This window comes from Marmota monax, unplaced genomic scaffold (assembly GCF_021218885.2).
Source record: "Marmota monax isolate L192 unplaced genomic scaffold, Marmota_monax_Labrador192_F-V1.1 WCK01_AAM20220418_F8-fsc00095, whole genome shotgun sequence".
Classification (NCBI taxonomy): Eukaryota; Metazoa; Chordata; class Mammalia; order Rodentia; family Sciuridae; genus Marmota; species Marmota monax.
The window spans coordinates 6267347-6411525 of NW_026695244.1; the positions used below are offsets into that span (position 1 = coordinate 6267347).

General features: G+C 37.5%; 2 protein-coding genes and 1 pseudogene across 11 annotated transcripts; 1 reads left to right on the forward strand and 2 right to left on the reverse strand.

The window, feature by feature from the left end:
• Positions 1–844: 844 nt before the first annotated feature.
• Creb1 (cAMP responsive element binding protein 1) lies at positions 845–65469 on the forward strand. Of its 7 annotated transcripts, none has more exons than XR_006855863.2 (10): positions 1607–1743; positions 19907–20028; positions 25242–25388; positions 26159–26200; positions 33586–33686; positions 35524–35666; positions 39588–39770; positions 41660–41810; positions 59320–59906; positions 61191–65469. XR_006855863.2 is itself a non-coding variant. In XM_046463114.2 (9 exons), the coding sequence occupies exons 2-9, from the start codon at positions 19915–19917 to the stop codon at positions 59462–59464; spliced, it is 1026 nt and encodes a 341-aa protein (XP_046319070.1). In that variant the 5' UTR covers positions 845–977; positions 19907–19914; the 3' UTR covers positions 59465–65469. The 7 variants fall into 7 exon arrangements, 5 of the variants coding, with proteins under 5 accessions (XP_046319070.1, XP_058434209.1, XP_046319071.1 ...); XR_006855865.2 differs by having other exon boundaries at positions 59320–59733; XM_046463114.2 differs by lacking the exon at positions 1607–1743 and adding an exon at positions 845–977 and having other exon boundaries at positions 59320–65469.
• On the reverse strand, positions 37131–83953 carry Mettl21a (methyltransferase 21A, HSPA lysine). 4 transcript variants are annotated; one of them, XM_046463119.2, is made up of 5 exons: positions 83798–83953; positions 82740–82913; positions 81221–81332; positions 63131–63200; positions 37131–37859 (listed from the first exon to the last, which is right to left on the reverse strand). In XM_046463119.2, exons 2-5 carry the CDS (start codon positions 82884–82886, stop codon positions 37763–37765), a joined length of 426 nt encoding a protein of 141 aa, XP_046319075.1. In that variant the 5' UTR covers positions 82887–82913; positions 83798–83953; the 3' UTR covers positions 37131–37762. The 4 variants fall into 4 exon arrangements, 3 of the variants coding, with proteins under 3 accessions (XP_046319075.1, XP_046319076.1, XP_046319073.1); XM_046463120.2 differs by lacking the exon at positions 37131–37859 and adding an exon at positions 51287–51727; XR_009226458.1 differs by lacking the exons at positions 37131–37859; positions 63131–63200 and adding exons at positions 72022–72159; positions 72281–72400.
• Positions 83954–106566: 22613 nt separating this feature from the next.
• On the reverse strand, positions 106567–107486 carry LOC124105774 (large ribosomal subunit protein uL18-like; annotated as a pseudogene).
• Positions 107487–144179: the final 36693 nt, after the last annotated feature.

A 144179-nucleotide genomic window follows, 5' to 3' on the forward strand; every position in this document is an offset into this window, starting at 1 on the left:
CCCTGGACACTGGGTTGTATTCCAAGTTAAAAAAAAAAAGTGGCTAAAAAGCAAACAGCAAATATATGTAAAACTGACTTAAGAGCAAAGGGAAGAGTATATTTGGAAGAGGGTGTGATGCAGTGTCAAATGCTGGGATGAAGTCTGGTTGAAAACCATCTGGTTTCACAGACATGAAGCTTGTCTGTTAACAATTCAGAGCCACTTCAGGTGAGTGGTAGGGACAGAATGTGGACCAGAAAGGATAAAGCAGTGGGATATGAGAGAAAATCTATGGGGTAAGAAACAGTTGGAGTTGTTAGTGATCTAGGGAGGTGAGAAATCTTTTTAAAGAAATGAGAGACATTAGCATGTTTAAAACACTGGTGGGGATAGAGCTTGTAAAGGAAAAGCCAAAAATAAAAGGATACTCTTCAGTGTAATGTTTCTGAGAAAGCAGGGATGGAACAGGAAGGGCAACTCTTTGGAACAGAAGTCGTTAAGGGGCGGAGTCCAGAATGAACAGAAATAATTTAAAAACCTGAAAGCCCAGGGAGAGGACTGCAGGGTTCAATAAATAAGAGAATGGAGAGTTATAAGAGAATGGTTGGCCTTGGGCGACCTCAGAGAGCAGTTTGCAGTAGCTTGGAAGCCACGGAAGTCACACTGTCAACTTAGGATGGGTGGGTGAAGTAAAGGGTGTATGGGGTGCAAACCACTGCTGTACGAAACGGCTGAGAAAAGAAAGCGACACAGGATGTTGTCTGAGGGAAGGCGGGCAGGTGGAGTGAGGACAGATTTCCAGTGTCGCAGAGCAGCTTCGGTCAGGACAGGTCACTGCTCTGAGAACTCCGGCTGCGGCTGAAATCACCCAGGGCCTTGCCTCACTGCTGAGCTGAACCCCGCGAGATGACACGACTTCCGCAACCTTCACCCTAGAAAACGAACAGCTCGGCCAGCGGCCACAGCGCTCTCCGAGGCGCTCGGAAAGACGGGAGGTCGGTAAAACTCTTCCCACAGAGGCCCACAACGCCCCGACCCCTCCCGACAGGCAGTCCAGCGCAGTCCCCAGACACCGGGGACGTTGGTCGAGGGGCAGCAGCAGGACTCCCGCATTTCAGCCATGTCGCAGCCCCGGAGGCGCGTCCCAACGTTTGAAAGTTCCCGGGCTCGCGGGGCCAGCGGCTCAGACCCGCCCCGCCGCAGCCGCCCTAGAGCCCGCCACTCACCGCCGCAGGGGCAGGCTAGCGCGGGGGTTTCAACACTACCCACACCCCGGGAATTCCCCACCTGGCCACACACAAACCCCGCTTCCTCCAAATTTCCGCCACCCGGTTTTATGCATTCGAACGCCGTGGAAGGGCTTGAACCGCTCCTCCCACAGAGGGTCTCGGCCCACCTTCTCCTTCCCTCTCCCCGCACAGGCCCTCCGCCTCGCCCGAAGGAGCCCGAAAGTCTTCGGCAATTTTCGCCCCCACCGCGGGGGCGGGGCCGCTCGAGCTGCTCCGGGCTGAGCTCGGCTGTTTCCGTGCGCGGCCGCTGCGCACTCGGCACTGGGCGGCGCTGGCTGGCTCCCTGGCTGCGGCTCCTCAGTCGGCGGCGGCTGCTGCTGCCTGTGGCCCGGGCGGCTGGGAGAAGCGGAGTGTTGGTGAGTGACGCGGCGGAGGTGTAGTTTGACGCGGTGTGTTACGTGGGGGAGAGAATAAAACTCCAGCGAGATCCGGGCCGCGAACGAAAGCAGTGACGGAGGAGCTTGTACCACCGGTAAGAGGAGCAGGAGGAGGAGGCAGGAGCCCGAGAGAGCCGGGGGGACGGAGGGGGGACGGGGAGGCGCCGGACACCCGCGCTCGGGGCCTTCCCCTCGCAGGAGGGGCCGCGGTAAAGATGGAGCCTCCGCCCGAGCCCCACAACATCGCCGCCGCTCGCAGCGAACAAAGAATAATGGCGGCGGACTGGAGCCAGCGGCGGCCGGGGCGGCAGCGACTCTGCCTGCAGCCAGCGGCGGCGCTCATGGCGGGGGGCGGCGGGCGGGGTGGGAGCCGGCGGCCGGGGGTGTGTGCGGGCGGCCGGCCGCGGCGAGCTGGCGCCCGCGTTCCCGCCGCCGGGCTGGGCCGGGCGCGGAGCTGGAGCCGGAGCCGGGAGCCGCCCCGGGGGAGGCTGCCCGCCCGGCCCGGCGCTGCCCCCCGCGCCGCCCGCCGGCCCCCGCCGCCCGACTCGGCCGGGCCGGGCTGTCCTGTCCGCCGGGGCGGCTGCCGCCTGGTGCCTGTGGGGGGTGGAGGAGGAAGAAGGCGACAGTTGAGGGCAGAGGAGGTGAAGGTGCCTGCCGCCTTCTCGGTCGCCTCCGTGTCCGCCGCGCCCGCTTCGCGAGGGGAAGAGCGGCAAAGTCCGACCTGCTGTCCTCTCGGTTCTTTGTGCAATAAAGTTCGAAACCCAAGGTTTTCTCTCGTGCTGTATTTTTTTCTTGCCCTTTCCCCCTGCTCCCAACACCGTTGGGGAAATGTTGTTTTCTGCCCTTCGCTGCTTACTTGAGATGAGAGCTCGTGCTTTTTAAGGGAATTTTTGACTCTTTCCCCCACGCCCCCCCACCCCGCTTAAAAAAAAAAGTAGTCATGGGAATGCATTCTTTTTGAGTGGAAGGGGGTGCTAAGAAAAACAAATTTATAACTTTTTTAAAGAAACTGTTGGGATCTTGTAAAAGGGAAGCTGGTGTTTGAAAACAGTTTCGGTTTTAACCCTTTTCACTAAGGTAATAATCTCTTGAAGTCTATCATTCTGAAACCCTTCTTAGAAACGAATATTAGCCAAAGTACTCTTGTTTTACATCAATTTTTTTGGTGGGGGCGATCTTGCCAAAGGTGTTTGAGTCATCTGGATCTCCCCTCACCCCGGGGTATACCACGTTTCTCCGGTATTTTGTCTAAACTTTAATGAGTAATTAATTTAATACTGTTTATTAAAATGGGCATTATAAAGATCCATTATTTTCTCTGATGCTGTAGATAACTCCACTGGAAGGCCGACAACAATTTAAGCTAAGAAACTTATTTTTTTCCTCTCATGTGGGGAAAGGGGGACCTCATAAGTCATTGATACATTAAAGATTAAAAGGCATTTTTAAAGGACTTGCAGTATGACCTATTTAAATTTGTCATACCTTCTCACGAAATTAAAATTTCTTTCTAGCCGCAGCTTGCATCAGGTCTGCCTTCTAAAGATTTAGTCTAAGATAGTTTTGATTGCTGTCTATTGAAATATTTTACGCTTATTGCTCATTTTCTAATTTAAAGTCCTCCTTACAGTTAGGTATGTGGTTTGAAAGATGAGGTTATTTTTAATATATACCTGTCGCTGTATGATTGAATTGGGAGTGATACATACAAAACTTCTGGTTAGGAATAAATTTATTGATTGGTAATAAGCACTGTCTTCTGATTTTTTTTTTTCCTATCCAAGTCCAAAACCAGCTTTGCATTGCTAATTATTGAATAAAGACAACATTAGCAAATTGTCATTGCCAAGGAAATGAAAAGATACAGTAAAGTGAGTTTTTTTCTGTTAGGATTGGGAAAATTATTTCCAAACACTGAGGAAGTTAAATATAGTATTGATGATAAGTGGTTATTATTTCTTTAAAGATTTTCTACCAACCAGCATCGGTTTAGTAGAATTTTTTTTTCCTTTGTAGACAACATACAACAATGATTATTAAGAGATTATAACAAAATTTTTTTTCTGATGTGCTCTTTCTTTAGTCTTATCCAAAAGATCTTTTAAAGTTTATTTATAGACTCATAATTTGTGATTCTTAGCAATTTCAGGTACTTTTCAAACTTTTATGTTCTTTAATATTTGAACACGCACCTGGAATCTGGTTCTAGAATGTACTTCTACTCTGGGGGGGGGGGGTCAGTAAAAATGCTTCTTTTTTACACCCCTCCTGATGGATACATGTATTTATAGAGCAAAGAGCAAATAAATTCTTAGAATTTGTCTAAAGAAGGATAAAAGAGGACTTCTTTTGGAATTTAAAACTCTTGTGTTACTTCTTTTGCACAAATTATTTTTCATATAAAAGCTTGAAGAAATGTAGAAAACCTGATCCATAAAATTCATTTTTCTGCTTTCCATAAACTCATATTCTTGATTACATCTGATTAGTAGAAACTTTGATTTCTTAGAGAAGTAGCTTATTTTGTTTTTCATTCTAAGATATTTGATTTTGTTTGGGTACAGTATAGTTACAGAGAATGATGTATGTTCCACTTCACCTTATTTCTCCTTTTTTTTCACAGTAGAAAGTATTATTGTAACTTAATGCTTATTAGGGTATCAGTGAAATTTATCATTTCATTTATTCCATAGATATTTTTGTAGCCATACCTACATAATTTTGCTTATAGCCAAGTCCATGAAATAGTCTTGCAAAAATCTTTATGTATGGTGTAACTTCCAATAATGGACTCTTTATTTTGAATAGAGCTCAAATATGAATTTAAGAATGTAACAGATGTCAGGGAGTAGAAAAATGCGGGATTTTTTTTTCTTGCCCATGTGTGAACTAATTTCTACTTCAGAATCACTTAAGACAACATTTTATGGGAATTCAAATATTTATTTAGCACTTACTGTGACAGAGAATGTAGTTGAAAGAACATCTGGTTTAGAATAATCCTAGGCCTGGGTTTGAATCCCATCCTTGCTACTACTGTCATGTACCTACCCTCAAAGAATTTTGTGACCTAGGGTAAATTTTTTTTAAATCTTTCTTAGCTTCAGTTTCTTTATCCATAAGATTAGAATAATAGTACCTGCTTTATAGGGATGTAACATTAAGTACCTGAGGGAAGAATCAACTAATTACAGCTTTTCATCTTGAGCTTTATTTTAACTTCCTCTTTGTGGGACCTTCGGCAAGTTTCTTAACTTATCCATACTTAATCATGTTTAATACATTGGACCAGAAGCTGCTGTAAATCCAAGGATGAATTACACTATATTTCCTCTACCCTCAAGGAACTGTTGTGAACACAATGACTAATAAGGCAGAATACTTTTTTGTTAGAAAGCAATCAGAGGAAAGAGAAATCACCCTTGGTGAAGTAAGGAGGAAGACTGTAATTTTTATATTTTCAGCTTTGTTTTTGGAACATGTAATGTATTCACATGGTTCATAATTCATTTGCATAAAATAAGCAAAATGTCCTGTTCTCTTTCCCCATCACTGAAATGTTGCCTAATTTTTGTCTTTTCAGAGATATTCTATACGTATACAAGCAAATATGTATGTACTGTATCTGCCTTTAAATAAATGATAGCATATTGTACACTCATAATACTCAGTTCCTTTCTCATCCCCAACATGGCTTAACAATTGGTTTGTATCAACATAAAAGACCCTTTTATTTATATAGATATATAAATTATGAAGCATTTCTTTAGGTGGATATGCTTATAACTATTAACCAGTTAGTGAGCTGATTTTATTTTTAGATCTTTTGGACTTTTTAAACAATGAGAATTTGCCATTATGCCATGAAAAACATTTCATTTGAATGAAAAATACAAAATAATTTGTGACCAGAAGTTGATATTTCAACTGCTTTATTTTATTTTTTGCTCCATTTTAAAAAATTTATTTTCACATATACATGACAGTAGAGTATATTTTGACACATTATACATATATGGAATATAACATTCTAATTATGATCCCATTCTTGTGTCTGTACATGATGGAGAGTTACATTGGTTGTGTATATATGAGCTTAAGAAAGTTCCATATGATTCATTCTACTGTCTTTCCTATTCCTATCCCCCTTCCTTCCCTTCATTTTGTCTAATCCAGTGAACTCCTATTCTTCCCCTTCCCACCCTCTCTTTTTGTGACTTAGCATCCACATAGGAACACTCAGCCTTTTTTGGGGGGGGGGGGCAGGCTGGTTTATTCCACTTAGCATGTTAGTCTCCAGTTCCATCCATTTACCATCAAATGCCGTAATTTCATTCTTTGTGGCTGAGTAATATTCCATTGTGTGTGTGTGTGTGTGTGTGTGTGTGTGTATATATATCACATTTTCTTCATCTGTTGAAGGGCACCTAGGTTGGTTTCATAGCTTAGTATTGTGAATTGAGCTGCTATAAACAATGATGTGTTTTTCTCCAGTTTTTAAAAGTTTTATTAAAATCATCAGTATACACAAAGGAGGCAAGCAAGCTGGGTGTAAGAGCTAACTCACAAAGTGAAATTCATCTGAGTTTAACTTTAATTGAGATTCTTACAGTCCTCAAGAGACTGCTTCCTTCAGGTATTCTGGCCAAAAGAGTTTCTAAAGGTCTCTGAAAAGAATGTTTCATATAGTCCAGATTTTTCCCCCTTTAAAAGAAGACAATTTATGGATATTATTACCCAGTAAGGTTGGTTAGTGTACTAGCTTTCTCCCTGCATTCATTGTTTTACATACTCATTAACTTAACTTGATAACCAGGTAATACACATTTCTTCTCATGCACAAAACAAGTTTCAGTGTCTCTCTGTTTTTCTTTCGTGGATCTTCAAAGCAGCATTAAGCTATGGTACATTTTAAATATACATGCTCTTAGGGTATTTATCTTTAAAATACACATGCTGTAAATTTTCTAAGTTGACTAAAACTCAAAAGTGATTACTGATCTAGAGACAAGGACACATACCACTTGTGTTCCAAAAAATTATTAAATAAAACAGTGATTGTGTAATTAATTTTCTGAAGTTGATAGTTAAACAGTTGTGACCATGATGCCAAAGTTTTAATATAAAATTACCTTTTTACTAATATATTTGGGTTTTCCTAGTATATGAAATAAAATGTTGATATGTGCTATTTTTTTTAACCTGGTATTTGATTAATGGCTTTACAAAGCCAGGTGTCTTTTTACAGATTTTGGGGTTGGAGTGGAATAGATGACTGAACTGTGTAAAAGCAGAAAATTTCCTTCTGGAACACATCTGCAGGCTACCAGAGAGTTAAATGATTTTGCAGCGTGTCAACAGAATCAGTGATTACCTCTTGGGGTAGAAGTAAAGGTCATTGAACTAAAGCAACTAACTGATGATGTGAAAATGGCTGTATGTTATTCTTCCAGCTAATTTTAACATATATGCTAGCTCCAGCATTTTATACAAGCCCACACCTAGTCAGCTTATTGAAGTTGTAGGAAGTAAATATGATTTTGAATTTCTTCCACATTATATCTATAAATTTTAGATTTTTGAGATGAAACTTAGGTAAGACAAATCATTTTTTTAAATTCACAATACATTTCTCATCACAACATATGCACACTCTCGAGTCCTAGTTTTTGTTTGTTTTGCATTCTTTCTTTAGATCTGCCAGACAAATTCTTATGAAGATATATTTTATTATATTTTGCCCAGATATTTGAATATTTGGTTATCTATCAACTAGGTTACCAAAATTTTAAAAAAGAGTTAAATGAGAAGATAAATCTAATCTTTCATATTCTGATGTTTATTCCAACAGATAAAAATTGCTAACCTAAAGAAGACAATATCTCCAGTGATGAATAATTATCTGTAATTTGATATAAACACTGTACATCCCCAGCAGTGAAAACTTATTTAAAACTGGCACTTAGTGATTTAGGGTAGTTAACATATCTCAACTTAAAAAAAAAAAAAAAGTTGGGCTGTGCGCAGTGGTGCATGTCTGTAATCCCGGCAGCTGAGGAGGCTGAAGCAGGAGGATCACAAGTTCAAAGCCAGCCTCAGCAAAAGTGAAGTGCTAAGCAACTCAGTAAGACCTGTCTCTAAATAAAATACAAAATAGGCTGGGTTGGCTCAGTGGTTGAGTGCTCCTGAGTTCAATCCCGGGTTACCCACCATCACCCCCCCCCCCCAAAAAAAATAGTTGGGGCTAAGGATGTGGTTTGGTGATAATTGTGCATGACTAGCATGTATGAAGCCCTAGAGTTCCATCCCTAGCACCACACAAAAAATAAATAAATAAACCAGTACTACTCTTTTATAAACTCTTAAATGTTTACGTTGTTTTTTTCTCACTAATGAAGTAAATTAATAAAGAAATTTACCATGCATGAGATTGGCTGTGTGAACAAAGATGAAAACATCTATCAGTTTTCTTTCTCCTGTCAGATTAATCTAGGATCACTAATCTAAATAGAAGCATGTTTGGAGAGGAAGAGGTCAGAGGGATTGATTGAAAGGAGAGAAGACTGACATTTGGCTGAAGAAGAGTTAAGTGAGAAGATAAAATAGCTAGCTAATGACCTTTCCTAGGAGTGCGAAGCAGGTCTAGAAGTTGACTTACAGTAATAAGTTTCTTTCCCAAAGATTAGTGAATTTTCCTTGAAACTTCTGATTTCTTTCATCAGTTTTAAGTGTATTCCTAATGAGCTGGTTATCTGCATGTGAGAGTGGGTTTTAATAGTATATATAATATCTGTATGATAGTATAGATGTTAACTAAAAATGTTTGTAATCCAGCCAAGGGTGAAGAAGCCCCCCCCCCCCTTTTCATTTTTAGTTGTTGACAGGCATTTGTTTATTTATTTGCAGTGCTGAGAATCAAACCCAGTGCCTCACACATGCTAGGCAAGTGCTCTACCTCTCAGCCATAACCCCAGCCCCAAATGAGTCATTTTGAGTGTTTTATCCTTGTTCATATAAATGGTAATAGGAGGCTCAGAAGTATCTTGTTTTAGAACACCATAGTGAAGAAATAATAGTAATACATGGACTTTGTGTACTGCCATTTGTCTAATTATTTATTCATTGAACCTTCATTGGCCATGAGCTTATTATAATTGGTAAAATGATCACAAGAAATTTTATTTGGTATTTATAGAAACAATACCTGGGTATTAAATGAAGATTGTGCTAGTTTTTATAAACAATAAAGCCTGAGGTACAGCTCCTACCCTTAAAGTATTTGATGCAACAGTGGGGATGATACTTAAGGAAGAATGTTTTTTATTTTAGTGGCAGAATATCAATTTTCACTGTTCCCTTGAAGAATTGTAAAGTTTAGAATAGAAGGGGCTTTGTGGGGAAAGTAGAATTTAAATAGAATTCAAAAGAACTTGAATAGGGAGGTAAAAGTGTATTTTAAAGCATTGAAAGAGACAAAAATGAAGGAACTGAAGTAGAATGAGCTTACTATGAATATGTACAGAATTGGTAAAGAAAGATTATGGATTCATATTAGGAATCCTGACTTTAAGGAAGGGAGCTTTAAATACATAAGAGGGAGGAAAGGTAAATACAGAGGAATTATGTGATCAATTAGCCTAAAATGTAGATTTCCTGACTTCCAGGTATTTTAGTTTAAAAATGGACCTTAGAGACTGTTTATCAGCTTCATTGAAATATAATTCACATGCCATACACTACATCCATTTGATGGTATAATTCATTGGTTTTAGTTTGCATACAAAGTGGTGCATCTATCACCATAGTCAACCTTAGGACATTTTCACTACCCCAGAAAGGAACACCACATCTCCTAGACATCCCTGATAATCTCCCTATATGCCAGTCCTAGGCAGCTGTTAATCTCCTTTCTATCTCCAGATTTGCACATTCTGGACATTGCATATGAATAGAATCATATTGTTCATTGTGATTTACTTAGCATAATGTTTTCAAGTTCATCCATATTGTAGTATCAGTTTCATTTTTATTACCAAATAATAGTCCATTTTCTGAATATTCAGCATTTTATTCACTCATTAGTCATATGCATTTGGATCTTTTGACTAAGAGACACTTATGTGGACATGTTTTCTTTTGGGTATATATATCTAGGAGTGGAACTGCTAGGTTATGTGATTACTACACTTAACTGTTTGAAGAAATAACAGACTGTTTTCCAAAGCATCATAAATTTTTATTTAACTGTTTCAGGTATTTTCTAAATATCTATAAAAGCCCAACAAACAGGATCCCATTATTTAGTGAAAAATAACTAAAGCCACTAATGTATATTTGGAGTTATACGCCACCTCCTAGTTTTCCCCCTATTCTGTGTTCATATTCCTTTTCGGGAGTGACTGATGAAAAGCAAAGTTGAAAATCAGGAAATGAAAACTTTGAATCAAACATTTTAATTGGATTTACCATTGAGGATTTATTTATTATTATAAGAGTATTCATGATTTCAGTGTGGGCATAATATATTACTCATAAACTATACTGTACTGGGGAGTTCATCTACAGACTTTTATGCATGAAGGGAGTAATGATTCTTCATTTTTAACGAATGACTAAACTGAGTTCTGGAGACCTTAACTAAGGTATTTGCTGTGTAAAAGCCTCATAGTAAATCAGAGTCGTCTTCATTCTTTTGTAGCATTCTTTCTAGTTTTCAAGGCTCTTGTCTTATTATGACTACTGAAATTTTTGTTCATAAGCAGTATTAGTTTGGGTTTATAAGTAGCTCACTTGAAATATTTTACCAAGTTATGGAAAAATGTATTTATTTCATTATGTTATTAATCAGATCTGTTGATCAGTATAAAGATTAAGTGGCCAGCTCATGTTTTCCTTTTTTCCATAATTCATTGTATTCTGTCATTTCCAATTAGAAGTTTATATTTTTAAATCACTTATTACATGTTTGAAGGGAATTTGTAGGTAAATTGGTCATAGGATTAGTTTGTACTTGTCAAGCTTTTTTCATATATTGTACATCTTTTGTCTCTTGTTAGATTGTAAGCCCTTTGAGGAAAAGACTCTTGTATGCTTTATGCTATTGCCCCATAGTTTTCAACAAAACACTTATGTAGGAGGTCCCGACATTTCTTTCATGAATGATTTCCTATTAGAGGGTCACCAATTTGAAAGGAAAGGTTAAAAGCAATCCTGGCGCAGATTAAAGGAAGCAGACATGCATGTTTTGGTCAGTTTAAACCTAATAAACTTAGATACTTTTTTAAAAAACATTTTTTAAATATTTATTTTTTAGTTGTAGTTGGACACAATACCTTCATCTTATTTATTTATTTTTATGTGGTGCTGAGGATCAAACCCGGGGCCTCACACGTGCTCTGCTGCTGAGCCACAACCTCAGCCCAGATACTTTTTTTTTTTTAACTGAGGAAATTAGATTTATTTTCCAGTACTACCCTCCTCTGAAACACAAGAATAGCATATTATGTTAATCAAAATGATCTTTCCAGAAGTCAGGCCCATGGTGGTAAAAAAATAGTTGCTGTACCTGCAAGGTTAAACTTGATGCTGATTGTTTCAAGATTAAAAATAGAATACTTGACCTTGAAGTGAGTTTTTTGTCTAAACTGTCCAAAGAGGAAAATATTTTGTATGGTACTATAATGATAGATGCATGCCATTATACATTTGTCCAAATCCGTAAAATGTACAAGCACAAGAGTGAACTCTAATGTAAAAGAAACAAAAACAAACTATACATAAAGTGCTGTTGACTGCATGTCATTTTTCGGCCTTATGGTTTAGCCATGGACAATTTTTAAATATAGTCCAATATATCTTTGTTATCTTGAGTTCTTGGGCTTTTTTCTTTGCTGCCTGACTAGTGAGCAGCATGTAATTGAAATAATTTGCATTATTGCTTCGTAGTCTATGCAGTTTCATTGCCAAATGCGTAGTTTTTATAATACTGAGAGCTATGTGGTGTAACATCTCCAGTTCTCTGTGAAGTCAGGTAAAACCAGAATTCCTGTCATTATGACTCCTAGCATAACATGTGCTGAATTTTTCACTCTTCCGTGTCTGATTTGTAAATAATTCACCATTTCAAATATTAGTTCAAAACAGAAACCAAAAACACTTGGCTATTTATTTCCCATTTGAATGTAGTGATTTCACATAGTCACTTAGGTTTGTTAAGTAAATGGAATAGTAGGCTATAAATATTTAAATTTAGGGTATAACTTTTTGAGTCCTTACAGTTTCATCATTGAGCTAGTTTATAAAGCAAAACTTAACATAATAATGAAGATAGCTTTACCTGTAATTCAACATAAATGTAGCCTATATAAAAGTAACTATATTGGAAGTGTATAATCTTTTAAAAAAAACTAGCTTCAAAAAGCCATGTAGTAGCACTTCATACCTCAACATTTCTTGAAAGCTACAAACATATTAGGTGGGTGTTTATAATAAAGGGGAATGGGAAGAGATGGGATAAAAATGTTACCATCTAAAATAATGCATAGTCATGGTTGCTGCTTTGCTAAGCAACACTGTCTCTTGGTGACCAGATACATGAAAGCTTGTTTCAGAGCTACCAGTAGTCTTACCTCAGGGAAAACAAGGCAAGTAAATTTTGCCAGTATTTTAAAAACAAGAATAAAAATTTTGATTTGAGAAAGTGCTAAAGTTTTCTTGTTGAAAGTTCTATAGACTTAGTCGTATATTCAGAGATGTCCATCATAAATCATGCAGTGTTTCCGTAAATCACATAACATTTTTCTGATTCACTTCTGTTAAATACTAACTTTGAGGAAAGTATCTTTTTCATAAGGTGTGCTACATGCTTTAAAAATAGACTTTATTAAAGTTGATAGTCAAATATCCTGGTAATCACAAAACTACAAAAATCATAAAATATGTTGAAACCAAACCATTCACTGAGTTAAATCAAATTAGTGAATAAATTGGGAAATTTGTTTATTAAATAACATTGCAAAGATTTCCTTTTGCTGTGTGCCCCTCTTTTTTTTTTGCTGGTGGTGGTATGGTGAGGTTTTACTAGTGTTTAATAACACAAAGAATTTATGAAAGTATGTAAGGAAATCTTTAAGCTTGTTCTTGTTTTTGTCTTATAAATAATTTAAATGTCATCAAGTCATGGAGTTAACTTCATATTACAACTTTTCTTGACTTCTAATATGAAGATAAGAGCCTGAAAGGAAGACTTGTTCCCATGAAAGACAGACAAACCTTGGTAGGAGCACAGAGAAAACTTTCTGAAAAATGTCAGAATTTTTTTATTCTGATAAACACACTGGTTTATTTTATTTAAACACATTCCTGTTTTTGACTTCTTCCTTTAAGATGTATATCACCTTATTTTGTTGTGTAATCAGTCTATACATTATACAGATGAGGCTGACATATGTTTTGTTGGGTGTGGATATGTGTTTGTACACATGTGCATACATACTCGTACAGTATTTGAAAATCCTTTGTTTCCTCTTTGGTTTCAATGAAGGTATGCCGTATTTAACACCAGTAAACTATTGTTAGCATCAGAAATGTGGAGCATTGCTAAATTTGCGGTATTGATTGACTACAGATTAGACATAAAGATAAATGACAAATATGTCTAGGTTAACATTGTTGTTGATTGTTTCTTGGAAAGTCTGTTGTTTAGTACCTGAACTTTCTTTAGTAAATTAGTCATAATACATAAAAAAATTAAGACATGTCAAAGGATGTGTTAACAAAGCTTTGAATCAGTTATCCTGAAAACTGAGTACAGAAACAAAATAACTATAAAAGATTATGTATCACATGTAGGTGTTTGAGGGCATACTTCTGCAGAATATTTTTAGTTAAGGTAGTTGACAGTGACAATAAAACAGTCATTTAGTTTTAAAATAATGTGCCCAAATATGCCTTTTGCTATGAATAAACCGGAGACTTTGGAGTTTTACTTATGTGATCATCTTAAATCCCTGAAATTGGTGAGAGTTCCAGAGTTCTCCACTTGCTAGTGTGCAGAGGAAGCTTTTCCCCTCATTTTTAATTGAAGTCGTTTCCATTAAAAACAACAACAACAATAAAAACAACCCAGAATGTGTTTCATTAATTACAAAGGCATTGTTTCTTCTTTAGCCAAAATTTACAGTTTATTTCTCTGAATACTTACCCCATCCAAAACAGGATTAAAGTTGTCATAAATTAAGGGGGATTAAAAAGTTGACTGTGGAGAAGGTAGGCTTATTTTTCGTAAATTACAATGTTAAGAATCTTAAGGACTGGAGCATTTCTTAAAGGTCAATACATTATAGGGAAAACAACAAATTGAAGATATACAGCATTCCTTTTATTAGTGATTTTTAGCAAAAAATGGTGATATGGGCTTTCTTTGGTAAGCTTTAATTTGCAGATTGGAGATTTGTGTTAACTTTCTATAGACAAATAGGGAATTAGTACTGTCAGAATTAGTCCCTTTTTCAGTATAGTCCTGTATAGATGAATTTAAATGCTACCTTGTCAGTAAAGGTCATTGATTAGCCTTTATAATATTGAAAATCAATTCAACATCTTTCCCAACTTTATTTTTCTACACAGTTCTCACCATCTGACTTGTACATTTTATGTTTGTTTCCTGCCCCCACCTGCTAGATATAGTCTCTAGAAAGTCAAACTTTTTCTAAAGATTCATTTTATTCATTGTTTTATCTCCAGAAGCTTGAACAATGCCTGATACATATTCAGATATGATACTTTAAAACAAGACATCTATAATGTAAATTGACAAAAATATTAGACTTTATTTTAGTTTTAGTAAAGTGTATTGTTCACTTATGGCAGATTCCCCCAGGTATTGCTATATAGACTAGAAGCAAAATCCATTGCATTTATAAAAGTTCTAAACCAAATGACTTTAAGAGACAATATTATTATTATTTTTTTTAGTTGTTGATGGACCTCTATTTTAATTATTTATTTGTGGTGCTGAGAATCAAACCCAGTGCTTTACATATGTTAAGTAGGTGTTCCACCACTAAGCTATGACCCCAGTCCTGAGACTCATTCTTATATTCTTATTTTACCTGTTGCTTTAGAGTGACCATTCTGTATTACTGTTGTTGTTTTTTTCTTGTTTTCTATGGAAAGTCTGATGCCAACCACTGACTTTCACCTTTTTCTTAAGTTCTATATATAGTTTCAGCCTTTGTTTATGTACCATTTTTTTATCAGAAAAGTCACTTTTCTGATAAGTTTATTAATTGTTTATTAATACTCCAGGTTTATTAATACTGTTTTCATTCTTAATGCCTCTTTGGAATTTCACTACTTTCATGACTACTATATATTCTCTTACTTCAAAGGTCATGGAAACATTCATTTGACACTTTACCTAAACTAAAACTTTTAAATACCTGTTATTATCTTCACTGTGGAAAGGTGCAAAAGTAATTTAGCCCTTTACTCTTAGTAAACCTCAACAGATTAATAATTTCTTAGCGCTTTCTTAGATGGAAAGGAATAATTGCTTGTTTCTTTTTTTTTCTAATTGAGAAAAGGGACTATTTAATTGTTTAATAACTGTAACAGTAGTTATGACCTGAGCAATGTAGTAAGACACTGTCTACCATGTGAAACAGAGGCTCTTTATTGGATGATGGTCTGGTCTTGTAGCACTTTTTAAAGTACTATCTCAAAATTCTATTACATTCTCATGATAATGCTTAAATGATGATACCACTGTCCCAAATCAGGAGACTAGGTGACCTATTTTTAACGAATCTATCTTCCTTTACAGTGTAAATTTGCATCCTTCATTACAAAGTACTTCCTTAGTAGTAAATATTATTTTCTTATATGGCCTGTGTAATTATGTGTATGTACCTACCTCTCATGTGGTCTTAGTTCCTAAGATTAGAAGATTTAAAATTGAAGCGAGGACTTTTAACCCATCCTTTTTGTTCTTACAGATGAGGAAACTGAAACAAAATTTAAAGTAATTTATCCAGCAGCCACTTGGTGACAGTGCCGCTTGGCAACAAATCCAGCTCCACCAAGGGTTAGGCTCCTTCCCCCAACTACCTACAGCAGTATTCTTTTTTCCTCAAGATAGGGGAGTAATACTACAGAATTGCTTCACTTTACTTTCCAAATTAAGAGGTAGAATTCTGAGGACCATGATAGCAAAATGGTATGTATGTATCTTTGTGAACTGATTTTTTTCAAAAGTTATTTTTAAAAAATAATTTTAAAAATTATTTCTTTGAGGCATGGCACTGTTATCAATTCACAGTTTCTTAAGGATTAATCTCTCTTTAATTTTTTAGGATAAATTGTGAACATCCCTAAATCTTAAACATCGATTCCAAATAAATTTTAAAATTCAGAATAATTGGAAGAACAAAAATCACAAAACTATCAGGCCTATGTTTTATTTTCAGATTCATTCTGTTTCTCATATTCCAGGCTCAGTATTCATACAGCATTCTGTGTTCATATGTACCTGGTATTTTTCTTATTTTAATGCATTTTTCAGTGTTGGTCCTCCGCACCCCCCAAGATTCCCCAAAAGCTTGCATTTGTTTAGTGAATTAGCAGTCTTCAAACAACCTTAGCAACCCATGTACTGGTTCTAATTAAGCTAATCCTATGTCTGGATATAGCACTGCTGTCTAGATTGATACTAGATTAATAGAAAAACTGAAAATTCTGTACCTGATACTTGCTGTACAGTCTCTTCTCCCCATACCTGAAGATGTAAACAAAAAGAGCAAAAGCTTTCAAAGACCTGAATTAATGTATTTACTTTAAATGTGAGTTTTTTCCAATTGGGAGACTGCTTTTTTATTACCTTCAAGTTGAAAAATATAAAAGTAGTATCTGTTTTAGTTGTGTCTTAAGAGTTTGTTATCTGAAACAGTCGTTTCTCCTGAAATAATTCTTACCAGCACTTTGAGAAAGGCCTAAATTTTCCAGCAAAAGACTGTATTTCTGCTATTGCCCAAGTGGGTGGTATTTACTGAAGCTAAAGGTTTTTAAAACTAAGGCTGTCTCCTACCCTGAAAATTTATAGGCCATCTGAACTAAAGGATAAAATATTAGAAGTTTAAATGATGACTTATATTCCTTGGAAATTTTGCACCTTAAAAAAGGGGGGGCGGATATAATCCAATTAAGGAGGGAAGTAAGATGAAAGCTTTCTGTTTTTAATGTGTCTTTGTACCTATTAATAATTAATGGCTTTGTTCCTTCATTAAAATATAGTGATAAATCCTTTTTTTTTTTTTTTTAAGAGAGAGAAATTTTTTAATTTTTTTTTTTTAGTTTTTTTCCGGCGGACACAACATCTTTTTTTTTTTTTTTTTTTTGGTATGTGGTGCTGGAGGATGGAACCCAGGCCGCACACATGCCAGGCAAGCGCGCTACCGCTTGAGCCTCATCCCCACATCCCCAGCCACCCCCCCCCCCTTTTTTGGAAACAAAAAGATGTAAAGATGCCCTATGCCTTAAATTAAAACAAAAACAAAGCTAAGTAGTCTCCATATATTAGATTTAAGAATATGATCTATCTATGCTTTAGACTGCTTTTAACCAAATGGTAGAGAGAAACTGCATGTGGATAACAGTATAACTAAAAAAAAACATGGCTTGGAGTGAAGTCTTTTAAAATTGTTATGTATGTTTTACCAACTGTGATAAATTTGTATTTGTTTTCATTCTTGTTTAAAGTGATGATTTAGTGGAGAACAACTTATGGAGTCTATTTACTTTGTCCCATACTGTTGAATGGATTCATTTATTTGTTTTATTGTTATTGAGATTAAGTATTTTGCTTTCATATGCCATCCCCCACTACCACCACCACCAAAAATGTAGATAACTTTTAGGAGAGATGAACTGTTGTTATTGTTGTTGTGTATTACATTTGACATTTTTTTAAAAGATTTTTGTATTTTAAAAGAGCACAGATTGTAAGTATACCTGGTATAACAGCTGAGAGAATTATGTCAAATGATGATAACCAAAGTTATTTGATAATTTTTAAAAAGTTTTCTGTACTATTTGGAAATGTAGGGTAAACAGTTTAGATTAAAAACTAGCTGGGATTTGGAAAAATTTTGTCAGCAAGTATCTTGAAATCATGACTGGAGTATAGATCTGATTCATAGTTTTAAAATGTTTTAACATTATATCTGATATGTTTCTTAAAATTAGCTGGGCATGGTAGTGCACACCTATGATCCTACCAACTTGGAAAACTGAGGCAGGAGGATTGAAACTTTTAGGCTACCCTCAGCAACTTTGCAAGACCCTGTCTCAAAATAAAAAGGGATAGGGCTATAGCTCATTGGTAAAGTGACTCTGTGTTCAATCTCCAATATAAAAAAAGGTTTCTTAAAATTGTACAAGTGTAATCCTGAATCTATGTTCACAGAAGGGAAATTCAGACAATATTGAATTCTAAAGTATATAAAGAATACAAATTAAAAGTCATTGTCCTATAAAATTCTATAAATCCTCTTCCTCTTCAGAGCTACCACTTTAGTGCTTAATTTCTCATACCTTTTTGAAACATGCATGCATCTTTATAACCACTTGCTTTACTTGTGTGTGTATGTATTTTACATAAATGGTTATCGTTAATAGTATGTCATTATATTGTATATAGATTTCATGCTTTTTTACTGCTGTAATGTTTTTAAAATGGTTCTTCTAATGATGGATGATTATTTTATTTTTTTGGTATTAAAAAAATCTTACAGTGAAAGCCCCTGAAATGTATCTTTGTGAACTAGTCAATAATGAGAGTTTCTCATTTACTCATAGTTGTTTTATAGTTTGGATGTTACTGTGTTGATTATTTGTGGAAGATATTTCTCTCAGAGCACTTTTCTTGGGGACTTCATGAATGTTTTAAATAATAATGTACTCAAGTCTGTTATGTTTGCCTTTGTCATCTGTGCTTTGTGGATTCTAATATTTCTAAACTATTTATATTCATTTCCATAGAAATATTTTCACTTCCATTTTTGTTACTTGTAAAACACTTTTGTAGAATTCTATGATGATACCAAGATGTATAAGCATGCAATATATTGTGATGATGTATAATAATAACATAAGGATCAGTAACAATTTTTAATATTAATTTCAGAGTAATAAAATAAATGCAATTTATTCTGGAAAAGCATTGGGGTTTTTTTGTGTTATTTGTGGAATAACTATAAGTATTCCCTCATAATAAATTCATTTTTGTTGGGTAATATGGTAGGCACTGAATGATAACAATTGTACACTAGAAACATCCCTTTTTTCCCCAAAGTTTTAGACAGGATTGCTTCCCCAGTTATCAGAAATTTCCATAACCTGACTATTTTTGCTACTAGTAATTGCTCTTCACTTAACTCTTGCTGCCATGCAATACCAGTTTACACAACATATATACCTTTAAGCTCTTAGCAAAACAAGGTAAATTAACAAATGTCAGTTCTGATTGACTTAGCCAGAACTTCATAATTAAACATTCAAAAAAGTAGTTTATTTCTCTGTGTGAGTATGTATGTTGATAGTGTAATGTTGCATACTATACATGAGTAAGGAATCAGAACACTAACTTTTTCAATATTTGGAGCCTCTACTTTGGCTTTGGTGGTCTTTTATTTCACTTTTCTGTATTGCTAAACACAACTTAGGCTCTTAAAATGTGGGCTGATTTTTGTTCTACCACCAATAATCTCCTATGAGAGTGCTTTATAATTTTTGTGCTGCTTCCTTTAGGAGAAAATACTTTTATAGGACGTACCATAAAGCCAGTGTCTCACAGACTGTCATTTTTAGCTTGCTTTTCTTCCCTATCCCCTCTCTACCTGATGGGTATTATTTGGGAAAATTACAATTGTTGGTGCCAAGAAGGGAAGATTCAAGGAATAAAGAAGTCCCTTATTTCGACATGAATTAATATCACATTCTGAAGAATAATCAAGGGAATAGGTTGTTGTTTTTTGATGTTGTTGGGTTGTTTTGTTTTATTAAAGGGACTAGAACTTTTATAGCTAAGCAAATTGGGACAAGTTGGCTAATAATTCAATTACATTATATCTTAACTAGTTTTCTAAATGCATTTGCTTTCCTAACAACCACATATACCTATTTATAACTTGAAATTTGCCTTTAAAGTCACAAAAGCACAAAGCACTGTAGTGCTTGTAACACTCTTCCATATTATTGTAGGTAACTAAATGACCATGGAATCTGGAGCAGAGAACCAGCAGAGTGGAGATGCAGCTGTAACAGAAGCTGAAAATCAACAAATGACAGTTCAAGCCCAGCCACAGATTGCCACATTAGCCCAGGTATAAAATATGGAGAGATTCCAACCTGTGTCTCTTTCAAGAGGAATATGTTTCCAAGAGAATTTCGGTTCTATTGCAGAGATGTTGTTTGAATATCCCATTTCCTGTTCACTTAATATTGGGCTATGTTTAGAAATAATAGTATTAATTCAGTAACATAACAGTAAAATGTATCATTAAACACTAATACAGTATTTGTAGTTACATGATCCAGAAATATTGACATTTTTAACTGATGTGTAAATTAATTGTCTCTTTCAAACAAGGGCGAGAACCTTGGTTATGACAGATTTTTTTTTTCCTATCATAGAACTTATCAACATGGAGGTAGAGATAGTATGAAAGCCACTGCTTATATATGCTTAAATTAGAAAATAGGATAAGGCAAATAAATTGATATTTTAAAGATAATACTGAGTTCTTTGATTTTTGTCTTTGTCTTAAACATCCTGTCTTTAAGGGTATATTCTCTTGTACTAGTTTTTTGTTCTCATTTTTTTCCCTAAAATATTTTGTTAACAACTTTGTACCTGGACACACGTGAGAAAGGTGGTTAATATAAAAAGCAAATAGGAAATGGAAATCTGCTAGGCAAGAAATTGGTATTGCCTATTTAAGATGAAAGCTCCTAGGAAAAATAACCCTGGTAGAAGCTCTGGTATATCTAGCTGTAGTTTCCCAAGAATTTAAAAGCTCTGAGGGAAGTTACTGAACAAGAATGAGTCTTAAAAAATTGAGGACTCATCACAATTGGGGTAGTGTGTCGTGGCTGGGGAAACTGGCTAAGCTAAAATGTGGGCCAGATCCTGGAGCTCCAGCAGGAATATAGTCAGGAGTTTTTCCTAAGATACCCAGGGCCCACTTCCAGCTCTCAAAATAAGATAAAGTGAATACACTTGGAGATGGTGAATTTACCCAGACAAGGCAGGGCATAAACATTATAGGGTCAAGTTAAACAAGCACAGATGAGAATCTGAGCTCATCCAAGCATTCTGCCCTGCAGGCATCTTAGTGATTCAATTCTCAATATATCTATTTCTGGTCACACTATTCTATCTGGTCTGGATGTCCTCTGAGTCCTTTATATAGTGTCATCATGGGAATTCTTTTCACTCTACTGATATTTTTTCTTGTAGGTTTTGTGTTCTTGATACAGAAAAGTGTGTATAGTGGTATCTTGAGAAAGGATTCTTGGTAAAGACGAAATTTTTTTTTTTTTTTTTTTTTTTAATTTTGAAAGCATTGATTCACAGTCAATTTATTTTAATGTTGTTCTTTAAAAAGACTAAACTTATCTTTCATCTCTGGTACCTTATAAAATCTCTTTGGTCATGGTACTTCAAAATTTCATTATCATGGGGATTGATAAGTTGGATCAGTTTTTATCCTGTATGTTCAATGAGACCTTTTGTAATGAAAACTCATGTCTTCTATTATGGGACATTTCTTTAAATTATTTGTTGATGATTTTCCCCCCTTCCTCTTCCTCAGTTCTTGCTAGGATTCTTATGATCCAAAGGTTATAGCTCTAGGAATGTTTTTCTCATTTTCTTTTATTTTCTCTCCTGTTTTTCCTCATTTTGTTCTGCTCTCTGGGATATTTCCTCAATATATTCCAACCCATCTGTTGAATTTGTATTTCTACTATCATGTTTGCAAGAGTTTTGTTGAATAGTCCTTTAATGTTTTAATAGCATCCTGTGTTTCACAAAGATAATATTTCTTCTTTATCTTGAGAATTACTTTTTGTTGTTGTTTCAAGTTTTTTTTCCTACATAGACTTTCCATTATACAGTTCACCTCCCATTGTTTTGGTCTCCATCTTTCATATTAGAGGCTTTCTCCAAATGTTTGATAACGTGGTTATCTGCTCAGGTTTAAAATTGTGGGTTAGGGATGTAGCTTAGAGACAGAGCACACACCTAGCATGTATAAGGCTCTGGATGCAGTCCCCAGCACCAAATAAGTAAATGAAAGTAGGGGACTAAGATGCTTTTTAGAAGCTTTGTAGATGTGTTAGGGTCCTAATAGCTATGAGCATTGAACTTTGCTGTAGGGTAATTGTGGTTGCCCTAATGTCAGTATCTTTAGATCTTCTTGGTATTAAGTTCCCCAGAGGATTCACTAGTCCTCTTACAGGGAAAAGGCCTGGAGCCAAGTGAGAAAAGAAGACTAAGGTTTAGTAGCCACCTACAGCAATGCTTGATGTTAAGCAATCAAACCCTTTGTCCAAAGAATAAATCTCCATTTTTCTTTTAGAATATGGTGGATTATTCTTCCATAGGGAGTTGGGATTGGTCCCCAGTTGCTTCTCAAAGAACCTTCAACCAGCATTTCTTGTTTTCAGCCTCTTTTCACTCTTATCTCCCAGGATGCTATATATCCTGAGATTTGTGATTTTGTGCTGCCAGTCAGGCTTGCCCCATATTAGCTCATGAGACAGTCTCAGATCCTAATTCATTACTGTTCTCTCCAGTCTCCAAAATAACAGGTTATTACTATTACTTATTTCCTTTCCTTTTGTCCTAAACTTTGTCTGTTTCTGCCTATAAAAATTAAGCCGTTGAAGCCATTAAAGAAGATTATTAATAGTATTTATTAATAATATTTAAAGATGGAATAGTTTCATAATAGTGTGTCATAATAATCAAATGTTCCTATATGCTTTAAAACACATCTAGAAAATTCACAGCAAAATACTAATAATGATTAGCTCTGTGTGATAGCATTATAAAGGCTTTCAATTGTAGACATGTATGTGTATTTTATAAACTTAAAATGAGAGGAGCTATTGTGAAGAGTGATCAGGGTAGGAAAGGGATTATCTATTAAAGTCAGATTGTTATTTACCCTAGAAAACTCAGTAAAGAGAATATAATTGCTTCAAATATTAGAAGAGCTTTTTATGAAATTAAGGTGAGCTACTCTGAATAATCTTAAGGTTGTGCCTCTCAGACTTTAGGGTTGAAGTATCTTTGAATCCCTTCAGATTCTGACTTTACAAATGACACCCTATATGATTAATGCAGGTAGTCCAGGGAACACATTTTGAGAACCAAATAAAACTAAGCCTTAAAGTGGCCAGAGAGAAAGTGATTAATATGGAAGGATTTCCTAATATTTTAAGATGGAACCTCCTGGTTTTAACCTGTATGCCAAAGACTTTTCTTTGGTAGGGATCTTTCCCCAAAACTTTGGAGTGAAATGTTTACCTGCATGCTAAACATCTTTGCATATTCAGATGTCAGTAATTCCATTATCTTCTACCATGACTTCTACTATCAGAAACCTTGTCCTTACTTCTTGCATTCTCTTTCTGTTTATCCATATTCTCATACATGAATCATGTGGGTCATCTTTGATTTTTCCCTCATCTATTCATAAAGTCTTTGTTTTTCCTCCAGATCTTCACGAAATCTCTTTTCTCACTCCCATCCTTACCACTACTACTGCACTGTGTTCTGCTCTCATCTCTCACCTTAACTACTGCACTGACTTTCTCATTTTGTCTCTACACCTCCACCATCCCCCATGTATAAATCAGTCATGCTGCCACTGAAAGTATCTAATACGAACTTCAAACCTCACCATCATACTAAAGAAGTTAAAAATCTTTTCATTGCCTTCCCCAATACTCAGGATAAAATACAGGGTTTTTTTGTGTTTTTTTTTTAACATTTATTTTTTAGTTGAAGGTGGGCACAATAGCTTTATTTTATTTTCATATGGTGCTGAGGATCGAACCCAGTGACTCAAGCATGCTAGGTGAGCGCTCTTCCTCTGAGCCACAACCCCAGCCCAAAATACAAGTTCTTTATGTGACATATACTAAGGCTTTTATGACTAGTTTATTTATTCCCTGCCTACCACTGTTCCTGGATGTCTCCTGATTTCGTACATGATACAGTAACACACTTATTTGCTGTAGTAGTACTGAATTGTTTATCCCTCTCTACCATGTATAAACTACATTGTTTCTCTTTGCTTTTGTCAGTACTATCCTCTCTGCTTGAAATTTTGTGCCTTCTCCCCTGTAAATCATCAAATACATGTTTAACTTGTATTCATTGTTTTAAATTCACATTCTTTGGTAGCCTCCCCTCTTAGGTTGGACTGAATAGCTCTCCTCAGTATGTTCATTTTTCTTTTAACAAGCCTCATTACTCCATTGAGTTGCATTTACTAGTGTGTCTTCTCTACCCCATTCCTTCATAAACACATGTCAATAATTTTTTTATTGTCAGGGACCCATATCTTTATTTCATTTTTGTAGTTTCAATTTATACATTATTCCTGACAGTAGGTCCCAGTAACTATTTACCAAATGAGCAAATAAAATTCCTACCCTGAATGTGTTAAGAGTATAAGAACAATAAGTACCATCTGATACACATGACTTACAGTCCCTTTTAACTTGACTATTGACTCATTAAAATTGCATACTTTTGCTATAAGGGAAATGTTTTTTTTTTTTCTATATTCTTTTAGCTCTATCCCTTTATTCATTCAAAATGAAAACAAACTTCTAAAACATCATATATTGTCACTTTATAATCATTTTTAAGAAGAGGATTAGAAATTTTCAGTTATAGTGTCTATTAATACTTTCTCATTAATGAAAAGGTATGCTCGGGAATAGTTAAAAAAGAAAACTGAATTGCATATTGTAAGGTGTATATTCTTAGGTCAGTTTTGTTGAAGTTGGAGAACAGTTAAGGTTTTAGAATGTGTCATATTTAACTTGATACTCTGAAGAATTTTATGTTCCTTCAAGGCCACTATATCTGTTGACCTTGGGGAAATCCATCTCTTTGAAGATTTGTTATTAAACAGCAGTAATGATCCCCAGTCTTCAGTTTCTTGGAAAAATGAAATGATAGTTGGATATGCAAGTAGGTGGGAAAATGTAACATAACATACAAATAAAGTGGTACTTAGTGTTTAGAAGAAATCTGTTAGAATTTTTATATTACATTAAAATAACTTGTGTTTTTTCGTCACTTAAGAGGAGTTGTAAGTGGAGGGGAGAGGGATATGTAGGGGTGTTGTGTTTTAAAAATATTAAATCTAATCACTGGTTTCTTTTACATCAATGAGTACTTGTGTTTCAAAAAGGTCATGTTTTTGGTTCTAAAAAGTTACTTCATATTGAACCTGAGTAATCCCAAGAAAGTATCTGTAATGGTAATTTTTTTCCATGTTCAACACTGTAGGTTTCTATGCCAGCAGCTCATGCAACATCATCTGCTCCCACCGTAACTTTAGTACAGCTGCCCAATGGGCAAACAGTTCAAGTACATGGAGTTATTCAGGCCGCCCAGCCATCAGTTATTCAGTCTCCACAAGTCCAGACAGTTCAGGTATGTGTATAAAAAGTTCTGCATATACTTTTATATATGTTGTTAATAGCCATTTCTGTCTCCTTTCATAAATTATGAAAATAAGGACACGTCTAGTTTAGAGTTTATTTTAGTTCACAGTAAAGGAATGTGCTGCATCTGAATAGTTACCTTATGTATAGGAACATATATACACAAGAAGAGACATTAAAAATGGCTCTTTCTTAAGCTTTAGAAAAAAAAAAAAAAGAATTGATTGGGAAATAGTTAAATACATGAGATAAAGTGGAAATGTTTGGGAGAGACTGACACATCTAAGTTAAGGAAAATTAAGATATAAAAATTGTAATTTTGTAATTATTTTATAAACCCTCATTTGGGTGAAAAAAGAATCTTGATAAAATATAAAATAATAATCTTACTTAATATTATTTGAACCAAGGGATCACATAAAACATTTTAATATTGGCTGTATATAGGACTTTCATTTATAGTATATAACTTTGAAATAATAATATATTTAGAAAGTACATTTTCAGGGCTGTTGATTATACTAGGTGTTATCTATCCTATTCTTTGGAGAGTTTGTTCCTTTGGTTTGATCTCCAAAGGGAATAAAGGCACTTTAGACCTCTGAAGTGACTACTCTGTTTTAACTGTAGGGAACCAAGAGCAGTATAGGATATTTGCAACTGAGCTTATTGAAATTAAAAAAAAAAAAAAAAAGACTTGAACATTCATTCAAGTAGGCCATAACCCCAGCCTCCCATTTCATATTTTTTGCTTCACAGTCTTCCTGTAAGGACTTAAAAAGACTTTTCTCCGGAACGCAGGTGAGTCCTAGGTCCTAGATTTGAAGAGAACTATTATTAGAAAGGAAGGTGAGAAATTACTGTTTATGTCTTTGTCCTTCTCTATAAACATGGAATTTCATAGTTTCAGTAATAGTCTTAGAGGTCTTCAGATCTTAGCCAAACTTGTTGACTACAGCTACCCCTTACTTTATTACTTGTATCCCCTATATAACATTTCCCTTCCAAATTGTAGTCCAGAATTACTTGAATACTTTCATAGAAAGGAAGCTGTATCTCTTGGCATAATCTATTTAGAATTAGGGGTGATTGCTAAAATGTTCTTTCCTGTGGTTAGCCAGAATATCTTTCTAAAATTTTCACCTGGTGGTCTCATTTCCATCCTCGGAAACTAGATTAACAAGTAATTCCTTTTCTGTTGATCTGCTTTCTCTTCCCCATTTCCCTCACCCTTCCTATTTATAAGAAAAAATTCAGACTGGACAAAGTTTTGTTTTTCTTCAGGCTTTTTATTATATGGTATACCTTTGGTATTCCTCTTTACCATCCTGGTTGTTTTCTACTGAGTGAGAATGTGGTTTCCTTGAGTATGATAGCCAGAACTGCTTAATATCTATAGAGTGGGGAGGTGCCCCCTCTCTCCTGGAAGCATTCTATTAATGTCATCAAAGGATTTTGTCAGCCATATTATACTGATCATTGAGCTACTATTAGTTCCTCTACTTCATTCTGTCCTTGTGCTTTCAGTTTCCTTCAACTCTTTACTTAAGCAGTGGGGATAATGTTTCCTTGTGAAATCAAGTTGGATGAATTTCCATAAGATACTGGGAATAGACTTTGTTAGTAAGTAGGAGATAGTATTTCCAAATAATTATAAAAGAATTTGATGTTTCTGTGGAATCACAATGACTGATTCCTTCGCCTTAGTTTTTAATTCATTGAATGCTACCTTACCATTCTCTATACTCTTCTGTTACTAATTCCCCACCCTGTCTTCTTCTTGATGACAATGAAAAGAACTTGGCCTGCTAATCAGTCAGAACACCTAAATTCTAGATCCAGTGTGCATATTTATAAGTCAAATGACTTTGTTCATGTTAGCTTTTACTTTTTACTTTTTCAATTAAAGAAGAAAGTCTTGCTGTGAAAAAGATTACAATTTTTGGTTATAATATATGATTTAATTGATTATATTCTTAATTCTAATGTTGGCAACATAATTCTGAGGATTATGTAAACATGAATAGAAATATGTATTCATATTTTCAAGAACATATTTTACATTAAGGTGAATTTACAAAAGAAATGTTGGACTTCTTGAAACCTAGATTCTATAAATAGAGATACAATTATACACTTTTTTTCTTTAAAGGGCCTCAATGGTCACTTCAGCTGGCTAACAGAAATAAATATTAATAAGTAGGCTCTAATGTCTGTCTTTCCTAGGTCATAATAAAGCTACATTTATTCTGCAAAAAAATTAAAATAACTAGGAAATAATTTACATCAGAAAAGTGATCAAACAAGAATAGAAATTGCCCCTCAAACTTCTATATGAGAGAATATTGGAACATAGCAAAGTTTCAATATTATGCATGATATATACTTCTTTTGATGGGAAGAATAAGATATTAAGACTTCTGTTTATATATTTTTGTTTAAAAATATTAGAAACTAAGCTATAATGATATTTCATGCACAGCTTGACTTTTGGTACTCTAACTTTATTCCTATGTATACGCATAAATTCCCTCACAGATTGTGTGAGAATGCTCACAGAAATACTGGGAGTTGCATTGTGTATGGGGGTTGACAGTTACATTCATTACTTTTGGCCACATTTTACTATAGTGCAGTTTAAATGTGACAGAGGATTCACAGATTATATTACTTACATCCATTTCGTCAACAAATGTTTATTGATCACATCCTGTGTGCCAGTCATTGTTCTAGGTGCTATCAGACAACAGTGAACAAACAGTACATCTCTATTCTCATGAAGATCACATTTGAGTGAAGAGAGACAGACTATGAAAAAATAAAATATGTCAGTTGAGGATAAGTGCTGGAAAGATTAATAAAATGATAAAGGAATAGAGAAAGACATAAAGGGGAAGGATGTTTAATTTTATGGAAGACGGCAGTAAAGGTGGCTAAGCCAAGAAGATAACCAAAGCATATCCAAAGATTTGGAAATAAGAGTATGATTAGGATATCAAGGAATAGCAAGGTGTTGCTGGAATAGAGTAAGCAAGGAAGAGAGTAGTGATGAGAATTTTGATAGTCTTTTTAATACTTTGTAATGTGGGGACAAAAGTAAAAGTTTGTGCAACATAGTCTGTTATTATATAGCAAAGTATTTAAGAGTTGTTTAACTTCAGAATGGATTGCTTTTGGGTTTTTTGTTGTTTTTGTTGTGTTCTTTTGTTTTTAACCTAAGATAATTTTTCCCAATTTTCTGATCTTTTCAATGTTGGCAGGCAAGAACTTACAAGGGATATCTTACCTAAGATGTTTTTGAAAAAAGAAATCCATTTTAATTACCTTTCATGGGGGAAGTGCTATTTTAATCATGAATGTGATAATTTTTGAAAGAAACTTTTGCTGTGGAGATAGCATTTTGAAAATAGAAATTTGAAAATTTTTTTTCTCTTGCAAACCATGAAAGTTTGCCTTAAGTCTATCTACTTTAAGACTTAAGTAGCTGGGCGCAGTGGTACATGCCTATAATCCCAGCAGCTGGGGGAAGAGGGCTGAGTCAGGAGGCTTAGAAGTTGAAAGTGCTAGTAATGCTGATTAGTGGTTAAGCGCTTCTGGGTTCAATCCCATTTTTTTTTTTTTTTAATATCCCCAAAGAATAGAAAAAGGAAAAAAATAGAATTTCCTCAACTGTTCAGAAGACTTCTAGTTTTAGCAGGTGTTGAACTTAATTTATTAAAAATATGAAATTATAACACCACCTTCCTGTTGACTTGAAGCATGCAATAATTGACTTAAAGCCAGGGAGTGAAAATACACTATATAGATTTCATTAATGACTAGCAAAATTTGTAGAGAAAAATGGAAAAGCATTGTTTTATTTTGTAAGTACAGTCTCAAAGTGTACTTTTGAGACTTAACTTTTGTTATCTACATATTCAGTTGAGTTCCCCTTTTCAAAGCTAGCAAACTTTAAATCAACATTTAAATAACCTAAGCCCAGAATCATATTCTGAATCACTTTTATAATCTTTTAAAAAGATTATATATTATAAATATATTTATATAAATACTTTTGTATGCTTATATAAATATGTAGATACTTTTAAAATTTATATATTTATATAAACATAAACAAATCAAAGTTGAGAAATATAGAGCTAAAGCTTTATATCTATAAGTAGTGACTTGGTGTTTTGAAAATTTCTTGACTTTCAAAAGTAGCCAAAATGAAAGACGTATCAAAGGAACTCAGGAAGAGATTAATAAGAGAGATGGCAAGAGGTGAGGGACAGAGGAAGTTATACTATCTTTAGAATGAGATTACCTGTGATACTTCTAGTTGGAATATATGGTTGTTTTAAATCTGTTAAGTTTATATTGAACTATAATTAATAACTATAAAATGGATTTTTAATATGATTTTTATTCTCAAGTATGGGTTCAATATAATTTTTGTTTCTAAGGATTTAATTTTTTTAGAGCAGTTTTAGGTTCACAGTAACATTATGGAAAATAGAATACCCTCCCCACTGTATAGCCTCCCTCATGTTAACTTTCCCCACCAGATTGGTACATTTGTTAAAACTGAACCTACATTTACAACATTGTCCAAAGCCCATAGTTGACATTAGGCTGCACTCTTAACATTGGTACATTACATGGTAGTTTGATTTCATTTAGGGTAGGAAATGTTACATTCATTATGTGATATTGAATAGTCACTATTCTGTTTATATTAAAGAGTTAGTCACTAAATAGTGGTAAGTTAATTCTGTCTATCTGAATTGACTTTTTTTTTTTTAATCTTTTATCTTTGCAGTTCAGTAATCTAAATACTCCCTATAAGGAAAGGAAAGCACCATTTTCATTTATTTGGGAATTTTGGTTTTTGCAGTATTGGATCTTGAACCCAATATCCAATACTGGGTTTATCACTGAGCTACATCCCCAGCCCTTTTTTGTTTTTTATTTTAAGACGTCTTGCAAAATTAATGAGGCTGGCCTGAAACATCTGATCCTACTGCCTTAGGTTCCTTAGTTGCTGGGATTCCAGGTGTCTGCCATTCAGTGCAACATCGTTTTTTAGTGACAGAAACAAATGAAACTGCAAAAACAGAAGTTAGAATATTGTTTCTATACATTGTTGGGGCATTAACTAAACTGTGAATGAAGTAGGGGATAAACAGATACTTCACAGCTTGAAGTTATCATGGAGAATTTGTGGCTATGAAAGAACATTTTGAATTCTGTTTCTATATATATTAAAATTCTTGGATCTAGAATCTGTTTGTCTAAAGATAACGTAAATTTAGCAAAGATTTACAAAATGAATTATTAAAACGGACTACTACTGAAGGACTAAAGATAAATTATTTTAGATAACAGTTAATAAATATCCTGAAAATTTTGCTAAAATTGCTTTAATATGTTTTTATTTCTGTCTTTACCACGTAATTTAGATCAGAGAAGAGCAAAATTTCTACTAAGGGCCACAAATTCACTTCGAGGGGGAGGGAATCAAAGGCCACATATAAAAAAGCAACATCATTTCAAAATTATTATGTGGGTGGTTTGTATAGCTTGCTTTAATAAGTTTCAGCTTGGAAGAAAGTCCTCCTATGTTACTGTATGTCCTTAAGAGATGGTTTTATCTCTAGCAGTTAGAAAAATGCAAATCAAAACTACACTGAGACTTTATCTCACTCTAGTCAAAATGGCAATTATCAAAAACACAAGTAACAATAAATTTTGGCAAGGATGTCGGGGGAAAAGGTACACTCATACATGCTGGTAGAACTGCAAATTGGTGTAGCCACTACAGAAAGCAGTATGGAGATTCCTCAGAAAACTTGGAATGGAACCACCATTTGACCCAATCATTCCACTCCTCAGTTTATACCCAAAGGACATAGCCACATCATAGCAGCTCATTTCACAATAGCCAAACTATGGAACCAACACAGTGTCTTTCAACAAATAAATGATAAAGAAAATGTGGTATATATATCCAATGGACTATTTCTCAGCCATAAAGAAGAATGAAATTATGACTTTTACTGGTACATGGATGAGCTGGAGACTTTCATTCTAAGCGAAATAAGTCAATCCCCCAAAAGGCTGAATGATTTCTCTGATATGCAGTTGGTAATTCATAATAAGGGATTGGGGTGGTGGTAGATTAGACAGAGGTGAATGAAGGGAGGGGAAAGGGATATTGGGGGTAGAAAGGATAGTAGAATGAATTGGATATTATTACCCTATGTGTATATATGATTACATGACCAGTGTAATTCTACATCATGTACAACAAGAAGAATGAGAAGTTATACTCCATTTATGTATGATGTGTCAAAATGCATTCTCCTGTCATGTGTAACTAATTTGAACACTAAAAATAATTTTTTAAAAAAGGTTATTATATAACAATGGGCATATGTAAGTGAAGCAGAGGGCAAAGAAAGAAAGCCACAGAGGAACTAAGTAGATTCTGAGTGCAGTATTAATAAAGGTAACAACTGTTTATCAGTACCGTCCACTTTGAGTTTAGTCTCGTTCCTTGAATTTCTGACGCTCTGCTAAGACCTGTTCACAGATCCGTTATCTATGAGAAAGTTTATGCAGATGCTGTGTTGAGTGGGCTAGTTACAGCAGCTACAACTAATAATTGGGAAATTTTCCTTCATGTTCCTTTGGCAGTACTTTGTAGCATTATTACTCTGTTGAGAATTATAGACTGAATTCAGCCTTGCCCATCATTTCTGGATCCATTAATTGTTGCCTACTGATTCTTAGGTCTTTCAAACTAGGCATCATATACTTTAAAGTTTGATGGACATAATACTTTACTATAGGTGTATTTTACAAAGCATTACTAGATTTAACTGATTTCTTTGTAAGGTGAATGTCTATTCTCTAGAACCCTTAGGCTCTGACTGCATACAGAATATCTTTGGAATTTGTCAAGTATCTTTGAAGTACTTACGATTTTTCATATTGCCATGGTCATATATTTTGATGTGGACCTAACCCACACAGATCCCTTTGTCTTGGCTAAATCTAATTCTAATTCTGATAGCATCATGTGCACCTCTTTCGGAAAAGAGTATGTGACCCCTACAGTTTAGACTATAGAAATCTGTAAATATGAATTTGACAGACAAGCACATTTAGGTGAGAGAACTTCTAGTTTAGAAACAGTCTAAAAATGCTACTGGGTTGTTGCTTCTGACAGTACTGGTTTCAGACTGAAATAGTCTGGAATGAGACTGGAAGGAACCAGCAAGATTTTGATGCTGGTAAGGATGTCTAAAACAGAGATGCTAAGTATTAACAGGAGTTTTACTTCTTCATAGCTTTGTTACTTGGGTGAGTTACCTAACCTCTTTGTGCTTTAGTTCTTTTATCTATAATATGGATATAGTACTAGTAACTATCTGGTGCCTGATGTTACTGTACTAAGTAATGTACTAGATATAAATATATGCCAGTGCTTTAGTATAGCACCTGACACATAGTAAATTTTCAGTAAATTATTTTTTCTATTATCCCATGTAAAATCTTTATTCACATATCTTCATTTATTTTCAGTCTAGGGATGCTTACCAGAAATGCATGATTCTTTACCTTGGATTTTAGCTTAAAAAATAATTGTAGAATGCCAACTTTTAAACTTGTCTATATGAAACAGGATTTTTCCCTTACTTGCTAGAAACAACTGGGGAATGTGGTGAGGGATCATTAATTTTATTTGTACAATTTTAAGTAGTGCATAAGTGTTTGCATCAGAATTAAAGGGGAAATATTTGTATAGTCTCTATATAGACTTCTGACCAAATATTTAGTCATTCCTTCCCTAATGTCAGAAACCTTGTTTAAGTTGGCAGTTGTGTCCTAACAGCTGACAAGAAAAACCTGACATAAATAATACTGATGAGTTCAGGATTGATTACATGGAGTCTTGAAAGAAATTAAGGACAGATGTTTTCAGGACAAATATTTTGGTTTCTCTAAATTCAATTTAAATATTCTATAAGTTAAGTAAAGGGGAAGGGAGGGGAGAGTGGTTGGTGCGGTTGTCTCCCATTAAAAACCTAACCATGTATAAGACTTAAATATATGTATTCTTTTGTATTCAACCATAAAGTTAATGAAATTTTTTGGAAACTAAATTTGATTATCAAGATCAAGTTCTTCTTTATTTTCAGATTTCAACTATTGCAGAAAGCGAAGATTCACAAGAGTCAGTGGATAGTGTAACTGATTCTCAAAAACGAAGGGAGATTCTTTCAAGGAGACCTTCCTACAGGTATGAAATTTAATAATTAGAACTTGGAATCAAAGATGTACAGGAAGCCTTAGATAGTTGCAGGTAAAGATATGTCAGAAGATTGGTTTACTGATCAAGCCAGTATTATAGGTGATTTATCTTTATCTCAAGTTACTTCCCAAATAAGTTTATCATATAGAATAAGCTTGTCTTATAAAATAAATTATTCTTAACTCTGAGCATTTCTGGATAAACACTACTTTTTTCTGGTTCTGATTTTGTAGACTGCTGGGTGCTGCTTTTTTATTTAAAAAAATACATTTGATAGTTATTGGATTTTCTAGTTATGTGTCAGTTCTGAGGCTGTTATTCATCTACGTGGCTACATGTTTACAAGCCATTTTTATGCCATGGTACTTAGCAGATAACTATTTATTAGTTGTTTTAGGGTGATGCTTTGCTGACATTCTCTAATTTTAGAGGCACCATACTATACTTTTTGTTTTCAGCTATAGATGTTGCTTAGTCCATGCTTTGTCTCCAAGGTAGACAAAAACCATTCGTCATATGTAGAAACATCTGCAGGAAGGACAATTCCAAAAATATTGATTAATTTACCTTAGAGTTTAATGAATTATAATTTAGAGTTTAATGACTTATAATTATCTTCCTTTTTATTAGTCTAACATTTCTATTTATGTATATGTCAATTTTTTTGATGAGGTGGTTGTCACTCCCTGCTCCCACTTGTTTAGCTACTAAGCCAACCCCTTTCTCTATCCCCACATTTAGATTAAGGATCCTAAGTAAATATAAATAAATTGTTTTGAGGGCTTAACTTTTATGATACTAGATATATGTTGTATGCTTTTATGCTAATAGTTTCTATTGTTTTAATATAACTAGTGTTAGATTTTAACTTCAAAGTATAACTCATGATAGTATATATAACACCTTCAATCCTGAAGCAGATCCAGCCAGGTATGCATAGAGCTTCTCTATAAATTTTAGGCAAATATTAGCTATAGGCCTTTTAACATGAGGTTTTTTATTGAAAAATATCATAATTTTTCTTAATTGGCTTGCAGCCTACATTGTAGTAAAGGTCATTTAAATAGTAACACCTTAATGATCAATCAAAAGATGCTTTTAATTGATTAAAATTACATGTTGTATGGAATCTCAACTAAGTTTATTTATTGTATTTCCTTAAGTCTAGATTTTTCTAGTAGATCATTATGTAAACCTAGAGACATAACAGTTATTTGACTTCTCTCTGGGAAATCTACTTGGGAAATCCAGAGAAAGAGTTATTAAAGATAATGACATCTTCACTTACAATCAAACTCCCCACTAGGGCACCTTTAGTTTAAGTTTATGAATTCCTGAAATCTAGCCTCTGTGTCTTGATTATAGTACGGTATCTACTCAAGTTCTTAATATATATGTGTAAGGCTGGAGAAATAGGAATTAATTGATAATAGAAGATGCATTTTTTATTGGAACAACTTTCTATCTTTATAGTGATAAATTTATATCCAGAGGAAGTACTTGAAAAGCACTCTTCTTGGTCTCATTTGGCTTGATATTTTTAGCAGCAATCTAGCAGAAAAACATAGAAGTTGTGCTTATCAAATTTTCAAGTGACAGAACCTTAACAGATAAGTACCCTCATGGATAGGAAAATAAATAAGCTGAAACAAACAGGATAAAATGGTAGTGATAACTGTAAAATGTCTGAAGTTGAGTATAAAATAAAAACAATTTTTAAATTTCTGTTTTAACCACCTTTCTGCCAATTTTCTAATCTTTAACTACTAGTTGTATTTAGACAGTAAATTTTACTTTTAATTAAGGTAGTTCTCTATTTTTCTAGGAAAATTCTGAATGATTTATCTTCTGATGCACCAGGAGTGCCAAGGATTGAAGAAGAGAAGTCTGAAGAGGAGACTTCAGCCCCTGCCATCACCACTGTAACAGTGCCAACTCCGATTTATCAAACTAGCAGTGGACAGTATAGTGAGTAATAGATATTTCTGTTTTGTAAAGAGAAAAGAAAAATTAACGTTTTATTCTCTTTAAGGGAATTATGTAATTTCCAATTTTTTTCTCATTCTTACTGCCACTTTATATTTCCTCTATTGCTTAATATGCAGAGGTCTATATGTAATAGTAGTATTTTCTTCAGAGTTCTATTTAGGATTACTCAATTATGTGAGGTGTTTACATGTTCCTTTGTTTTATGCAGATGCATAATCTAAAGTTTTTTGAAGAACTAAATGAACCTCTATAGATTTTAGTCCTCAGGCTAGGAATGTAGCTCAGTGATAAATGTGCTTACCTAGAATGTATGGTTCCTGGATTCAAGCCCAGTACCAGCAGCAAAAAAAGATTTTAGTTTTCACATAATATCAAGAATAGCATGAGTTTTTTCAGATAAAGGAAAAAAAATTATACCTTGACTATGTTTAAGGCCAAAGATGCTCTTACTATTAATCTATTTTAATACTTTATCTTACCTTCCAAAAGTTGCATTTAAAAATATTCATATTTAATAATGTTTCAAGGGGGGGTGGGGTTGACTTTGTTGTAGTCTGCTAGCACATTCAATTATTATTTCTTTTCATGTAAAAGGTAGTATAGCAAAGTAAGATTATGTAAACACAAGGAAAATTAACTGGATACTTGGTTTTTTGGCTCACAAAAAGCAAAGGTTTCTATTACAAAATTATTCAAATTTTCATTTCATGTTGTCTCTATCTGGCACTTAGAGGTCTCTTCTTACCTCTTACTTTTTCTTATCTTTCACCTCAATCTATTGTAAAGTACTTTCGAATTTTGCATTTTCAAATGAAAATGTATGAATGGTACTCTTTTATTTACTCAATACCTTTGCCTTTTAGTGTGCCTAATGCTTGACACCTAGGTTACTTTTTGTTTTTTAACCCAATGTCAGTTTGCCTAACAGTAATTTGCATTCTGTCTTAAAAACAGATTTCTCAAGTAGCAAACTTTTTAGCTCTCTCAGAGCTAAAATTTTTGATAGTCAGACAAAGCTACTGGTAAGCTTAAGTAAGCTTAAGTAAGCTTACTACAGTAAGCTTAGTTATTCTTTTTTTCCTTAAGTTTCTTGTTGACAGATGCAAAGAGGTACATATCTATACCTGTGTGTGTGTGTGTGTGTGTATTTTTTTTTTGCTTTGTGTCCAGGTAAACATCTTTATTCAAGATGTGATTTTACAGCACACATGACTTTTATTTTTGCCTACTTTAGCATCCTGGGGTATAACATTCCCTTTGGTAACAGATTCACTACTGGAGAACTTTCTAGTTCTCACTTGAACTAGAAAGTATGCTTTTTAGGAAACAGACATACCAGAAATCTGAAAGACGGAAGTGAAATTTAGAGAACTCCCATTATCCCCCTAAATGTCTAATTTTGCACACCCTTCTCCAGCTACCAAAAATAATTTCAAGAGATTAACATTTTGAGATTTTTAAAAGCTTTATTTTTATTTCTTCTCTGTATGTGCACACACAGTTTTTGATAGAACAAGTTGATTTTTCATTAAGGAACAATATAACTAATACATTTACAACAGCATTTATAATTCTTAGCTCAATAAATGAACATGTCACAATTCAAGTGGTAAAGTGTTAGAGTGTTAATAAAACTTAAAATGTTCCTCTTCAATAGTAAGGTGAAATATCCCTTAGTTCCTTCTGTTTACCATACACATGTTGTCTTATACATTTACATGTTGTATGGAATCTCAACTAAATTTATTATATTTCCTTAAGTCTAGATTTTTCTAGTAGATCATTATGTAAACCTAGAGACATAACAGTTTTTTGACTTCTATCTTTTTAGTTGTGTTTTATTGAAACTCTGAAATCCTTTTGGAATAATCAAATGTATAAATCAGTGTTATATAGGAAAATATGGTCAGTAGGACCAGACTTCAGTTTTGAAAGTACTTTGATATACATGACCTTATTTAATGCTTACAGCAATTATATTTTGTGGCTACAACTAGATGTGTTTATTTTACAGAAGAGATAAGAGAATCAAGTAATGATTTAGTAACAGAACTTGGACTATAGCCCAAATATTTTCAAGTGTAGTTTTGTTTTTTGTTTTTTGTTTTTTGTTTTTTTTTCCTTTTCCAAGTATAGTTTTTTTTCTTCCTTCCTCCCACATTGAATTCATGGCTGTAACCAAAAAGAAAGTAATATGTTAAACATAATAGAATTTGCATATTAACTCTATATGTGAAATTGTAGATTAATTTTGTTAACCTTCTGATTCTCTCAAGTAATCTTACAGAATTAGATTAATTCTTATATAATCCAATATTTCCCCTTGTCTGAGATTTACTAAAGTGGATGGATTATAAATGCCAATGTCTTAATGTCCACAAGTATTATTTTGCTAAACTAATCATTTGAGCAGTAAATAATCAACTTTACATGTACTTATTGATGACTTAGTAGTTTTCCAGAGCTTAGGCAGTTGATCCCAAACTAATTCCCTTCTAATGGACAGTACTGTATTTAAGTCGGATCTGTTGATCTCATATTTTTTACTTGTCTCTTAATTCAGTTAAAACCCTTATGTGATTTTATATGTAATACTGTGATTTTTTTTTTCCTCCTCCTCTTTCTGGAAAACCTGACCCTTAGCAGGGAGATTGTGAATGAACTAAATTTCTTTATGTTAGTATCTGTGTCTTCCAAGAAAAGATAGCTTCTCTTTCTATTAACTTTTTCCATGTACTGTAGCATACAGGTGATTTCAGTTTTTATCAGGGATTGAAGCCAGGGGTATTGAACCACTGAGCTACATCCCCAGCCCTTTTTATTTTTGATTTTGAGACAGGGTTTCAATAAGTTGCTTGGTGCCTTGCTAAGTTGATGAGGCTAGCCTTAAACTTGTGATCCTCCAGCCTCAGCCTCAGCCTCCTAAGTTGATGGGATTACAGGTGTGCACCATCATACTGGTTGTTTTTGTTTCTAAATAATGATCTTGAGTTCTAGCTTTAAGCTCCACAAGAGGTTTCTTGTGCTGAGTTCCATCTATTTTTCAGTTGTTTCATTGAGTGGGCTTTTGTTTGTTTGAGATGGTTCTGTGTTGCCAAAGATGATCTTGAACTCTTAAGCTCAAGTGATCCTTCTGCCTGAGTTTTCCAAGTAGCTGGAACTACAGATGTGTGCACCACACCTGGATAATTGAGTAGACTTTTGATGTATTTTATGAGTTGCTAGAAGAGATAAATGGAATGCACTGATGAGCTGCTTTATTGACTACTTTTTTTTTTTAAAGAGAGAGAGAGAGATTTTTTTTTTTTTTTTAATATTTATTTTTTAGTTTTCGGCAGACACAACATCTTTGTTTGTATGTGCCACTGAGGATCGAACCCTGGCCGCTCGCATGCCAGACAAGCGCACTACCGCTTGAGCCACATCCCCAGCCCTATTGATTACATTTTAAAATAACCATTTATTGGGTGACTATTACAGGCCCACCACTGTGCTGAGAGCATAAAGTCTAGATTTTTAAAGGTAGAGAAGAAAAATCACATTTCCTACCCTCAAGTAATTTATTTAGTTTTTGCCCAACAAATATTAAACAATATATTTTATGGTTAACACTAGAATAAAGTAAAGTGTGGATCATAGGCAGAATATCCTTGTAACCAAATAATTCCAAAAGGAATTTGATATTTTCTTACTGTTTCTAAAAAATCATTAACAGCATTATATTATAAATTGTAATGCAGTTCATAGAGTAGTAGAAAACTACTTGGGGATACCAAGATTCATTGTGATAATTTCTCCTAGATGATGCCTTACAAATTATTCTACATTGAATTTAGAGTGTCTTAAAGGTCTTACATGGTATTAATTAAACTTGTAACAATAAAATCCATTGGGTTTTAGTTGCCATTACCCAGGGAGGAGCAATACAGCTGGCTAACAATGGTACCGATGGGGTACAGGGTCTGCAAACATTAACCATGACCAATGCAGCTGCCACTCAGCCGGGTACTACCATTCTACAGTATGCACAGACCACTGATGGACAACAGATCTTAGTGCCCAGCAACCAAGTTGTTGTTCAAGGTAAGGGAATTCAGAATTCACAGGTGTGATAAATTCTTTAAAAGATTAAAATTTTATAAACTCAGAAAAAGTAAGTATCGTATTATAAAGCACAACTAAAATGTAGTCAATTTTTCTTTGATATAGATAATATTTTCCATGAACTCTTCCATTATCCCAAAATTGGACCAAAATGTCATGGCATAAAAACAACTATTTTTAGTATTTAAAAATATAGTGTCTATCTGTAACACCTTTACTGTTTGGGAACAGGAGAAACAGGGTAGGTTAGAACAAAAAAATGAAATCAGAAGTCAGGAAAGATGGATTTTTAGATGTAATTCTGAATGGATCTGCTTTGTGACTGAGCAGGATCCAATTATTCTGGGCCTTTTTGTTTGTTTTTCATTTATTAAATGAAATTGCGCTAAATCAAATAAGAATTTTGGAGGTCCACAATTCTGTTTCTCTTGTTTTTATTCAAAAGAAACTTAGGTCTTCTTTTCTGAAATTATTATATTTTGTATAGGAACATTATATTCCAAAAGACCACACACGAGTATGCAAGTCCACCGGTCTTGGAAGGAAAAGTAATAGTTAAACCCTTGAGGAATTATAAAGTAGATTTTTTTATTTTATTTTAATTTTTTTTGTTACATTTATTTCAGAAATATATGGATAGGAATTGACTATTTTTTGTTGAATCTGTTTGAATATTTCAACAATATAATTTATGCCAGATTGGAAATTTGTAGATTGAGGAAATAATAATTTGTTTCTAAAAATATTTTCATTAATAATAATGCATTTTGCCTATGTTAGGTAGTGGCAGTTGTATCCCTTTGCCATGGATAATTACCTTTGGATAATCCTAAAACACCAACTAGAGAATCATAATTTATTTAAAGGGCCCTAGTGTAATTACAGAATATATTCTGTTTTTAAACAAATAATATTTGAAAAAGATATTTTGCTTATTAATGGGAATAAAACACCTTTTCACTTTACATGCAGGTACTCAAAAAATGTAAAGCAGGATGTCAGTGAATTTGAATTCTGAACGTCAGTTTGAAGATGGTAACATGTTTAGTATATAAATCTTTTCCACTCAAACTACACATTTTAATTGATATTGATATCTAATATGAATAATTTTATATAAAGACCTTCAAATTCTCTCAAATGTTAGGTTCCTTATTCTTAGGAGAGCATATTAAGCTGATATTAGAAGAAATTTGACAAACAGTGATTGTTTCTTTTCACAAATGGTGGATTGTTTAGTTAGGAAATTAAAACTTAAGAGTTTATCTAGCCATTATCATTTATATTAAAACAATGTTTACAAATAAAATTGGCATCAATTAGTACACTTTTTCATACTTTCAGTTTTGTTTGAATTAGAAGTTTACAATAGTTGACCATAATGCTTTATTTTCTCTTCCATTTTGCTATTTTATGAAAAATCATGGTCGTTTTTATGTCGTGGCAAGAGTCTACTTGAAATTTTTTAATATGAATTTACCAATATCAAAGGAAGACATTGAGGACTATACTCTATCTAGGAAGATCATCCAAGCTGTGCCCTACTTCCCTTTTAGACTTAAGGTTGGTAAGCATGTTAACAGAATAGAACTACATTCCAATGAAAGATAAATATAAGACCCAGCAGACATAGGTTTAGATGTATTTCACCTGAGTGTCTATACTAATAAGTACATTAAACTGGGGTTTATTTCTCAGTAATGACCCAAAGAGTGCTGATTTTTTTTTCAACATTTTAGCCAGAATCATCTGTTCCTTATTGTTTCTTTTCTAATTCAAAAAGTATGTTTAGACTGATGATTAACACACACAGCTGAATCAAGTCACTTCATTTCTGTGCCTTACACCTTGCTCACCATTCTTTTCAGCTGCCTCAGGAGATGTACAAACATATCAGATTCGCACAGCACCTACTAGCACCATTGCCCCTGGAGTTGTTATGGCATCCTCCCCAGCACTTCCTACACAGCCTGCTGAAGAAGCAGCACGAAAGAGAGAGGTTCGTCTAATGAAGAACAGGTACATATAATCCATTTACTTAGATTGTTATGGGTTGAGTATGTCCACAAATTCTGCCAAATGTGTTTTACAACTGATAACAGGATCTTTGCCTTGAATTCCACCACCACCATCCCCCAGAATTGATGGATCTTACTAAAACTTCTTTATTTAATAAGTTGCATGTGAAATGACTAATGAGATTATGGGTCAGTCTTTAATAATAAAGTAGTTTTCTTTCATGCAGTTTCCTCACAGGAGATTTAATATGCAGCTTTGCTATGTTTGTATTTTGCTCCAACCAACTAGCTAGATTATTTACAAATTTTTTCATGAGTAGTATTGTTCATGTTCAAGAGCATCAGATATGTGTATTAACATTAAATGTTAAATTTTATTAAATTTATGTATAATAAAGTAAATGTATCAATGGCCAATATTTTCTTTACTCAAAATAGTAACTTAATACCATGTTACTGACAGAAACCTTGAAATAGTTATAATTCTTGAATGAGGAAAATTCTACTTATCAAAATCTGTGACATGTAGACAAAGCCATTTTTAAATGGTTTTGACATCAAAATAAAAGTACCCTATTTTTGTATTGGGGATTGAATGCAGGGGCCTTCTGCCTCTAAGCTACATCCCCAGTCTGATATTTATTTATTTGTTTGTTTGTTTATTTAGAAACAGGGTCTCCCTAAGGTGCCCAGGCTGGCTTATTTACTTACTTACTTACTTACTTATTTATTTAGAGGCAGGGTCTCCCTAAGGTGCCCACTCTGGGTGCTCACCCTTGCAATTCTGCCTTACCCTCCCTGTTTGTTGAGATTACAGGCTTGTTCCCACATGCCTCGTATAGTTTTAAGATTTTAATATGAAAATGACTAAGACAAACAGAAAAAAATGAAAATAAAGATGTATGAAGTTATAAAATGTTTTAAATTGGTGACAATATTCTACTTTTTACCCCAGGATTATTCAAATTCATGATAAAGTCAAAGAAACAGATTGAATTTGGAAGATAAAGCTTGGTGTCTTGCTCCACCCTTGCTATGACTTTCAGAGAACCTATTAATCTTCTGAACCTCAGTTTTCTCCTTTGTAAAATAGGATTCCAAAATCTACTTAAAGTGTTGTTCTAAGGGTCAAGTTAGATTATTTCTCTGAAAGTACTTTGTAACCACAGTGGTCTGAAACATAAATGTTTTTTTTTTCCTTGAGCAATTTAATATTTCAGCAGATCAGTCTCTTTGTTTCTAAAATATTTTTAGCTGTCACTGTATTAATAAATTATTATCTAAGCTATGAGCAATGGCAGAAGCATTCTGGGATTAGGGGAAAAGATGCAAAGGAGTGGAGTGACTTTATTTTATTTGTTCTCTATCAACCAGTGATTTTCTTTTTAAGTATTTAAATTATAATTTTAAACAAAAGTATAAAAGCTGCATTCTTATTTAAATGTATTTTAAAATATAAATTAAACTATGCATTATTTAAATATTCTCAAAGTACTCATAAGGGTGCTTAACCCTTTTTAAAATTAGAAACAATTCTCTTTTAAGAAGTCTCCAGCAAAAGCTTGGTAATAAAATTTAAAAAACAGCACTTACTAAAGAAAATAGTTTAAAGCACACATAGCAGAGCAATCAGAAAATAAGTCCTTTTGATTATTAAAAACAGCAGAAGAGGGGCCAGGATTGTGGCTCAGTGGGCAGAGCCCTTGCCTAGCATTCATGAGGCATTGAGTTCGATCCCCGGCACCACATGAAAATAAAGGTATTGTGTCCATCTACAACTAAAAAAAAAAAAAAAAGGCAGAAGAACTTTCAGATTATATCTATGTAGTTTGCCTCTGTGGGACAAAAAATGTTTCCCCCTAGTGGGTGTGGTGGCTTATGCCTGTAATCCCAGCAGCTCAGGAGACTGGAAAAGAAGGATCCTGAGTTCAAAGCCAGCCTCAGCAAAAGCGAGGCGCTAAGCAACTCAGTGAGACCCTATCTCTAAATAAAATAGAAAATAGGGTTGGGGATGTGACTCAGTGGTTGAGTGCCCCTGAGTTCAATCCCTGGTACCAAAATAATAATAATAATGATGATGATGATGATGATGATGATGATGATGTTTCCCTCTTATACAGAAAAGACTACAGAGGCAATATAATTGTAGTCATGATTTGGACTTACTTTTAATCCTTTCCAACAGTTGGATAAACTCTAGTGTCCTTTTGAAGGAACAAAATAGGAAAAATTTTTTCTATAGTATGTAAGAAGGCAGCAGTATTGGTTCTTATCTACTGTTATGTAGAGGCCAACCTAGAGCACCGCCCATTTGTGAAAACTTGTTCTTTTAGCAGACCAAATTTCTTTTTTTCCTTCAGATTTGTAGCCCTCTCTACGATCCCCATCCTACCTCTACAACACATTCCAAGTTATGGAGAGGGCTTCAGTTCTTTACAAGCTTTATTTAAATGAGATCTATAGGGAAACCACCTGATCATGTACTCTGGTAAAATACTTTTGTTTGAATTTAGATATAGTGCCATAGTTTCATTTTTCCTTCATTATCAGATGACTGCTTTTTGAGCTTTCAGTCAAATCTGGCTTCTGTGACCATCATACCATGCAAACTCACAAACCAGGTACATACCCACATTCCAAAACACACACTTGGCAGATCCAGTAGTCTCTTTTTTGTTTGATTTCACCTCTGTGAAGTATGTACCACTTTTGACTGCTCATTCACCCAAAATACTTCTTTGGTTTATTCACCACCTGGTTTTCTGACTACTTTTCAAATTTCCCCTTGGAACTTTCATCCATAGTCATGTATTTCAGGTACCAATATATGCAGGTATCAATAATTCTATATATTCTGATATTGACCTTTCCTCTGAGGTACTGTTTATTAAGTTCCATATTATGTATGGGCAGTTCTAGATTTTTTATATACATTATTAATTCTTCTACAGTGAGGTGGAATTTTATTCCCACAGATACCAGAGAGAAGTTAAATGTTGCCAAACATCACAGTTTTTAAGAAACTGGTAGAATTGAGATTTGATCATGTGTCTGCTGCCAAAGCCTGTTAACATGCTACTTCACTGCTATGATGCTCTTACTAGAGCACACGGCAGTGGGGTGGATATGTAACAAGGAAGTGAAACATGGAATGCTTTTCTTGGGTGTTCATTTTGCTCAAAGATTAGAGACAAATAAAAATTATTTTTAAGGTAATAATAAAAGATTCACACTACAGTAGTTGCTTTGGGTTGTGACCCCAGAATCCCCATAAATTTCCTTGCTTATAGTGAGTACTCTTGACATATTCACCAGAAATAATGTCTCCTATATACATCAAACATAACCTGTATTAAACTAAACTTGGACAGAAAAAGTTTGGACTCAGAAATTCTACAGTCTCCAAATAGCCATTTATTCCAAAATGAAAATAAGTGGTAAGCATTGTGAAAGAGGAAATATAAATGGTTGTTGTATTTATTTGTGTTGCTACAGTAACAATCACAAAATCTCAGTGTTTTAGAACACATATTTCTTCCTCATTTATAAGTTACATTTTGACAGCTGCAAGTCACTTGCCCATGGCTCTTCTTCACATGCTGTCTATTTCGTGAATCCCAGCCCCCAAGGAGCAGCAGCACCTCTGAGAGGAGCCTTTGACAACAGGAAAAGGGCAGTGCTTTTTAAAGCGTCTGCTTGACTATGGTGAACAACATGTCTACTTGTGTTCCATTGGACAGAGCACAGACAAGGACAAGCCCAAAGTCAGCAGACTGGATGCTAGCTCTTTCCATAGGAAGCAAGGAGGGGCAAATTACAAAAGTAATATAATTTACCACCTTTGCTTTTATATAACATTAGCATGCACAGGGGGTTTTAATAGCAGACTTTTAAGGACAAAAATAATAAAGAAAAGGTTAAATAGATTTATATAAAATAGCAAAGCAAACAAACTGAAAATATTTTAACAGTGTCAGAAGACTAATGAAGATATGAAGGCATATTCACAAATGATAGGATAAACAACGTATATTTGATATGAATTAAGGTACTTTCATTCAACTACGTATAGCTGTTCATTAAGAAAGAAAATAGATGTATTTTTTTGCTGAGATAGGAAGATATTCTTCATGGACAGAAGCAGATTACTAAAGAGTATATATGTTCTCATTTTTTAAAATGTATTACACAGGTAAAACATGCTCATTATAAGTAAGAAAAGTATAAACTAAAAATATCAACTCTAATTGAACCATCCAAATTATTATATAGAGTATATTTTTCCTCAATACAAATAAAAACATATATTCATTTTTAAAATATTATTTTTTAGTTGTAATTGGACACAGTTCCTTTATTTTTACTTATTTTCATATAGTGCTGAGGATTGAACCCAGTGCCACTCAATGTGCTAGGCAAGCACTCTACCACTGAGCTACCACCCCAGCACTATATGTACATTTTTAATAGATCAGTTTTAACCTTTTATTTTCAAATAACTTTAGACTTAGACGTGGTAAAGATGTTTCCAATACCTTTTATTCAGCTTCCTGTATTCCTAGTATATTATATAAGCAGAATAACAGTTATCAAAACTAAGAAATACATTGGTATAAAACTATTAAGTGAATTATACATTTTATTCAGACTTATGCATTTTTTAATACCTATATTCCTTTTCTTTTGTAGAATCCAATCCAGATACCACATTGCACTTAATTGTCACATCTCTTAGTTTCTGTTTCCTTGTGTTTCATAGCCTTTTGTATCTGACACTTTTGAAGGGTAGGGATCTGACTTCTTATAGAATATCCCTCATTTGGGGTTTATCTGATGTTTTCTTATGGTTAGATAGAGGTCATCAATTTTGGGGAAAAAATCCTGCAGTGATTTATTGTGCCCCTCTTGCTACATCATATCAGGAAACATATACCAGTAGACTTATTACTGGTAATATTAACTTTGATCAGTTGGTTGAAGTACTAATTTGTCTCCACTGTAGAATTTTTCTCTTTGTATACTGCATTCCTTAGAAATGATTTCACTAAGTGCAGCCTACATTTAAGGGGAAGAGTATCAAAGAATTTGTGGTCACATGTTATAACCAACAAAGTAGTTGGTTTTTTAAAGAAGATGCTCGGAAGCTATGTTAAGTATCTCCCTGTAAGTTTTGCCCACTGATTTTAGTACAAGTCAAGTGTTATATCTTTATCCAAAATGCATAGAACTAGAAATGTGAGATTTCAGAGTTCTTCTGGTTTTGGAATATTTATATAGACTTAGGCAATTGAGCATCTTTAATTGGAAAATCCAAAATCCAGAACTTCTAAGTAATGTGTCTGTTCCCAAGTTTCAGATTTTTAAAATTTGGGATATTCAACCTATATTCACCAGTGAATTATACCACAGTAATTATTACTATGGTATTCTCATGGGAATTTTCTATTTCTCTCATCCCTTCTACTTTTATTAACTTTTTTTTTTCTATAAGAATATTTTGTGCCTTCCCCATTATTTACATCAATATAGACTCATGGTAACTGGGGGAGGTTATAATTCATTACTATCATTATTATATTATTCAGATTGTCCCAACTTTAGCCATTGGGAGCTCTTCCAGTTTGTTTTCTGTGTCCTTTGAACGTGCCCTCTACCCCCGCTTTTGCACCTTCCTCTCTTGCACTACTGGATTATCTATACTCAATTTTTCATCTTGTTTTCAGAATCAGCCATTTTTCCAATGAGCCCTGTTCCTTTTTATTGGAAAATACTATTTAGAAACCAAGAACTGGGCACTAGATTATGCTGTTTGCTACCAGGGTCACACTTGTATGGCCTCAACATAGAACTAGGAAATATGTGTAGGTAGACGTCCTTATTTCTATATCTATACATGTACACTAAAATGAATGGATTCATAGTAACATCACAGGCTAATCTATAACCACAGGGTTTATTTTAGCCTCCCCCTCTTTGCTTATTTGTATTCTTTCTATGACAGAAACTAGGCTTACATGTTTGTTTAGCTCTAATGTACATGTGAAGCAGGTTCAGAGTTGATAATGAGTATCCCTGTGAGAAATAAATTTACCTAATTATAGTGCAATGTTTTATTTTCTTTTTGTTTTCAGCATTGTAGTATTGCATGAAATTGCTGTTTTCCAAAGGTACTTAGGATTCCTTTTCTCCACCCTGCTTAGTGAAGTTACATCAACATTAGATTTCTCATCATCTTCACTCAGTCTAGGATTCCCCAACATTCTGTTTTTTTCTTCTTAAATTCACATACAGCTAAGTTCACTTTTTTTATATAGTTTTATGGATTTTGACAGATGTATGGTATCATATATCTATCCCCATAATGCCATGCAGAACAGTAATACTGTCCTAAAAAATACTCCCTTGTGATACTAATCAGCTTCTACGCCTTCCCTGAATCCCTGGAAACCACTAAACAGTTATAGTTTTGCCTTTCCCAGAATTTCATATGAACAGAATCATATAGTCTTTTAGATCCACTTATTTCACCTAGAAAAATGTGTCTAAGATTCATTAATATTGTTGCAGGAATCAATGGTTGGTGTTATCACTAACATTTCATTATATAGATGCACTATGGTTTTTTGTTTATTTTATCCTTTTTCACTTTGAAGTTTATTTTGGTTGTTTCCAGTTTGGGAGGAATAACATAAATATTTAGACAAAGGTTTTTTATATGAATTTTTAGTTTACTTGGGTAAATATTTAGAAGGAGGTTGGCAGGTAGAATGTAAATATATATTTAACTTTTATTATAAATGCCCAGTTGTTTTCCAAAATGACTGTACCATTTTGTATTCCCACCAGCAGTGTATGAGAGTTCCAGGTTTTTTATATTGTTGCCAGAACTTGATATAATTAGTTCTTTTTTTTTTTTAATCCTTGTCCTATAAGGTATATAAATGGTATCTCATTGTGGTTGTAATTTGCATTTCCCTTGTAACTACTAATGTTAAGCTTATTTGCCATCTGAATATTTTCTCTGTTAAAGTATCTATTTAGATCATTTGCCTACTTTTTATTGTGTTGGTATTTTTTCTTTTGAGATCTTTATTCTGGATACAAGTCTTTTGTTGGATATGTGATTAGCAAGTATTTTCAGTTTGTAGATTATTTTTCATTTTCTTAATACTGTCTTTTGTAGAAGAAAAGGTTTTCATTTTTATGAGATCCAGTTCATCAATTTTTTTTTTCTTTTATAAATCATGCTGTGGTATTGTATGTAAGAATTATTTGCCTAATCCACAATCACACAGATTTTTCTCCTGTTCTCCTCTAAAAACATTATAGTTTTACATTTACTTTTGAGTTGAGTTTTATATGATATGCAAGGGATGTATTAAGATTCATTATTTATATATAGGTATCCATTTGTTCTGACACCATTTATTTAAAAGATTATTGAATTCCCTTTGCTCTTTTGTCAAAAATTAATGGACTGTTGATTGGGTCTCTTTCTGGGCTAACATCCTCACTGATCTGTGTGTCTATCCTTTCACCAGTTCCATATTCTCATGTTTATTACCACAGCATCATAGCAAGTCTCAAATTTGACTGTGGAGTCCTCCAACCCTGTTACTCTAGGATAGAATTGTTTGGATTTTCATATAAATTTAAAATCAGCTTTTAGTGTCTACAGAAAGCTTGCTTATATTTTGATTAGGATTGCCTTGAGTCTGTACATCAAATGGAGGAGAAATGATTCTTAACAATACTAAGTCTTAAGTAGTTCTGAGGTTTTTGCTTTTGTTTGGGGGCAGGTACTACTTGAAATGATGCTCAACAGTTCATTGCTAGTATATAATAGAAATAAAATTGACTTTGAGAATATGGAAAAAACGAAACCCAGTTTCTTTTCCTTTTTTTTTTTTTTTTTTGTACTGGGAAATGAACCCAGAGGCATTTAACCACTGAGCCACACTCCCAGCCCTTTTTTGTATTTTATTTAGAGACAGGTCCTCGCTTTTGCTGAGGCTGGCTTTGGCTTTAAACTCTGATCCTCCTACCTCAGCCTTCCCAGCTGCTGGGCTTATATGCATGTGCCACTGCACCTGGCCAAACCTAGTTTCTGTATTCTCACTCAATATGTAAACATAGAAGACTGTTGTAGGGCTGGGACTGTAGCTCAGTGGTAGAGCGCTTATCTAGTACATGCGAGGTACTTAGCACCACATAAAGATTAAAAAAAAAAAAATGACTATTGTGACCAAAGTGTGGAGATTGTTTTCCCATAACACCAAGCAATCAACCTGTTCTACAGGGGACACAAGCTGGGTATCCTCTAATTCAGAAACAATTCTAAGGGAATTGCATCTGATCCTGCAGATTGAGGGCTCAGTCCCACTAGACCTCTGCTTTACTTCACATTCTGATTGCAAGCTCTAGGTTATTTTTTTCTGTGATCTTAACCAACCTGCTATTAATCGGAGTTCCCATGACTCTTCTTGGTTTGAATTAATTTGCTAGAACAAAGGGAAACACATTTACTATGTGTCACAAAGGATATTTTACAGGATACAAGTAAACAGCCAGATGAAGAGATATGTAAGGCAAGATCTAGAAAGGTCCCAGGTTCTTGTGGAGTGGGGGCATAATACCCTACAGGCAGCTTCCCTGTGTTAAGCTGTCCAGAAATTTCTCAACCAGTTTTTTTGTGTTTTTATGGAAGGTTCATTACTTAGACGTGATTGATTAAATCACTGGCCCTTGGTGATCTACTCAACCTTTACCCCTTTTTCCTCCTCTTGTCATGGGAGATGAGGTACCAGGAGTTTCCAGATCAGAGCAGGGGATTTAACTCATGACCAACAAGATTCTTGGCATACATGATGAAAAAGAATTTCAGCTTGAGCTAGATAAAGGCATACACAAAGGTTTATTTAGAAAACAAATACACATTCAAGGGAGAATTCGGGCTGTCTCAAATGAGAAGCTTTGCCTTTGTGTGGGGATTCAATATTTATAGGGGACTAGAGGTGAGTGGAGTGGGTCTACGTAATTTCCTACCAGTTTCCCCTGCATGTGTATATTCTCCTCTTTTTTACAAGGGAATGAACCAAGGGTCTGTTGCTCAAGATTTACAACCATGCTTTCTGCATCTCAGTGGTTCATGGATATTTCCTTTAAGTCTCAATGTATTATTCTTTATCCTAAATCCCTGTCTCACCCTGAGGTTCAGGAATAGGGCTGAAAGTCCCAACCTTCTAATCCTACCCGGGTCTTTCTGGTCTTCATTCTGAAACTACATAGGGATTAACAAGCCATCTGTCAACTTATTAGCATACAAAACCTTATTCCATGGAGAATCCAAGGATTTTAGGAATTTTGCCAAAAGGAGGACCAAATAATCATATTGACCTTTTTTTTACCCTATGACCTTTCTAAATTTAATTAGTTCTAGGAGATTTTTTTGGGGGTGGGTGTCGCAATGGGCAAAGGTGTGACTTATGCAGTTGAGGGGAGTCGAAATAAAGAGTGTCCACACACTTCTGCCCTTTTTAATGTTTTATACACTCAAATCACTTAATACAATTTCACTCTGTACGTTTTTAATCAAGAAAATGACAATCCTTAATGCTGGACAGTGCAATAGACATAATCAATTCAAGTCAAATAACTCTAAGTGAACTCTAAGTAATGCAAACATACTTAATCATGACAGACTTATACAGATACTCCCTCTGCATGCTAAGCTCAAGTGCCAGATCTAGAGTCTCAGGTCTTAGGCCTTAAGTCCAGCAGATGCACACTCACTCAGACCACAGTGATCAGGTCAGGAACCGATGGAGGCTTCTCCTGGTGTGGAGTTGACAGCCAGTTGAGGAAACCATCATAAGGAGAAGTCGCCTTTCTCACCAGGGTCAGGAGGCTGCTGTAGAGCTTCAGAGCAGTGAGCACAATGAGAGAGGATCAGGCAGATGATGACAAGAGTTGGAATGTCAGTCCATGTCCTTCATCAGGCTCACCAGCCAGTGATACGCTTTACGTGGATCTATCTGTAAGCTCCTATTTCTTTCCTTTACCTCTCTCATTAGCATTCTGATGCTATTTGAAGTTGTTCTGATTAAGACTAGATTTTAGGCATACTTTGCGTTTCTGTTGGTCTCATAGGTATGTTCTTCTCTTGCACCTCCTTAAAGAAATAGGGCCTCACACATTCCCCAAACTGTATTCAGTACTCACCAATGCCCTAAGGCCAGTGGTGTTGCCCTACCTGAGTGGATTAATTTTTTGTTCCAAAATGAAGATAAACTCCCCATAGAATTTCTTGTCCCTCCCACTCAAATGTTGTTCCACGGTGTGTGGACTCTTTGAGGTCTTTTCTATGAGTGACGACTGATAGTGTGTTCATGGAGAAAAGACTTCAAGAGCACTCAGACTTCCCTAATTACTGGAATTTTTAAAGGTTAAATACTGTCCCACCAGCTTACGCTCACTCTGGCCTTTATCAGATTTTCATCTTTTTTATGAGAAATGGTAAAAAAATTCTTTTATCATTGTCCAGTTGCCTCTATCCAAGATAAGTATGTTTTTGTCTCCTCCCTTCTTGAGGCATTGCCTCCTTAAATTTTGGATCAATTTGCTGTGTAGCCTTTGGTCTCTGATAGATTTGAAAACACTCATGAATTTGGTTAGTCCTTTTTCCCATGGTAAGAGTAGCATATCTTTCTTTTTGCTTCTCTACATCTTAGGGTAGAAGCCAGAACCAATATACCCATTTTTAAATTAATATAATAATTCATGTGGATGAAGACTGTAAAAACCCATAAATATTTAAAGGCAAACAAGTAAAAGCACATAGTAAGGAAGGATTGAAGATGCTGAAAGAGGAGTAAATAAAATATCAGAAGCAAAGAACTTTTTTCTAAAAGTATGTCTAAATCAGTTTCAGAATTTACAGGCCATCTGTTTGCATAAATTCTTATAATCACAAAATCCTATTTTTGTACTAGAAGAGACATCAGAGGTCACTTTGATCTGCACACTGAGTCCCTAGACCAGTTCCTTGGGTAGATTCTTTCGTTCCCTTGCTCTTAAAATATCTTGATAAAAAGTTTCAAGAAGCTTTAATTTAAGTGGCTGTCTTCAATTTTAAAATTTTCATTTTCATTTGAATGTTGTAGTCTCCTTTGAGATATAGTATTTAATATTAAAATGCCTTCCACCTCATCAATTAAAATTAATGCTTTAGAATGATTTACCATATTAATTCTTTGCATGTACCTAACAAAGCTAACCTATACCTTAGTTTGGGATGTGTTGATGAGTTTGTTTTATTTTTTCTTTATTTTTAAACAGATGGGAAAGCAGTTCTTGAATGGGGAAGGACCCACTAGAAACTACTCAACTAGTTAGTGTCAAAGCCAGGATCTGAATCCAGAATTTCTGATCCTCAGTTCAGAACTCTTGCTAGTATACTATATTGTATTTAATGTGTATCCAAGTTTGTTTATTTTAAACTATGATTAACTTGAGCATCATTCTATACATTGGTGTTATTAGAAATACATTTAGTATTTCTCCCAGCCCAAAAGAGAGTCAAGTTTAGGACTGCTATGTGGAATTTCTCTTTGGAGGAGGACCTCAGTTCACATTAGTATATGGAAAGGATCCAAGAGGTCTTGAAAAAAGAAGTAAGTTAATTTTCTTTGCCCAATGTTTCATGTTTCTTTTGAGGAATATATACTTGAATCTTTCACAATACTGCAGTATATGATTATAGTAGAAAAAGGTTGGAGGTACTTATCTATAGGATCATATTAATTTAGCTTTGGAAACTAACAGGTAGATATAGCATTCATATGGGTAATTCAACTTGTAGACTGTACATTGTCAGGTAATGGAGGAGAGAAAGCAAGAGAAAAAAGACTAGTCAACCGTGATTGAAATTAAACTTGTGAATACGCATACAGCCTACAGGTTCTCTGAGTGTTAGAATTCACCGAATAGAAAGCATCCAAATTGACCTCTGAATCATTCCCACTGTCATCCTTTTTAGATCCCAGCTTTCCTCTAGCCCCAAGGCACCTCTTGACTTGTTTTTTTCAGTATTTATAGGAATGTTGGACCATTTTTAATTCATTTCCAAACAACTTTTCTCAAATAGCCAAGTGATACGGTAGATTATGTGCATGCCTCTCATGAAAAAAAGAAACATTATATGCAGCATTCCCCATTAACATTGATGTAATTATCCTACCATTTGAGTTATCTAGAAATAGTAGGTAACATTTTAACAATACAATAATATTTCATGTACTTTATATATGTTAACATTTATTTCTCATAAACCTTTTATTTGGGGGGCGGGGGGTTGCTGGGGATTGAACCCATGGCCTTGTGCAAGGCAAGCACTCTACCAACTGAGCTATAGCCCCAACCACCTCATGAACCTTTTGAGTTTTCATCTGGTTAAATAATTTACATCTGCCTTATATAACTGGTAAGGGATAGAAACCTCTTATACCCAGGAGTCTGCCACTGAAGATATTATTAACTACTACACTTATCTTGCCCCTGTTGTAAATGATTGATTATAAATTGTTGGTTTTCATATTTTAAAGAGTTAAAATCTTTTTGCTTTTAACTAATATTCATTAAAAAATAAGTACCTACCTTTTATTCATCCTACTAGACTGAGGATATAAAAAAATAAAGAGGGCCTTTGACCACATAGAGCTAAAAAAGAGTTTACTAGTTTATGGTTATCAGTTTATTACATAATAGTTTTCTTGTCAATCTAATAGATTTTTAAATAATTTTTAATTGTGGTTAAAAATATATAACATGATAAATAATTTAACATCCTATTTTTAAGTGTATAATTAAGTAGGGTTAGGTATATTCTCATATATGCAACAGATAGTCAGAAGTGGAATTGCTGAATCACATGACACATTCTTTTTGTAATTTTTCAAGAAACCCTCTTCATAGCAGCTGTCCTGTTTTACATTCCCAACAAAAGTCCAAAAGTATTCCAGTTTTTTCATGTCCACAATAGGTGTTTTCAGATGGTAGAAAGAAGTGGTAGTTGTCTTTGATGATAGCCATCCTAATGTCTGTGAGATAATTGTGGTTTTGATTTGCATATCCCTATAGATTAGTTGATGTTGAACATCTTTTCATGTTTATTGGCCATTTGTTTACCTGCATTGGAGAAATATCTATTCAAGTCCTAAGCCCATTTTTTATTTTATTTTTTTATTTGGTCTAATTAATAACACATGACAATAGAGTGCATTTTGACACATCTTATATAAATGGAGTATAACTTCTCATTCTAATGTTATACATGATGTGGAGGAGTTACACCAGTTCTGTGTAATCCATATATGCACATAGGGTAAAAATGTCCAATTGATTCTACTATCCTTCCTATCCACATATACCCTCTCCTCCTTTCACTCCCCTCTGTCTAATCCAAAGTACCTTTATTCTTCTCCACTACCATCCCACCCCGCCTTATTGTGAATTAGCATCTGCATATCAGAGAAAACATTCAGCCTTTGATTTTGGGGGATTGGCTAATTTTGCTTAGCATTATGTTCTCCAGTTCCATCCATTTACTGGTAAATGTCATAATTTCATTCTCCTTTATGGCTAATATTCCACTGTGTATATATACCACATTTTCTTTATCCATTCATCTGTTGAAGAACACTGTGTTGGTTCCATAGTTTGGCTATTGTGAATTGAGCTGCTATAAACATTGATGTGGCTGTGTCATTATATGCTGATTTTAAGTCCTTTGGGTATAAACTGAGGAGTGGAATGACTGGGTTGAATGGTGGTTCCATTCCAAGTTTTCTGAGGAACCTCCATACTGCTTTCTGTAGTGGTTGCACCAGTTTGCAGCCCCACCAGCATGTGTGAGTGTACCTTTTTCCCCCACGTCCTCGCCAACTTTTATTGTTGCTTCTATTATTGATAATTGCCATTACTAAAGATGTTGAACATTTTTTAATATATTTGTTGATTGATTATATTTCTTCTGATACATCTTAGAGATTAATGCTCTATTAGAGGTACATGTGTAAAGGTTTTCTCTCATTCTGTAGGCTCTCTCTTCATTGTTTCCTTTGCTGTGAAGATGATTTTTAGTTTGATTTCATCCCATTATTGATTTTTGATTTTACTTCTTGTGCTTTAGGGGTCTTGTTAAGGAAGTCAGTTCCTAAGCTGATAAGATTTGGGCCTACTTTTTCTTCTGTTAGGCGCAGGGTCTCTGTTCTAGAGTCTTAAGTCTTTGTGCAGGGTGAGAGATGATTTCATTTTGCTACATTTGGATTTTCAGTTTTCCCAACACCATTTGTTTTGTTGATGAGGCTATCTTTTCTCCAGTGTATGTTTTTGGTGCCTTTGTCTAGTATGAGATAACTGTATTTGTGTGGGTTTGTCTCTGCTTCCTGCCTGTTATGGCCTGAACAGTTTTCCTCTTCCATGCCCTATTCTATTCTGTACCATTGGTCTACCTGCCTGTTTTGGTGCCCACATGCCTTTTTTGTTACTATGGCCTAAGCCCATTTTTTAATCTAGTTATTTTGTTGTTGAGTTGTGGGAGTTTTTTATATATTATGGGTATTATTCCCGCATCACATACATGATTTGTAAATATTTTATTTCAGTTCATAGGTTGCCTTTTCATTGTTTTGTGTGCTTATAGGTACAGAATTTTTTAAGTTTCATGTAGTCCTATTTTTCTATTTTGATTGCTTATGCTTTCAGTGTCATATCTAAGAAATCACAGACAAGTCCAATTTCAGAAAGGTTTTCCCCTAGAAGTCTTACAGTTTTAGGTGTTAAGTTTAAGTCTTTGTTACATTTTGTTTTATTTTTGTGTAAGGTAGGGGAAGAATCTCATTCTTTTTACATGTTGATAACCAGTTTTCCCAACATCACTTATGGAAGAGATGTTATTTTTTTAAACATTTTTATTAGTGCATTATAGTTTTTATAGCTGTAACCAATATATCCAACAAGAACCTAAAAGAGGACATGTTTATTTTGGCACATGATTCACAGGTTCAGTCCATGGTCAGCTGACTCCATAACCGTGGGCTCAAGGTGAGACCGCTCCCCATAGCAGAAGGGCATGGCAGAGGAAAACTGTTCAGGCCATAACAGGCAGGAAGCAGAGAGAGAACTTGCTTACCCGGGACAAAATATAAATCCCAAAGGCATATCTCCAGTGACCCATTTCCTCCAGTTACACCCTACTTGCCTACGTTACCGATTAGGCTACAGCTCTCATAATCTAATTGCTTTGCCTCTGAACATTCTTGCATTGTCTTACCCATGAGTTTTTGGGGGACACCTCATATCTAAACCATAACACAGTTATATATAATAGCAGAGTTCATTTTGACATATTCATAAATGCTTTAACATGTTTTACTGCATTTCAGTCACCAGTACTTCCCTTTTCCCTCCTCTCCTTCCTCCCCTAATCCCCTTCCTCTACTTCATTGGTCTTCCTTCTGTTTTATTTTTAATTGGTGCATTATAGTTATATAAAAGTGGAAGGAATTATGATATATTCCTACATGCACATAGCATAATTTAGTCCACCTCTCCAGTTCCCCTCTTCCCTCTACCTTTGTCCCCCACCCCTGCTTTTACTGATCTCCCTTATATTTTCAAGAGATCCTTTCTTTTATTACTTTTTTCTTTCTAGCTTTCCCATATGAGAGAAAACATTGGACCCTTGACTGGGTCTGGCTTACTTCACACAGCATGATGTTCTCCAGCTCCATACATTTTCCTGTAAATGACATCGTTTATTCTTTTTATGGCTGAGTAAAACTCCATTGTATGTATGTACCGCATTTTCTGTATCCATTCATCTGCTAGGCTTGTTCCATGGCTATTTTGAATTGTGCTTCTATAAGCATTGGTGTGCATGTATCACTGTAATATGTTGATTTTAGGTTTTTTGGATAGATAACCAAGGAGTAGGATACCTGCCTGATATGGTGATTTCATTTCTAGTCTTTTGAGGAATCTCCAAAGTGCTTTCAATAATTTTTTGCAGTCCCACCAACAATGTATAAGTGTACCTTCCCTCTGCATCCTCACCAGCAGTTGTTATTTGTATTCTTAATGGTTACAATTCTAACTGGAGAGATGAAATCTCAGTAGTTTTGATTTGCATCTTCCTGATTGGTAAGGAGATTGACCATTTTTTCATATATTTGTTAACCATTTGTATTTTTTTTTTTCTTTTGAGAAGTGCCTTTTTAGATATTTTGCCCATTTGTTTAGTATTCATTAGTTTGTCTGGTTAAGTTTCTTTTAGTTCTTTGTCCCCTATCAGGAGAGTACCTGGCAGATTATCTTTTATTCTGTAGGCTCTCTCTTCATGCTGTTCTTTCCTTTGCTGTGCAGAAGCTTTTAATTTAGTGCCATCCCACTTATTAATTCTTGGTTTTATTTCTGAAGCGTTAGGAGTTTCATTAATCAGCACTTACAAAATAAGTATGTTGGAGTTCTAGCATTTCCATTGTTTCTGGTGTACTCCCTAGGTCTTTCCTTGATAAGCTGAGTTGATTTTTGTATAGGGTGGGAGGGATCTAGTTTCATTCTTCTTCAGATCAGTTTTCCCAGCACCATTTGTTTAAAAGGCTATCTTTGCTCCAACATATGGCTTTGGCATCTTTGTCATGGACCATATGACTGTATGAGGATTTTAGATCAGTTTTTATACCAGTACCTCGCTGTTTTTATGACTGTAGCTCTATAGAATAATTTGAGATCAGGTATTGTGATTCATCCAGCTTTGCTGTTGTTGCACAGGATTACTTTGGCTATTCTAGGTGTTTAATTCTTCCGTATGTATTTTAGAACTGTTGATTCCAGTGTCATTGTTGTTTGTTTGTTTGGTTTTTGTGGTGCTGGGAATTGAACACAGGGCCTTGTGCATGCGAGGCAAGCACTTTACCAACTGAACTATACCCAGCCTCATCATTGGTATTTTGATGGGAACCTAATGGAATCTGGAATCTGTAGATTGCTTTTGGTAATATGGCCATTTCGATGATATTAATTCTTATCCATGAACATTGTAGGTCTTTCCATCTTGAAGAGACTCTGTTAAGATTTTTTAAATGCTCTTAAATTATCAGTTTATAAGATTTTCTATTTAAAGAATTTTGCTTCAGTATATCTTAGTTATTACTGATATGGATACAATGTCAAGTTTTACAGGTATGATAGGCATTTTAATAAATACTAAGATGCAGCTTTTAAGTGATCATTTAACTTTTACTTATGGAGTTTTCATGTTTGTTTTTTAATCAGCCTTCCATATAGAATATAGAATATCAAAATTTGATATAAGGAAATTGCAAAGTCATTCTGTATCTTTCAGACACCTAATACACATTAAAATGTTTTGAACTGTTTTTCTAAAAAGCAGTCTAAAATAAATGATATGAAAATCATGTATAATTTTTCCTATTCTTTTTTCTTTGTAGGGAAGCAGCAAGAGAGTGTCGTAGAAAGAAGAAAGAATATGTGAAATGTTTAGAAAACAGAGTGGCAGTGCTTGAAAACCAAAACAAGACACTAATTGAGGAGCTAAAAGCACTTAAGGACCTTTACTGCCACAAATCAGATTAATTTGGGATTTAAATTTTCACCTGTTAAGGTGGAAAATGGACTGGATTGGCCACAACCAGAAAGACAAAAATAAACATTTTATTTTCTAAACATTTCTTTTTTTCTATGCGCAAAACTGCCTGAAAGCAACTACAGAATTTCATTCATTTGTGCTTTTGCATTAAACTGTGAATGTTCCAACACCTGCCTCCACTTCTCCCCTCAAGAAATTTGCAGCGCCAGGAATCATGAAGAGACTTCTGCTTTTCAACTCCCACCCTCCTCAAGAAGTAATAATTTGTTTACTTGTAAATTGATGGGGGAAATGAGGAAAATGAAATCTTTTTTTAAATGATTTCAATTTTAAATGATTTCAAGGTTTGTGCTGAGCTCCTTGATTGCCTTAGGGACAGAATTTCCCCAGCCTCTTGAGCTGAAGTAATGTGTGGGCCGCATGCATAAAGTAAGTAAGTTGCAATGAGGAAGTGTTGATTGCCAAATTGACATGTTTTCACATTTTCATTGTAAATTATGTAAAATTGTTAAAAGACACACCCTCTAAAAAAGAATTTTAGTATGGTGTTGAAGAAATTAGGAATGAATTCGGAGTACTTTCTCTGTATGTTCTTTTCTTCAGTACTGAAAAGTTGTCCTTGGTTCTTAAAAAACATTCTGTATTTAACGACAGCTCTTTCCTAGGGCAGTTGTTGCTTCTTAATCCAGTTCTCTGTGTGTTCAGCATTTTTGAATACATTAAAAGAAGTAAGCAACTGAACGAAAAAGCATGTCATTTGAATTTTAAATTAAATCAAAGTAAATAAAAGTACAAAGCTTATTTTAGTTAGTATTAAATCTTAGTAAAAAGATGCTGGCTAGTAAACCATTCCTTGAGTTATATAACAAGGTTTTTAAATAAAAGTTTTTGTCCTCGCCTTCAAAAATATTTATATTGTCACTCATTGACTTAAAAAGATATTTCTAATTTGCTGCTGCCCCTTGCACTTACATTGTACCACCAACAGAAAAGCCTTCAAGATGTTAAAGAAAACAAAGTGATGTATGTTTATGTGTTATAGAAAAATACTGATTTTTAAATCTTTTCCAGATTCACATACTTTTATCAGAGAACCTCTAGTGAATTTTTTTAAGTGAAGAAGTGATAAGGATATGGTTCTAAGAAGTACAGTGTTAGATGTGTACAAGGAAAGTAATTTTCCTCAGAATCTACTGTACTATAATATTTGGACTATCATTCTTACAAAACATTTGTTTTCTTCTTAAAAGGGTAGTTATGTTTTATGTTTCCAATATGCTGTATAGCCTTTGTCAGTTATAAAGGAGCTACCTATTTTAATTTCTGGCTATAACAGTTTGTATTTGTATGTATCATATGTTGTTTCCAGTAATATTTTTAATTACTCATTTTATTCACTAAGCTTGATAAATTTAAAAGTTACCCTTTAAAAGAAAAATATAAGAACAAGGTAGATTTTTTTAATTGGAGACTGATGTGATGTTAGATTATGATTTTTTATTTGAGAAGGAAATTCCTTTTTAAAAAGTCAAGCAACTTAGAAAATTAGTTTCCTATTTAGTCATAGTTTATTTAAGAAAGTTAAATTTGTTTATCATGATAACATTGTGCAGATACTAGTATTAGTTTATTGGGTCCATTTTTTAAAAAAAGATTTTTAATATTTGTAAATGTTATATTTTTGTTTGTAACAAACCATTGTCTTTTTTCAAGGATGAACAGAGTTTGTGAAGGAGCATCATTCTAAGAATTGAGTGATGTAGTCTTTATATTTGGACAGTTCACCAGATTCTCAAGAAGGCTTTCAAACGGCTGTAAAGTTTGATGTTTGTCCTGCTGAGCTTATGGGGAAAATGATAGCATAAAAATTGTTTGTATACCAGCATAGATATCATTTTCTAACCTTGGTGTTAACAGAAACCAAGCAAAAATCACAAATATGTTCACAAACTAGAATTATTTCACATTTAGTCAGAATGTCAAATTGAACATATTGAATGTCTTTTATAAGTGAAAAATTGGTGTGTAGCAAGTTGTAATCTCTAAAATTGTCCATGTTTCCAAAAGTTGCGGCTTTCTACTTAACTAGGAAGTTGGTGGTCCTCTTGGTCCCTGATAAATTAAGGCAATCACATTCATATTAGCTGGGTGCATTTATAAGTTATAAAGACCTGTCCTCTGTACCTTGAGTATGATTGCACTGGTTTGAAGTCAGTTACTTAATAATGAGGTGAGAAATGTATTGTGTTGCTAAATCTGTTTTAGACTCTTGGAGAGACTTGAAGATTTCAGTTTATACAGACAGAAATCAAGCATCTTTTGTGCAGGCTTTTTTTTTTTTAATATGAGAATAGGAAAAAACTGTGTTTTTAAGCTTGTAACTTTGAGAATCTTTATTAAGAAAATGACATAATAAAAAAAAATCTTGTACCAAGAATATATATGGCCACATAACCAGTAATAAATGTTTTTCTCTTCATATTGGCCAAAAGGGAATGAAAATATCATAGGAATCTGTACATATGCTACTGATTTGCCTAGAAAATAGCAAGTTTGGTACCGCTCACTTTGCAAATATAGGGCCATGTGGCACTTTTATCTATAGGACAGATTAACTAATAAAAATGATTGGGGAGGGGTTTATTTTTGATATATTACTCATGAGTTTTCATGCTTTGATAGCATTTAACTGAAAAGTGGCTTAGAAAGGGCTAGATCCAATGTGCTCACATTATCATGAGATGCAGTTTTAAGTTCATTCTTTTTCAAACTCAAGTACCATATTGGCAACCATAATATTGTCATAGGTGCTCTGTTTGTTTAGATATTGGGGGGGGGGGTGAAGAAATGGCATTTGTATAATATATGTGTACATATATATATATACATACAGTATATAATCTAAAGCTCTGAGAGCTCTTAAGTCAGGAATGCTGAGTATTATAGTATATTGAGGTCAGATGAAATTTTACATTTTTGTGTGTCCTATTGCATCCCTTCTGATAGTTTCTATGACTGCATTACTCTGGCACTCAATGATTGATTTTATCTTCTAATTTTCTTCCAAGTATTTTATTTTTTTATTAGTTTTCTTTGGCTTGATATTTTTAAATATGCTACTAGTCACTTGAAAAGTACTCCCCTCTCCCCCAATTTTTTTTTTTCTGCTTTGTCTCTGGCAGCTATTAACAGTGGTAAGAACACTTTGAAGATAGCTTTTAAAAGAAACCACTGATTTTCAAAAGTCATCCTGGGGGAGGAATTTTGTTGTTTTATTTGAGCAGGGATTTTGTCAGAAAATGTGTTTTGGCAGTAGGTCAGCAACAGTGCTAGTATCTGAAAGCACAATACCAATCAAGCAGGCTGTCTGATCAGAAGTCATCTGGCTAAAGTTTGTCTTGGGACTAATCCCTACTGTTTGACCATTTGTGACAGGTGGAATCATACAAAGGCTTAGGAAAAAACAAGGCTGTATAAATCAGAATGCTCTTACTTACTTGAAGTGACTTCAATCTAGATTTCTTCTAATGTTTAATAAAGTTTTTAATTCTGTGATCAACTGTAGTCAGCTAATTAACAAATTGGCCTCTGTTTATCAAAAGCTGCTTCATTTTGCAGGACTTACTCATGTAGTAGAAACAGTAATTACATACCTTTTCATTTCTTCCCAATTTTGTTGCTTTTGTAACCCAGAAAACTGTTGGTACATTATTTCCCATTGACCTAAAACAAAAGTTGTATATTTATTTGGATTATATTTACATTAATTCTTTGTAAATGTTTGGTGTAATTTGCACTTTTAAAAAAGACCCAGTTTGGGTATCAGCAACTTAAGAAATTTCCTCATCCATCATCAATTGACTTTTTAGTCTTTCTCTTCTCTCCAAATCATGTGATGTTCTTAAATGGAAGCTTTTCATTAATTAAAACATTTAGCACCTAAAAGCTAGCCTTAAAAATGTTGTGAAAGCAAAATATATGGAAATTCAGTTTGATTATCCCAGTTTAAAAAAAGGGATTCAAACATAAGTTTTTTCATCATGGATAAAGACTGAAGGGAAAGTAAAAGAACAATATTTGTTTCTAATTTTGAGTAACTTTATACTCACCCCAACATTAATATCATGTGTGGTTTGCCAAAATAATTCATTTTTCCAGAATAGTAAAATATTTTTAAAGCAATTAAGTATTATTATGGGAGACCACAATATAGTAATCATTTTTACTAAATTATTCTCATTTTAAATTGGCTTTGTTAACATTCAAATGCTACCTAAATTTGAATTTCAGATAAGAAGGGGGGAGTATGAAGTGTGCTTTAAGTAAGCCTTTAGGTGAAAAATTATGAAATGAATTTGTTCACTCAGTTGTACAAAGAACAACTAGAACTTTTTATTGGGTGGCTTACATACATCTTGAATATTTTAATATTAATAATATTGGGTTTTCAGTTGACTAGAGTCACTCTATGACAGGAACTGGTTTCCTTGACTTTCTAGAATCAATGGCTAGGAGAGGCATTAGTCCTTGAGGGGTTGAACATATCATTAAGTTGAGTCAGTATGGAAGAATTCATACAAATCAAACAGGGTGCTGCAGTTCCATCTGTCTCATCTGCTTATGATAAGTTCTTACTGATGAGTGAATGTAGCTTAAGCCTTTGTATGGGTCCTCACAGGGCAGACAAACTTAAGAGGGACCAGATAACATTTGAATAGAAGAATTATATTTCAGGTGTTTTAGCTTGAATTTTATTTTTTAAAAAAAGAAAAATAAAAAAAAAAAAATAGAAAAAAGCCTGTGAAGCAAGTTGATATTATAAGCAGGCAGAAATGTTTAGCACAGAGAGAAAATATTGACCTGTCTGCATCCTTGTACTATGGGGTGCAGATCCCAGCTGGATAAAACATGATACATTTTAAAATATTCTCACCAGCAGGTAAAAGGAAAAAGACCAGTCTACAGGAAATATCTTTAAAAAGGGTCAAAGAGTAGGCAATTCACATTTTGCCTACTTTTACAGGCAATTAATTTTTAATTGTCTGTAGAAGCATGGCATTTCTAAGCTGTCTGAGGAGCATCTCAGCTGTGAGACTAAATCTGAGATAATTTAAAAATTGGTAGGGAACGAAGAAAATCCCTGTAGATAATGATCTATGTTAATTAACCACACTAAATGATCTACCATTGTGTTGGGAGGTTTTATTTTCTTATGTTTTAAAAATTGAATTGGTAAATGCTTTATAGACATATTTTTATCCAGGTTGCCACTCCAATGTGTATGTAATAAAATTATTTATATTAAAAGTGGGAAATAATTTGTCAACATTTTTCTGTAAGTATAGATTTATTAGGGGTGGCAAAGAAGAGTGCTAGTTAGCAATTTTCCATTGTGAAGTTGTCCTTGACCGATTTGTATGCATCCCTTGTAATCCTCCCTTCCCCATCCAGCAAAAGGAATTATTTCTAACCCAGATGCATCCCTTGAAACTTTTTAGAAACAGAATAACCAGGGAAGTTCCTAGAAAGGTGTTTGGAGTGTTTGGTGTTTTTTTTTTTTTTTTTTTTCCTTGAGGATTAGTGTAAAGAATACCTCCCCGCCCCCCCCCCCAAAAAAAAACTATCAGCACAAAACAGGGTATCAATTTTTAGCTCTGATGTTTCTATTGGAGTTGAATACTAAGTAAATATAAGATTCCCTACATTCTAAAAACATCCCTGTTTTAATTTTTTATCTAAATCTTTTTGTGCTTTATGTGTAAAGAAAAAATGTACTGAGTTACAATGCATTTTATTAACACTATGTACATAGTAGCTCCTTTGTGTTCAGAATGGTAGCAGTTGCTTTGTATATTAAAGTGATTCTTGTGAATTTGTGAAATATTGTCATAAAGTGCTTTTTCTTACTGTAATCTTTGTGGTATCAACTGTCATAATGCCCTTTTTACACAAACATTTATGTGCAGACACATAAATATGCTTTTTAAAACTCTGTAAGTCTCTTTTTTGGGGATGGGAAAATCTATCTTTTTATACTTGCTTGTCGATATTAAGTCATATTTTCTTGGACTTGTGTTTATTTTGTTAAGCAAGCAGAAGTTACATTAGAGTATTATCACAAGCTTGTGCTGCACAGCAGTTAGAATTACATCTTCAGTTACTTAATTTTACTTCACTCCTAGTTAGCACAAGACTTTTTGAGTAAGCTAGAACAGTACCTATTTGAGGATTTGGAGATGTTATTGTTCTCCTGAGATACTAAGGAAAACATGGCCAACTCTCTCCAATGTCATAAAATGCATGTTTGCATGGAAAGAAAAGGGAGAACGTCTGTGATCCCATAAAATGGAAGAGAAAGGAAGGAAATGTGGTTATTCTTTGCTTGAGGCCTAAGAACAAAAGATTCTTTCCCATACTATATCTGAAATAAGGTCTGGGATTTCTCAAAGTAAGTAGTTAGTTAATTTATTCCTGTGTATGGTATTCCTTAATTGCCTGGTATACCTGCCACTATATTGAAAGAATTACATTTCATTTTTCCTCTTCTACATAGAGTGACCACATAATTTATTGTACAGAGGAGATGTTTTTGAGCATGAACAAGTGATATTAAACAACAGGCATAAATCAGATTGTAGCTGAGAATGTCAGATCCTGTGGTCACCTGTAAGCTGTGTTCAGATGCTTAGACCACCAGTAAAATCAAAATACGAATCTTCTCTTCATATCTTTGTTGTTACTTGACAAATATTGAGAACTAACAAAGAAGAAAAGTCCCTTTCTTCCAAAACATCCAAGAATACAATTGTGATAACACAGGGATGACTCTTTCCTCTCCCCTGAATTCTAGACTCAAGATTGTCATTTCCACTCAGATTGCAAAACATGGATCCCCAAAAAAACTAATTTCACCTCCCAATCTTCCTTTAGCTGGCATGTTCTATTTCATAAATGGTGCTATAGTCCACTAAATTGCCTAAGGCAGACCCAGAAAAGTACTGCCTTATAGAAGTGCCACCCTTAATTTCTCTACATTTTATACATACTAACCAAACCAGCTGAGAATTCTAACATCTAGTGAAAGAAGGGTAATTTTCAGGAGTTTAAAGGCTCTTTTTGCTTGGTTTTAATTGTATAATTCATGCAACAAAATAAACCACTCTAAAGTGAACAATTAAGTAGTATTTAGTGCATTCACAATGTTGTTCTACTGCCACCTCTATCCAGTTTCCAAATAGTCTCATCATGCCAAAATAAAACCCTGCACATTAAGTAAGTTTTCTTCCCATTTCCTTCTCCCTCTTGCCCCGGGCAACCGCCAGTCTGCTTTCTGTTTCTATAGATTGGCCAGTTCTGGATACTTCAAATAAATGGAATCACACAACATGTTTGACTTGCGTTTGGTTTCTTCATTGAACACATTCCTTGAGGATTATCCACATTAGACATGTATCAGTACTTAATTCCTTTCTATAGCAGGATAAGTTTCAATTAAGTATGTATACTCAGTTACCCATTCACTCTGTTGATGAACATGTGGGTTCTTTCTACCATTAGTTATTGTGAATAGTGCTATTATGAATGTCTGTGTCCCTGTTTTTCAATTCTTGGGTGCATATACCATGGAGTAGAATTACTGGGTCGTGTGCTAGTTCTCTTGAACTTCCTGAGGAACCACCAAACGTTTCCTCAGCAGCTGCACCATTTTACATTCCACCATGGACATGAGGGTTCCCATTTTGACACATCCTCACCAACACTTATTTTACTCTTTTTGAATTATGACCACTCTTATGTGAATGGACTCGTGTTTTTTATTTGCATTTCCCTAATGACTAGTGATCTCAAGCATGTTTTTGTTTAATTGTTTACATATCTTTGGGAAAATGCCTATTCAAGTCCTTTGCTTGTTTTTTAACTGAGTTATTATTAGAATTTCTTATATATTCTGTATATTAGACCCTTATAATATTTTCTCCAATTCTGCAAAATTGATAATATCCTTTCTTGATAATAACAAAGGATATTGGTTTTTATCATTTTTTAACAACTTTTTTAAAGTAATACTTACACTTGTAAAACACTTAACTGTGTATGCCTGATGCAGTGGTATCCACCTATAATCCCAGCAATTCGGAAAGCTGAGGCAGGAGCATAGGCAATTTAGGTCTCAAAGAATCAAAAATGGTGGGGAACGTACATAAGTTTGTAGAATACCTCTGCGTTCAGTCCCCAGTACTGGGGAAAAAAAACACCATAGTGTAGCCATGTACTGTGGTTGGCACAGGCCTATAATCCCAGCTACCAGGCTACTTGGGAGGCTGAAGCAGGAGGATCACAAGTTCACATTCAGCCTGGGTAATGTAGTGAGACCCTGTCTCAAAAGTTGGGGCGGTGCCAGGGTTGTAGCTGTGTGGTAGAGTGCTTGCATAGCATGTAGCAAGCCCTGGGTTCAATCCCCAGTATCATAAAAAGGAAAAATTAAGATATAAATTCATGTGATTTTGCCAATAGAGCAGGGAGAGGACATAGAGAAGTACTGGGGAATGAAAGTGAACAAAATCTGCTATGTACATGTATGAATATGCCACAATGAATCCTGCTTTTATATATTTGTATATAATGTAAATGCACTAATTGAAATAATAAAAGATAAGCAGAGCAAGTGGATGAGGGAGGGAAAGTAATGGTACTGGGAAATAGATCAAATTATATGCATGTATTAATATGGTATAACAAATCCCCCTATTATAATTATATTGCACTGATATATATTTGTGTGTGTGTGTGTGTGTGTGGTGCTGGGGATTGTGCAGGGCCTTGTGCATGCAAGACAAGCACTCTACCAACTGAGCTGTATCCCCAGCCCTGCACCAATAATTTTTTAATTCACATAAAAATTCATGTAATTTTGTTATTAAGTGTATGCTTTGTCTCACAATAGCTAAACTATAGAACCATCCTAGGTGTCCTTCAACAGATGAATAGATAAAGAAAATGTGGTATTATACACAATGGAATTTAGCCTTAAAGAAGAATAAAATTATGGCATTTGCAAGTAAATCAGTGGAGCTGGAGAACATCGTGCTAAGCAAAATAAGCCAATTCCAAAAATCAAAGGCTGAATGTTTTCTCATCATGATATGCAGATACCAATTCACAATAAGTGGGGAGGGGGGAGCTAGGGAAGAATAGAGGTACTTCGGATAGAAGGTAGAAGGGAGTGAAGGGGAGGGGTATGGGGGTATGGAGGATAGTAGAATGAATCTGGGCATTATCACCCTATATACATATATGACTATACAACCGGTATAATTCCACCTCTTGTACAACTAGAATAAGAAATTACACTCCATTTATATATCAAAATGCATTCTACTGTCATGTATAACTAATTAAAATTTTTTTAAAAGCATATGCTTTGTTATTTTAATATTCCCAAGAATCCAGTTCTCTTCCCTTGGGCAAGGAGAAATGAAGCACAGAGATTGGGTAATTTATTAAGGTAACTGAAGGAATCTATTTTCCATGCGTGTTTATGGGGTTCCCTTTATGAACAGGGCACTATGTTAACACTTAAAATACAAAGTACACCGTATCATCATCTTGGTCTTCTGGGACCATAAATTGTATTTGCTAAGATAAAACATTCCAGAAAACATTATTTTGCCCTAAAAAAAAAAAAAAAAAATCTAGTGTTCAGTTTAGAGAAAGTAAGTATTTTGATGGGCTAGAATTTTGATCCTTTTGTGTGAAAAAACTTCCTGCAAATGGTATAGCAAGGCTCTGGCTAGCTCTGTTATAACTAAATCAAGCTATCCTTAAGAGGGAATCTGCTTAGAAAAACAACAGCATTCATTCCAGTGGAGTGCTAAGAATCTGGTGCCATAAATATGTTTTAACATAGCATCTGGGCAGCAGTATATGTCATTAATTGGGGGGAAAATTACTGATACACACTGGATTACCTAACAGCACAATTGTTTAAAGAAATTAAGCAATGCAAGAGTCAAAGTTTATTAATAAAATAGGTTTGGACAAGTTTTTATCTTTAACTTCAGGACAAAAACAAGCACACTTATAGTGTACATTTATCAGATAAATGAATACTTTTAACACAATAAAAGGTATGTCATAATTTCATTTGTGGGACACTGTAGTATGCTACTCATTCATTTTCCCTCCTTCCATTCCTACATACACCTCTAAAGGACTCATTTCCCTGGCTTTTTGGGATGTTGTTGACTGACGGCTCAACTTTGTCCCTCTAGTGGTACTGTCTTTAGCCCAGGGTTGTACCCCTTCCATTCAAACTAATCCACACTAGGGCATGAAGGCCCATCACCTTGCCTCAATATGGTCTAACTGCAGGGCTATTGCAGCTCTGAAGAAGGAGCTGAGGACTTTCCTGACTGCATCACAGCCCAAATGCTCCCTCTATCCCAATCATGGCTTCTTTCTCTCAGAATGTTGATCTTGGGAGCCTTCATATTTAAACTTTCTACAGCCTAATCTCCATCTCTCAGTCTGTTTCCCCAAGGAACCTGTCCTATAATGACATTTGAAACCCAAAGCCAAGAAAAGTCACTTGATTTTCACTCAAACTATTCCTGCTGACTTTTTTTTCCTTCCATGTTCTCTTTGTAGAGCATGATAGGGGATTTTTCAACCTTTTCTGATTCTCATGTTAATATTTTATGAAAATGTAATATATAATTCAATAACATCTTACCTCACTTTCTCACTTAGGACAGCATCCAGGTACCTTCCTGATACAGCAATAATAGTCCAGGGAATGTATGGACTTCCTGAAGCTCCCTACCCCTACCATTTTAATACCTACCTCCAATGCCAAAGAGCTTAAAGGAACTGAACTGCAATATATTAATTTCTAATATCAAACCTAAATGAGATTGGGTTTTCATTATAGTGTTGGTGATATTGCCAGGCTTTAAATTTGTTTAATGACAGCATCCATGTTCATGGTATGTTAGCATCTTATAGACTCAGTGAGCTAGGACATTTTCATTCATGTGTATTTGTCAGAATTGTGTAGAACTGGTATATCACAGAATACCCACAACTTTGAATTCACTTTTATTAAAGCAAAATCTTTATTTTAAATATATGTAGATACTAATATATTCTTGGGTATTTTTCATATCCAAATATTCTTCAAAAGGTTAAAAAGGAGGTCTGATTGATAATATTTTGTAAAATGAATTTACCTCTGGTGCCAAATACCATATTGAGATTATAATAGTCTTGTGGCCTAAATTTGTTTAAGCCAAAAGTTCATGTATGGTGACTTCATCCACAAAGTCTATCAAAGATAATCATAAAACAAATGTAGCAAACACATAATCCAAAGATCAATACTCTTAATTTGGTTGTGACATACTAGATACTGAGGAAGCAACAATGAAAGAAGCAGAAATATTTCTGACCCTCCAGAAGCTATCACCTTTTGGGGAATACTGACATTGAATGAGCAATTGCAAGTACAGGACAGAAGCTACCTTCTTGTGGAGGGATGAGATTTAAAACTTTTTTTTCTTTTAAACTTTCATCCTATGCATTGTAAGAGCACAAGGAAAAGGGAAAGCTTAGGAAATAAATAAACAAAAGCACGAGAAATGGCAAAGCTGAAGGGGAACCACAGCTTTCAATTCGGAGAACACAACTTCTCCAAATCTTTCAAGACTTCAGGTACTTCCAAAAAATAAATAAGATTTTATTTTTACTTATTCCTTTGTTTACATACCTAAGCCTGAAACTAAACTAAAAAGCAAGATATGAGACCACACAGAAAACTCACAACTTAATTCAGCCAAAAAAGTGCTTAGAATCTAAATGGACAAGATTTCAACAGCAACAATAGTCCAGGGAATGTATGTTAAACCTCAAAAAATTATGAAACTGGAATAAACATTATGTATCTCCGAATGTGTTTAAAATAAGCTACATGATTTAACCTTGCCAAAAACAACTCAGCTGGTTTAAAGTCACCTTTATACCAGCCCTTCACCAAGAGGGATCAATGCAGGAGACAGAAACAGCATAAATGACAATCTCACACTTTCCTTTAATGTTGATGGAATTTCAGAGTAAGATAGGACTAAAATCACAGCAATAGAACAAAGCACTGCTTATGTGCTTTGTCCCTTGACAACCTTTGGTTAGAGAGATGTGTACAACAACCGTTTCATTTAAGTATGGTTAGATTCCCAGTCTAAGACCTTAACTGACACACTCAATGACAATATTCTTATAAGCGTAGCCAACTATAAGTCATCCTTTGGGTTTCTTTTCTGTGCTTTGTAAATATGTACATCTTTTTCAGGATCATAGTGAGCCTTACTCACAGTAAATCGCTTCTCCAGCATCGCTAAGAAGTTGTTATCTCGTTCATAGCGAATTCGACAAGCTAAAAGTATCACTGAGTGGTTGCTAGAGAGATGTTCCAGTGTTTGAAGAAGATCTGTGAATGTCTCTTCTAAATATATGATGTCAGCTCCAAGTATCAGGTCAAATTCTCCAGGTGAAAAATTCCCCAAATTGTGTCCCCAAGTCAGCTCCTTAACAACAGCTTTGGGTTGGATATGGGGAGGTAAGTTGGCTTGAACATTGGATTTAAGAAATTCTAGTGCTACTTTTCGATCCGTGATAGTCACGTGAGCACCTATAATATGAGATAAAGAGAAAGCAAGGTGTATATCAGTACAACTGTAGGAAGGAGAGAAAGGGTCAAGTTAAAACATAGAACACTATAAATATTCCACCTGACATGCAGAATACCACACCCTTTGTGGAGAGTTGCAATGGATCAAAACAGCAACTGGTTGCTCCTTTTGCACTGCCAACTGGTAAAAGTAATCCTTTGACTTGCCCCTATGACACAACTGCTATTGCTGAAGTTATGCCTATAAATTACAGAGTCACCAAGTGAAAAGAAAGCTGATGTTTTTGAATGCTGCAAACACAGCTAGCTCACCCTTCATAGGTTTCTTCTGCTTCATGAACTCAGGATAGCAGACCTCGTGGTAAAATGTAATTCAAAAATGAAAAGTCTGGGAGCAGAATATTATTACAAAGATGACGAGATCCCCAAAATGGGGAAAGGCTGTTTTGTGAGGTTAAACTTTTTAAAACAACACAGAAGTGATACTGAGAAATCCCAGTCCATCTTTCTTAATGTTGTTTGAAGCAGCCAACCCGTATGTGTTTACATAATCATCTTCAATTATTGAAAATTCTTAAATTTAAGAATTATTGTAGGGCTGGGGATGTGACTCAAGCAGTAGCGCGCTCGCCTGACATGCGTGCGGCCCGGGTTCGATCCTCAGCACCACATACAAACAAAGATGTTGTGTCCGCCGAAAACTAAAAAATAAATAAATATTAAAAATTCTCTCTCTTTAAAAAAAAAGAATTACTGTATAGTAGTGAAGCAATCTAAGATCTAAGTTAAAATGCCAGCTTGTGTTAACTGCTAAGTTACTAGATATGGTGTAGAAAATTAAGGTGCAGTATTTTATTAATGTTCTTTTTTGTGTGTGTGGGGGGTGTATTGACAATGAACTCTAAGATCTAAATTTTTTAGTCAATGAAAGAGAAAACCTGAACTGTAGTTACCCTTGAAGTGAAACAACAACAGCCCTAATACAACGCCATCTACAGAAATGAAAATCCTGTTTAGTTTTGGCCCCTGCAATTCTGAAATTTAAAAATGTTTCATTCTTTCATGAAAGTATTTCTAATTTGCACCTTTTTCTGTTTAAGAGTTCAGTTTAGGATTCCAGACCAGCAATGGTCAGCACCACTCCAGTAGTGGCTTTTACCCAGGATTTATTATCTTGACACATAACATTTGACATTTGTAGTCCTAGAGCATGATACAATGAAAATTTTCATGCTATTAGATTTCACCAGCCTAGAACTACTACACTTGGCTAGAGACTGAGCTACCTGAGGAGCAGGATTCAATGATAGTTTTCTTTTCTTCCAATAATGCAACTGTAGACAGACTCCTCCTGGTTTGACTTAGGATTTTCTCTCTGGATTTCTTTTTCTTTCATTCTCTCACTATGTTGTCAAAGCTGGCCTCAAGCCATCCTCCTGTCTCAGCCTGGAAGGAGCTAGGACCATAGGCATGTGTCACCATGCCCAACTCTCTTGGCAACACTAGAATGATCTAGTCTTTTCAACATCACTTCTGTATCCATTTTAACAGCTCCTCTAATGCCTATCTTGAGGGTTTTGGAGGCTACTTCTGCCCAACTAGGTATTCCAGAAGTTTGAATAGGATCTGAATGTCAGTTGACTATTTCCCATAACATCCTGAGAGAGCTCTACAAATAGCTAAGTACTACCATCAGCTAGATAACAAAAATCCTACCTGCACAGAGTTTATGTTCAAGTGAGGAGATAAGCACTATGGTTATTTTAAGGTATAATATCTGTTTGTTGTTGAAATAAGATAAGGAAAAAACAAAGCCAGAAGAGACATGAAATGTCAGGAAGTAAGGGAGGCAGGTGTGGAATTCTAGATTGGGTAGAGGGAATGCCTCACTGAGGTGACCTGGGAAGACCTGAAGATGTGTGGGGATAATCAAGTGCATATCAGGGGGAAGAACATTTCTGGCAGGCGGAAGAACGAGTGCAAACACTCAAGAGTGTGCAGGCAAGCAAGGAGGTCAGTATGGCTGGAACAAAGTAATAAGGGACAAAGTCAGAGGAGATGAGGTCAGAGAAGTCATGGGGAAGGTGGACAACCATGTATGGCCTCATTAGCCATGTTTCAAAAAGACTTCAGTTTTCTCAGCCCAGAGCAGTAGCACAGGCCTGTAACCCCAGTGGCTCGGGAGGCTGAGGCAGGAGGATCCCAAGTTCAAAGCCAGCCTCAGCCGAAGCAAGGCACTAAGCTACTCAGTGAGACTCTGTCTCTAAATAAAATACAAAATAGGGCTGGGGATGTGGCTCAGTGGTTGAGTGCCTGAGTCCAATCCTAGGTATCCCCCCAAAAAAAAAACTTTTTAAAAAAGAGTTTCATTTTCACTGAGTGAGACAGAAAGCCACTGGAAAGTGCTGAACAGAGGTACAAATGGTGTGTCTTGGGTTTAGCAGAATGTCTGGCAGTAGCAAGGCCAGTAGCAAGAAAACCAGTGAAGACCCCCTCAGTGGTCTAAGTAAAGGATGCCAGTAGCTTGCACATTGCTGAAACCACACTCAAGCACTGGTCTGGCCAGCTCCCAAATGCAGCCCACCCTTCAGTGCCACACCAGCTTTCCTCAGAATCTGTCTTTTACTGTTGACTCAGGTTTTATCACCCAAGTGTCTTTCCCTACATGTTACAACTTTGTCCATGGTTTTTTTCTTTTCTGCCTGGTTGGGGAGGGAGGTGTGGAGGACATCTTGAGTCTATCTTCTGAATATCAGCTTCCTTTTCATCCTTTTTTCCCTTGCAGTTTAAGGAAGAAACAGATCATTTGTCCTGTAGTTTCCTGTAGTCTGAATTTTGCGGACAGCATCATTTATTGGACTCTGTCCTCTGCATCTCCTATAAATTTGGGTTTTTTGTTGTTGTTGTTGTTGACTTTTTTTAATGGGACTATTTCAGAGATAGCAGTGTGTTTTTTATCAAGAGGTATGCTGTGTCTGGTAGACTCCGTTTTTATGACATGAGAAGCCACTGGTGCTTAGTGCCCAAATCCTCAGTTCATTATTATTCTTTTTGCATTTGTTAAGAACATTCTATAAAGAGAAATGGCTACTCATTTTGTATATCAACTGTCTGAATAGGACAGGCAGGATACATTTTCCTTCTCCATCCCCTTTTATAAACCCTATTTTGAAATAAAAAGCTGGTTTCTCAGCATTCTCCAAAGATACCTAGGTTCATTTTGTTGCTGTAAACTCATGAATTAAACATATTTGACATACTTTAATCTACTGAAATTATTATTATTGATGTTCAAATGGAGCCATTTTTTGCTAGTGGCCTCTGATCTGACACAACCCTGGTCATCTTTGAAAGCTTCCTTGCTATCTGGTATGGCAAGATATTCCAGGGTCATTTAATGCTTTCCCTGCCACAGACCTACAACCAAGCACTTAGGTTTGTATTTCTTGTTTTGAAAAGATGGGAGAAGTAACAGCAAGTTTATATGCTGATGGAAATTATTGGGTAGAAGGGCAGAAAAGCAGCAATGCAGGGACAATGTCACTGAGTAGGTGAGAGTGGGCAGGATCTGAGGCACAGAGAGGTCACTGGCCCTAAAAAGGACATTCAACTACAACCTCAGGAAGAAAGGCAGAGATGGTGGTCCACCAGACACTGGTGTGGTTAGAGGCAGTGGGGCAGGGGTGGGGGTGGGTGGAAATTCTCCTCAGATGGCTTCAGTCTCCCCTGTGAAAGCAGAAATGTCATTGGCTAAGGGTGAGAATAGAGAAAGAAAGACTGGAGGCTTAAGAGCAAAATCATGAAAGAGTCAGTTAGCAGGGCAAGACAGGAAGCAGAGTATGAATGTCCAGGAGTCAAGGCCCCCCTTGATGTAACAACGAGTCCCACCATTAATGCATAATTATAATTCACCAATAAAAAAGGCATGGAAAACAGAACCCCTCTGAGGTTTCTGATCTGAATTTAAAGTGAAAGCCAGCAGAGCACTGCTCCTGCCAGCCATACGCACATGCACGTACCAGGGCTGGAACAGGGAAAGCATCTGACCTGGGTTTCTTTAGCCTGGAGAGTAAGATGAAGCAAGGAACTGGTATCAGTGATAAGTGAAGATGGGGGCAACGTGACTGCTCAAGAGATTTACACTGGGCAAGGAGGGGAAATGAACTCCATAAGACAACACAGCAGGCTGTCATTCACTTAGAAATAAAAAACAAAAAACAAAAAAACAGACATCATTAATCCTAGTTTTGTAAGCAACATTTATTCAAACATTCAAGCACATACTATGTGCCAAAAAGATGAGCAAGAAAATACTAGAGCTCAGAGCCCCATGAGGGATATAAGTAAATAAAAGTGTGAGAAGGAAAATAAAGGAATATGGGTGCACACAGGAAATCATGTGTCACAACGGAGAAATTCTTCAAAAGGAGCAGAGACCAAAGGAATATTCCTGAAGGAAGGGAAACCTGCACTTACACTTAAGATACAGCACGAACCAGGGAAAGGAGTGAAGAAAGCATATTCGGGGCAAAAGGCACAGGCCAGAGCAGTGTGTGTGTCCCAGGAATGTCTCAAAGCATGAGAGAGACCGACAAGATTGCAAAGCTTTGCTGGGAGGCCTGGCATCTGGCCTGCAGACCGGCCATGGGAAGGCAAAGAAACATTTAAACACAGGCCACCCCATCAATTTCACCTTTCAGATGGAACACTCTGACAGCTGTTGTGAGAGTGGGTCTGAGGAGACCCACCGCAGAGGCAGAAAGGCCAGGTGGGAGGGCTGAGTGATCATGTGGGAGACAGATAACGAGAGCTCAAGCCAGGCACGGGGAGTGAAAAGCAGGGTGATTGGAGGAAGAGTTAAAAGACAGAATCTGCAAGTTCAAGAGAACCAGGTGAGGGACAGTGATGCCAACTCACAACAGAGGAGAAAGAATATATTTGGGAAGGGGAGAAGCATCAGGAGTTAGCATGTGGTGCTGGAAATTAGTCAAGTAGAGAGATCCAGCTTTAAGTTACTTATGCAAGTCAAACAGTCAGTGTAGATGTGAACTAGAATCAGAAAAATAAAGGCAAATTCTTCCTAAGTGTTGTATTTTAAGACAGTGGCTCCTAAGCCTAGTCAGGCTTCAAATCACCTAGAAGCTTCTAAAATCCAGATTCCCTGACCCCAACCTAACTCATCTGAGATATTCTTCTATAAGTAGTTTCCAAGTAGCATAACAGTTGGGAAAACTTTTAAACTAAACCAGGATTTGAGAGTCAGAACCAGATTCTAATTCTAACCACAATCTATTAACTGTGACCTTGGGCAAGTTACCTACTCTCTGTTAATAACCCTTCATTTTCACACTTGAACATTACTACAAGTGGGTCAGGCCTATTTACCATGCAGGCTGACAGTGAGAATGAGACTGCAGACACACAGCTCCCTCTCAGAACACAGAAAGTGCTCAGTGATCAGCAGCCCTATATTAACATTCTGTAGAACACTTACCTCTTTGGGGGGCTTTTTAATGTCAATTTGTCTCTATCTCCCTTTACCCACTCACCCATGGACTCAGAACATAAGCTTCCCAAGACTTTATTTCTACCTGCCTGGCCCCTGCTCGATCCACACTGATTCCACCAGGCACTTGGTAGGTGCTCTCTGAATTCAGAAATAAATGACGAAGATTACAAAAAATGAAAACACCCCTCCACCACCACTTTTTTTTTTTCACTATGCAGACCCTGGATCAGCTAATGTGAAAATATTTTTCAAAGGGGAACAATCAATTCCTTTGAGATGTTTCAAAATTACCATCCTTTTTTTTTTTTTTTTTTAAAATCCACTGGTATGGTTTGTATGTGACGTGTCCCCTAAAAGCTCCTGTGTGAGAAGGCTTAGAGGTGAAATGTTTGGGTTGAGAGCCTTAACCCAATCAGTGAGTAAATCCCCTGATGGCATTAACTGAGTGGTAACTAAAGGCAGGTAACTAAAGGCTGGAAGAGGTGGGTCATTGGAGGGTGTGCCTTTAGGGTATATATTTTGTATCTGGCTAGTAGAGCCTCTTTCTGCTTCCTGGTCATCATGTGAGTTACTCTTCTCCACAACACTCTTCCACCTTGATTTCTGCCTCACCTCAAGCTCTGAGGAATGGAGCAGCTGTCTGTGGACTGAGGCCTTAGAAACTGTGAGCCTGCAAGTAAACTTTTCCTCTAATAGTTCTTATCAGGTCTTTTGGTCACAGCAGTAAAAAAACTGACTGAAACAACCACTGACTCCATTTTAAAAAGATTATTTTTTCTTACTTCAGGTTTGAACATCAAAATTTTTCTAGCCTAACTCTTACAGTGATTACAAATAGTCAGTATGAAAATCACTTAGCATCAAAGAGAAATGCTTATGATGTAATGGTAAATTAACTATCATTTGTATATGCATGCATATGTATGTATGCAGATATATACACATATGCAGACATTACACATATATATAAAATCATAATTAAAAATACAGATGGAGGAAAAGAATGGAATATACCAAAATGCTAAAGGTAATTATGTTTTATGTTGTAGAGTGATGAAGAATTATTTTTGTAATAGAATTACATCTAGTTCTATGATGAAAACATTAACTTTCCTCATTTTCAAAAAGCCTTCAATCTAGTTTTTTCCATCTCTTATTCCAGAATTATTTGAGCATCTACTGAGCAATGGGTGCTATACTAGGGCCAAATACACCCAGACTGAGATGTGTTCCCATTCCTCAAGAGCCTCAGCCTACCAGAGACAGATACATGAAACAACTGCCTACATACAGGGAAAAGAAATAAGGCAGCAATGAATTCTCTGGGATAGGGCAGGAAAGAACTTCAAGAGGTGAGAATGAAGTGGGGCTATGAAGCACGCATCTCCAAATCAACAGAATAAGTACGCTGTTCTACCCTTCCAGCTCACTCTCAGAACCAACCAAGTCCTTTGTGGCAACAACTAACTAATCCTTTGCTCTGTAACAGAACTAAAATACCTTATTCCTAACTTTCCCAGCCCCACAGATCCAGATTTCTAGATTAGAAAAAGAAATACTCAGAAGAACAATTGACACACAGTATTTCACTTGTATCAGTGAGCTAACAAATTCCATGCACAATCTCTATGGATCCTCATTGTGAAGTAAATACTCTTTCTTATTAACCCCATTTTACAGATGGGGAAATTAACATTAAGAGATTAAGCAACTTACTTCAAGTCACAAAGAGTTAAAAAGAGGTGTCAAAACCAAGTACAACTAAACTGTGCAGTTTACCACTAAGGTCCTGGTTCTCAGGAGAAAACAGAAGAAACCTCATTTCATCTTCAAGTGAACTCTTATCAGCAGGGAGAAAAGACAACAACTTGGGCTGCTGTGTCTATTAAACCTGGTTTTGAGTCCCAGATCATCACTAATTGGAACTTCAGAAAGTTCCTCAGGCCCAGAATGCGTTTCATTTGAAAAATGAAAAATTAAAAATAATACGGAACATACCTGGGGATATTATAAGGCCTACCTAGGAAAATAAAAGCAGAGGACCATGAAAGGCCTCATCAAGCACAGAGGGCCATGGTTCAAACAGAAAGGGGCCTTAATCAACTGATGTCTACTTTTAACCTTGCCCAAGCTCCCCATCAGATTTTGGGAAAAGATACATAAGCAGAAAAAGCAATACTGAAAAAGAAATGAGTTACGAGCAAAAAGACAGAACAAAAGAGGGGTTTTAGCAGGACCTGGATACCTGCAGATAGTGTAATGAATTCAGTGCTCTCAAAATCCAGATCATTCCCACCAAGTATGGTCTGAAATCTAGCAGGTTATCATTATCACTGGGAATTCGTTAGAAGTGCAGGCTCTCGGGTCCTGCTCCAGAACTTCTGAGTCAGAAACCACATTGGAACAAGTGCCCCAGCTGACAATTCTGGTTAGTAAATATTATATGTGATATCTTAGCAGCTGGTCTATTCTCATCATTGAGTAGCTTCAACTGTACAAGTTGTAGAAAAAAGTCAACAGCAAACTTTTAAAAAATATTAATAAAATTAATAAAAATGCTCTAAGCTTAAACTAATGTCTGTATACCAAACAAGAAAATAACACTGCTATCAATTCAAAACTGTACACCAGTAATTCAATTTCTTAAAACAGATGTCTGTACAAACATTGGAGGGGCTGATACTCCCAAGAAGAAAAAACCCCTCAGTTCCCTTAGATGAAGGAGAGACTGTCTGATGCGCCACCAACCTCACAGGGTGTTATTGTTTAGATATTAGGTGTAGCCCCAAAAGCTCATATGTGAGATAATGCAAAAAGATTTAGAGGTGAAATGATTAGGTCATGAGAATCTAAAACCCAGTCAGTGAATCCATCCCCTGACAGGGATTAACTGGATGGTTGGTAACTGTAGGCCAGTGGAGTGTGACTGGAGGAGGTGGGTCATTCAGGGGCATACCTTTAGAGTACATATTTTGTCTGATGAACAGAGCTCTCTCTCTCTCTGCACTACCTGTCGTGATGTATTGAGCCACTTCCCTCCACCACACTCTTCCGCTATGATTTTCTGCCTCACCTTGGGCCCAGAGTAATGGAGCTGGTCATCAACCAACCATGAACCCCTAAATAAACTTTTCCTCCTCCAAAATTGTTCTTGTCAGGTCTTTTATTTATAGCAGCAAAATAGCTGATTAAAACACAGGATTATATCCAATAGCATATGGATTTAAGCACCTTAAACTGGAAACCTATATACAAGGATGAGACTATTCTTCTTGAAATCAAATCACCTTAAGATCATACTATCAGCAACATGGAAGTAAAGGAGGCAAAGTGATCTTCTGTGAAAAGTAGAATAACAGCATGAAAGATTAGCCTGTTAGCCTCTGGAGTTACTATGAACATCAGCAGTTGGCCCACAACTCAGATATGTGCAGGCAAAAGAAATTAACCCAGGAAGGGGGGAAAAAACAATGGATATTATGTGAAGAAAACAGCAAATGCAGCTCTCAGTGAGTTCTGCTCACCATGCAGTAAGCAGTGCATCACACTCACCCAGCAGGGCAGCTACTATGCCCACCAGCCCTGTGCCAGCACCCAGCTCCACGGCAGAGCAGTCCCTGAGCTCCACAGCGCCCATCTCCAGAAACGTGGAAAGGACAACAGCCTGAGTCAAAACACAGTGCGAGTATGATTAAGGTCAACAAGTGCTTCAGGAGCTGTGGGTTCAGGATGCCTATGTGCTACTGGCAGGAGGAGATTGCATGTGCACCCCTCTCCCCAGCCCCACACTGCCCAGTCCACTAATGTGCACAGGAAATTAGCCACTGCTGCTATGAGGTCACCTCCTACAGAGGCACACACACAGCAGAACCAGCACCCCAACAGGGGGCTGCACAGCTAGCTAGGAGCATGCTGAATCTGTGAAGCTTAAATTTTTTATTGTCACAGCATTTTCACACTGAGACTTAGAAAACCGTTCTAAAGAACTGACATGAACAGTCTTATATAAGGCATGCCCAATTCCTAAGCCAAGCCAGGTCAGCAAGGCCACACTTCACCTAGAAGGAAAAAGCAGCACAGTGCCCAAGGCTCCCTGAACTGCATCCCTGACTCTCATCACCCCACAGGGGCCCTCACCACATGTTTTGGGCATCAGAAGGTAAGTTTTGGCCAGTTTGGGAACTTGTGTTAGCATTTACTTATAATCCTATAAAAAAATGGTATAGTGTTAACATAAATTTTTACTAAAGTTTGTTTTTCATAGCCATGTACTAGGAGTATAATTGGCAATTCCTCTCCTCAGTCAGCTTATAGGAGGCATCCTATTTCTTATTATTATTTATCATTGGTACTAATTATGGGAATAGTTTCACGCAGTTATTCAGAAGTGGATTCCCAGAAGTGGTATTACCAGGTCAGATTAATATTATTATTTCTTAATGTTTCTTTAACAGCCCTAATACAATGTTAAGACTGTAGAACGGTATTTAGGCCAATCAGTTATTCAACAGGAATAACTAGGGGGCTACACACACACACTAGGGAGCTGAGTCACAAGCCACCATTCTCAAGCAAAGAGAACAGTGTTTAAAGAGGAAGAAGTAGAAAAGCAATTATTATTTACAGCTATGGAAAACTTAAAGATGAAACATGATGTTCATTTTGGGCTTTGTCACCTTATGTATTCTTTGGTGCAGTGTTTTAGAAAGAGAACTCAGTGAGCGTCCAAAGCAGTCAGGACTTCAGTCTTCTGTTACTCACTGGGTAATTACTGGCAAGCCATTTCACTCCCCTCTGTTTTCAGTTAACCGCCATTAAAATGCAGTGTAATTGGGGGGGGGGGGGGAGATAAAGGGAATGACTGGTAAGGGGAAGGGGCTTTGGGGTGATGAAAATGTTTTAAAATTAAAGTGGTAATGGCTGCACTACTCTGAATATACTAAAAAAAAAAAAATTGAATTTGTGTAGTGAAGTGCATGAAGTGCATGGTACCTGAATTGTATCTCAATAATGGTATTTTTCTTTTCAAATAACTGAGGGTGTTTTCAGAGACCCTCTGGGGCTTGCTTACCGCATCCCAAACAACTGCTGCGACTCCAAGCTGCCTCCAGTCCTGCCGGATTTGGATCGTGTGGTTTGCAAAGGAGAAAGTGGCAAGAGGCTGGTGGAATTTCTGGAGCCCCATTCCCCTGGTCTCCTCATAGGGCACCAGGGCCATTTTGTCTAACCACGCTTCTGCTGAGACCTGTCGTGCAAAAGTATCCTGTGTGACACTCTGGCCAGAAATTGCATTATCTTTTAAGTAACTCCAAATGATTGTTAAGTTTGTTTATAACTTCAAAAGAAGAAGAAATGAGCTGAAGCCCGTCTAATTCCTTTAGCATGGCTCTTCCTTTCAGTCCTACGGGAGGTAAGATGTGGCTCTGAAATCGTGCCAATGGATATCTTTGAGCAAAAAGTCCTTGAGTATTCCGACACCCATAGGATGCCCTACAGTTCCACTGTTACCATTGCGCATATTCGGAGCTGCATAACAGTGCACCAAGCATTGGTGACTGCTCAGGGACCCCAAACTGCCTGCACCGCACTCCACTGCAGCTGCAACCAGCGTCGGGTTTGTGGCTTTTTTGGCTGGGGGGAGGGGGGCGGGTGTTATTATTTTGGTCCTCCGGTCTAAACCGCTAGGTTCAATAGTGATAATAATGGAACTGAGTGTTAACGATTTGAACAACAGTCGGATTTATGCGGTGGACACTGTACCATCTTCTAGTGACTGGAAGGAAACCACACTAGCGGGTTCCGAATCGCTCGCCAGCAGAGCGCGGCTGTGGGGTGGCTCGGAGGCCTCCACTAAGTCCCTTACCTAAACCTGTCCCCGCCCGCCCCCAAAAGGACCGACACGTGCCCCTTCCGGCCCGTGGGCCGAGAGCTCCGGGAATACGTCAGGGATGGGAATGGGAGACGAGGGGTGCTCCACAGGGCCCTCTGGGATCCCCCGGCCGCGCGGGGAGCCGGCTGCACCCTGGGGCTCTGGGAGCTTCCGGGTAGAGGCCACAGAAGTCTGAGGCCGCCCCGCAGGGGGGCTCACAGGACACCCAGCCCCGGGGGCGCAGCCACGCGGGTACTTACTATCTGGAGGGTGCCCGGCGCCGCATGCGCGCTACGTTTTCCCCGCCGGGGATGGCTGCGGAGAGGACTGGCCTTAAAAAGCCCCAGAGTCGGGAGGCGGTCGGAGGCGGGTCCCCGGCCTCCAGACACGCGTTTCCGGCGCTCCTCACCCCCTCCCTTCCCTAGGCAGGTGCTACCACCCCGCTGCGCTGGGAGCCTGGGGGCGGGGCGTGGAGGAGGCGCTGCGGGGCGGGGGCCGATGTCCCGGCTTCCTCGCTTAAGTCCCTTTAAGTATTTGGGTGCAATAATTTAGTTAGCCCTGGAGATCGGGGGTAACTTGGTAGAGAGAAGCAGGAGTGGGGGAGGGAGGGGAGGGAAAAGGGTGGGTGCAAAAAAAGGGAGGAAGAGGGGCGGGGGAGAAGAAGATGGGGTGACGCGGGGGAGAATAGGGATGGGGGGAAAGGAGAGAAGACGAGATGCTGAGCAGTTGGAGGGTGCTCCGAGAGCCTGAGTGATCTGGTGACAGCGAGAGGGAAGCCTTGCTCCGGATATGCTCTTACGCTGATTCTCGCTTGTTCGTTTGGCTCTTTTGGTTTTTATTTTTAAAGGCGTCCAGTTTAGCGGTGAAAGAGAAAGTTGAAGAAGGCGTCCCGCGTCTCCTAAGTGGGGTCCAAAGAGGCGTAACCGCCCATTGGGTGGCAATGAGTGGAAAAGTCTCAAAACACTTTTTAAAATATTTTTGTTTTTATTAGCACGGTGTAGCTATACATATAACAGTGGGGTTCATTTTTGACACTCAGAGGTGCATAGAATTTGCTTCATTTCAATCCCCAGTACTTTCCTTTTCCCACCCCTCCTCCCTCCACGTGATCCCCTTTCTCTGCTGGTCTTGCCAAGCCCTTCTTAACTAAAGCGCTAACAAGGAGTGGGCACGTGCCACCCAGGTCTGTATTTTAAAATGGGTCGGGTGGGCGCGGCAGCGGAGACCCTAGACCCTGATCCAGGCAGTTGGTGCAAATTGTGATCCCTGGCCTTCCTCCTCCGGGAAATCCGGCGGCACCCAGTCCACAGGCCTCGGGAGAGAGCCGGATGGAAGTGAGCACATGCGAGTGTGACCGCGCGGGGACCAGCATCCTCTTAAAGATTTAATTTTTTTCCCCCGGACCCACCCTACCTGGCCAACTCTTTCCCGGTGGTTCTTAGCCAGGGCTACACGTTAGAATGAACTGAAGCAAACTCCCGCAACCCCGACCCCGCCACCTGAATGCCACTTGGTATTTCTAAAAGCTCTCGCAGGAATCCCGGCTTACGGTGGGTGCCAGCCTCGGGCGTGGCCTGAGCCGCTCGGGGTCCTCACTTCTCCCAGCCGGCAGGGGGCGTCCCGGCCTCTTCAGATTCCCAAGGTGACTTGAGTGAACTTTGAAGACCACCAGTGAAAGCCTTTCCCCTCTTTGTTTCTTTTGTGGACTTCTCACACTCTCCGTTTTTCTTTTAGTATATCCTCTCTTACGCCCTCTACGACTTTGGATTGCTTCTGCCTCTCGATTTTTTTCTTTTACTTTTTTAAAACCTCCCTTTCCACAAAGAGAGGGAAATGCTAATTACCCTGACATATCAGTGTACACTATGTGCATGTGTTGAAATACCACACTATTCTCCATTATTATGTACAATTATTACATGTTAATCGAAAAAACAAAGAAAAATCCATTTCTTCCCCTCTTTTTCTCTTATCTCTTTAGAGAGCAAGTACTAAAGGAATGAAAAAGTATGGACTTTGGGGCCAGAGAAACCTTGAAAATTTAAATTCTGCCTCTGACACTTTAAATGGGATGGCCTTGAGTAATTACTAAATGCTAGGTCTCAGGTTCCTCATTCTAGCTAAAGCCTGGCACAGAGGGTTTGCCCCCTTTGCCATTCCTTCTCCCTGTTCTCCATCTTTTCTACTCAAGTCATATCTTTAAATCACCTTCCCCACCTCTTCAGCACTCTACTAACATAGGGTATTTGCCTCACTACATTTACCTACAATTTGTCTACAAAGATGTTGTTCACTTTTTCTCAAAGGCAATAGACAAGAAAGTCATTTAGCCCTTCCCAATGTTGTAATTGGTACCAACTGGCTCAGGAAGTTGTGCATACACACAATTGAGAACATATGCAACTTGTACAGCAGTGTAGACATTAAACAGAGCTCTGTTTCTATCTAAACAAACCAAAACAACCAGTGGCTCCTTGTGAATATTTGAAAATAACATTTTAATCCTTTAAAAAAAAAATGGTGTGTGGTAGATTACATACTACTTACTGGCCTTTCACAGGCCAGTCCCTTCTGGAGGGAAGAATGTCTCTCCACCTTATTGAGGTCAAGCCTGGCCATATGACTTGCTCTGGCCAACAAAATGGGAGTGGCATTTGCCACCCATAAGCAGGAGCAGTGGGTACCTCTTATGCTGTGCTGTTGCTGTTCTGCTGGTGTTTAAGGACTACAGGTCTCAAGTTAGGAAGCCCTTTGCACCAGGGTCCCCAGTTGGAGCAAGACTAGAAACATGAGAGATAAACATCTTTTGTAATGACTGAAATTTGGATGTTGTTACAGTATTACTTAGAAGCTATCAGAACACAGGTATGAACAAGCTATGACATTCAAAAATTAGGTAGAATTTTTTTAGTATGGATGTTTGGCTATTCAGCAAAGTAGGTACTTTTATCTTTGGAGGTCTGCCTTACTCATAAAGACTTCCTTCATTGCCCTCCATCTAACTCCCCACCTGCCTCCCCCATCAGTATGTACAGAAAGGTAGATTTACTTTTTCACATTATCTGTGAGTGACTCCAAAATGCAGCTTAATCATAATAACAGGTTAGAATTATGCCTTTTCTTTAGAAAAAGCAGAGCTGGGCTCCTTTCTCTGGCCCTCTCTTGGACCTTTACAGCCAAAAAGGAGCCAAGCTTGGGCATGCCCTCCAGCTCTGTGGATTCTCTGTGCACCTTCAGATTGCTGAAGTCTTTCACAATCGCTCCATCCCTGTGGGGAGCAGAATTTAGGATGGGCTAGAATATAAATAACCCCAGAGACCTTTGGTGACAGTAAAGGAGTTTGGAAATGTCACGGGAATTGTGAAGCCTTGGGATGGTGATTACTTCCTACTGAGGGTGGGGGTGGGGTAGGGTGGGGTGGGGTGGCAGGGATGATCAGTAGATGCTAACCAGGCTTTCTTTGAACCTCCCTCATCTCTTTGGTTCTTCCAGAGATCCTCCAAAAAGGAAACCAATTGACATGGATCCTCTCCCCTGGGAGAGTCATCAACCAGGAAAGATCACATCACAGGAAAAGAGACCCCCCCTGGGTCATTACCTTGCCCAGATGGGCTGCCACTATGGGCTAGCACCTATTCTTCTGACAAGTCCTCCTTGAGGCAAACTTCATTAACTGAGAAATGTTAGGTACACACCAAGACAACTTTTACACGCTGTACATTTCTTCCCCTCTCTCTCCTATAGCTTGTCATCACTACCGCCCCCAATAAGCCTCTTGCCCCTATTGCTTTCAGTAGTCCAGGATGCTATATAAGCTACCAGATCTCACTGGGCTTGGGAGATATTCACTTTTCTTTCATATGAATCCCCCATGTGTGTGACAAATTCGTATGCTTTCTCTCCTGTTAATCTGTCTACTCAGCTTGTTTCATAGACACAATTATAAGTTCCCTTCCCCATACACCTTTTTTATTTGCATGACTAAAATTTCCTACTCAGATGACACCTCACTAGACAATAACAATAGAAGGACACTTGTTCTTTCCTCCCTTCTATTTTCTGAAACTAGTCCATGTTCAAGGTCACAGTAGAAGCAAACACCTTGGTACAACTTGATCCCTCCATCCTCTCCTGAACCCCACCAGGGTGGTTATCCAACCCTGGGCTGGGTAAATGCTTCTCTGTGGAACAAGAATCCAGAGTGACTGTTGGACATCTGTTGTTTTTACCTGCCCAGCATCTATCTCCCAATTTCCTGGCAGAAGTTCCCTTCTGCTAATGTTTAGGATCCCAGTTTCTGGTGTCCAAGTTCTGGGTCAACTTCTAGCTCTGCAATTTACAAATGCTCCATGACTTACAAAGTGATTACATGCTGATAAACCCATCACAAATTGAAAACACATTGAATACACCTAACCTAATAAGTATCATAGTTTAGCAACACAGAACACTACAGAGTAAGTTGTTTCCTCTCATGATCAAGTGGCTGGCTAGAGGCTGCAGCTTGATGCCCTGACCAGCATCCTGAGGGAGGATCATACTGTGCATATCATCACTAGCACGGAAAAAGATACAAATTCAAACTTCAAAATACAGTTTCCTCTGAGCGCATGTTGTGTTTGCACATTGTAAGTTGGAGACTGGTTATCTGTGAGGGTTTGTGTCTCAGTTTCTCTGTGTATCAAATAAGGATAACATCATGATTAAATTAGTTAACAAAAAATAATAATAACCTGAGGTTAAAATGAGTTGCCTACTTAGAACTGATCCAAAACACAGTAAACTCTATAAAAATGTGCTGTTACTATTTTATATTTGGAGTAGGTTAACCTCAACTCAAGCTCCATAACAGGCACATGTCTCAGGCCTGGCCAAATAAGCACATTCCTCCCTTTGGGCTATAAGTGATTTAGAAGTAAACATGTGACCAACACTAAGCTTGACCAGAGCCCAGCTTTGTTGGGAAAGGAGAGAAACCTGGAGGTCCTATTGGTCTTTTGTCCCAAGAGGACACTACCAGCAGGGAATGTAGACAATGTGGCCCTAGTGAAGAGAAAGGCTGCTTCTGATGGTGCCCTTTGACCACCTGGATCCAGCTGTCCTAGAATTTTCTGTTATATGAGCTGTTAAATTCCCTAATTAGCTTAAGCCCTTTGAGCTACTTTTTTTTTCTGGTCCCCTGTAGAAGAAAAACAATCTTAATACATTCAATCTGGCTGGTCCCTTAAAAAGGAAAATATAAAGTCAAGCCTGTGCAGGACTGTCCTCAGACTGCTGTGTAAATGGAGAAGCCAGCCTGCAGAAACCTGAGGCAGAGAAGATTCTGCAGAAGCTTTGGTCAGAGCTGACAGACTTCCCGATGACCCTCTGGGTCCTGAGCCCTTCCTGGCTGTACCTGGACTCTCAGGTCCCATGGGACACCAATTTCCCTTTCTTGCTTAAGCTTGTTTGAGGGCCTAATACTATCCCAATAGTTTTTGTTGTCTTTAGAAATAATGTAGGGCTGGGGATATGGCTCAAGCGGTAGCGCGCTTGACTGGCATGCGTGCGGCCCGGGTTCGATCCTCAGCACCACATACAAACGAAGATGTTGTGTCTGCCAATAACTAAACAATAAATATTAAAAAAAAATACTATGACTTTAAAAAAAAAAGAAATAATGTAAACATCCTACAAATTCCTCATACATGATTTGGCTGTCATATTTTACGTAAATAAATAAATACACTTTGATCCTAACAGGTGGATGATACTGGGAAGACATATGGCTCATCACCACACTCACTATCAGCAACGACTGGGGCTAGCACAAAACTCCATAAATAGGACTGGGCGATAGTCAGCAGCAGAGCACCTGTCTACCATGTGTGAGGCACTGGTTCAATCCTTAGCACCACATAAAAATAAACAAAATAAAGGCATTCTGTCCATCTACAACTACTAAAATTTTTCTTTTAAAAAAACTCCATAAATATTTGTGAAATGGAATATAATCTCTGAATACATCTTTCTATCCATTCTAGGATGAAGAAGTGACACCACCACCCACAACCACCCACCAGTACAAATGGCCCTGGGTGTTCTGTTTCTTTCTCAGTCCTAAGGAGGCTTGGTCCCTGACTTGTTCCCTGTTACCCAAAGACACTTGAACTACTTCTATGGCCTCTCCACCATCCTGTCTTTCTCCCACCCTCAGGGTCAGGATTTTAAGAATGACCAAGGCTTGCTGTCTCCGGGTCCCCCACCTGCAAGCTGTCTTCTGCTCTCTGTGACCGACTGAGATTTTCTCTCTGAGCTATTGCCTGGACAGGACCAGGTTTTGCCCCATCTCACCCGAAGATTTCTCTACAGCATGGGCTCGAGGTGGCCCTTCTGGCTATGAGAATTTATTTCCTTGACCTCAGGAGCACTGGACTCTGGTATGGCCTGCCAGTCTGGCCCCCCTCACACCTCCTCTACCCTGTATTTAAGTTGCTGCTTCTCTGGACGTTTGCTTTCCCCTTTTCCCTATACTCTCGCCTACTTCGCTGTTTCATTGTGATTTCAGATTCAACCTGTTCAAAAAGCCAAGTACTCTGCCCAGCAGGCACAGTGGTGCCGTGGAAAGAGTGGGGAATCTGTGACTGCAAGACTTGAGCACCAGCCCTACTTCGCCATCCTCTAACCATATGACCTCGGGCGAGTCACTAAAACTCCTGGAGCTTCAGTGTCCTCATCTGTAAAACAGTATTCATGATAATACCCACCTCACCTAAAAACTTGTGGGGACATTGCTGCACATACTATGCACAAGAATTAAGAGAACAAGCTTGGAGTCAAAGAATAGGATGCTCCTAATTGTACAAACTTTGACCAATGAATTAGCGTTTTGGCATCTCATTTTCTTCATATGCAAAATGGGGATGTTACCAGACCCCATGGGCTTGTTCTGAGTAGGAAGGTGCTAGAACAGTGCCTAGCACGCCCTAAGCATTTACTAAATGTCAGCCTTACTCCCTCACTCTCGTCTACTGCACCAACTTGTCCCCAGTAAACAGGATGTGAGACCTGAGTCATACTTAGCCCCTTCCTCCTCTTCAGTACCCATATTTCTGGTTCATTTAGTGACTGCTCATGGATCCCAGGTGGCTGTGGTGAAGAAGTGACTCTGCTCTCACAAGAGTCTTCAAGACTGGCCTTGGGCAGCTGAGGATAGGACACCTCAGAGAAATCCATGGTGTCCCTCTACTCCACCTTCACCTTGATGTCCTCCACAGTCTGGGCAGTAAAGTCTGCCTTGGGCTTGTGGACTCTCTGAAGGACTTCTGTTACCTGCCATCCTTTGGCTTATTTTGTGTGAACTTGAAGATACGTCATGTGTAGTAGAGCCTTCTTGTTTCTCCCTGAACCCTTCTTTTCTCCCCTGGGGCAAACCCCATATTTCTAGACTGGCCACCCAGTTCCCATCCATGCAAAGACATCAGCGCACACGAGATAGCCAAGAGGGAGTTAAAACACTGCCCAAGGGGTTGGGGTGGTGGCTCAGCGGTAGCGCCCTTGCCCTGGCATGAGTGAGGCATTGGGTTCGATTCTCAGCACTGCATATAAATAAATGAATTAAACGTCTCTATCAACAACTAAGAAAAAAAAAAAACACTGCCTGAATGTTTTCTCTAATATGTGGATACTAATTCACAATAAGGTGGGGGGAGCACTAGGGAAGAAAGAAGAATAGTGTTACTTTAGGTTAGGTAGAGGGAAGTGATGGGAGGGAATGGGAGGGGATGTGGGGATAGGAAAGATAGTAGAATGAAACAGACATTATTACTGTATGAATATATGTGACTACATGACCAATATGATTCTGCAACATGTACACTCAGAAAAATGAGAAATTATATCCCATCTATGTATGATATATCAAAGTGCATAAATGCATTCTACTATCATGTATAACTAATTAAAAACTAAAAAACAAAAACAAAAACAAAAAACACTGCCCATAATCTGAAGGGCGTGTCCTCGGGTGGGCGGGGTGTCTCCAGGCGCCCTGTTTGGTGTTGCTCAGAGCCCTTCCTTTGTAACGTCTTCTAAAAACCCACAGCCATCACCTTTCCTGCTCACTACCTTTGTAGCTATGCATTTCAGAGTCTCCCCACTGCCTACAAGTGTGCTGTCTCAAATTGAAAGAGCCACTGGTTATTTCTAAATTCTGCTTTGTTCCAGGAAGTAAAAGGCAAGCTTTCATTATTGTGTTTCTAAAATTCTCAGTGATCATACTGCAAAATTTGACCATCAAAATAGGCTCATCAACCAGATAAAATTAAGAGCTCAGTCTGTTCGGGTCCTCCTGTAGAGACCTCCTGAGAGATGGCAGTCTCTCCCGGGGTGTCTACTCTTGCTGGTACCACAGTGCTGCAGTTGCCCCCCCCCCCCCCCGCCCGGCAGGATCTTACCCTTACCTGGGGCTCCAGCCCAGGAAGTCATTGTATTAATTCCCAAGGCTGCTAAAACGAGGGACCCCAAGCAAAGTGGCTTAAAAAACAAGACGAATGTCTTCTCTCAGTTCTGGAAGTCTGAAATCAAGGTATCAGGTGATGCTCCTTCCAGAGGCACTAGGAAAGAATTCCTTCCTGGCTTCTTCCTGGCCCTAAGCATCCATTTCTTGGCTGTGGCAACATACACCACTTTCTGCCTTGGTCTTCTCATGGCAGTCCTCTCCCTGTACTGCTGTGACTCCAAATCTTCCACTCGAAATCTGGTACAACTTCATCTTTACTTGATTACATCTACAAATACATGGCCCCCAACTTACAATGGCTCAATTTACAGTTTTCAATTTTATCAATGATGTTAAAGTGATGTGCATTCAGTAGGAACTGTACTTTGAATTTTGATTCTTTCCTAGGCTAGCAATATTTGGTGAGATACCATCTTGAGATGCTGGTTGTGGCAGCGGGCCACCGCTCCCAGTTGACCCCACCATCTCGATGGGCAATAGTCTACAGTGAGCCATGGTTGCAAAGCTAGGATGCAGATGATGAATATTCAGCGGGTTTTTTTTTTTTCTGGGGAGTGGGGTGGGTGGGTACCAGGGATTGAACTCAGGGGCACTCAACCACACCCCTAACCCTATTTGGTATTTTATTAGAGACAGGATCTCACTGAGTTGCTTAGTGTCGCTAAATTGCTGAAGCTGGCTTTGAACTCGTGATCCTCCTGCCTCAGCCTCCCAAGTCTCTGGGATTACAGGCATGCACCACTGTGCCCAGCTTCAGTGAGTTTTTAACTTGTAATTTTATCAACTTTCAATCGAATCATCAGGACAGAACCCCATTGTAGGTTGAGGGTCATTTATATTTGCAACTAAGATCACATTCACAGGTGTGGGTGGTTAGGACTGCAACATATCTTTGGGAGGGGGCACAATTCAACCCACATTAGCAACAACCAAAGATGCAAAGACAATCAAATGAGAACATTTTAATGAAAATGCTTCTCTTTTTAAAACTCAGAATGTTTTAAATTCACAATTTTATAGCAGAAACACATTGGTTACTGATTGCATGCATGAGCTAATGACTTATTGTCTGTGTTTAAATCCTGCAAAGATTAATTTCTTCACTTTTGTAAAACTGGAATAATAGTAACATCATTGGAGTGTTAGGAAGTGGTGGTGAATGAACTAAAACGTGTCAATCACCACATATGACACCTGCATATGGTAGTTACTTACTCAGTAGTACAGCTATTATTAACGTATAGCAGTATTGGATAATTTATTCTGGCTTATTATTTCTTTAATCTCTTTAATTTTAATTTTTTGAAAAGAATACTTAAAATAAATCCATTATCTTTATTTTTATTAAGTATTATTGTGTGCTTGGGCAAATCTTGTGCCCATACAGGTTACTTTCTATATTAAGGTCACATGGATTATAAATATGAAGTTTTGTAATATCATATAGCATAGGAGAGAACTGGAAGAGAGTAGATATGTGATTTTATTTAAACTGAAATTTACTATAATGGCGGCAGTACAGGAGAACACACCCAACTATCAGCCAAGTTCAAACACAAGTCTGTTGGGCTGGGGACGTAGCTCAGAGGTAGAGCACTTGCCTAGCATATGAGGGGCCCTGGGTTTGATCCCCAGCATGCAGGAAGGAAGGAAGGAAGGAAGGAAACCTGTCTGTTTACACAATAATGCAGTTAAAATGAATTTTGTCAACAGGCAATTTCACCTGTAGTGAATTTTCTTTACTGTTGGTCAAGGTAAATTGATTGGAAAATTAATCTCCAATAAATAGAAGACTTCACTGATTAAATGTCATGGTGTTAACAGACTGGATTTGTTTTCTCACTACTCTTGAGAAAAAAATGGAGTCAAGGAGAAAGAGAAGGGGATTATGGGATGGGATATAGCCCGGTGGTAGAGCACTTGCCTAGCATGTGCAAGGCATTGGGTTCAATCCCCACTCCCCCCACACACACACAGGAAAAGAAACAGAAAATTGAGGAAATTTCTTAGAATTCATTGTTAATATTCATCTCTGTCTTCATAATTTAGAACTCTAATCCAGATTACTATGATTGATGTTCTAAATTAATCTTGTATTCCGTGATATACTGTAATTAGTATTATAAATATAATATGATTTCATTTAAAAAATAAAGATATTGAATCATAAGCATGTTTGAAGATTTTTTTTTAAACTGAGGCTCTTAATTGTTATATACTTGAAATTAAACTGTCAGAACACATATTGCTTTAAGCTATTTAAATTCAGAGATTCTCAAGTTTTTGATCTAGGGATTCATCACACGTTTTAAAATTATTGAGGATCCCAAAGAATTCTTTTTTATGTGTATTATATCTATTGATATTTATTGTTAGTAGTGTTGATTTTTTAAAAGTTGTAACCTAAAATAATAAACTGTTAGTCCATTTAAAAGTAACAACCACATCTTCATTACATATTAACATCACAGCCATTACATCCTCACATGTTAAGGAACCTCTGGAAAAATCCAAAGTATATTCATAAGAAAATGCAAAGGGCAAATAACATCTTGGGATTATTATGAAAATAGTTTTGATTTCACAGATGCACTGAAAAAGTATCAGTGTTCCACAGAAGCTATAGACTACATTTGAGAATGATTAGTCTAATTGTTCCTTAGCCTTGTTAGCAAAGCTATCTTTTCAATCTAAGCTACTATTATTCTGGGAATAAATAGTAAGAATACTTATAAAACTCTTGATTTTCCAACACTAGATGCAAATATATAATTGGCATGTTATCAATTTTCTTATCATCTTTGACATGAAAGCAATACAATAAGAAATACAGAGGTTGTGTTCAGTGTGGCCTGAGCCCTGCATTCTAATCCTAATTCTTTGCTGTGGGGCCTTTGGTACGTCAGTTACCCTCTCTAAACCTCTGTGTCCTATCTGTAAAATGAGTATGATACTATGACTTTCCTCAAAGGTTTGTATAATGATTAAATAAAATAGCCTATGTAACAGAAGACTTGTTTTCCAGCCCTTTTCCCCCTTTCAAATAACTTAAGGTTCTAACCATCAGTAGGTAGGCCATAATACTCCTGCATGAAAGCCCTCTCTCCCTGATCTGCACACCCTCAGATAGGCAAACTGAGGAACTGGATCCCTGAGTCACTGCTAGGAGGAAAGCTGCTTAACTGAAACTGAGTAAGAAATAAACCTTTGTTGTGCCAGGCCCTCACAATCTGGGGTTGGTTCACTATTGCACTGCAGTCTAGCCCATCTTTACTAATACACAAGGGCAGGCTATTTGAGTGGGGGAAAGAGAGGGCTCCAAGGAGGCGACACTTAAATAGAAATTTCAAAGTTTAGAAGGAAACAGCTACCTAAAGTGCCAGTGGAAAGGCATTCCAAGCAAGGGAACAGAACATGCAAAAGCCCATAGGTAGAGAGAAAAGTTCAGCTGACCAGCCACAAGCAAGGAGGAGCTGGTGCAAGGTAAGCCTGAGGAGAAGTCATAAGATCAAACTCTCTGAAGTACCAAGACTCCCAAACAGCTGATGCCCCAAAGAAGAGGTACTTCTGTATCATCACTACCCACTCCTCCGTTTGAGTCACAAAACCCTGGGTGACCCCAGGGTTGAGGTTGGCTATCCTTCATGGCACCAATTTGCAGCCAAAGAGTTATTCTAAGGAAATGTTTAAAAAAAAAACTATAGGGAATTAAATTCAGGTGGTATCATGAAAAGATAACTGTAATGGATTCCTGATATTACTGCTCCTCGCCATCTTTACGTTTTAAGTGCCTCTGTAGGAACTGACCATGTAGAAAAGAGACCAAGGCAACTGCTCTGCTATTCTGAAGCAATACGCTGCAGAAACTGCAGCATGCGGGTTTTTCATTTTGCTGGTCAATCACATTTGTTCACAGCTGCCTGACAACAACCGAAGTGGTGCCTGATGCTCTTGTTCAGCCACACAATGGAAGCAGCAGCTTGGGGAGAAGTTTCCAGTCTTATGTGCTGGTGGGTTTTGCAGTCACATTGTGGCTTTCAGATGAACCATGCTGAATAAATATTTGTTAAGCGGCTCAATGAATGTTACAATACAGAACCATCACACCAAATTATTGCCTACCTCACTACTACAGATTTTAAGTTCAAATTCCACTTATTAGATACCTTGGAGTCAATGATGCTGAAGAATTAGTGGTTGTTTTCATTCTTTGTATGTGTTTCGTTAACCTGGGGTTCAGTAATTGCCACTGATGTGGTACATGTTTGGGCAAGAAATCATGACAGTCTATCTTTTGACAGTGCCAAGAAGAGGGATAGAGCTTGCCTTTCCATCCTCTGTATGCTAAGTTGTATGTAAAAAAGTAGGTACATTGCAGAACAGATCAAAATATTTCATCCAAAGGAGAAGAGCAAATTTTCAAATGAAGCTGCTAGCTTGTAGTTCCAAAGGAACTCATACATTACAGCAGTGCCCCTTCCCAGACATCATAGGGCATTTGGAGTTCAAGTTATTCTAATAGGATGTAAGAAAGTGAGGGTCGAATTACAGTAAATATGACCAGGGAGGATGAAGTGCCCAGGATCCCCAGCAGGATCCCAGATTGGCAGCCACCACACAGTCATGGGCCAGAAATATGTTTTATTTGTCCCACACAGACTTGGCTTTCATGATGTCTTGTTTGTTTGTTTTTGTCAACATTTAAAAGTAGAAGCATGCCAGATAAAAAATCATGATCTCTGGATTTCTTTGAGAAATTTGAAATGCATGGGTCCACGTGCCCACAAGAGAGCAATGATCTAGAATGGAGCTGCCCCTCCCCTCGTTGGGTAGTATGCTCGCTTCAGCTTGCCACTGTCCCCTCCGCTCCTTGTGGTCCCACCTGTGCCAGCTTCATTCAGTCACAGTTCTGTTGGAGTCTCCAAGGGTGCATCCATAAGTAGCATCTTACTTTTCCTTCTCTGGGTTCTAAACAAGATGATAAAGAAAACAATAGGTAAAGCTGAGGCCAAACCGCCTCTTTACTTAGGAAGAGAGAAGACGTGGGAGACCATGGCTTCTGTGGAACACCACACTGACTTACCCAGCTGGGTTACGGGCAACTAGGTTCAGGGCAGGGCTCCCACATAATTCCTACAGCACAGAGGAGCAGAGGAAGAGGGTGGGCTCTGTGGGAGGCCGCCTTGAACAGGACACCTCTTTAAGCCTTGGGTAAGGAGGCATTGGACTGGCATTGTACCCGCTGCATGCATGTGGACTACCTCTGCTCAGCAAGAGAGGTGCAGCTCTGGGATTGGGCATCACCCGATGGGGCTGCACTACACCCACCTGTTTGTTGTTAACACACTCCTTTGCCTTACTTGGGTAGAATGTTCCATGGAATGCCTCCCCCTGTATAAAACCGGGGATCAGAGAGTCTGGTGGTTCTCTTGCTGCTTGCCTCCTGCCTCCTTTGCTCCCCTTGCCTTCCAACAGGGGAGCTTGAGCTTGCTGAGCCGTCTCTGACCCCCCAAAAAGGTATTTCTGTGTCTGTGGTCTTTTCATCGCCAACCCACATTCACACAGAGCGAACGTGAATCCGTCATTCACACGGGACATGGACGACAGGGCTCTGCCTACAGGCCTACTCCAGAAGGAAAAATGAGGGGACTGAGCCACGCATCAGGAGCTTATTGTTCCTAAAGCATGTGAAAGGGCAGAGAGGCCTGCAGGGACAGGGAGCTCCTTGCCCCTGCATGCCTCACTAACCTGGTCCTCATGGCTCTGGAGGTGATGAAGGCTAAAGAAAGATTTCTTCAACATGCCAAGCCAAGACCACCCAGTGCCCTGCCCGTGGTCATTCTAACTTTGTTTAAGGGGCCCTTAGCTCAAGAAAATATGGTAAAATATGGTAACATTCAGTCACCATAGAAACAAGAACTAAAAAGAAAGAATCAGAGCCCACCATCCACTGGGGTAAATCAATAGGAGTGAAGAACATTGAAAGCTACAGCAAAAGCCAGGAACTAGGGGTAGGGGGCGGCACACAAGATGTGCTGATGAAATAGATGCTAAATTCAGGAAAACAAGAAAAGGCCCAAGCTCAAACTGGTGTTCAAGCAGAGGCCAGTGGCCAGGGTAAGCTATAATCATCACAATCACTGAGATCTGGTGGATCCTTCACATTTGAGACCCTGCAAAGTAGGGTGAGTAACCCCTAGAGTGACCCCCAAAGACCAGTTGAGGGATTACAGAACCAGTCACACTGGCTCTGAAGCCCTTTCCCTCTCCTGGCTTGCTGTTTTAACCAAATGTAAGTGACTTCCTTGAGAGCAGGTGCAGCCTGTGGCCTGCGAGGTGGCCAGGATTCGATCATTTATAGGACTGCAGCTCTGGAGCCAGGGCCCTGGGCTCGGGCTGGGACACTCTGGGCCAGCCACTCAGGGCGAGCCAGAGCTCCGTGGCCTCTCCCTGCCAGTGTGCGCTCTCTAGTCTCTTGCTGTGTACTTTCTGGCCTGTGGTGCTAGATCTGATGGCTCCCAGTCTCTGGCTGCCCACTCCTCACCTCATACCACAGAGCAACACCTGACCAAAGGAGGAAGGCAGGGAAAAGCGGAACCCCTGGGGGACATGAATTGACCTCCACAGACACTGGGTGTGGCCCTTAGCAACAAAGGTTTCAGAAAAACAGGAAAGCCATGCGGCAGGACAACTGTCTGTAAGGAGCTTCCTTGACTCCTGGGTCCACCACAGTGCCACCAGCAGACAAGCCCCACACATACCTACACAGGGTCACGTTCACTCAGTGGTTCTCCAAGAGAGCAACTGTTTGAAATTCCTCAATAGGAAATGTTTTTAGAAGGAACATATGGGGACTCAAAGAGGGGCTAAATATAAACCTGTATATACAGAACTGAATCAGGAGCAAAGAAAATTTGTACAGAAAGAGCTGGATGCTGAGGTTTTTCTCCCAAGACAGGTTTTTCAGTAGGTATGGGGTATGTGTTTTGCTATGTATGTGAATTTCTAGAACACCAGAGTTACCTAAAATTAAAAATGAAAATTAAAAAAAAACATATTCTGAATGCCAAGAATAATTCTGATGCCAATTATGTTATAGAAGTACCTGACCTGAGGCTGTATGTGACAGCTTTCATCAGAATAAAACCCATTTGGTTTTGTTATGGACTTAGAGGTGATTGAATGGAGCATAATGTTTCTAATATATGTTTCAAGAGCAAGCATTTTTTTTTTTAAGCTGAAAGAACCCTAGGAGAAATTTCTACATCATTTAAACTGAAAGGCGAAAAGGCAAACTTTGAAGTTAAGGAATGAAAGAAATTTCCATGGCCTAAAAAAAAAAAAGAAAGAAAGAAAGAAAGAAATGAATAACATTTCCTGAGCAACTATCACATGCAAGATCATTGGTGGATATTCCCTCATTTGATTTTGAAAATATAGTAGTCCCCACTTCTCTGTGGGGGATACATACCAAGACCCTCAGTGGATGCCTGAAATCATGGATATTACCAAATCCTGCCATGTTTTTTCCTATACATGCATGCCAGTGATAAAGTTGAATTTATTAATTAGCATAATAATAGATTAGCCATAACTAAAATGGAATCATTTTAACAATACAGTATAATAAATTGTATGTGAATATGCTATCTCTCTTTCTAAATATCTTATGGTATGTTTGCCTTTAAAAAAATTTTTTTTTAGTTGTAAATGGACACAATACCTTTACTTATTTTTTTTATGTGATTCTGAGGACAGAACTCAGTGCCTCACACGTGCTAGGCAAGTGCTCTACCACTGAGCCACAATCCCAGTCCCATATGTTTGCCTTTGCATTCAAAGAAAGAACTGTACAGCTTCTCTTTGGCATAACCATATTACCAGTATCACCTCTCTTGTTACTTATTATCCTTTGGGCCATCATTAAGTAATAAGGGTTAACTGAATAAAAGCATTGCAATGCCATGACAGTGCAATTAATAATTAGATGGCTGCTAAGTGACAAACAGGCAAGTAGTATATATGGTTTGGATACACTAGACAAAGGGACAAGTCACATTCTAGATTGGACAGACAGGGACTGAGCAAGATTTCATCACACAATTCCAAATGGCATATAATTGAAAACTTATGTATAATTTATTTCAGGAATTGTCCACGTCATATTTTTGAAGGATGGTTGACCAAGGGTAACTGAAACTGCAGAAAGTGAAACTGTGGTAAGGAGGGACTACTGTCTTGCTATAAGGTAAAGAGATGATTATACTCTCTTTAGAGTCCAAAAAATCTCAATGCTGAAAATCACATTAATATGTGACAGACTTTGGATCCAAAGCCAGATGAAATGTGGTTGTACGGCTCCAAAGCCCCTTGACCTTTCAATTACAGCATGAATTCTCGTGGTAGCATCATTGGGCCCTGGTCCCGTTTGCCTTGTTTCCCCCAACCCAAAGTTTCCAACTAAAAATCTATGGGATGATTTTCCTTTTTTCTTTAAAGAAAGGTTTCAACCATGAACACACTTGCTAGTAGATTTTTCTGGAAAGAAATTTCCTTGTAACTTTGATTTGTATGTCGTTATTTTTATTATTTTAGTTTATGCTTCTATATTATATGACATGAATATTTCTTTGAACAGAGACCTTACATGTTTTCACAGTATGTGATGTGAATATTTTACTCAATTGAATCATTAGGAAGCATAATCTAACAGCATTGGGCGGGTTCTGACTAGACTCATGCTTTCCCTTAAATGTCAATGGCAATTTTTAAGTAAGCAGAGGAGTTACTTGGAGGCAGTGGAAAATAGAGAGACTGGGAAAGAATGCTAGTGCTGCTTGCTCCTCGGGGTGGATCCATAGAGTTTACATTAGATGGCACTGGGTTCAGCTTGCTGGATAGTAGTTTCAAGTGCTCTCTGTGACAGACCATAGAAAATGCTGGTTTTGTAGACAGCTGACTATAAAACTCCTTGAGAAATGTATGTCTTGTGTCTACTCACACAAAACACAACCCATTTTTCTGCAAATGCACTAGATCAGTGGATTCCAAAGCAAAGGAACCCAAATGGAAATGTCACTGAACAAGAAGATTATATATATATATACACACACACACACACACACCTTGCCCTTGAAAATGCTGAGTTCTGTGTGATATACTTATATGTGTTTAATACATTCATATTATAGTACCTGTATAAACTAAAGGTATAGACTTTATTAATTGATGTATGTTGGAAAGGCTTGACTGAAAATTGCTTACCACCATGAGTGCAAAACTAAAAAAGCTTGAAGACTATCTATCTAGAAGGAGGTGAACATCAATGAGTAACGGTTGTGAGAGGTCACACTAAGTTCTTAAGATGTCACAGATAAGACCTGGCCAGGTGCAGTGGCTCACGTCTATAATCCCAGTGACTTCAGAAGGAGCCTGAGGCAGGAGAATTGCCAAGTTTGATGGCATCCTGAGCAACTTAGTGAGACCCTGTCTCAAACAGAAAATAAAAAGGACCAGGAATGTAGCTCAGTGGTTAAAACTGAAAAATTAAAAAAAAAAAACCAAAAACCCTGAATTGCCTACGTTGTGATACAGAGAGAGGAGAAGCTGCTGAGAGCAGGGTACAACTGGACCTCTTCCTGCTTTCCTCCTTACCAATGAGGGCAACCCCTGTGAGGCTGCCTTAAAAGCAGGTGGGTTGGGCCCATCACAAACAATCCTTCCACTGCCTGAGCAGCCACAAGTTGCAGTCCCTGGACCCTCCCCAAGTCCATGTGCTTGGGTCCATCAAGGAAGAGAAATGGCAAAAGACTTCAAAAATGTAATGTATTTAATGGGTTAAGGAAGTAAACAAACAATTCTCAAAAGATATACGATTGATCAACAATTATATGAAAAAAACGTTCAACATCTCTAGTAATTAGAAAAATGCAAATTAAAGCTGCTCTAAGATTTCATCGCACTCTAGTCAGAATGGCAGTTATCAAGAATATAAACAACAATAAGTGTTGGCAAGGATGTGGGGGGAAAGGCACACTCATACATTGCTGGTGGGACTGCAAATTAGTGCAACGCCTATGGAAAGCAGTTTGGAGATTCTTCAGAAAACTTGAAATGGAACTGCCATTGGTCTTGTTTATCCTACTCCTTGGTTTATATCCAAAGGACTTAAAAACAGGGTACTATAGTAATGCAGCCACATCAATGTTTATAGCAACACAATTCATAATAGCTAAACTGCAGAACCAACCTAGATGCCCCTTCAATAGATGAATGGATAAAGAAACTGTGGTATATATACACAATGGAATATTACTCAGCATTGAAAGAGAATAAAATTATGGCATTTGCAGTTAAATGGATGGAATTTGAGAATAGCATGCTAAATGAAGTAAGCCAAACCCAAAAAAACAAAGACCAAATGTTTTCTCTGATAAGTGGATACTAATCCCTAAGGAGGTGGAGGCATTGGATGAGTGGAGAAACTTTGGATTGGGCAAAGGGGAGGGAGTGGAGGGAAGGGAACACGAGGATAGGAAAGATGGTGGAGTGAGATGGACATCATTACCCTAAGTACATGTATGATTGCACAAATGGTGTGATTCTACTTCATGTACAACCAGAGAAGAAAAAAACTGTGCTCCATTTCTGTACAATGAATCAAAGAGCATTCTGCTGTCATGTATAACTGATTAGAACAAATTAAAAAATTTAATGTATTTAACTTATAAGAAATGTGCATTAAAACTGTAAGAATGCCCTATTCTTTGAACACTAATTTCAGAGATTTAAACCAAGCAGCAGATGGTCAGGTTAAAGAAGAGGCATTCCTGTGTTTATCCAGTGGGGCAGAGATTGGCAAAATCTTTATGTAGGTAATTCGAAAATACTAATCAAGAGTTCAAAATGTGTGTACATCCACCCACTCATCAATTTCTCTTCTGGGGATTTCCCAAAGGAAATACTCAGATTTGTCAAAAAGGTTTAAATACATAAATGCATGTTATTCAACCACATTCATTGGGTGCCTTTTACCTCTCTACTAGATGCTGCAGCACAACAAAGAACAAAATAAAAAAGGTTTTGGTCCTTGCAGAGGTTATTAATAATCTCTGAAATACTTTTAACAGGGAAAAGTCAGAAATCAACCAAATGACCAATATTAGTATTCCTTTTTGCCATTATGAATTACCATGCCGTCATTGTAGATTACATTATTGGAAGACGCTGGAAAATGTTCACACTGAGTGAGTGGAGAAAAAAAGTAGTTAACAAAGCAGTGCATGAAATATAAACCTTCTCATGGCCTTGAGTATTCAGAGAAGAGTCTGCAGCTCAGCCCAGCTTTCGAGACAGCTGTAATACAGAATAAGCAGACTTCCCTTTCATAAGGAACAAAACAGAACAGACAAAAAATTGTTGGGAAATATGATCATTTCTTTCAACTTCATGAATATTTTACTTGGAGGAACTAGAAGACAGGTAACACCAAACAATGAATGGATAAACAAGATATCTTGTGTCCTTACAATGAAATCCTATTTAGCCATAAAAAGGAAAGAAGTATTGATACATGTTATAGTATGGATGAACCCTGAAAATATCAACTAAACATTTTCATGATAAATGAGAGAAAACAGCAACAAAAGACCATATGTATGTATGTTTGGCTATATGCATTATATAATGCTATTTGTGTGAAATGTCCAGAATAGAATAAATCTATAAGACAGAGAATGAATAGTAGTTGACCAGGTTTGGGGATGATGGGGTGGGGGGAAGTCATTGCTAACGGGTGTGAGATTTCTTTTTCAGATGATGTGCTAAAAATGATTGCACACTCTATCTGGGTGAGTTTTGTAGTATGTGGATTATAGTTCAATAAAGCTCTTTTTAAAAAAACAAGTCTTTAAAGCTAATAATTCGTCAGATTAATGTGTTATATTAGTACATATGACTATAGTACAATGTGATAATCTCTTCATGAATTTTATGACTGTTTTATAAAACATTTTTTGAAGTTTTTTATTGTAAATTTTTTTTTACATAGGATTATTCTATGTCTTCATAAAGGAATTACCTCTATGTCTTCATTTTAGCACAAGGAGCAACACTATTAAAAATCTGAGCTTACCTTTTTTTTTCTTCCCCAAACCTCAATAAGGTAGTTAAATTATAAATTCAATAATAGCCAGAAATATATTTGCCAAGTCAATGGGTTTCAGTTTTTTTAATGCTATCCATGCTAAGAAATGTTTTATTTTGCCCCGTAGTACATAATGACATAAAATAAACCTAAACAGAACTTCCATGAATTGATATTTTCCACAACTATAATACACTACTACTGTAACTACTGCTATGCTAGACTCTGATATTTTATTTTTCATTTAATTTATTTTATTTCATTTTTGGAAATGTGCTTGTAATTCAGTAAGTTGACTCACTAATGTATCCCCCCAAATAGATCTAAATCATCTTTAGCTCACTGGCTATCAGAAAATATGAGTTCATACTTGGAAAAAAAAAACTCCCAAAAACAAATGTATAGAAGTTAACTAGCATTTTTTATGGGAAATGCACAGTAGATCAGTCTGGTAAGTCAAGCAATCTAGATATAAAGATAAATCATAAGAAAATGTCTTTGAACTTGACTCCATGGGGAAGCCTTCTCATTGAGATGGAAGAGAAAGAAAATGGATTAATGAGGTTAAAAACCAAAAAACACTGAGAGATTAGAGAACACCTCCAACAAAAGCTGTCTACCAAAAAAGACAGAGAGAAAGGGTTAAACCAGGCATGATGGTGCATGTCTGTAATCCCAGCTGTATTGGAGACTGAGGCAAATGGATCACAAATTCAAGGCCAACTTGGGCAACTTAATGAGAGCCCATCTCAAAATAAAAAAGGCTGAAGGTGTAGTTCTGTGGTAGGGTACGCATTCTTAAGGCCATGGGTTCAAGCCCCAATACCAAAAGGAGAGAGAAGGCAAGCTGTATGCCAAGATTCTGGTTACCTTATCTCATCCCTCATATTCTTCAAGCTTTAGATTCTGATATTCAGGGCCCAGTGACATCTTGGCATTAGGGCTAACAGTTACCTGCCCTTTCTAGTTCTTAGCTCAACCTCAGAAATAATACCAGGGCTAATCACATTATCACTTTATAATGAAAGTCTAATAACAGTGTTGAATGGAAGTGCTGTTGGCCAAGGGCCCCTGTTTACTAAATATGTCTCATTTGAAAGATCTGACCCAAGTATCTGACAATCAAAAAGAAATATCTTTTCATCCTGCCATTATTTGTTCGCAGTTATGCCATCTGGCTCACATTACCAGAAGAAAACTTGGCATGCACATTCAGCCAGAATGACCATCGGTTCTCAAAACATCTTATTTTCTCTTTGCCAGAAACAAAGTGACAACTGATTTCAAAATGTAACTACTTATCATGTAAAGCAAATGACTTTTTTTTTTCAGTAATACTCTCAATAGTAGGATTGGAAGAGAATTTTTGGCGTCATCAGATGTCTCAAACTGTGTCCTAACAGTGTAACTAATTTATATTTTCCTGTGTTTGATTTTGAAATTTTAATTCAATTTAATAAATACTTTTGATCACCTGCTATATGAAATGGAATGAGCTAAGCAGTGAGAGGATTCCAAATTGTATTAGCCAGGGAAATGGCTCTAGCTCTGTAATAAATAAAACATTAGATTACAGTGACTTCACCCAATAAACTTTTATTTCATTCACTTAACAGCACAGGGTTGCTGTTCTAGGTCAGAAGGCAAATTTCTTCCAATGATAAAGCAGTGATCCCAGTTCCTATCTGGAGTTCTTCTATCCTGCACAGTATGAGATTCTTCTGCTTCAAGCTAAGAAAGTGAAAGACCTGACCACTTCTTAAAACGCCCAGCCCAAAAGTGACATCCACTACTTCCATGTGCATTCTGCAGTTAAGAACAAGTTGCACAGCCACACCTGGATACAAACTATTGACCCACACAGCCATAACAGGATAGTCACTTCTCTATAACAAGTTCACAGTAGAAATGGATGGGAACAAGCTGGAGATGTCTGATTTATATCACATAAGAAGTGGCTTCTAGTTCAAAGAACCTTTCTCAGAAGAAGTATTAACTAAATGAAGAGATATTTACAGATAGGAAGATGCAATATTGTCAAGCAGTGTTTCCAAATTTGATCTATAGATTAAATGCAATCACAATCAAAATCCCAGCAAATTATGTTGTGGATATCAATGTGCTGATCCTAACAGACAGGCAACGAGACCCAAATAACCAACACAATATTGAAGGAGAAGAACAAAGTTGAAGGATTGGCTTTACCCACTTCAAGACTTATTGTAAGGCTACAGTGATCAAAAAAGTGTGGTGGCAATAATAGAACAGTCAGTCGGATAGATTGATGGAACCGAATGGAGAACCCAGAGGGGACCCACGTAGATACCCTCAACCAATCTTTTTTTTTTATCTGCTTGTTCAATAAGTTTATTATCTGAAAAAAACTTCATAGAAAAACTGTTATTTGGTTTAGCTCTCAGCAGCCAGTTCCTGAGCTCTGAGGAAGCTTGCCTTCTTTTTAGCTACCCGATCTGTCTTGTGAGCAAGGGACATTTTAGGTCCCCACCTTGTCTTTTTAACTTCTCTTTTGGGCTTTCTCATAGACTGACTTCTCTCATATAGCAGAATGAGCTTTCTTGTACATCTCCTCCATGTCAGGGGTAATGTTGTTCTTTATATACTAAGAAAATTGTTTCTTGTAAGCATCTTCATCTTCTTCCATTAGATAATGCATATAATCTGCAACATTCTGACCCATAATGTGTTTCCAGTGTATTTCTTCATTGAACTCCTTGCTTTCAGAATCATAACCAGGGAATTCTTTGGTACTATGGGGGATAGACAAGCCTCCATCCACAGCTCACTTCAGGGCCCCCAAAACTTTATTGCCAGTTGTAGTTCTAGCAAGGCCTGCATCCAAATAGTAGGTGAAGGCACCAGGTTGACCATCAACGCTTTCCACATTGTATTCATCTCCAGTCACCTTCACTTGGCCTTCATAAATCTTGTCCATACCAAACCTATTGAGAAGCCTGCAGGCCAGCAGCAGGCCAGTACAATATGCTGCAGCATAATTTGTTAGGCCAACTTTCACACCATATTTTGGTAGTTCATGTGCATATGCTGCGCAGACTATCATATCCCCTTCTATACGGGCATAAGCAATCTGGCAAATGATATCTCTGTCAGTTACATGAACTATCATCCTGTATTTGGGTGTGTAGTACTTACTTTTGTCCTGGATCACCAAGCATTTCTGAGCCTAGTAATCAGTTTTGCCCTCTCATCTTCTTCTAAATTTCACCTGATATCTCTTAAAGTAGGCCTTATTCTTGACAACTTTAACAAACCCCATCCTGCGGAACAGAGACCCGGCCAGGTCTGCGGATCCACACAGACCTGCAGGCCCAACAGCACTACAGGGGAGAAAAGATCAACCCATCTTTGACAAAGGAACTAAGGCAATACAATGGATCAAAGACCGTCTTTTCAACAAATGGTGCTGGAGCTGGACACTCACATACAAAAAAATACATAAATACATAGTCTAGACACAGATATTACACTCTTTTTTTATTTTTTTTAGTTGTCGATGAACCTTCATTTTACCCATTTATATGTGGTGCTGAGAATCAAACTCAGTGCCTCACACATGCTAGGCAAGCACTCTGCCACTGAGCCACAACCCCAGCCCCCAGATCTTACACTCTTCACAAAAATTAGCTCAAAACAGATCATATATCTAAAACACAAAACTACAAATCTTCCAGAAGATAACATAATAGGAAACCTAGATTACCTTGAGGATGGTTATGACTTTTTAGACAAAACACCAAAGATGAAAATAGATGAGTTGGATTTTATTAAAGTCAAAAACTTCTGTTTTTGAAAAGAAAATGTGAAGAGAATGAAATATCCCTATCCGCCCCCTTTTGTTTCTTTTCTTTTTTTCAATGCTGAGGATTGAACCCAAGGCCTTTGAACATGCTAGGCAAAATATTTTTATAAGATGCATCTGATTAAATATTCCTATTTAATCAAAATATACAAAGAACTCTATTTTTTTTTTTTGTAAGAAGGATGCTGGGATTATTACAAAGAATTCTTAAAACTCAATGATGAGAAAACAAACAACTCAATTTAAAAATGGGCAAAAGACCTTAACGGATACCTCATCAAAAAGATTACATAGAAGTCAAATAAACACATAAGAGATGCTCTATATCATATGACATCGAGGAAATATAAATTAAAACAACTATAAGATACCACTACAAACCTATTGGAATGGCCCAAATCCAGATCAATGATAACATAACAAATACTGGCAAGGAGGTGAAACAATAGGAACTCTCATTCATTGATGGTGAGAATGCAAAATGGCACAGCTGCTTTGGAAGACAGTTTGGCAGCTTCTTACAAAACTAAATATACTCTTATCCTGTAGCTATTGGTCTTCTTGGTACTTTCCCAAAGGATCTAAAAATGTATGTCCACACAAAAATCTGCCCAGAGATACTTATAGCAGCTTTATTCATAACCACACACACTTTGAAGCAAAACATCCTTCAGTAGGTGAATTAATAAACTGCAGTACATCCAATGGAATTTTATTTAGCATTAAAAAAGAAAAAAGTTATCAAGCCATGAGAAGACACTGTCATGGTTTGAATCTGGAATGTTCCCCAAAGGCTCATGTGTTGAAGGCTTGGTCCCCAGTGCAATGTTCAGAGGTGGGGCTTTGGGAAAGCGATCGGATTATGAGGACTCTATCCACATCAGTGGATTAATCCTTTGAGGGATTCATATCCGATAGGACTATTGGGAGGTGGTGGAAAATGTAGGCAGTAGGGTCTGGTTGAAAGAAGGAGGTCCCTGGGCGGGGTTGGGGCTCAGCGGTAGAGCGCTCACCTAGCATGTGCAAGGCCCTGGGTTTGATCCTCAGCACCACATAAAAATAAATAAATAAAATAAAGATATTGTGTCCAATAACAACTAGAAAATATATTAAAAAAAGAAGGAGGAGGTGCCTGAGGGTGTCCTTGGAGACGATATCTTATCCCTGCGCCCCGCTCCTTGACTCCTTGCTACCATGAGGTAAAAGGCTTCCCCTCTACCATGCCCTTCTTGCCATAATGTCCTGCCGGTCCTCAAGCCCAAAACAATGGAAACAGCCAACTCTGGACTGAAACCTCTGAAACCATGAGCCAAAATAAATCTTTCCTTCTTTAAATTGTTTTTCTCAAATATTTTTGTCACAATGACAAAAAGGTGACTAAAACAGACATGGGGGAATCTTAATTGCATATTACTGATACAGTGATTCACTGTATGTTTTGACTATATCCATTGTTGCTCCAAAACGGACATTTTTTTTCCTTTTTCCCAACCTTCTCCTCTCTGACCTTCTTCTCTCTGATCTTTCCTCCCTGTCTTCTCCTCCCTGATCTTCTCCTCCCTAATTTCAGGAAACAGATTCCTCTGAATCACCTCTTTAAAAGGCCCCTGCTTCCCTTAAAGGGGAGCATCACAAACTCTGGCATGGGAGTCCCCTGTGCTTCTCCTTTCTTAGCAAAGTAATAAAACTTCTTTTTACTTTTTCTTAAAACCCTGTCTTGGATTGGCATCAGGGATGAGGACTAAGCTTTTGGTAACATACCAAGTTAAAGGAGCCAATCTTAAAAAGATACCACTATATGCTTCCATATAATTTCAGCTATATGACATATTAAAAAAAAACAAAAATACAGAGAGAGTGTAAAAATATTAGTGACTGCCAAGGACAGAGGGATCAAAGGAATGATTAGGGAGTAGTACAGAGAAGATTTTTAGCACACTGAAAACACCCTACATGATACTGAAATGGTGGATACATGTCATTATACATAAATCCATAGAATATACAACACCAAGAGTAAACCCAAATGTAAACTAAGGTCTTTGGATGATTATGATGGGTAAGGGTAAGCTCACTGAAACAACCTTACCAATCTGGGGACATTGATCATGAAGGAAGCCAGGTATATGTGAGGAAAAGGGGTGTATGAGATATCCTTGCACCTTCCTCTCTATTTGCTATGAACCTAAAACTTCTATAAAACTATAAAATTTTAAATTAAGAAATGAAAAAGGAAAAAAAGAACTTGCATCAGAGGGAAAAGAGTTCATGGAAGAAAAATGCCATGCAGGAAATAGCATTTGAAATGATCCTTGATTGATGGCAAAACAACAGGGGTTCACTTGATGCTTTGACTGTATCCCTTATGGCATTGAAACATGCTTTTTTTCTTATTCCCAACTTTCTCCCTGATCATCTCCTCCCTAATCTTTTTCCTAACCTTTTCCCTAACCTTCTCCTCCCTGATCTTCTTCCTGATCTCTCCTCCCTAATCTCATTTTCTCTGAATCACCTCTTTAAAACCCCCCCTGTTCCTGCTGATGGGCAGAATTACCATCTTTGGGATAGGAGTCCCCTGTGTTTCTCCTTTGCTAGCAAAGCAATAAAACATTTTCCTTGTTCTCAAAACCCTGTCCTTGTTATTGGATTGGCTTTGGGGACAAGGACTGAGCTTTTGGCAACAAGAGAAAGAACTCCCAGACAGCCTTAGTAAGAGAGGCGTTCCAGATGGAGTAACCAGCATTAACAGAGTATGGCCCTCGGCAGAGGGAAGGGAATGCTGAGTAACTAGTTTTCCTAGAGCAAAGCTTTGCACAGGGAGGAGATCAGGCTTCAAAGACTGGTTAGGTCACCGCTATCTAAGGCCTTGAATGTCAAGAGAAAGAGTTGGAATTCCATACTTCCATTATCATGCATTTTTAACACAAAGGCTTCAGAACAATGATAGCATTGATCGCAGACAAGTAACAGTGGCAAACCACAAAATACATTCAGAAGGAAGAGATTTCATTTTCAGATGGCAACACTAATGACAGCATCATATTGCATTCACCAGTTGTGATGAATTTCAAAGTGTTACACTTGTTCCCAAGTGTCTTGATAGTTACGAAATACAATCCAGGCATTTCTACTTGACTCTTGCTCTACTTCTCCCTCGATTATCTCACATAGTTATCTAGAGAAGCTTTGCACACTGACATCACAAACCAGCTGTCCTGTCCCTAGATAAGGAAGAGGAACCTTCTCGGAGCTGTGTACTCTAAATACTGACCCCACACTCTGACTTTCCACAATTGTTCTTTCTTCTCCCCTTCGACAGACAGTGCAGTCACAGTAGTAGGATCAACAATGGTGTCTCATTCATACTAGAAACTTAGCTAGCATAAATATCTGTTCAAAAATGCTCAGGCTTAAAGTATTGGAGGAGCACAAACACCAGCACTGGGGAGTCTGGGAAGGGCAGTACGTGAACTGATAAACAGCTTTTTCTAAAATCCTTGTGCTTTGTGACTCTGGTGTACAAGGAATTACGTCTCTGGTGTAGTTCCTCCAAATCAGGTGTGGCTGCAAAGTATACCAAGTAGGATAACTAAGAAATTTTGATTGTGGGTGGGGTCAGACTGCTTCACCAGGTGCTGCATGCAACAATATGTTACTTGCTATCCCTTTTTGGAACATGGCAGGAAATAAATAGATAAACAAATTAATATATTACATAGTGATGCTGAGGTTCTGCCTTACTTATAGTACCTTATAGGTACTTTCCTATTCTTTTGATTCCATTTAATACAATGAATGCAGTTTTGCAAAACTGTATGTAAGTCATTTTCCCCTTGGTTTAAAAGAGTGTAAATAGGCATGATATAAAGTAGAACTTAATTATATTGAGCTCTTAATAGTATATGCCTAATCTTGTTTGCCCTATAAAATAAGACAATTATAAGGGAGCAACACTATTCACAACAACCAATATTTATTTTTTATTAGTTCATGCTTACAACCATTTTTCCCACTATAAAATTAGCAAAAAAAAATTTTAAAAACTCAATATATAAAGTTGATAAAGACATTGTGAGATAAACATTCTCATCTCACTGATGCTGTTAATTTAAATTAGGACAAGTTTCTTCAAAACAATTTGGGAAAATGTGTCAAGAGTTTAAAATGTCTATTCCACTTGTCTAAATTATATACATATGCAACAGAAAAGATGACCCCCCACACCACCAAAATCAATGTAATGGTGGCATTAGCTCTTGATGGTGGGCTGAGGTCATTTTTATTTAGGAATTATACTTTTTAATGATTCTCCTCTATGAGACAGTCTTATTCACTGATTATGGTAAAAAAAATCATTTCTATCAGTTAAGAATATTTATAGAGAATTTTAAAATAAAATAATCACAATACTCAGTACATGTTATAAAGAAAATGATATCTCTGCACACACATATATAAAAGTTGATATCAATAAATAACCATTCACCTAACACATCTGTTTACTAAGGCCTGAATATAAGACAAATGAATTCATTCTCAAACCACGTTTATCAATAAAATAATATTATTGATATATAAAATGTGGATCATTTTTAAATTCTGATTTTATTGAGTTTTAAATTTTTCCACATTAGGCTTGTATTCCTCTTATATTCAAGGGGTTAAAAAAAAACCTTTAAAAATCTCTGCTGAGCATGATTGTATTATAATCCTATACATTGTTCAGTTTACAAAACTGTCAAGTTGCTAGCTACCTTGTTCATAAAAGAAGGAGACTAGAGAGTCTCTAAGACGTCTCCCAGCTCCAGGAGCCTTTAAGATGATGAACTCTTACAGCAGGCAACCATGAATATATCCAGGTGCCACATAATGATATTTCAGTCAATGACAGACAGCACCTATGACATAAGATTATATATGGAGCTGAAAAACTCCTGTTAGCTGGTGACACTGGAACACAGTGCATTGCTCCCATGTCTGTGGTGGTGCTGGTATGAACGAGCCTACTGTGCTCCCACTGGTATGAAGTATATAGCACATCAGGCAGAGTACAAAATGCTTGATAATCATAATTAATGACTATGTTATGGATTTGTTATTTATTGTTATTTTAGTGTGTAATCCCTCTTTTTGTAAATATTTTTTAAAAAGTAGACTGTAAAAACAAAAAACAAACAAAAAAACAACAACAAAAAAAAAAACCAGCATACAGCATTACTTGGTCAGCAGCTTCATATATCTCACTGTGGCTCGGTAACTGACGTGTACCAAGTAGGTCTGCGTAAGTACACTCTATGATGTTCTGCAGCAACGAAATTGCCTAACAGTGCGTTTTTCAGAATGTACCCATCATTAAGTGGCATACAAGTGTAACTATTATAACAGTGAAAGGTGTCCATTATAAATCTGAAAAGACTCCAACCATGGAGAGTCATGGTATAATCATCAGAGCATGGGTTGAGAATCCTGGCTAGTCTTACTTTCCCCATTAGGAAAGTGGGGATATTAACTCCTCTGTCAAATGTCTGAAGAGGCCAGATGTGGTGACACATCTGGAGGCCTTTGTGTGTTAGCCGGCATGGATCAAATACTTGCTAAACAGTGACTTCTCCTCAGTTACCCAAGGCTTGATCTGTAGAGTGGCCAGATTGCACTGGACACTCCATATGCAATCCCTGCCTCTAAGTTCAGGTCTGCTTTGGTCCCCACAGCTGGAAGCAGAAGGGTCACCTTTGTGAGGATTCAAGAATGCTTAGCTTCGGAAGTAGACACAAGGGTGTATGTGAGGCCTGAGCACAACCACGTGGGCAATTAATACAAGTCCTCTAGTCCTGAGCAGAGAGCTGGCAGGACAAGGAGTCAGGTGGGGAGAGGAAAGCCTGGTCCTGCGTCTCTCTTTGTGCCTGCTTGCCCACCCACCCACCAAACTTTCCTTCCCTCAGAAAATATTTAACAATACAGATTTCATGGCTGCCCTCATGCTAGGCTTTGGAGTTTGAAAGTCAAATATTATTAACTCTGACTTTAAGGAACTTATGGTCTGGTTGAGGAAGGTGAGGTACAGATAATTAAACAAACAAAAAACAATGCTCATGACCAGTCCTGCACATAAGATAAACTGATGAACCAGAGGAAGGTCAACCCAGTTCTGTGCGAGGAGGTGGCAGGCTACCAAACTTGGGGAGAGTAGGTTCCCCAAATGTGATTCCCTGAAGGTAATCTCTCTTTATGATAGAAGTAGATTTTATCCTACTATTTCAGATGTGTTTGAGGAGGGAGGGGACCACCACCACCTCAGGAACTGTGTGTGGAGATATAAATAGCACAACCTTTTTTTAAAGGAATCTCAGGGAACTCATTTCTCCAGAGAGAAGGGTGATAAGGAAAAGAGGGGAATGAAGCTCAAGACCAGAGCATGACGGGGTGCGGGGCATGCTTAAGAACTGGGCCCAGGCTCTTGATGGCAATAGGCCACTCCCTGAAAGATTTTAAAGCGTGGAAGAACAGGCTCACACCTGCATTTTAAGCAGCACCTCCAAGGACAATGCTTCACAGTAGAAGAGACTGGAACCTGGAGACCAGCTGGAGGGCCTGGGACAGTCCAGACATGGGCTGAGGAGGGTGGGACAGGCTCAGAGAGAAACAGGAAGGAGATGTGACAGCACTCAGGAATGCAGGAGTGGCTGGGAACCACTATCATTATTCCTGAGGTGTATAATCATGCACATTGCCTGGCTGGGTAATTCTGGGCCTTGTCCAGCTGGCCATCCTACTGATAATGCCAGAGAGGTAGTTTGATACAAAAGACTCACTGCCAGGAATTTACAGTAACTGGCTTGTGATTTTTGCTCTGCGTGACTCTGGGAAAGAGAAAAGGATCCATCCACCTCTTCTTACTGATTTCTTTCTTTTTTAACAACAGTATTGATTCTCTTGAATATTATCACTTAAAAGTTGCAATTCTCCTAAATTAATTAGAGTTCTAATTTGGGGACTAGCTCCAGCAATTCATTAACTTTCATCTTTCTTTTATTTCCATTGTATGGTATTTTCCAGAAACGGCATGTCATTTTCCAGAAGCGCATCCTGGGTGAGCCCATGTTAAATCTCCCTATTTGAGGCACACCACAATGGTAAATGCTTTCCTTCCTATGACGTTCCATATTTAGCATGTGACTTCTGCAAGGAAAGTGGGCCACAATGAAATTCAAGTATTGGGGGGTCTGCTATAGTTTGAATGTGGGTGTCCTTTCCAAAATTCATGTTTTGATACATAATTGCCAAACTAACAGTATTAAGAGGTGGGGCCTTCTGGAGGTGATTAGGGCTTGAGGGTGGAGCCCTAGTGAATGGGATTAGATGACTTTATAACAACATTTGATAAATGGAGTTCATCACTCCTGCCTTTTCTCCCTTTGCCACGTGAGGACACTGTCTTCTCTGTTGGATGAAGTATTTGATGCGCCATCTTGGACACAAGAGACTAGGCCCTCACCCGCCAACCAAGCTGTCTGCTCCTTGATCTTAGACTTCCTAACCTCCAAACTGAGAAATAAATTTTTGTTTCTTATAAGTTACCTGGTTTGTGGTGTTTTGTTAAAGCAGCACAAAATTCACCTAAAGTGTGTGTGTGTGTGTGTGTGTTTGTATATTGTAAATTAAATTGTTTTCAACATTGCTAGCATTAAGAAATAAATTCAGAAGGGGTTTTACTTCTCCACAAAGCAGATAATTTGCATGTTTTGTAAACTGCTTACTATGGCATAAATGTGAGGTAATTTAAGCCAAAGAAAAGGATTTTTTTCGCTCCACCTCTCCCTTGGAAAATGTTTGAAATGTGGTAGTCATATTTCTAGTTTCTCTTTGAAGGTACTTTTGGATAGAGTCCAAGAAAATGATCCTTCATAAAACAGATGAATGTTTCATCAGAAAAAAAATGGTTCACTTAAAAAAAAATTAACTGCCAAGCGTGTTTAAGAGTCTATGTTAGTTACTGTGGTACAAATTATATTCAGTAGAAGTTTCATGCTGAGAAAAACCATGAAGTACATAAGATGAATACATTCACTGTGATTATTCTCTTCAGGAGCTAGAAAATAACTACTTAGGAAGATTATGCATAAGAGTAATTGCTGTTTAATGGAGAAAAACTGGGGGAAATAATTATAAGAGTGAAGAAGATATTTCCTAACCATCTGTCATTGAAATCTAAGAAACAAACAAAAAAAAGCATAGTAGGTTTTTTCAGAAAGACTTGGAAGCAATGCCAAAAAGTGGCACTCTGATGGTGTACACATGAAGAAATATGAGATTACAATATAAAGGGTCTATGCCCCTGAGGTGTGTTTCACTGTTACAGTCAATCACCTTTATTTGACATTCTTACATAGCCAAGGTGAAAGAACACACCCAACTGCGATGTCAGTAATTGGAAGCAGGAGACACCAATAGGAAAACACTTCCTCCTCCCAGGAAAGATGAAGGTGGCAATACAAAAAAGCAATCTTTAATTTATCTCTTCAAATTTCCTATTTCCTTTAACGCTCAAAGAAATATTAGGAAGTTAATAGAGGGCTGCATTGTTATAGGCTTTATTCGAATGACATTTGATTGACATGCTCTTCTGTTGAAGCAGGTGTTCTTAAGCTTATAGCTATTAGCCTCCGCAATATGCCCATCAGAGTTCTCCAGCCCTGCCTTGGAGGAGCTGGTGACCTGGATGTGGGGGAAGGAGCAGCGCTGTGGATTGTTCAGTGTGACTGCTTTGCTGTGGTTCAACATCAGAGTCAATAGCCAGACAAGACTACAAGAGATGTCGGGAGGCAGCCTGTGATTAAGGGTGCAGCTGGAAGTAATCTCTCGCCTCTGAATTTCTAGAGCACTTTTTCTGTGCCCCTTATGGCACGTTCCTCTTTCTCTCTGATGTGACTGTGATTTCCTCTCAACTAGAGAGTGAGCACTCAGGGCAAATGCCATGTCTGAATTTTCTTTGATCCTCACCCCCCATCCCCCACGCCTGCCAAGGCCTGCTGCTAGGAAGCATTTTTTATTGGAGTAAAATGAGGGATACAGAATAAGTTTGGGGTGTAAAGGGGAAAAAGGCAAGAGTATGGGTTAGTGTGAATATTCTCACTTAGGAAAAAAGTAGATTTAAAACAAACAATAAATATCTGAAGCAGACATTGGTTTTGTTTGTTTGTTTATTTGGGGGTTTTTGTTTGTTTTGACTTTTCGTTTTTGGTTTTTTACCTCTGTAGCACCCATTCACCTTTTCTGTGGTGAGACTGCCACCTTGATTTTCTTTTGGGGACCTACCTCTCCCCTATTGCATGTCTTTAGTGGGACTTTCATCAAGGTATTCTGCCCTCCCCTGGCCTAAACAGTGACACTCTCCCATGAATGAAACTCAGGCACAACAAGGACAAAAGCTGCCAATCACGTAAGCCAGTGGTAGCCTATCCACCAGGATAATGGAGATTATCCGTGTGGCCTACCATCCTTTTGCACATTAAAGATGGCTGCTGGTTCTTTGTCACTCCTCTCTGATATCAGGAGGTGGAGTCTAGACCCCCCTTCTTTAGTCTGGGCAGTTCTTCAACTGCTCTGCTCAGTAGAATATAGTAGAAGTGATAGCAACTAGTCTTGTCTCTGTGCCTAGATCTTAACAGACTCACAGCTGCCACCTACCCCCCACCGCCCTGCCCCAACCCCTCAGCTCCTCTTCTTGTTTCTTAGAAGAGTCGCTTTTGGAGTCACAATGTAAGTCCAGTTTCCCTGAAGCCACCATGATGTGAAGAAGCTCAAGCTGGCCCCATGGAGAGATTCTATGAAGAAACAGAGAAGCCTTCTTGTGATTCAGCTGTCATTTGACTCACCTGCTTGAGTCACCCACATAAGAAATGTCCATCAACCCCCAAAACCATGTGAGATAGTAGCAAGTTGTCTTAATCCATGAAGTTTTGAAGCAGTTTAGTTACACAGCTTTACCAAATAATATGCTGCCATAATTTTGAATATGTATCAGAATAAAATAAATTTAAAAATAAATAAATAAATACAATCTGTACAATGTTAATGTTTTTGAAATTTGTTGAGACTTATTTTGTGACCTTGTATGTTGTCAATTTTTATAATTATCTCACTTGTTGTGAAAAGAATGAACACACTCTGTCTACCAATTCTAGGATTCTCTATATCCCTATCAGATCAAGCTTGTTAATTTTATTCTCTAAATATGCTATATTCTGCTAAAGTGGTTTTTTTTGTCCCCTGTGATAGATTTAATAGCTTCTGACAAAGAGTTTCCCATTCATGATTTTAGATCTTTATTTCCCTTTCACTCTATCACTTTTTTGCCTTTCATGTTTTATAACTATGTTGTTAGGTACATACAAGTTTATGATTGAATGTGATATTTCCCCCCTTGATTATTTTGTATCATCCTTGTTATCTAAGTGTATGCTTTGCATTCTATTTTGTCAAATATCAATAATTGTTACACTGGCCTTTGTTTGGGTATTTCTTCTATTTCTATATTCACCTCTTATGTATCCTCAGACACACTTTCTTCCATCCTTTTAGTTTTTGGTTTCAAATTCATGTAGCTTTGTTCTAGGTGAGACTGTAAAGATAGTGTACAATTCAGCAGTTTTTGCTTTAGCTGTATATTAAAAACCAACTAGGAACTTATAGAAATTCCTATTGCTTTCCTTCCCTACTATTTGCCTGCCCCTATAGAAAAATTAAATTGGAATTGCTTGGGGCCTGAGAATGAGCATTTTTATCATAGTAAAGAACACACAACATAAAATTTACTATCTCAACCTTTTTTAAGTGTATAGTTCAGTGGCGTTAAGTTGTGTTTACTTTGTAGTACAACAGATCTCCTGAGATTTTTCATCATGAAAAACTGAAACTTTCAGATCCACCTATTTCTTTCAATTTTTTTGTGTGTCATACTTTCATGCCCCTTTTAAATGAAATATCTTCAATTACTCTGTTGAACATCATAATCACATTTATTTTCAATTCCTTATCAAATAGCTCCACAAAATTAATTTTATCTAGAGTGAATTGATGTTTCAACAGGGACATGGGGTTCATACTTTTTATTATGTTAGATATTTTAGTGTGGCTTTGAAATTTTACTTTGCAGACTCATTTTGAGTGGAAAGAGTTTTAGTCTTTTGTTAATTTCCACTTGCCCTTGTCCTGTGTGCTTACTTGTCTCCTACCTGATAATGTTGCTTTTGCCTCCACAGAGCAGCCTGGGCACCCCAGTTCAGAAGGAGGAACACAGCCATATTTTGGTATTCTGCCTTACTTTCATATTATAGATGTCACAGATTCCATTACTACATCAGGCTTCAAGTTCCTACTTTCCATTTCCCAACCTCCAGGGCTTCCGGTGAGCCCATTGTTCTAAGCAGTGGGTGAGCCAGCTTCTTTTCCAATCTCCTATCCCAAAAGGGAGTCTCAGCCCTCAGCCCCAGCCTCAGAGTTCCCTGTACCACATTGGATACTGTCTTCACTAACCTGTGTTAGCTGGAGCTCTGGACCTGGGAACACAAAGCCAGCAGGTGTACAACTATGGTTCAGTTCTTCAAGAGGCCATTTTTGTTTGTTTCTGTGCCATAGAAGTATTTACATCTATGCTTTCTGAACCAAATTATATCATTTTGATTTTCCCTTTTTGTATCCTCCTTATGGTTGCCATGTGTTTAGAAAGAGGTAGGAGAGGGAATTTTATCAGAGCATGAAGCTGCTGCATGTTATTTGTTCACTTTTGTTTATATTTTGTATGCAAAAGTTTGGGGTTCAATAGTACTTCATTCTTCTTTTGATTTCTTGTCATTCTTGTAACACTCTTTCCTCCAATGTTATGTATATACACACACACACACAGTATTAAACCCAGGGGCGCTTAACCACTGAGCTACATCCCCAGCCCTTTTTATTTTCATTTTCATTTTATTTATTTATTTATTTTTGAGACAGGGTCTTGCTAAGACTCACTAAGTTACTGTGTCTGGTCTCAAACTTCCTCCTGCCTCAGCCTCCCAAGTCTCTGGAATTACAGGAATTTTACTATTTTATCTTTAAACATTTTTATCTTTTTATAATTCTACTTAGAGCACATTTTATTATCAAGTGGGGAGCTTCTCTTATAAAAGCTAAAATTTTCTCAATGCAATTTATGGAAAATTCTTTTTCTCATCATTTACTAAAAGTGTCATACATAATAGAATTTTTTTCTGCAATATCTTCTGTTCTATTAATTTGCCTCTCTATCTTCCAGTAGCTTCCAGTAGCTCTCTATCTTCCAGTAGCATTCTACTTTAATTATTGCAGATTTTATATATCTTTATATCAGTCCCATTGCATTCTTTATTCAAAATGTATTTTAATTCTTGTCTAGCTTTCCTAAATAAACTTAACTTCATTTTTCTAATTAAAAAAAGAAAACTTTATTAGTATTTGCATTAAACCCATATACTAATATGAAGAAAGACTATAGGAATATGGCATACATTAATTTTTCATTTTAAAAACCTCCCACTAAAATGTGATTTTCTTCTTATAGATGTCACATCCATTTTTAAAAAATTATTATTAAGGTAATTCTAGGTCTTTACTGCTTCTCCCCCACTTCCATTACTTACAAAAATTTAATTATTTGCAGTCTATAGGACAACTTTATGTCTTGTTAGTGTTTCCTATATTGCCTGGAACTTATATCTCCTTTTGAAATAGTGTAAGTATTTAGAAGTAGAAATACACCACTTTGATTCTAAAAGAATTCCCTTCCCTTTTCAAAAAGTTTAGTTTATATTTTATCTAGTAAGATATTAACTAATTTTAATCTTTATTTATGATTATAGAAACACTAATTTTTAATTACAGAAACTTATGAAAATTCAGGAAAGGAGAATATCTCATTTGGAGAACAGTGAGTAGGAAGCTTAATGAATGCCTTTTTTTGGAAGATGTGCCTTGAAAGATAGGGATTTTAACAGTAGAACTGGGGAGGAAAGAAAAGATAAGAGGGCATTCCAGTGTCCCCACCAAAAAGTGTGGAAATAAAAAAATTTCAGCATGGTTGAGAGGACATTGGTGGATATGCAGAATTAGAATGGATGTAGACAAAGTTCGAAATGAGCTTGGATGAGATTTTGCAGATCTTGAACACCAGGCTGAGGAGATTGCCATTTATTCTGCAGGAAATGAAAATCTAAGTTTCACATTTGTCCTTAAAATCTCAACTTCCAGAACACAAGAAATTCCTGTAAAGCTCTGTTTGTACTGCAGCACTGAGAATTACAATGTTATAGTCAAGAATCATTATTTGTTCATTTCCTGTGAGACAAGTTTGAATGTAAAATGGGAGGAAAAGCCTTGTATTTAAGTTCCTTCCTGATTTTTTTTCCTACGAAGGGAGGGGGAAAGTTATGTATTTATTCTCCTCAAGTGAAAAAAAGTCAAAATCCACATTTATACCCAAATGTAAATTACACTCATAGAAACAGCACTTTAACTATAAACATAGAAAAAGTTTGAAATGTCTATAAGAGCAAACTTGTAATCTGTAAAAAAAAAAAAATTTTTGTAATGTTATCTAAAACCTGAGAGGTCTACTTTTGGTTCTCTGCCCAGTAAGTTGAAAAAACTTTTCTTGGTCTAAGGCCAATCTATCAGAACTGGTAGTCATAAGGATGCCTGAAATAGTTCTTGTAAAGTTGTCTGTGCTCATGTCTTATCATCCATGGATGGCCAAGACAGTTTCTTATTCATCTATTTATTTCACCAAAGCTCAGCAAAGTGTTCCTAGATTATTAAATATTGAGTAACATTAAAAAGGGTTCAACTCTTCTTTCAAAAAGATTTCAATTCATCATTCAAAAATTGTCAGATGAGCCTGGGTTGAGGGTATACACATAGAATCTCAGCTATTCAGGAAACTGAGTCAGGAGGATTGAAAGTTTGAGGAGAAAGCCTGGGCAACTTAATGAGACTGTCAGCAATTTAGCAAGACTCTGTCTCAAAATAAAAAATAAAAAAGGCTGGGGATGTAGTCAATGCTCAGTGGTAAAGTACCCCTGGGTTCAAACTCCAGTATACCCCGCATAATGTCAGTAGACAACAGGTAACATTCTATGATATGTTCATTGATGTGAACTCTCTTAGAATCATAAGGCCAACAGTAACCCTGCAGTTTCCTGATCCCTTTCCCTGGACTAGGAAGAACTGGTCTATGAGTGCTATTCACTGATGAGGAAAATGTTCCAGTTAATGATACTTTTTCAAAATATTAATGTAAAAGTAAAAAACATCTCTTTTCAGAAAGTGATTGTCATTAACTAGAAAGACTGAATTACACATAAAATAGTGGTATACCCCCTATGGGGTAAGATAAAGTAACATAGAAGTTGAATCTCTAACCCCCTTTCCAAAATTCTAAAAAGTAAACAAACAAAAAAAGAAGAAAAATAGGTTGACCAGTCAATAACACGCTAGTGGTGGTCACACAAAAGAAGGCCATAGATTTCAAAGAATGTCAGGATGAGGAAGAGTGGGAGAGTCTGAGGGCCTTCTCATGTCTCACTTCTGCCAGCCCTCCACAGGCCGTGGTGGCCAGAAGGAAGAACGGATGCTCTCAGGTGCCAGAACACTTTGCATAGGTAAGCTGGTGTCCCAGTAAGAGCCTTTGTTGGCCATGCACATAGATGTCACCAAGAGAGCATGAGTGTGCAGGAAGGGGCCCCTGCAAAATTGTCATTAAAGGTCACCAAGACACCAGCCTGCAGAGAATAAAAGACCCCTTGCTGTTGGCATGTTTTTGCAGGGGGAGTGTCAATCTGTTTGGGTGGCTGCAACAAGAAGCCATTGAGTGGGTGGCCTATAAACAACAGGAACTTCTTCCTCAGCGTTCTAAAGTTTGGGGACCAGCAGAATTAGCATCTGACAAAAGCCTACTTTCTGCCTCATAAATGTCACCTTCTCTCTGTGTCCTCACATGGTGGAAAGAACAAGGCAGCCAACTCTGGCTTTTGTTTGTTGTTTGTTTAATATGGGAACTAATCCCACTCAGTAAGCCTCTGCCTTCATAAACTAATCATTCGCCAAATGCCCACCTCTTACAACCATCACAATGGAAGTTAAGTTTCAATATATGAGGAGTGTTTGGGAGGTGGGGAAGGCACAATCATTCAGACCACAGCAGGAAGGTGAATTGGTGTTGCTCTAAACTAAGGAAACAGGGAATGCTGGAAAATGCTCCTCCTGGACTTTTTTATTTTTTCATTCTTTTCTTTGGGTGGGGGGGTTCTGATGATTGAACTCAGGAGCTCTTGCCTACTGAGCCACATCCCCAGCCCTATTTTGTATTTCATTTAGGGACAGGGTCTGATTGAGTTGCTTAATGCCTGGCTTTGGCTGAGGCTGGCTTTGAACTCGTGATCCTCCTACCCTAGCCTCCTGAGCTGCTGAGATTACAGGCATGTGCCACCGTGCCCCAGCTCATCTTTTCATTCTTGCTGTATATCTCCCCTCAACTGCTGTACTGCCCTGGTTTAGAAAGCAGCATCAGTCATGCTCTCAATTTGCTTGTAATGTGATAACAACGTTCACTCAACACATATGCAGTGCCCACAGTGTGTGATGAATGTTCGTGCTGGGATTCAGGAGGTGGTCTCTGGGGGCCACCAGCCTGGGGAGACGCAGGAACTCCCAAAGGAACTGGGAGTTGCAGAATGAGCAGAAGCTGGACTGGAGGAGGGGGAGGAGGTGGTGCTAGATGTGCAGAGGTGCAGAGGTGTGAGTAAACCACCCAAGAGAATTTACACTGGGAGGCGGGGGCTCCAGCCAGATTGGGCAACACCTGGGGGGTGGAGAAATTCAGGGGGAAAGAAAGGCTTGGTAGGCAGGGTGAAGCTACCCAGAGTGATGCTGCCGGACTTTACCGGATTAAATTAAGGATCTTGAGATAGAAATCATCATCCTGGATTATCCAGGCTGATCCTAAATCCAATGACAAGTGCCCTTATAAAGAGACACACAGAGAAAGGAGAAGATTATGCAACAACAGAAGCAGAAACTGAAAATCTACCGCACAACCCAGGGGATGCCTGAAGCCACCAGAAGATGGGATGAATTCTCCCCTGGAGACTTCAGAGGTAGCACAGCCTGCAGATAACTTGATTTCAGGCTTCCAGATAACTTGATTTCAGACTTCCGCCCTCCAGAGCTCAGAGAGAACACATTTCTGTTGTTTTAGGCCACCAAGTTTGCACTCTGGAAATCTCGCACCCTTGCAAGCCATCTCCTGTGCCCAGGGGTTCCCTTTTCTGCTCCTGCTCCTCCCCATAGTGGGTCACCTCTGCCTGCCTCCCAGATACCTTTCCTCAGCCACCTCAACTCGGCACTCCACTCTAGGTCGCCCTCTATGTGAATGCCCTCCTCATGGAATTCTCAGGAAAATACAGGATGCCCACTTAAGCTTGGGTTTCAGATAAACAGCAAGTAGCGCAGCGAGATTTGGAACATATTTATACAAAAAAAAAAAAAATTATTCATTGTTTATCTGAAATTCAAATTTCATCAAACAACATGCTGTTTCTGTTTTTTTTTCCTTCCCCCTACACACGGTATCTCAGTTTTCTGCTTTTATGAGAGAATAACTCAGACTAGTAATTTATAAAGAAATTTATTTCTCACCATTCTGGAGACTGGGAAGCTCAATGTTAGTGCTGGTGTCAGGCGAGGGCCTTCTTGCTATGTTACAACATGGCAGAGGACATCACAAGGTGAGATGGAACCAATGTGTATGCTCAGGTCTCTTTTCTCGTATCATAAAAACACTAATGTGATCGCTGGGACCCCCAGCCTCCTGACCTCATCTAAAATTACTTCCCAAAGCCCACCTCCAAATCCATCAATATATTCATCATGTAATCATAGTATGTCGTCAATATATGAATTAGGATTAAATTTCTAACACGGTTGGGGGACATGTTCAGACCATAGCATCTGGTCATTCTCTCCCTTCTCAGTCCATGTCAGTCTTTCCATGAGGATGGCCTCCACTGGGGCCCTGAGGCTTGAGCTAGGCTGCCCTTCAGACTCCTGCACCCCACTCTGGGGCTTCGCAGCTCCCAAACCCCTACCTCACCCACCACAGGCACAAGCCTCACTCATCCCACCCAATGGCTTTAGAACCAACTCATTCAGGAAGAGGAGAGAAAGGAGGGAAAGAGCATGCAGAGAAAAAGGAAGAGGAAGAAGATAACTTCTCAGGTTTTTTAAAAAATATTCTCCCTGAAGTAGAATGGTTTTTATGTGAAGAAATGATACGTGTGGGAAGTTGAAACCTCTTCATCAGTTGTTAAATGGAAAATAAATTTTTTGTTTTGAGGACTAACTTGAAATTGTGAGATTTAAAAAGGTTCAAATGCTAGAAGAAATACCACTTGAGGGTGTTCAGTGTTGCACATTTTTATCTCTTCGTCATTTTTCAGCTTCTGTCTGAAAAAAACTCATCTCTCACATGGTGTACTTGGGATTTTTTGTTTCTTTCATCATGGCATATTTGTACATACATAGAACATACGTTGATTCACCCCTCACTGCCCTTCTTTACTTCCACCCTCCCTTGATCTCCTTTCTCTTCTCTCAGGAATTTAAATGAGATTCCTGAATAAGAACCTGTAAGTGCTAACTTCCAGATTTCTCACCTATTTTCACAATAGCCATAGTTTCTGCCTCAGTCTTGTGATTTAAAAAAAAAAAAAAAGTGGGCTGGGTTTGTGGCTTAGAGGTAGAGCGCTTGCCTAGCTTGTATGAGGCACTGGGTTCCATCCTCAACAGCGCATACAAATAAATAAAGGTCCATTGACAAGTAAAAAAAAAAAAAAGTTGGGGAGAGGAATTTAAAATCAGGTGCAATATATCTTTTAAATGTAGCAAAAATATATATCTTTTTTTCCCCCCTGAAACCGCCAGTTTCAGTTACTCTTCATTTTAGTCTGTTGTAGATTGTCCCCACAGTACATGCCAGCCTCCCTTCAGTGACATTACTTTCTCTTATGTTCTCTTATGTTCTCTTTGGGAGAATACTATGCCACTGTTTCTGTGGGCAGGATGGTGGCAGAGCTGAAGACCAGGCCTCTTTCCTCTCTGTTTTCTTTTGCCAACAGAGGTATTTCCATCTTTATACCATCTTGCCTGCCTCTGCTTTCTAGTTCTCGTGCATCTGGGTGTAATCCTGGGCAGATCTTCTCGTGGGGGCCGAAGTGAAGCAATATGAATAGACTTTAACCTTTTAAAATCACCTAGTTTGCCCTTTTGACTTAATTTGTATAAGTTTCATCAAGTTATAGAACAAAAATAAAAACTCAAGCAAAATTTGGGCCTGAAATAGATAACCAAATTAGAAACTCTAATTTTGGGAAGTAGCTCAATTTCCTGAGAACTCTTTAATCATGTTTTTGAAAATTTACTGTCAAACCAACTATGACCGACCATAAACTGAAGTGCCATGGTTAGAGGGCACATTTCTGGTTAAATAAAACACAAATTCAAGTCAGCCAGTCTAGGTAAAACATGCTTTTTTTTCTGTTTTTATAGTCCTAGAAAGCAATAAATGACAAGGGCTTACATGCAATAAAGCTGTTATCAGATGGTGAGAAAATCCCATATATTCGGAATTACAGTATTGCTACATCAACCTAATAAATTCAGCTGCCTTTTGCATGTTAGACTATTTTCCCATCACAAGTGAGGTACAAAGTAATGTTTGTCTTTCCAAAGATTTGTCACAGTCATTCCAACCATTCCTGCATGAATCACACTGGTTTATCAGTTATAGCTTTGGAGATTGTGGCCAATGGTCAACACAGGCAGAGATAAATGTGCAGTGGGATCATGTGAAAGCCCATGTAGATTCATTTTAGAAATAACAGGACCATGATTTATGGTGGTAAGACTTGTGTGAGAATTCTAGTAGTGCTGGAACGGACACGTAGAGAAATTAGAATGAGAAGGTTAGGCCCATCTTTGGAGCTGAGAGAAAGAACGTGTAGAGAGAATTGCAAAATCAAGATCATGGCTGCAAAAGGGAAGGTTGAGTTAAGGAAGGTTTCAGAACAGTGCTTGCCTCCCTGTCCCAGGTTCACCTAGTGGACAGGCTGCGGGTGCCATGGCTTGGGGGCCTCTAGCCCTGGTGTCATCACTGGGCAGCTTCTGCCATCAAATAAAAGGAGTTAGAACTCCCTCTCCTTTCCTTAGAGGACTTTTCCTAAAGTCACTGAGGTGACAGGTGACAACAAGAGCTTATAAACATTTGGTAATGTTCTCTGCAGGGAAAAAAAAATTTAGGTTAAAAAATTACTCTCTTTTAGGTTTAATGTAATCAAAGAAAACTCACTTAAGTTCTGTAGATAAAAATCAAAACTACCAATCAATTACCTCCTGGGTTGTGCTTATTTGTATCTAACCCCTGACTATTATTATTATTTTTTTAACCAACAATAAGGACAAAATGGGCAGAAACACTGGAGACCTCCAGAGCCAGAGTGGCTGATGGCCTGGGCCTGGTGGTGCAGGCTTCTAATCCCAGCTCAGGGGGCTGAGACAGGAGGAGCATGAGCTCAAAGCCCACCTCAGCAACTTATCGAGTCCCTAAGGAACTTAGTAAGACCCTGTCTCTAAATAAAATATAAAAAAAGGACTGGGGAGTGGGCTGGGGTTGTGGCTCAGTGGTAAAGTGCTTAGCTAGCATGTGTGAGGCAATGGGTTTGATTCTCAGCACCACATAAAAATAAATAAATGGAATAAAAGTATTGTGTCCACATATATATATGGGCCAGGGATGTAGATAATGGTAAAGTGCCTCTGAGTTCAATCCCTGTTACCAAAAAAAAAAAAAAAAAAAAAAGTAGCTGCTTTGGAGAAGAGGCACAAGGTTAGGGACACCCCATTAAAGTAGGCTTCATTTTTGCTCTGTTGAGTCTTTTTGCAGGGTCAGGACTGAAAGTGTGATGAGGGAAGAAGCCCAACTCATTTCTTTCTATGGTAATGGGGCAACAATAACATGTATTTCACCAATGATGTCTCATTTGAGTGAAACTACACTTCAGTATATATCATGGGGATAATCCTGGGAAAGATGCAGAAAGAAATCTAGTTTTCTCCTTGTGATTGTGAAGCACAATGTTTGCTTTTTAATAATTGATATTTAATGTTTGAGGGTTAAGGGTGTCTTCAGAGGGTGCCTAAGAGGGTCATGAATACAGTGCAGCCTAACTTCTTAGCTTTGGTGCCCATCTCAACACATGCAAAAGATGACATCCTGAGATAATTTCGGCAGAATAAAGAATTGGTGTCATATAGGAAGAGCCATGAATTTATTTGAAAAGGTAAAAATTTTGAAAATGTAGATGCTCCGTTGTTAATGACTAATCTCTTGTGGAATCCCTCAAAATGGACAGTTACACCAGCTGCAGTCTGAGATGCTCTTGTCTAAAACATTCCTTGAGTCCAGATGAGGTAACCCTTTCCACTCCAAAATTCAAGGGTCCCCTAGAATTCCGCCCAAAATTTCTGGATCAAATACAACAACATTAAAACACACCACACACACACACACATACACACACACCCCCCCCACACACACACACAAAGCCTTTAAAAAAGAAATGTCTAGTCACCAAAACAAAAGATAAAACTCAAAAGTAGAGCAATATGTATATGAGATGATACTAAAGAAGCCCTAGGGGTAACCTACTCAAACAGGTCCTGATGGCCTCCGGCTAGCATTTTAGCATTCCTTCAAGGATGAAGGTCAGTCACTGAGGGCTCACCACTGAGTCAGGGAGCTGGAATCAGGACCTCTGCTTAGGTGCTGGTCCCTGTGTGAAAAGAGCACTAGACATACCACACCCGTGGCTTAAAGGAAGCTTGTGCCCTCTGTGGAGGGAGCTCAAAGAAATGGAGCTCAAGTGAAGGTAGAAGATCTGAATTTAGCCAAGGTGGTGGCGCAAGCCTGTAATCCCAGCAGCTCTGGAGGCTGAGCCAGGAGTATCCCGAGTTCAAAGCGAGCCTCAGCAAAAGTGAGGTGCTAAGCAACTCAGTGAGACTCTGCCTCTAAATAAAATATTTAAAAAGGGGATGGGGATGGGGATCAGTGTTAAAGTGCCCCTGAGTTCAATTCCTAGTACAAAAAAAAAAATCTGAATTTATACTGCTCACATGGTATGAGAACACAAGCCTAAAGATCAACATAAAAATGGGTCCTGGGTGGCATGGAATCCGAGAGCTCCAGTAAGAAATAAACAAAAAAAATTTGGAAACCCTTATAACTCAAGGTAGATGGACTTTCTAAAGATATGCTTACAACTGAAAATTACAGAGGAAGTGATACATTGAGGAAGTTAGGAGAGAGGGAGGGAGAGAATTAGCACCCCCAAGAACTTGAGATAATAGATAATAAACAAAGACAATCAAATAAATGAACACAAAGAGGAAAAAATCAAATGAATATGAGGTATAGTTAAAAAAAATAAGTGTTCAAATATGACATAACTATACATATTCCTACAGGGTCACTGCTGGATAGAGGGGTCAAATTGAAACTAGAAAACTGAAGGTAGGCTTCAGATTTTTTTGATTATAGAGTTAATTACCTACAGGAATTATGGAAACTTAATTATGTGACTCTCACTGGAGAGTCACATTTTGTATTGAAAGCTACCCCATGGATTTAGATTGGAAATTCATAAACTTTCCATTGTTTGAGCTGCTATCTGAATAAAGTTTCCCTAAGAAATGTTTTTTATAATTTTTTTCCAATTATCAAAATAATAATCTTTATTATTCGAAACAAATACTAAAACATGGAAAAGAGGCAAGGAAAAAACCATATTCTCAATATCCAAAAACACTATTAATGTTTTAACATATTTCTTTCCAATACCTTTTCCTGTGCCATGTTTCCTTAGAAGCTAAACTTTCAAAAAAAATGTAATTCAGTATATCCTTTAATTTTATAAACTTTGTATCATGTGTATTTTCTTATGTCTTTATAACTTATTATAATTATAATTTAAATAATTGCACAATATTTCCTCATGGATACAGCATTTATTTCATAATTCTCATTATTGTATATTTAGTTTGCCTCCATTTTGTTCACTGTTATAACTGCAATAAATACTTGTGGGTTGAATTATGTTCTTAGACTATATATGATTTTTTTAAAATCAAGAGACATGTTTTGACTTATGTATTCAAAAGTATTTTTTTCAATTGAGCTAAATTTACTGAGTATATCCTATATGTAAGCCAATTTTTTCTATACAATTATTATTGTGGTTTTCTTTTTTCATTAATTATCAAAGTCATCACATGCACTGTAGAAAATTTGGGGTGTGTGTGTGTGTGTGTGCGCGCATTTGCACATTTATTAAAAAAGGGAAAAGGTATAAAAGAACATCAAAGAATTCAGCTTCCTTTTATGTTCAGCTTATATGTTCTAAGACAGCAAAAACCCTAATTTGAAGAAATTTGATGGGCACTTAAAGATTTCACAAAGTTAGTGTACTGGTTAGGAGCAAAGGTGATGGAGTGTTGGTTTGTTTTCATTTGATCTCTAGAATATGTCTGCACTAAACCAGTAAGGAAAATCAAATTATCGCTATCCCAAACTTGCTCTCAAATTATAATTCTGGATTTGATGGCAACTTTGGTAACTACCTTTGAAAACTATATTGGCTTTCCAAAATGTCTGTTCAAGTGGAACATACACTTAACAGAGCATCTTTACAAACGCCAGCTCTTTATAATATATTTTCAACTAAGAAAACACCATCAACCCTGTGATCAAATAAAACCAATGTACTCTATAGCAAAAATTTCCCTGGGAACTCAAATATTAAAACATTAAATTAAGTTGAACCTGTTTCAAGATCAACATGATTTCTCATTTGTCTTGTGCACGTACAGAGATGTATAGTTTCTCTGTTTAGGTTCTGCTCAGAGAAAATAATTTAAAAGTCATGGTGCAAAGAAATAAGGCAGATGGTTGTAGATAGAGAAGAGGTGGGGGGAAGAATCAAAAGGACAGTAGTTTCCGTTATTAAATGTTTTTCCTGCAGTGCTCAGTTCCTGCACAGAGCTCTAACTACAGGGCCACTGCCTGTGGTTGTGTGTTTGTGCACTGACAAACCCTAGGGGGCGTTATTCATAGTGAGCCCTGATTGTGGACTCAAGTAGTGTAATTCAATAATGGAACAGACTGAGATGACTTTAGAATACAGAAATGACAATAGCTTACTGTGTAATGGGACTCATTTCTGAGGAAAAAAAGAAAAGTGGTAACGTGTATACCATTCAGAAAAATGAAACACTATTTTACATTTTACAGTGAACTAGGCTAGGCTGGAACCCTCTCCACATTTTTGAAAGCTCTCTGCCAAAAGCTTAGGCTATGAATGAATGTCAAAAGTTGCTTTAAGAAGATAGAAACCACTGCAACTTAATACCAAAGTAATTCCTTAAACAACGTTCAATGGTAAGGAAGAGGAAATTCAAAATGAATAACAGGAAAAACTACAAACTGATTTCCACATCACAAGAATAGATTTTTTTTTTTGAGCTTCCACCATTTGCCTGTCATTTGAGTCTTTTTGAACCTTTAGTCTAAACAAATAACTAACAAATACAAGAAACCATGGGGATAGATTCCAACCCCTTATCTTCCAGCCTGGACAAGCCCATGAAGAGTTGGATTTCCTACAACTGAAACTGAAGGATGCCTTCCAGGGCTGGTTTCCTGACAATGACAACTTACCCTGCTCTTCCTTAGACTCCTTTATGAGACCATCACAGGTGTGTCTAGTCCTGGATTTAATGTGTGCACACTGTTCGCTGGTTTCTCCTATTTCATGACCTAAGTGGATTCTCACAGTATTTATTCTTTTCCCATGGAGTCAGTCTTCTGCACCATAGAAGCCATACCAACTTTTCTTGGACAATAAGGTGGAAAGAGTATGAGCTTGGGATTTATGCAAGAGCTGGTTTTAAATTCCAGCTCTAAACCCTGAGCCCATAGCACTTAAACTGACAAAGCAAGTTTACCGGTTAGGTGCAAAGGTGATGGAGTATTGGTTTACTTCATTTGATCTTTTGGATATGTTTATACTAAGTCAGTAAGGATTTCTTTCATCTTAAGAATTGTGAGAACAATGAGCTCCTCATGGAGAAATAATTCACACAGGGTTATGGTTTGGATCTGGGAGGTGCCCCAAAGGCTCTTGTGTTGAAGGCTTGATCCTCAATGCAATGTTCAGAGTTGAAACTTTTAGGAGGAAGTGATTAGATCATAAGGGCAATAAACTCATCAAATAATTAATTCATGATGGCTGAATGGACTAGAGGGAGGTGGTGGGAACTGTAGGAGGTGGGACCTAGTTGAAGGAAGTGGGTCCTTGGGGGGGTGTGTCCTTGGGGACTATGTCTAGTCCCTGGCCCCTTCCTTTCTCCTGCTCTCTCTTTCTTGCCACCATGAGCTGAGCAGCTTTCCTCCACCTGCACCCCCTGCCATGATGTTCTGCCTCTTCACAGGCCCATGGCAATGGGGCCAGCCAACCATGGACTGAAACCTCTGAAACTACTAGCCAAAATAAATCTTTCCTCCTCCAAGTTATTTTTCTCAGGTATTTTGTCCCAGAGACAGAAAGCTGGTTAACATATACAACATGAGGATCATCTTATACAGTGCCTGTACACAAAGGTCTCAAAGACAATGTGGCTAGTGTTGAGCAACTATTTAGCAAGGAAGGGATTGAGCTGAGAGCCAAACTGCCCAAGTTTGAGTGTGTTGGCTCTGTCACTTACAGCTATGTGACCTTGGGCAGGCCACATCAACTCTGTACCACGTTTCTTTATCCCTAAAATAGGAATAATGAAAGCACTGCTTTGTAAAAAATTATGAGGGATGAAGGAAATAATAATACATATACAGCACTGAGAATAGCAGTTGGCACACAGTAAGCTCTCAATAAAAACCTTAGCCATATAATCACTAGGACATTAATTAACAAATTGTTTTACTACCTCATAAAGTTGTTGAGAAGTTTATATATGACAATCATAAAGTGTTCAGCAAAGCTTCTAGCTCCTATCAAAGAGAGACATGACTTTCATGGTTATTCTTACATGATTATCAGTATTTCGCTATGCTGAATAGGGGCTGGGATGTAGCTCAGTGATAGAAAATATACTTAGCATGCATGAAGCCCTGGGTTCAATCTACAGGACTATAAAAAAAAAAGTCAAACTCTGCCTAATAGTTGTTATGATGGATTTCTACATTTCTCATAATGATTTAGTTTTTGTAATGAACTAGATGTTACCATGAATTGGTAAAAAAAAAAAGAGCATTTTCACATATGGCTAATTAACATGTGAATTAAAAAGTTACAATAACATAATTAAAGAAAACAGAATTTATGAGCCTTTTTTGGAAATGTCTTACTTTACTGTTTTTTTCTTTGGAATGTAGATTTTTATGAGTTTTCACTACTTTGTTATATGAGTTAAAGACATATTTATTTCCTTCAAAGTAGTTTGAGTCAGTCTCCTGGTATTCAGCTAAATTGAACGCTGGTATTTTGGAACAGTATCTGTTGACATGAATATATTTGGCATCACTGGGGAATTTAAAACTACATACAGACGGGGTCAAGATCCCTCAGACTCCAGATGACAGTATTACTACGGAAGAGAAGCGTTGAGAGATTTTATGCTGTCCTTTCTATGCTGACCACGTGGGCATGTTAGTTTCTGATTAGTAACGGCAGCTACAAAGATTCAACTATAGTCTTGCAAACATTCCTAATAAGGTAGACTGGAATTGCATAGGAAAATAAGCTTGAGAATCTGGTAACATATGCAGCAAGAACACACAAATTTTTTCACTCACGTTCTATCTGATTTTGAGATGATTCTGTGCGATAAACATCCCTTTCATTGCTCACCTCACTCCAGAGGCCCATTTGACTCATGCCCATCTGGGAAGATACGGGTTCACATCTGAGATTTTGGTTCATTTTTGACCAGATATTTCTAGTCTAGAAAATTTCCTAATGTCTAAATTAAGCTAAGCATTGAAGGATTCAGAAGCTGACTGGCCTGGGAAGAACATTTGTGCCTCTGGGTCTTCTGCAGCAACATTTTCTTTTCCTAAGAAGTAACACGAGGAGGCCCTTAGTGCTGAATGACCAGTCTTTGTCACCCTGCCTTGGTTTCAGATTTTCGTAGGAACTTTCAGAGGTCAAGAGAGGTACTGGCCACTTCTGTACTAAACAAAATCCCCAAAGGAGAAAGATATGCTGAAAACAAGCTATGAAACTTGTTGGCTATTTTATATCTCAATATGTAACATGTAAACAATTCCAACACACATTCAGTTCAATGTAAATTATGTCATTCCTGAAGTGATAAGGGAGTTATAAGGGGATTTATTAAGAAATTGGCTCATGGAGCATGACAGAAGCCCTGTAAGGAGATACAGTTGACTGCTTACATCTTCCTTCTTCAAACCAACCAGGACTTCTCTGTAGCTGTAAGGATGACCATGGGGCACTGAGGCCCTTTGCAGCATTCAGGCCTCAGGCCTAAGGCCTTGGTGGGGTTGTCCTTCTTATCTTAGGGCATTTGCACTTAGACTGTCCAGCTCATATAGAGAAGTACCACTGCCTATCTTTTTAATGTCAACTTTCTTCTGTGGTCATAAATCCAGGAGCCTGAGTTGACCTGACATACTTACTAATGTCATCCATTTTATTTATTTTTTCCACTGTGCCCTGGGTTTGATCCTGTTTTCAATGGATAAAGTAAAAAGCAGCCCAGAGCAAAAGGACAAGAGTATCTTGATAGAGTTACTAGGTCTTGTATGGGTAGGTGGTGGTGGAGGACTTTGAGGAGAAGGAAGAAAAAATACCCTTAAAAAAAGATACTGCTGAGGGTTCTGTCCATAGAGAAGATCCATCAGTAGCATAAGAATGGTTGGGAGAATAACAAAGTCTTCCAAGGGAAGCATGTTGGTCAGAGTTGGGTCCAACCCTGGGCTGTGTTATTTCCTATATGGCCATTTCCTCTGATTTGACAGCAGTTTCCAAGAAGGGCAGAGCACTCATGATTTTGTTCCCCAACTTAACTGGTGGAGATTGTCTGCTTCCCTGAAATTTGGTTTGTAGTTATCAGAGAAGGCTTACATTTCTGCATTGCCCCAGAGGAAGACAGGAATGAAGAGTGGGGGAGGAGAGGGTGCAAGTGAGCACTGGAATCTTGGCAGATGACAGTTGGTGCCAGTTAGCAGAAAGGACTGAGGAGGGCTGGGGATGTGGCTGAAGCTGGAGCGCGCTGCCTGGCATGCGCAGGGCGCTGGGTTCGATCCTCAGCACCACATAAAAATAAAGATGTTATGTCCCCCGAAAACTAAAAAATAAATATTAAAAAATCTCTCTCTCTCTCTCTTAAAAAAAAAAAAAGAAAAGAAAAAGAAAAGAAAGGACTGAGGACTGGGAGCCTGGGTATAAGACCCAGGGAGATGGAATGGATGTAAGGGAAGGGAAAGGACATTATCCAGCTGGCCTTTAAATAGGGGAAGAGAGGTCCTACTGAATAACTTTGTGGAGAAGGACTCAAGGAAGGGTCTAATCCTAATTTAAAATGATGGCTTATCCAGTTTATTAAGGTGGTCAAGTGGATGGATGGTGGAGTTATAAAGATGCCTTAGAGCTTGGGGCCAGTGTTCCAGAAGCCTCTCCCCCACTTCTCAACCCAAACCTTTAAAAGAAACTGATAGATAATTTAATTGACTAATAAAGTTACTATCATTTTAATCTGGACCCCACACAAACATCTCCGTAAAATACGTCATGGCCAATAGCTGCCCAGCTTCCTCTTCCCTACCCTCTGACATCTTTCTGAAGGCCTGGGAGACTTAAGGACCTGGTGAAATCTGCTTCTCATTCTGACCCCATCTCCTTTATCCTCCCAGACACCTGGCCTCTTGACAAACTACTAAGCCTTGTTTTCCGTCTGTTCCCCAGAACTCACATGGCTCACACCCTCTCATATCAGTTGGGCCTCTTTCTCCAACCCTTATTAATCTGCTCAGGCAGCCAAAACAGAGGTACCACAGTCTGAATGGCTTAAACAACAGAAAGGTATGACCTCACAATTCTGGAGACTGGAAGTTTAACATTAAGATCCTGGCAGTATTCGTTTCTTCTGAGAGCCATGAAGGAAGGATCCACTCCAGCCTCTCTCCTTGGCTTATAGATACAGTCTTCCCTTTTTGTGTCTGTATCTCCTCAGGGTCTTTTATGTCTGTATCCAAACTGCCTCTTACAAGGACACCACTTCTGTTGGACTGCAACCTGCCCTAATGATCTCATTAACTATTACCTCCATAAAGATCCACATTCAAATAGTCACATTCTTAGGTACTGGGGGTTAAGACTTCAGCATCCAAATCTTGTTGGGGGAGGGATACAATATAGCCCATAACAGCCTCTTACCAGGGGAGACGCCTAGACCATTCCATATAAAATAGTGCCCCTGTTAACTTGCACATTTATTCATCTATTATTTATGTTATTTTTTAAAGGTCTCCCTCTACTTAAATATCAACCCCAAAGGGCCAGTTTCTTTATTTTGTGAACTGACATATCTTCAGAGCCTAGCTCAATGCCTGGAGACAAGCAGGCCCTTAATAAATATTCATGAGTAGATGAATGCATACTGTGCAGTCATTATACATTACTCTGCAAAAAGGCAATGACAGAGAAAGATGTTCAAGGCACATTGTTAAGCAAAGAAAGCAAATTACAAAAATCATATTGGTAGCATTGTTTCATTTTAAAATCACATACAATTTATTTTTATTAAAGTTTAGAGAAATATACAACAAAATACTAATAGCAGGTGGCTCTTGGGGTAGGATTTTGATTTATTTTTATCTCTTTGGTTCATATGTATTTTGTAATTTCTCTACAATGGCTATATAGTACTTCTCTAAGAGGAAAAAGGTAAAGTTACTAAAAGTTGAAAGAAAAAACTGCATTATTTTTCTTTTTCAATGGGGAGTTGTGGGAAACAGAAGTAGGCAATCTCTCAGAGCCCTGTGGCTAAGAGCATGACCTCTGCAGTCTACCCAGTCTGGGTTCAAGTTCTCTTTGCCACTTTTTAGATGTGTAGTGTCAGCCAGTTACTTGCCCTGAGTCCTGGTTTTTCACCTGTAAATGGGGTAATAATGATATCCTTAGCACATGGGGCTGTTCCCAGTCTCTGGCCAGACCAAATATGATTTCTTAGATCTCCATGATTTGGAAATGTCAGGGCACCAAGGGTCAGAGATGAGTTCATGAGTTCAATTATCTCTTTATTTACTTTTGAGCACAGACCAAAACAATATTCACATACCACTCACATTGCTCCAGGCACAGAGCCCAGACTAGAGTGAGATAGTGAGGCACTTGACACAGTCACCAAAGTTAAGAAGCACCACAAAAACTCAGTAATCAAATAATAGTTTAGAGCACTGTCCTAAAAAATAAAAAGTTATGTAAAAATCTGCAATAAACAAGAAGCCAACAATTTCAATAAATATAGGACAAGTATTACTGATTGTTCTTTTGCTTCATGCTCCATTATGGCTCAGAAAAGCACTGCTTCCAGCCCACAGCCTGAAGGTAGGGGATCATCAATTGTCCAGATCATTATTAGTACTGCTTTATTTCAATTGATGATTGAATTATTCTGAGCCTAAGAATTAGCATTGTTTACCCCATGATTATTTGGCTTTCAGTGAAAACCCTGTTAGGTTGCCATTGAGGGAATATATATGTTTCTGATCCTGTTCATTCCTTTTCCCTCATCACAATTGCTCCTTAATCATAGGCCTCTCATCTCATTGAAGACCAAGGGGCAGGTTTCTCTCTGTTCTTTCATAGAAACATAAAATGCCAGAAAAGCATGATTTCTACCCAAAAGAGTACTAAGCAGAGTTTGCAGATGTTGCAGACTCCTCCCCTGATACTTTTGGAGAAGGGCATGTAGACCTTGGCACATCTTGCCATGAAAGCAGGCAACCTCATCCCCCCAAACCAAAGACTGAATGTCTCTCTGAAATGCGGCTGCTAACACACTGTAAGCATGGCAGGGAGGAAAGAATAGAAGTTCATTGGATTAGACAAAGAGGAAGGAGGGAGGATGGATATAGGAAAGACAGTAGAATGAATAAGATATAACTTTCCTATGTTCATACATGATCACACGACCAGTGTCACTCCACATCATGCACAACCGTGAGAACGGGAAATTATACTCCATATATGTATAATATGTCAAAATACACTCTGCTGTCATGTCTATCTAAAAAACACAAATAAATTAAACAAAAATAAAATCAAAATTTTAAAAAAAAAAGGAGAGAGAGAAAGCAGGCAACAGAGAATAGTACATTTATTCCACTAACTTCCCTAGAGAAGTTGTGATGGAATCAGGCAGGTATTTGGTCCCAGAGGAAGGCTTCCCTGAGGGACTTTCATATTACCACATCATGGGATTTTTGTAGGTATTTATCTACAATTAAAGAAGACTGCATTTGGGTATAGGAACAGTGGCGCACACCTGTAATCCCAGCCACTCAAGAGGCTGAGGCAGGAGGAGCACAAGTTCCGAACCAGCCTGTGCAACTTAGCAAGATGGTGTCTCAAAATTTTATAAATAAAAATAAAAAAAAACTGGGGAGTAGGTCAGAAGTAGAGTATCCCTGAGTGTAATCTCTAGTACTCTATACTCCCCCAAACAACAATAATCATTTTAAATCATGTTTTATGTAATAATTTCATTTTACATAAGACAAACTTGCTGAAACCATACATTCTAAGTTGTACTATAAAAATAATCACTAGGAAATATGATATAACGTGTACATTTTAATAATTCTTCTCTGTGTTCTCAGTTAATATGTGGGGCATCACAAAATAGACTTAACCTATGGCAAATGTTTTGGAGAGCACCTGCAGAAATATATGTCCTTTCTAGCTACTAAAAAGCCCAAGGACCAGTGGGGAAAAGGGTTACTTGGATACCAGATAGTACATAAGACTTAAATTTGGAACTCATCTCTGACCCTTGGTGTCCTGACATTTCCAAATCATGGAGATCTAAGAAATCATATTTGGTCTGGCCAGAGACTGGGAACAGCCCCATGTGCTAAGGATATCATTATTACCCCATTTACAGGTGAAAAACCAGGACTCAGGGCAAGTAACTGGCTGACACTACACATCTAAAAAGTGGCAAAGAGAACTTGAACCCAGACTGGGTAGACTGCAGAGGTCATGCTCTTAGCCACAGGGCTCTGAGAGATTGCCTATTCCTGTTTCCCACCACCCCCCATTGAAAAAGAAAAATAGTGCATTTTTCTTTCTTAACAGCCCATTAAAAGTGATGACAAATCTAAGACTTAGCAAACCAATTGCATGACATGCAGAGAAGAAGTCACCGTAGACTTTCCCACCTCAGAGATATGACAAGGAAAAGAACAGAGGAACCCAGGTACAGCCAGTACTGGCACTTCAGGAATATGGCCCCTGCTCAATCATCTCAGCCATATCCAGTTGCTAGATCAATTCAATCCAGTTGAGGCTCCAGACATCCGGGAATAGGGACGATCAGTCCCCACCATGCCTAGCCTGATTCTGACTCCAAGTCACGAACATTATGAAGTGGAGGTTGTTTTAAAAAATGCTACAGGAGAGCCTGTGTGGTGGCAAATGCCTGTAATACCAGCAACTTGGGAGGCTGAAGCAGCAGGATCTCAAGGCCAGCCTTAGCAACTTAGTGAAACCATGCCTTAAAATAAAAATTTAAAGGGTGGAGTATGTAGCTCAGCAGTAGAGTACCCCAGGGTTCAATCCCCAGTACGGGGGGTGGGGGGAGGGAAGAGGGAATGAGGGGAAGAACTTGACACATCTTAAAAATACTAAGATCTCATGTAATAAAACAAATGGAAAAGGTGAAGCATTTAAATTCTGGGTGTGGAGTAGGGGAGCATTGGCAGGACAGGAGAGGGGAAAAAAATCAAGGTATTCAATATATTTATTTATTTATATTCTCTTTGTTCCAAAGTAGATTTTGCAGTAAGCTTATTTCCTGGCCAAATGTAGAAGGTAGCTCTTTTAGGAAACTAGTTCCTGCAGACCATGTACCATTAGAGTCTTTGACACTGAGAGTAGAGCTGGCATCTGCTTTAGAATAGAAGCCTGAACACCACTCTTCTATCCTGCCTAAACACCACTCTTCTATCCTCATTTGGGTGATCTGAGGAAGTACTGGCATAAGCTGAGCAAGGTTTTAGATTTTCTGTAGCACCTAGACAAAATAAACCAGAAGCAAATAAACTTTATAAGATGAAAAAGAGTAAAGGGTTCAGGAGAGCAAAAGGAAGTTCTTAGGTGTCTCTTAAAACGGCAAGTGCTTCTCGTAAAATGCCCTGGTGTTAAGAATTAGAATCACATCCAACATCTGGGGCAAGAACCAACTTAACCAATGAACATTATATGTACTGGTGGGACGACAAACTGACACTCTTTTTGATTTTTTTTTCAGAGCATCATTTCAGGTAAATTAGCATTCTCATCTCAACTGACTCATTTTGGCAGGAATAAACCCACATACTATTCATAGAAAGAAAGGTGGGAGGATAGTTGAGAAAGGAGTGTAAAGAGACAGGTGGAAGAGGCCCTGACAGTGACTAAAATGTGAGTACCAGCACCACTGAATGTCCAATTTACTAAAACAACAACAACAGATTATAATTTTTTCAAAGTTGAGAATGAGAGAAATCAAGTTGTCACACATCATATCAGGTATGATACTAATTCTCAGCATTTTTGTTTACAGACTACTTTAAGAATATGGTAACTATAGGCTGCCCAGAAAAGAAATATACATATAATTTACCCACAGAATTCCATTTATGAAAATAGTTACGGCCCTCAAGATGGAAACCAATTACAACACACAGATGATACATATCCCTGATCATTTGACTGCCATAAAAATCTTTCTTGCATCTGACCTAATTTCATTCTATAGTTTAAGCTTCCCTCTCTTCAGTGTTTCTATCCTCTAAGCTTAAGAGAAGATCATTATAAAACATCTTGTATAAGTTTTCATATGTGCTTGCAAAAGGCTATAAAAATTTATCATGATCATTCTTGATTTAGGCAGAAATTTTCCTAATGTTTCCTTACAGATTATGGCATAGGCAGCTAGTTGCCTTCCAATATCTAGTTGTCCCTTCTGCATTTGTCATCTAAAATATACAATTATGTTTTTTAAGCCTTCCTTGCAGCTAGGTGTGGCCAGGTCACTAAGCTTTAAAACAATGTTATTGTAAGCACCAGGCTATGAATGTTCTGAAAAAAAAAAATCTTCCTTCTTCTTACCTTGCCATCTTGGGCCACAGAGAGGGAGTCATAGACAGTACTGCTGATCCCCTTTGTAGAAGTTAGGTTTCATGAGAACAGGAATCTTGTTTATCTTCCTTGAAGCAACCATACCAGCACTTATTGTGCTGAAAGCTCAGATATTGCATGGGTACTGAATGAATGGATGAGCGATTGAGTTTACTCCAGATCCATAAAAATAAAGTCTCAGCAGTCTTTACAGAATCAACCTCTTTCTTCCTTCATACCACATTATCCTATTGCTCTCCTTTGCTCTCTGACTTGCCACTATCCTAGAAGGATAAAGATTTTTTTCTTTTAATGCTTTTCAATGTTCCTTGAAAATAAATGTTTTAAAGTATATTTTCATAATAATGCTTCCCAATATCTTTCTGTTCAGAAAGTTTTTAAGTTCTTGAATTTTCAAGATCATGCATAGCCATTTTTTTTTTTTGTGTGTGTGTGTGTTGTTGTTGTTGCATGCAGGTACTATTTTGTGACTTAATCTTAGATGTCATCTCAAGTCTAAAGGAATCATCCAAAATGATATCTAATGACATTCCTAGCTCTTTGAACAATATTATCATCATGGAATGCAGTCACTAGGTCCTAAGTATTTAACTAGATATATGTTACTGAAACTGAACTTTATTGAAATATTTTCTGGTTGCACTGTGATTTCCCACATTTTGATATGTCATCTAATTTTTGTTCTCAACCTTAAATCTTTTAAACAAAATTAAAATTAAGCATCTCTGCTTCCCTGCTTTTTGAAGTGAGTTTTTCTTTCTATTAAAAGGATAACACTCCCTCTGGCTGTTTGTGTGGCCTGTTACATGGCTTAAGAGCTTGTGAATTAATATTTTTTGCAATATATATTTTCATAAAATGATATATATTGCATGATGAAAATGATATATATTGCAAAAAGTATTAATTGATATATATTGCAAAAATAATAAGTTCCATTTTTTTCACTTTGTTGGCATACCTCTTAGTTTTTTCTCAAATTTATCTTCAATTTACCCATACTTGAAAGAAGAAATTACAACAGGCCTTCCTATCTGTGGGTTCTGCATCTGAAGATTCAACTAACTGTGGATTGAAATATTCAAAAGAAAATTACACCTATACTGAACATGTACAGACTTTTTTTCTGTTGTTATTTCTTAAACAATACAGTATGGATCTATTTACATAACATGTACATTGTATTATGTAATAATAGATGTTTTAAAGTACATGCAAACACCATGCCGTTTTATATAAGGGACTTGAGCGTCCTTTGATTTTGACTCCTGTTTTAGTCTTTTTTTTTTTTTTTTTTGCTGCTGTGACCAAAAGACCTAACAAGAACAATCAGCAGAGGAAAAGTTTATTTGGAGGCTCATGGTTCAAAGGTCTCTGTGCATGGATGGTTGACTTGTTGTTCTGGGCCTGTGGTGAGGCAGACTGTTATGGTGGAAGGGTATGGCAGAGGAAAGCAGCACAGGACACTATACCAGAAAGCAGAAAAGAGAGAGAGAAAGAGAGAGCACTCCCCTCACCAAGAATAGATACCCCAAAGGCATTCCCCCAAGGACCCATCTTCTCCAGTTACACCCTACCTGCCTACAGTTACCACCCAATAATTCCTATTAGAGGATTAATGCACTGGTTAGCTGAAAACTCTCAGAACCTAATCATTTCTTGCATTGTCACATATGAACTTTTGGAGGACATCTTATTTCTAAATTATAATGGTATCCATGGAGGTTCCTGGAACCAATCCTATGTATACCAAGGAGCAATTATATTTGTTTTTTTTTTTGTTAGGTATGTCAAGCTTCTGTGCTTAGAAATTTTTCACAGAACTCCTCTTTTCAAATAGTGATTTTCCAAAAAGAAACCTTCTAAAATAAAAGAAAAATAGAGGTCATCAAGTGAGTTCTTCCTAAATCTTTCCTCCACTCACAGAGACGTTTCTGCCTCCTTGCTTAAGTATCCCAAAGCTGTTCTGGGTTACCCCCACTTCTGCTTTCCTGGGACCGTTTTTCTATTAATTCTTTCTTCTCCTCTCATTTCAAAAGTTTGTTTTCTCCATTGGCTCTTACTCTTTAACACATTATTGTACTTACCTTTTTTCCAATCCCTTTTTTTTTTTTTTTTGTAGTTCTAGGAGTTGAATCCAAGAGTGCTCTATCACTAACCTACATGCTATCCTTTTCATTTTCTCTTTTGCAACAGGGTCTTGCTTAATTGCACAGGCTGGCCTCACACTTGGGATCCCCCTATCTCAGCCTCCTAAGTATCTGGGATTACAGGCATGTGCCACTCCACCCAACCTTTTCTGGTCTTAAAAAGAGAAAACTCCCTTAACTGTACATCTCCCTTTAAATAATACCACATCTCTCTTTCCAGCCAACTGTTTGGACAGTGAAGCCCTCAGTTTCTGTCTTTACCTTACCTTCTCATCTACTATTATGGTTTATGTATGAGGTGTCCCCCAAAAGCTCATGTGTAAGACAATGCAAGAATGTTCAAAGACAAAATGATTAGATCACAAGAATTTTAACCTAATCAGTGGATTAATCCATTCATATGAATTAACTCGGTGGTAACTATAAGCAGGTACCATACGGTGAGAGGAGGTTGATCA

Bases quoted from the DNA above. Each gene is read 5' to 3' on its own strand.
- Creb1 (XM_046463114.2), top strand. From the start codon at position 19,915: ATGACCATGGAATCTGGAGCAGAGAACCAGCAGAGTGGAGATGCAGCT. The intron at 20,029-25,241 runs GTATAAAATATG...TCAACACTGTAG, and splicing joins AGATTGCCACATTAGCCCAG to GTTTCTATGCCAGCAGCTCA. The intron at 25,389-26,158 runs GTATGTGTATAA...TTTGCTTCACAG, and splicing joins CACAAGTCCAGACAGTTCAG to TCTTCCTGTAAGGACTTAAA.
- Mettl21a (XM_046463117.2), bottom strand. From the start codon at position 82,886: ATGGCCCTGGTGCCCTATGAGGAGACCAGGGGAATGGGGCTCCAGAAA. The intron at 81,333-82,739 runs GTAAGCAAGCCC...GTTTTGACTCAG, and splicing joins CAGCAGTTGTTTGGGATGCG to GCTGTTGTCCTTTCCACGTT. The intron at 72,160-81,220 runs GTGAGTGTGATG...CTCATATTATAG, and splicing joins CATAGTAGCTGCCCTGCTGG to GTGCTCACGTGACTATCACG.